This window comes from Pollachius pollachius, assembly GCF_949987615.1.
Source record: "Pollachius pollachius genome assembly, chromosome: 14".
Taxonomy (NCBI): Eukaryota; Metazoa; Chordata; class Actinopteri; order Gadiformes; family Gadidae; genus Pollachius; species Pollachius pollachius.
In genome coordinates this window covers 5,495,111-5,597,071 of record NC_136947.1, presented here as the reverse complement: position 1 = coordinate 5,597,071, position 101,961 = coordinate 5,495,111, and the positions used below count along the sequence as shown (strand labels likewise).

The following is a 101,961-nucleotide window of genomic DNA, read 5'->3' as shown; positions in this document are numbered from 1 at the left end:
AAATTTGTATGTCTGTCATTTTAATGATTATTATAATGATCATCCAAATATAGGCTAGACAACATGAAAAGAATAGTCATTGTATTAGTATCATACGGAATAAAAAAGAAAATAATATTTAGAAGTTTACAAAAGGCTTTCCGTAGTACATCACAATTAATTAAAGAAGACCAGAAAGTATGGCTAGGCCAGACTAAATGCCATATATAGCAAATATATAAGATCACAACACATACATCAACTGAACTGCCCATACAATACTCTCTTCATCTCTCTGTATATCTGTACGTCTCTGTCCAACACCTAGATCTCAGGGCTTAATCTGCCCTAAGCTGGTGAGATGGTGAGCAGGAATCGGGATTGCATTCAGCGTGAACAGTGCCGAGTCCTAATCCCCTTCAGCCCGCTCAGTTGTGACCGCGCTCCTCTGCATGTTGTCATCACCACTTGTTCCTCGTGTGTTCGGCACAATGAATTTCAGGACCGACCCGGGGACCACATAAGTGGGAAGGAAGGAAGGGAAGAAGGAACGGAGAAGAATAACAAGAGAAGGAGGGTTTGCTTCATTCAGCCCATGATCTCACACAGGCTCCGCTGAGAGGCCTGTCGCCGTGCAGAAGGGGGAACGTGGGCCCGCGCTGGATGGAGCATGCCGAGCGTTAAGGTGGCCCGACGGTGGGAGATCCGGCCCACGCCAGCCGTGCGAGGCATCGGCCGCACCAGGGCCCTGATGTGGCAGAGGGCCCGGGGTCTGGCCCAGGCCTGCCGCCGGGGGGAGGGCTACCAGGCCACGGGGGGCTGCAGCGACCCCAACCATGACAGCGAGCAGCTGGAGATGGTGTGTGTTGAGGTAACGGCATGTGCGACTGAGAGCACCTGGTTCTTGTAGAAGTTCTCAACCGAGCCATTGGTCAGCTTTGAACCGTCAGGCTGATCAAATCAAATCAGGGTTTTTTTTAGTTGTGAGGGTAAAAGGTTTTGAGATTGAATACAAACTCTAGTGTGTGTGTGTGGGGAATCGAGGTTGGTTTTTCTCAAGGTTAATCACTCACCTGTTGCCCATATACTGATAGATCATGAAATAGAATTTACCTTTTGTATAACAATGATTTGGAGACTCACTGATCATTTTCTTAATCATCATTCTTCAGTGATATGCCTTATTGTGACCAATAGGAAATACCTTTATGATTCATATGGTACATATTTCGCCCTGCTATTTTCTGAACTTGCATTACAGGCTCATTGTTTGTATGGGTGGCCATTTTTTAATCTTGAGCACCAACATAGCTATTTAGAGACTTCCTGTCTGTACAAGGCTTAAGAAGATTAAAGTGAGTTTACTAAGATGTTGTACTACAACATAACAAGTGATAAAATGAATCACACAAAGACAAGCCCTTAAGGGGTTTGTCTTGAATTTGACTTTAACTTTAACTATGCTTTATTTCTTGGGTTTGTTTATAAGCCAAGACAACAAGCCCAACAATCCTTCCAGGTGCTATTAATAAATTAAACAGAAGACTAAGAATAGAAATGGGCTGGGAGTGTGTGCCAGCAGATTAATACTTGTTAAATGGATAACTAAAGATTTCCGATGGCTTGCAGTAGTAAGGGGAAGCATGTTTCCATTCAGAGCTCTGATGTGATTAGGAGGGCGTGTCTCTTCAGGCTGTGAATTCAGGAGCCCAACTCCAAAACTGAGTTGAGAGGACAGGAGGAGGAAGGTGTGGTGAGGGGGGGGGGGGGGTGGGGGGTCACTATCACTAACAGTTTCATGTGCTGTCCAGGGCTTTTAGAGGAGCAGCCTTATCTGAAAAATAAATGAAGGGAATGGTGTGTATTTATTCAGACCGTATGCACTCATACTGAATACGATTGAATCGTGTGTTTGAACTCTGGCAGTTGTCTAAGATGAACGCGATAGAGATCTCTAGGATGACGGTTGGATGTACTGTACAGTCATATTTTGTTTCCGTAAAATTAGAAATACAGATGTGTTTGTGGATTCGATCTCTTGCAAAAAAAATCCTTGATAGGAAATCCCGCCTTCTTAATGGAGTAGTTTCTGTGATTTATGATAATGCCATTGAGGTTGAGTATGCTACACACCACTTTCCATTCTGTTCCAGAAGACCATTTCACTGAGTAGTCCAGTATTAAATCGCCTTCCCCTGAAAACTATTGGCAAGTGAGGGCAAAGGGAGGCAAAACAAATGGATTAATTTACTGAAAAAAAGGGAAACTGTCCATACAGGGTGATGGCGTCATTGATGATAAATAATGACAAATAATATTAACATTAAACTAACTTGCATTTGCATTCATTTGTTCGCAAATGAAGACAGTCATCGTTATCGGTAGTCATTTATTTTTATTTTTACATTAAACAGAAATAGATTTATATCAATGATTGGGTAAGAAAAAACAACATGGTGGTTTTAGTCAGTAACATCTCTCTAGTCACAGCACATCTGACTGATATCTCATGTGTATGTGAATCAGCAGTGAAGCAACACACACACACACACACACACACACGCACACACAGAACAGACACACCCACGCACACCACACACACACGCAACAGACACACACACACACGCACACAGACACACAGTGGTTCTCCCTCCGATGACACTTCTTTGAACCCAGAGATCGATGAGAAGGGCTAATTTTTAAAGATTCCTCCATCTTCCATCTTGTGAATCAATTGTTTCCCTTGGTGTCCCATGCAACCTTGTGTAGGCTACCTACGCACATCTCCACTGGCTTATTTGATTTGAGAGTAAAAGAAAAAATAAAGTGTTCAAATCACCAAAACGTTCATTTTCATTGGCATGGGCATGTCAATCTGACACTGCTGTTGCTAGGGCTGTGTTGCGTAACAGTAACACAGGGGAAGGTGTTAAATGAAGTGCTATGGAGTAAGTCACATGTTCTTTCCCCTTGGGGACCAGGGTGGGGGGGGGCACAGGACATAAGTGACTTTGCAGGGCATGCCCCAGTTGAGCGGTCACTTAGAAAGACTTAATGACCCAAAAACAATGAATAGAAGTTGACTTTATGAAACTCGTCAAATATGTTTCTTTTCATTCTTTTTTTTGCATTATTATTAACGTTTCCCTGCCCGTATGAGCAATCCTTTTATAATTCAGATGCTTCTTTGAATGCATTGTTGCATCAAACTTAGTGTGTACTCTGTTGTACTTTATTGTGTGTATTTGGGAAACTGTTGTCAGAGTTTAGGATATCTATGAGTTAAATTGATGTACAGACTGTACAGACTGCCATCTGGTGTCTACATACAGTAGAGACCTATACACAGCTATGTTCAAAAATTGATAGCTAGATTGACACACAGATCGAAATACAGACAGACAGAGAGACAAAAATATAGACCACTATATATATAGATATATATAAATATATATCTATATATATATGAACATACATAATAATTTGGTACACAAACTACGTGTGAACTGAAGGCTATATTTAAATGATGAAACATATCAATATAACAATGTTTATACATGTTAATTAGAATTATCATAGAGCAATGACCTTCGATAATCCTGATTTATACTTTATTTACTTTTTTCATTATTTTCGTCATTATCCTTATTTTCTTCCTTAGGTCTACCGAATTTTAAGATTTTGAGGGACGGCTGAAGCCGATAAACAAATCGAATGAATGTATTTTATATTTGGTTATGCAAATGTAAATCATCCAGAGCACTGTATCTTCATAGGAGCATAATACCCTTTCTTAACCCATGCAACCCGTAAACTATCCGAAATCAGGGTTTATAGGTTGTATTCGCCTACATAACAGCGACAATAACGAAAATGAAGCTGTTATGACGCGTTTGGCTGTTTCAGGACCAGGGACAGCGCACATCTTACAGGTGGAATTTCAATCGAAAGAAGCTCGGATGAACCATTGCATTTCCTAAATTCATTCTATATTTTGTCTAACGAGTAGCCTACTTGGTGGAAACGACTAGAAAATAGGGCCTACATGTTGTAGCGCCAAGCATACAGGCTAGTCCATGCGTGTCCCCTGCTCGCTAGAGAACGGTGCATTGTGCAGGCCAATAGTCGATTGAACACAGAGAGAGGCAGAGGAGCTACAGTGAGCCTCACAGTAAATCCATGACAGAGGGGTTTACGCTTCCACCGGGCTACTACTTGGAGAAGACGCATGCGTACTCACATGGAGCAGCCGGTTTGGAAAAAAAGCCCTATGTGCCAACGGATGTAATCAAGGCAAAGAATTACCTCTTGACTTTGGGCATACATGGTGAATTTGTGAGTATTAGTCGCCAACTGGTGTGATATTTGACGGGCGGTGTGTGTCAGGCGCGTTTGATGGCGTTGTGTGTCATGTCTCTACCTTGCCGTAGCGTACAGTGGGGGCTTTGAAACAGATCGAGGCTGTGTCTTTTCGGTGGTCGTCCAGGGGGTGATGATGAAGCTGTGTGTTGCTTCTTCTTCACACGGTCCCACTTTTCCGTGGTGTGATGCGAGTACAGCTTCTCCTATAAGGGCAATGATGTTGTTGTTGTTGTTTTTTGTTGCATTTGTGAATTGAAGAGGGACACTGTCATTCACCGTGTTATTATATGGCTTTATTTCGATGGATCCATTATGGTCGTTATCGGTTTTCTGATATGTTTTATCTTCTGAATGGATACCCCCCCCCCCCCCCCCCCCCATTTCATCGTCTATAGCTGTTGAGGAAAGCATCCGACACCTAACGTGTAAAATAATGCATTTCGTTAGACGCGTACGATCTGTTCAACCAACCCTGCTCTGCTAGACCAAAATGTCATAATACGAATCACGTCCGTCCATTTTTAGCACCGCACCAATTTATGTTGAATTCACTGAGAGACTGATGGAGCGGTGCTGCGGTTATAGATTCACAAGCTGCGCCTCTAGTTCCCCCCCACCCCCATCCCCCCTCCCTCCCCCCATCCGCCCAATCTTCTGACATCGTTTCTTGTGTCAGGTAGTAGTCTAATCACGCCGTGGGTTGACCGCGTAGAGCTTTGTTACATAAATGATCAGATGGGCTTTGCCAGCGGTTGTTGCTCGCTATAATTAGCGACTACAGCAGAGGCTATACGTTCGAAGCATGCAGGCTTGAAGATGTTCTGTGTGCATTGCCAGTCTTTATGCCTTTGAGGCCTTACCAGCCCTGCTCGATGCAGTTATAAAAGAGGATAATGTGCTTCATGGCTTGCTACAGTTAAACAACAGTAATCACAATTGCAAAGGGCTTAAAGGTGCATGGACCCATCCATACGAGAATCATAGAACGATAGTAATTTTTTATTATATACAAAAGATATATAACACATCATAGCGGAATATATTTTGGGCAACATCTTTAAACGTGTAAGGCATCTCAAGGGGTTTCCCTGAATAGATATTTGAGTTGGAATTGCTGAGCCATGAACCAAGAAGGCCACTGAAACCAGCCCCTGTGATCTGTTCCCTCTCGACTCGCTACAGATGCCATCTGTTCGTCCCTCTTGGTTAAATAACTTTATGAATTGCTTGATGCTGGGATGTGTCACAGCAGGGGTCCTTGGAACACCAGATGATTCCTGCCTCCCTGACGGGAGCCATGCATTCCATCACAACATGTCCTCAGGGCATGCCAGCACACACACACACAAGCACACACACACACACACACACACACACATATTCACGTAAACGCGCACACACACACACACACACACACACACACACACACACACACACACACACATACATATGCACGTAAACGCACACACACACATATGCGCACTCACGCACACACACACGCACACAAATGCACACGCACGCACACGCACGCACACACACAAAAACCCACACTACTGCTGACCAGAGAATATATTCAGCCTGACTGACAACCACTTACTTACCATGACCATGCCATAAAAACCCGACTGGATACTGCAGACTGACACAAGAGATATGCATATATTTCCAAATCCGTATCACGTGATTGGCTCGGTCCATCTTGTTTCTCATACTGCTGTAACCGTCATCCGTAACAGGTACATTTCGCCCCACAAGAATATTGTTTTGGTATTTTTGTTAATTTTGGCCGTTGCTTTGGTTCATTTGAATGACACTCTCAACCTAAATGAAATGCACATCATACTGAAGGCCAGGCCTCGGAGAGTGTGGCCCTCCTGTACTGTGTGTGTGTGTGTGTGTGTGTGTGTGTGTGTGTGTGTGTGTGTGCGGGTCTTCAGTGTTGGCTGTCCCTCTCCCCGCAGCCCATGGGATCAGAGCGGATGGAGATGCGAAAGAGGCAGATGTCGGTGCAGCAGGAGTCGGCGGCGGGGGGCACCGTGCCAGCCCAGCAGGGCCAGCCGGGCCAGGCCAATCCTCGGGGCTCCAATGCCTGTTGTTTCTGCTGGTGCTGCTGCTGTAGCTGCTCCTGGTAGGTCCTTCACCCGCTGCTCAACACAAGCAACCTCAGTGTAGGGCTTGATGTGCCCAGCAGAGCAGGTGGCGCCTAGCTACAGGCAATGAATCAGGTCTCCTATTCTGGAATGCTTCTACATAAGGATTTTTGTGGGGGGTGATGATTTGTGTTTGTGTGTGTGTGTGTGTTGGGGGGGGGGGGGGGGCTGTGTGTGTGGCTGTGTGTTTGTGTGTGTGTTCTTTTGCGTGTATGTGTGTGTTTCAGTGGGTGCATGCAAGACACATACAGGCACACATATACATAGATACACCTCACAGACACCATTGACCCAATCCCCACAATGATATTCTCAAGTCTGAATCCCATTTGTTCCTTACACGTCCGCTTTGACCACCCTGCTAGGAACGAAGACCGAGAAGAAAGGAACCGGAAGGCTTCCCACGATGTCAAGGAAGGGACCGCAGACTGCGACGAGAGGTCAGTCGGGGATCGAAACCGGACCAAACGCGCTGCTACCGTATGATCACCAGAGCATCCCTTCTAACCCAATCACGTCCCCCCCCCCCCCCCCCACCGAACCATTTGCCGTCTTGTGTGGTGTCCGCAGTCCGACGCCGACGCTGGACGAGGTGGGCGCGTGGGGGCAGTCCTTTGACAAGCTGATGGGCTGCCCTGTGGGGAGAGCCTCCTTCCGGCTGTTCCTCCGCACCGAGTTCAGCGAGGAGAACATGCTGTTCTGGATGGCGTGCGAGGAGTTCACCAAGGAGACCAACAAGACGGCCATCGAGGAGAAGGCCCGTGTCATCTACGAGGACTACATCTCCATCCTGTCACCCAAGGAGGTCCGGGATCGGCGCGCTTCAAATTGGGCTCGTTTAAGAATAGCACGTTTGAAAGGGGGAAACACTAGTTCCGAAGAATCCTTTTGAGATTGTGTAGAGCTTTTTGGCATCTGGTCCGTTCTGCGTTCGATCTCACAATGTCCGCAACCTACCTCCCTAAGGGAGATCCCTACCTGCTCTGTAATAACATGTTTATTAAGGAAAACTAAGTTCTAATTATTACGTTGTAATTACATTAATAATATCATCCAAAACCTGTAAGTCCCGTTGGATAAAAGAGGGGTCTTCTGATGGATGAGATCTAATCACCCTTAGCTATCTTATCCTTTGGCAGCAAACAGGAAACACTGTAAACACAGGAAACAGGAACATGCGTGTTTCAGAGTCTGTGAGTCTAATTCCATTTCCCCGTCCTCCAGGTGAGCCTGGACTCCCGCGTGCGCGAGGTGATCAACAAGAACATGCTGGAGCCCTCCTCCCACACGTTTGACGACGCTCAGCTGCAGATCTACACGCTAATGCAAAGAGACTCGTACCCGCGTTACATGAACTCCCCGGCTTACAGAAACCTGCTCAACACCCTCTCAGAACAGTCCCCCGAATCTTAGGCCGACCATGTGACCTGTGACCTGTTCTCAGAATCGATTCACAAACCTCTTTCCCCACACCCCCACCACACCTCCACCCACCACCACCCACCACCACCACCCCCGACCCTATCTATATTTTTTTCCTTTGTATCTTCAGTGTAGGACCACGTGAACTGGGGGCCTCGGACTTGAGACTGACCCCGGATCTCAGCGCCGTCACGATCTGCACCTGGCGGAAGACACTCAGGTCTCAGATTCTCCCGAGGGCTCGACCTTACAGAAGTACTGCTACCGGATCAACATAGCGAAACAACACTCCAAAGGAAAACAAATACATTCTCTCTTTTCGTTTTCTTCTCGTTGATAGAAATAACCTATTTTATTTGTGATTCAAAAATGTTTGTTTTTGTTTTTTAAAAACGGTTTGTTGTTGTTTGTATGATGGTTTCGGCGGGGCAAATGATTATTCCTACTGTAGACTATATATATATTTATGAGTTTGTAAATAGAAAAAAAAGGGGGAATTGTGGGTATTTTGTGGGGGAAATGCCTGGTTCTATTTACTGCGTATGAAAATCAAAGCTCAGTCAAAGGCTACTTGTTAGCTATACTTGCAGGCAGCTTTGCAGGGTGCTGGGTGGTTTAACATGCTTTCACCCTGTTTCTGTTGGCAAGCCTCACACCTTGGTACACGGGACATTATTGACTCCAGTTCATTTGTATGACGTGAGTACCTCTGGGTGAACAGTAGTGAGCTGGTGATGTAACAGAAAATGAAAACAAGGTCAATCCTAGCTCCTAACTGCCACCTGGGGCAATTTGCTTCCGTTATTTCAATCTTATCTCATGTCAGACTATTTCAATGCAAAAGAGTGGTTTGGTCCAAATGTATTTATTTAAAAGCATTTCTTCAGAGGTTAAAGCAAGTGCTAATCTAACATAGTTCAACGTTAGCACAGATGAGGTATTTCTATCTGTACAGTATTGTGTTTTGTTGTCATCGATTGCCAACACTGAAATACCAGCAAGTACATTCATTTTGAAGCGTCAGTTTGCAAATAGTGGAAATTGGTCGGGATAAACTGTTGTATGACTGGCCAATTTTGATGATGACTGTGCAGACTTAAGCTTAAGGTGAAGGTCCACAATAATAGATATTTCACTTCTCTCTGTTGTATCAGACAGTTGGTTGCAGTGTGGGATTTCAACAAGGGTCAGGCTTGCTCAGCAGTGACACCAAAGCTACCATGTAAACTGTGTTTATACATTTAATAGAAACGCTTTTATCCACTTAAATTGGAGTTGCCAAGTGGTAAGTACTTACTTATTTTGCTTGTTTTAGTTGAATTATTTTGGTTGCCTCACAAACATGTCACACAAAGACAAGATCCTCACATGAGGAAGTGCCTTGACATTCGATTTTGTGAAATCTTTCTCATAGGCAACGTTTTCCTTTTATTTTTTTCTCTCTTCAAACAATTGCCATATGGATGGTTACTGGAGCACCCTTAAGTCCGTAACGAGGAACTGTCCTTCTCATTGGCCAAATTTTTATTTTAGTGTTTTTGCATGTGTTGTGTGTTGATTCCTTAGTCATGGATACATCAGTCTACTTTGGTAGTGCATCATAGCAAGGTGGTGGCTAATGACAACACACGCCTTTGTTTATTAAGGACAAACAAAAGGGCAAGGGATACGGCAGGTTGATCGGAAATTGTCTGCCCACCTATGTGCTTCACGGTGACTGTCTTAGAGTTGAAACTTTTACTTGATTTGTGCAATTTGAGCTGATGGACACCACGTAGATCAACCTCAAACGCAATCTAAGCCAACGGTTTGGAGTGATACTGCCTATAAATGTCATCTCTTCTGTTTACTATATGAAATGTGTTATTTTGCGGTAAGTTTACTGAAGAATACATTTAAAAAAATAATAATGTGAATGTTTACAGTATATGGTTTAGTTTTTTTTTTCCTGTTCACTCTCCAAGAAAACAATGACTTGTGGGCATTTGGATTCTTTAAAGATAAAATAAAGCACAATAATTTTATGGATTATGAAATGCAATTTCATTACTACTCAATATAATCAACCTTTATGTGCAAAACGATGGCCATAAGAAATCATTGTTTAAATCCGTAATCCTTATTTTCTATGGTAACGAAGACAGCATCCTCAAGCTTTTTCACAAGTGGCAAGCATTTCAGTAAACCTGTGGGAAGATCCAAATCTCTCAGCAGTTGCTGAAGTGAGGCCTGAACTTGACACATGCCCAATGAATCATAACCCCTGGGCACCTCCCAGAAAGAGAAAGAGCAGAATAAAACCTCTCCTTTTACGCTCAGATGAAAAGAGTAGTAAAGGCAGGCCGAAATGTGACTTGGTTCAGTTTGAATTATCCCATTAAGCCAATATACAATCTGGAGGGGAAATACATATTGATAATACTCTGTACAGGTTTTTAAGTTAAGATTGGAAAACCTTGTGGAAGTGGAAAAAAAATCCTTTAGGCTATAATAACAAATGTACTTCATAATTGTAATGGTACCAAACAGGATATATATCCATAGTTCCATCCATGCCTGAAATAGCTGACATACTGTAATAGTACAAAACATGGATGTTAACATTCAGGAATACACAAGTACTAAAACAGGCGTGGAAGAGGGCAAGCACGCGGCCACACACGTAAGAACTGAAACCGCATAATAGATGAGTTAGGAAATGTTTGTTTTTTTAATCAAATGGATTAAAGTTGTTATTGGCATTAAATAAAACATCCTTGTGAGGGGAGAGCAAAACAGTAGTAAATGTAATTAATATGTCATCAAAAAAAAGTTGAAACTACATAAAAAAGATACTGCTGCTAAAACCGACTGTGTACAGTTTAACAGTGAAAAATAGCTAAAAACAAGTAGAAGAGTTTGAGTGTTTGGGGGGGCGCTAGACAATAAAATGCACGTATAAACAATATATTCAAATAAAAATAGTGGTGTATATGGTGACTTATGCACCAAGTACCACAAAGTTCTGATCTGTTGCAGAAAGCCACAATCCTTGTCAAGGTTCTTTGCTACTTCCAAACGCCAAGGAGCTTGCTTGCATATTCAGCAGAACTAGAAAACAAACAGAATTAACGTGTTAGAGCAGAAGTTCAGCTATTCAACAGGAAATATAAATTAAGTAAGTAAAGACGGATATGAGAAAGTAAAAACAAAGAAGACAGGCAATGCCAAGAAGACACGCAGCTAAAACAATACATCACACAATACACAAGTGTTTGAGCTTAATTCGTGCCATGAAGCATTGGTCCACATGTAAACAGATTTATTCCGTCCTTAACCGGACATGTTAAATCAGAGTAAAGTAGGAATTTATTTGATATGCAAACAATCCAATTTGTAATGATTTGTAGGACTCAAAAGGGCCCCATTCGGTTACTTGGGTTGGGTGCAAACATGAATATCTTTCTGATTTCACATAACCGAAGTTAACTGTTGCTCTTCACGAGACACAAGTCACAACTCGGTAGTCGCACACTTGTGCTCGCAGGATGGCCTCACTTGCTTCCCGATGGCACTGATAGTGTAAGGAGCGAGGTACCCGACTGAATGCTGGTCCATCTGTTTGCCATGGCCGCTGTTGTGATGAATGACTACACCCAACCAGCGTCCTATACTTTCGCTATATAAAGAGGTAGCCAGTGACGACAACACACCACCATTTTTCATTTACTTATAACTACTTAAGTGTTAAACCATTGCAATGTTCTGAAATGCCATTTCCCTTACAAGATGTTTGGAAGGTGTGAAGTGCAGACATCCCTCAGTGATGTTTTTAGACCCTTTCGTCCACCACCTTAACATAACCTCCAGACCTCAGACGCTACAGCAGGTCCGTCTTGAGCAACATACCTTCCATCTGCTTCCGCAATCGTTGCAAAAGACGAAGGTGGTCATCGGCTCATCAGCGCTACGGGTCTGGACCTGTGAGTATCCGAGTTTGAAAGAGACAATCCTCATCAATGAATGCAGCTTACACTCTGGAAGCAATACAAACGACGTGACATCTTCCTCTTGATCCAGAGAACAAACCCTGTGTCTATTTAGAGAGCCGACAGACGTAAAACTATCCAATACAAGTAAATACCAAAGATCAAACAACCCCTTAGTAGTCTGTGGAGACTTGACAACAGAAGGCGTTGTCCAGAAACCCATTGCATCTGAAGGAGAAACAGCCAGCCCCCGTACCTGCGTGTAGGTGCATCTCTTCCCCTTGCACTTGCCACAGGTGAACAGGTCGGTCTGAGTGCCTCCAGTGGTGGACATCTGGTGGTCCCGCACCGCCTCTTTGGTCAAGTTCTTCCTCATCTCTCGCAGCTCGTCGCTGGCCATTTCCTGAACACAAAAATAAAAAGTAACTCGGGAATTGTTGTTTTTGAATACTGCAGAGTTTGAATACTAAGGAGTTTGAATGTTCAATACAGCGCGTCTATAAATCGTTTGCCTCATAGCATAATTGCCATTGTCATATTTTGGCCAAATTGTAATGTCTAACTTAACTCTACTCTCCTGATGCCGCTGATTCACTGTGCCTCATTGGTTGTATCCTAAGCCAATCAGAGTGCTTCTCACATTCAATAATCACTATCTGCCCTAAGTCATCTGACTTCGGCATTTTTTTAACGCAAAACTTTTGATTGTTTGGTTACATTTATTTCACACATATCAATAAAAATCAAATCAAATAATTTGGACCTAACTACGTCACTAACGCACCTCTGCACTCATGCCGGCCATGCGCTCGGGCGACACGTTGCCACAGAGCACCGTCCTCCTCAGGTTAGGGTTCTTCACGTCTTTCAGGTTGGAGATCCGGCTCCGCACGCGGTTCTTGTATTTCATATCCGTGTTCTTGAACTCTTGGAAGATGCGTGCAGACGGAGGGGGGGGGCTGTGTCAAGGGATTTACGCCGGGTACGGTTTTCCTTCCCGGGAAATAGAATGAATGTGGGCCGTGCAACCCTATGGGCTGTTATGTCGTCATGTTTGGGGTACAGACACGGACCAACAAATAAATAAAAGCTATCAGCTGTTTATGGGACGGAGGCTATGGATTCCAAGAAAAAAAAACATTTGTGCTACTGCGCAGCACCATAGTCAATGGTGTTTTTTTTTTAATAAACAAAAACAAAAAACTTGTCATTCAGCTGACAATTACTACAAAGGATATATTCCTCAATCTGTGCTCCAAGCTCATCACAATCAGAGCCAATGGCAATATGGTCCTCTGAAAAACAAAAAGGTCAAAATGTTAACAACTACTCCCACACTCATCCAGCAGAGGTGACGCATGAAGCCACAAATAACAGCAGCGAATACGAGTGTTTTAATACCAATTATAACACGAAGAAACAGGTCTTACCCCCCGTCTGCAGTGCAGCGGTCAGCAAGTTCCTGCATTTGATTCTGACTGAGTCAGAGGTATCGGGGGCCCGAGGGAAGGTGTTGATGAGTGAGTTGGACGCCATGTCGACTGGATCGCACTTGCTGCTGGAGTTACTGCTGGAGCTGGAATGGAGGAAGACATACCTTATTCGGGGGCCCTAATCAACTGACTCTGAAGAGCAATGGTATTGTTAAAAATATTCAAATCAGCTTTATGTTTCTGAACATTGCTGCTCATGAGTTCAGTTTTAACATCTCCTCACCTTTCTTCTTTGGCCTCTGGGCTGCCCTGTGATGGAGACATAACAGGTGAGTTTTGTTCTTTCCGTTTTTCCTCAGAGGATTTGTCTCCACCTCCAGGTTCGTCTGTGGTAAGTCAAAAATAACAGAAGCACCACTTCAACTTCACACATGTCGCTTCGGGCGAACAGTGAACGATTTGTTAGTCATTGTCCATTTGCAATCTCGTACAAACATGTTAACCACATGATCAGGGAAGCTAGACTTACCCAAGAGCTTCTTCCAGGACTTGATTAGAGACTTGGCGAGGGATGTCACCTCGTCGTCTGTGCTTTGCTTGCGGATGGCGTTGACGGACATTCCGATTCTCGTCGACTGTAGACAGACATTCCGTAACATTGTGTAAATGTTTGGCCCAACAATCATTAGACATATATATGGCTGGTCTGTTCATCTCTTTTCCACTGATCAATATATAAACTCCCGAGAGTTGGTGGCCAGGTGCATCAATATGAATTAACAGGCAACAATACAGGCAACGATGGAAGAGAATATCCATGTTTAAACTAAAATGTTGAGCAAAACATTGTAATCACCTTATTACCAAGTCATTACTTTCTGGGTCATATGTGAGGCTCAAAGACATACGTCATGTCAATAAGATGCATGAGATACCTGAAGTAGTTCCAGAGTCATGGGGACACTGCGGAGCTCTTTGAGCAGGTCCAGCGCTCCAGACTAGAAGTGGAACGACATTTAGTAGGGAGAACCTGCTAGTTCGATATGAAAAGCCCACAGATTAGAGCAGCAATATAATTTATGTTATAAATGCATTTACTTAATGCACTTTAAACGAAGTTGAAAAAATATAAGGATCACGTTTAAAGTGCCATTCAAAGTTACTGCTAGCTTTTATAGCTAACTGATCACTCACACATCTAAAGCTCAGCTTAGATATTTAAACAATTTTTACTCTACAACCCTGTAATGCATTTGTTGCTGCACGAAAACAAGGACGAAAGAACATGACTGCAATCGATATGAATAAGCATGCATGGGTCGCCTGTCCACTCAACTAACCCGGGCTTGTCAGCTAAATCTTGGACAAGCTAAATAAGGCACAGTGACCATCTAGCCACTTTGACAGGGCTAGCTGTTAGCTAGCTACAAATCGGCTGAGCGGCAAGTCATATCAAAACGGCTGAGAATAATCCTTTATCTGATAAAGAAAAATACTGTGCATCATAGGAGACACATTTGCGACACATCAGGCGCTCCACTTATAATCCCACACACATACACAACTCCTAATCTTTGCAGCAAACATTTGCAATGCAAAAGCCCCGATGCTAACACAACAACATCCGCCGGGACGGCTGATCGAGCAGCAGGTAAGCGCGCACACACTGCATCTCACCCCGCTCTTCTTCTGCGCCATTTTATCCATTTTCTTCGCAATCCGAATAATTTCCTCCTCTTCTTTTTTCCCCATGGCGGAATCGTTCGGGAAAACTTCAAATTAGTACCGGATGAAAAGAAAATACAGGGACAAAGACCACGCCACTAAAAAAAAAAACGAGCCAGCGGCGACTGCTTGGCGCACGGCACACCGACCCACCGCGGTTGTGTACCAGACCTGACTAGTCGATGCACGAAGTCAAGGGAAGGTTAATCAACACACGGCAAAAGGATGCATTCGCCCTTCTGGTTGTGATAGTGATCGTTTGGCTGGAACCTGCTGCATTACCCACATCAACCAAGCAAGCAGAAGTGTAAATATGTATTGTATGATTGAAGTCGTCTCCTGCCCATGACTCCCACCGTCCCTCATGTGATGATGAGGGTTGTTGTGATGGTGGACGCACTCTGTGGACACAACGCTGACTACGTCGTTAGATGGCGTTGCAGTCATTTATGTACTTTCTACTGAACGGCTCCGTTTCTCTGTTTCCTGTTGACGCGTATTGAATTGGAATTGGTTTGACATTGCGAAGTTGACCCAACCAAGATGTTTGTCTTTTTACAAAGGTCCAACCCAATCTCGGTTTAGCTCAAAGACTCCTATGTCCTATTGCATGTCATTAAACTATAGCACAATGTATCACTTAATTTAATCATTTTCCATGCATATTAATTGTTCGAAGAAGGGATATTGCATAAATGATTCATAAGAGAGGCAGTTGTTATAACAGTAAATAAGCAAGTTCACATAACAACAACAACAACAACAACAACAACAACAACAACAACAACAACAACAACAACATGTAAACTACATCTCAATGTAAAAAAGCTTACAAAGAATCTGTGCAAACTGACACATAAACCCATATTAATTTAATATAGGTCATAGAATTATACATAGTACTATATCACAAGAAATCAATGAATTGTCTCCTCTCTAGGGCCATCTTGTGTGTCACCTCTGTAGGCCTATTTTAACTCCTTAAATCCTTCAGTGTTACATTCCCCATTAGGCAATACTACCCAGTTCCAGTCACAAACAACTGTTAATGACTGTAACTGATCTCCACAGTAAATGGGTTACATATATATATATAAAGGTTTTTACATATGCAATGAGAAAAATTATAACACACTTTATTTATAAGACATTGTTTTATTTGTTATAACACACTTGTCATATCGTTGTTTGATTTGGCAATTCATTTATTTTCAGTGTGGACCAGACTGTGTAAAGTAGATGTGGACACAATACGGAAGGCTGTATCAGTCCCAATTTTCCAAATACAGGTGTAGCAAAACAAAATAATTGTGCGGGGGTAGCCTATGCTTAAATAGATGACCTCCTTACATCAAGCGTGTGTCTCCGTCGAAACCTAGCAGAAGGATTTCAGAACACCTGCAGCGGAGAAAAGTGCTCTCATAAAACCTTGTGTGGCTGTGCCTCACGTGGTCAGCAGATACGCCAAGACCTCTCACCTAATCCCTATTAGACCCAGACTAATCAAATCTGATTACGGAGCTCCCGGCAAAATACAAGCAGTGTGAACAGTCTTCATCTGTAGAGCAGGCGGCAATAGACACAGATTGCTAATGTCTGACACTCAACTTTCAGGCCCATTTGCTAATTTCTTACTCTCACCTGATTAGTCTTTTTACTTCTCTCAAATGTAGCCATTTATTTTAATTCCTCTATCAATTAAAACAACAAATGTCTGGGCATATTGCTGTAGCCTATTTAATAAAAAAATAAATCCCATGAAAATAAATAGTTACCACCAAATAATAGTAAATATTAATAGTTAAACCCGATATACTAGTAAAACCCTTTGAATCATAAAAAAAACTATACAACACATGCATAACAGTCTGAGTCTGACAATATTTATGTGCAAAGCACAATTGATCAATCGAAATGACTGTTGGATTATTGTTTTTATTCCTCACTCCGGTGGTACTCTATCCCGATATGCTGATTAACTGTTGGTAAAGATTAAGCAAATTGGCCATGGTGTTGCATGTCCTAAAATAGCCACTCTTGCAGCTCAGGAGCTTTTCCCAACTCACGGCGTGTAACGGAGTCCATCTTTCTCCAGTCTTCATGGTTACAATTCTAGGAAAATGGAAGCTACGGTAAGACAACTTTATTGTCCTTTAAAGTCTGTTATTCCTTCATCTTGTTTTTAATTTGCAGAATAAAGATTGGATCTCATCTACAACATGCTAACTGGATATGTAGGCCTGCAGCATAGATGTATGATCATTCCAACTGCTGCAAAGTAGCTCTGTTTTCCTTGACTGACAAGTAATACACTGATCAGATCCCTAATATCAATAATCAATAGTCAACAACAAGTTACGAAAGCGTTCAAACAGTCATTAAAATATATTGCTGCTCCAGTGTCATGTCTGTTATGTAGCCAATCCAGCATGTACCACTAGCACATGCTATAGCCTGCACCTCGGATGAAGAACATAATAATCATTAAAATAATAAATGTATTCAGGTGAATAAAGAAATGTACTATTTGTGACCTTGTCACAAGTACAGTAATGATACACAATGAGTTTAATTAAGGTAATCACAGTGTACACAGACTTACAATCTTAACCTTCTGTTTGACGCATACATAGTTACATATTGACCAAGGCTTTATGCTAGACCACCCCTCATGCCCTTCTTTGTTTCCTACAGCTTCCTCCCCAGGGAAGCATGAGCAACGCGTCCCACCTCGACTCCCACACCCAGAGGGAGTCTTCTGTGAGTGTGCAGACCCTGCTCTCCAGACCCTTACAGCCCATCCCCGACCCCTCCGCCTCCAAGCGAGTGTGCTTCTACAAGAGCGGGGACCCCAAGTTCGGCGGGCATCGCATGGTCATCAACGGCAGGACCTTCAAGACCTTCGATGCCCTTCTGGACGCCCTCTCCAAAAAAGTGCCTCTGCCCTTCGGGGTCCGGACCATCAGCACCCCCCGGGGCACCCACTCGGTCCGGGGCCTGGAGGATCTGCACGACGGCGGGTCGTACGTGTGTTCGGACCGGAGGCGCATCAAGCCTCTAAACCTGGACGTGGTCCATCGGCGGAAGGTACCGTGGAACACCACCAGGCCTCCGAGCACCGGCCGGCGACGCTACGGCAGGCAGAACGAGGGCCCCGACAGGGCCGACAAGATCGCCAGAAGGGTCTCGGTGCGGACCCCCAAGAGGCTGGTGGTGGTGAATAACAGGGACAGCACGGTGAAGCGCACGGTGGTGCTGCAGAAGAGAACAGCGCCGACGTTTGACGCTCTGTTGGATTACCTCTCTCAGGTCATGCAGTTTCCTGTTCTGAAGCTTTACTCCAGCGATGGCAGAAGGGTAAGTGTTCCTGCTCTGCTTCTTCTGTTTCTTTTGTCTGAAATCTGATTAATTTATGTTACCTATGTCATTTTTTGGAATTTTTCTCATATTAATGTGTCATTTTGAAGTATTTTGTCAGGGGGAACCTAATGAGTGAATATTTTGTCAATGTCACCCAGCGTATTCACGCTACATAGGCCGAAAATAGATATTTTCAGTGTGATCCTATGCATTGTTTTGTTTTCATTTCGACCTACTTAACCTTTAAATGCTCGATAGACCATATATTGGATTTTGCTTACTTACTGCAACGGATCTCACAATAGAGATCTCCAACTTTTGAAGTTTTAAGATCTTCCAGCTACCATCTATTAAATCATAAAAATACTATACCATTTCATATTATGTTGGGTGCAACACTAGTAAAACACAGTGTTAAAAATATAAATTTCTGCGTCCATTTAAATGACTAAGATCAAGGTCAAATGAAAATATTGCAATTATGTCGATGTATAACGTAAAAGGGGAAAACATTATGCGGAAAGATTAAATTTTTCCTACCAAGACATTTTAATGAAGTTTATAGGGTACAGTTTGATGCTATACTTAAACATGTCCTTGGAAGTGCTAAGAAGTGCTACAAAGACATCAGCACCCTGCTGTGTGAACCCTGTAATCCTATCCTCCATATGTCCACAACACCCAGGGTTTCTAATGCAGCTCAGTGCTTCATCATGCCTGATCTCTGCTCTTTCCAGATTACCCTGTAGCTAAATTAGAAAGTTCAATAGGCTTTAGACCAAATGTGTGCTTCTGTTCTCTTTATAGAACTAACATTACCATCTTAATGAAATCGTTACTAAACGTTGAATATTCTTCCTCCTTTAGGTTGATGGGCTTGCTGCTCTTATTTTGTGTTCTGGAGTTATTGTAGCTGCAGGCAATGAACCGTTTCGATCGGGAAACTACAATACACAAACATCGTCCAAATACAATTTCCATACAATAGCCTACATGTCACAGTCTGGCAACTCAGATGCAGCAGAACCAGCAAGCTTTCAGCCTTTGGCTAGTAAGTATCTATTCGTCTGCTCTATAGATATGCTATAAACACTACACCAACAACATATTTCTTTATCATTGTCTTTATTTTATTTGATCTACTAACACCTAATTCTCTCTCTCTCATGTACTCTCTCTCTGTCTTTCACTCTCTCTCTCTCTCTCTCTCTCTCTCTCGCACACTCTCTCTCTCTCTCTCTCTCTCGCACACTCTCTCTCTCTCTCGCACTCTAACTCTCTCTCTGACTTTCTCTCGGACTCTCTCACTCTCCCCACTCTGAAACCTTGCAATGTTAAATGCCTTCAAATGAAGATGACAACAAACCCCACTCAAGCAAAAGGGGCTCCAGGAACTTCTCCTTATCTTCAGAGAGATATATGGCTGATCAGATAAACAGGTCTCTGAATGGAGGCATTCACACTCACCGACATCACCACAATGGATCCCTAGAAACAGACCCCGGTGGAAACCATACAGACATTGAGTTGGAGACACAGGAGCCACCCCACTCCTGCATCATGCCACAAGATGAGGATATTGAGAAGTCCTTCCGTGTGAACCAAGATGGAAGCATGACAGTGGAGATGAAGGTCCGTCTGACCATCAAGGAGGAGGAGCTTCTCCACTGGACAACAACGCTTAGCCGCAGCAGCCTTAACAGCAGGACAGCTTGCGCCTCCAGGTCTGGGACAGGCTTAAGCTCGCCTGACTCAAACAACGCCATGGACAACGATTCTTCTAGCAGCTGCCATGATGCAGCCAAAGAAGAAAACCAACCTGTGGCAAATGGGAAGAGCGTTGGCTTCGGTGGCGAGAGAGAATGTGAAAGTTATCCTTCCACAGAATCAGAAAGAACAAAATCAGGTTTCAAGCGCAACTCAGCGCCCAGTCCTCATCATGTTAGAACGAACACATCGGTAGAGAGCATCAAAACGGTAACGGAGTCAGGGGTTCGAGAGAGCACCATAGGGCGGTATTCATACACAGAGAAGACAGCCGAAGCAGAGGTGACTGAGGCGTACTGTGTGGTCAGACACAACACCACCAGCAGCAGTAGCAGCACCAGCAGCAGACCTTTCCCACACCCGCGGAGAACTGCATCAGCTCGGGATACCAATAAAGCATTGCACCCCTCCATCCAATCTGAAGTGGTAGCCGATGTCCTCCAGTTAGAAAATAATGGAGTGGAGATCACAGAGACAGTGATGCACATTTATGAGAGGCAGGGCGGTTACGACAATTTAGCAAAAAATGAATATCTTAATGAAAATCCAAGGAGTAATTCGGCCTCCCTTGAATCAAGAGAACACTCAGGGAGTGTTGATGGTGATGTTGATTTTACACCCCCATCCTCCAGTCCTGATTTAAAGCACAGACTGAAAGAAGTGTTCTCGCTGTCGTCAGAGCCGATATCTCCCAAACAAAGGTCTCAAAGTAGCAATGAATCTCGGAGTAAAACAAATCCAAAAGGGACTCCAGCTAAAGCAGATGTAAAAGAAAAAAAAAATCCAGCACAAGTTGGGCCAAAGAAAAAGGCAATAAATCCTGCAGGAAAGAAGAAAAGCACCCCGTCGTCTAGTAACTCAGAAGCTAAACAAAAAGATAGTTCCTCAAAGACAACCAATGGTTCATCTGCGGAGAAGCTCCGTGATCACAATGTCGGTAGAAAGAGTGGTACTTCATCTGAAAGTAGTAAAAAAGGTCAGAAGGACAAGGAAACTGAACTGCTTCCATCTGTCAACAAAGGGAGAAGGTCAGACAAATCATCCAATGGAAAACAAGCCATCTCACCCAACATTGACCAAGTGAAAAGTCCTTCAACTAAGAGAGAGGTGAAGATAAGAGAGAGGGCTTCCAGGGAAAATGGCTTCAATATAAACATCCCTGAAAAGGAAATGGCAAGGCCTCCAATGAAGAAAAACTTGCACAATATTGTACAACCAAAACAGTTACATGGGCAGGTCAAAAAGGGATTAAACAGGCAAAAGTCCTTGAGTGAAAAGAAAATTGCATCACCAAAACCATCTGAGTTAAGTGAGAGTGTTTCAATGCCAGTTATCAATCCTTCACCATCTGAGGTCAATCAATATGTTGAAAAGTGGCTAGAGACTCAAATGAGCCCAGACTCAGTCCCATACATGGAGGAGGCAACTGTAAAGGAACCAGAAAAGGAACCAGAGCTTCCAACAAAGGTTGTGTTTCAGATAGGTGACGATTCCGAATCTGAGGCTGTGAATGAATGTCAGACTGACACATCTGCACATGATCTTTCACATGGAGATGCTCTCCTACCATCAAAGTCTGATTTACTAGTCCCCTTATGCCAGGAAGGTTTAACAACAGACAACACACAGAGATTGAGGGGATTATGCGTTTCAATGCCGAGTGTCAGAATAGACCCCGCAGAGCAAGAGAAAACATTGAGGATGCACCGATCTTCTGAGGCCTTTGGTCCTGTTGAGAACGAACCATCGTCATCCGTCTCCAATCTCTTACCAAACCCAGCTACAGTAAATCCAGTGCTACGGCAACTTTTCTCCTCCAGTCAGTGCATCAGAAGGGCCTCCGAGACCGAGAATCCAGGTAATATCAAAAAGTCTAAGAGCCTTGCGGATTTCTCAACACAAGTGGCCACAGTATTTGGGACTCCCTCTAGAGCTTTCATTTCGTTCTTGTCAGCGGTGACCCTGCGAGAAACACTAAAAGGGGCTGTGGCAGGAGAAAGCCATCTTCCAAGAAGCACTTCAGAAGCCATGCTAGTGATGGAATCGTTGCAGAAGATTTCCACTATAGACGATGAGTTGTTACAGCGATCAAGTCTAACAGATTTGCATAACAGCACATCCTCTGACCTCAGAGATCGCTGGAGAGATTTCCAGGTGCACAGAGAGAGGCTTAAAAGTGAACCGCTTTCTCCCAAAGTCTCTGAGCAAGAGTTTGCGCTAGATGTCTCAGAAGCAGGGGACATGTTTGATATGACAGACATCATGGACGAGCTCAACATGCCACAAGACCTACGAGAGCAAATCTCATCAACAATTAGACAAACTATGAGCTTCTATCCTGAAGACGAAGAGAGCACATTCATCGAAAGGGAAAAGCGTCATTCAGAATCAGAAGAAGAAGAAGAACTGGAGAGATTTCACAAAGAACATGCCGATGAGACAACACTGTCACAAGAGCCTGACTCATTGAGCATCGCAGAAGAAAAAGAAAATAGCCAGCTTCCTACTGAAGACTTGAATGGCACCATTAAGAGACAATCACTGTGTCAAGAACAAAATGATCCCTTCTCTGATTCAAAACAAGAAGTAGATGAAGTTCAGGAAATTAAAGAAGCAGGAGCGACAGATACTTGGGAGCATGAAGATCAATCAAAGCACCTTGAAAATCTCTCTGACCCAGGGCTAGTGACCGAGGACTGTGGTTCGGAAATATCAGTAAACACAAAAAAGGAAGAAGTAGAGCGAGATAGCCTCAAAGATGGATGTCAGGAAAGGTCGACAGAGTTGGAGAATGAAGTAGAACACGGAGAGGAGGAGTTTGAAAAGCTTTTACAGAAGGAAGAACTCGAGGAGACACAGGATGAAGAAAACAACAGTTTAATGAGTGTCAAGGTGAAAAAGGAGACGGACGAAGCTGGTGAGGAGAATATAGAGGATGACATGGAAAGATGGAAAGAGGAGGAAGCTAGCACGCTAGATGTGGGTGAGGACGTTAACAAGGAAATTCTTGAGGTGGAGAGTGGGGAGGAGGAATGGTGTAAGCAGGGAATAGATGAAAAAGAACTAGATGAGGGCCAGACCGAGCCAGGGGGGTTTACAGACGGTAACCAAGGGGAGGCCACAGGCGATAGCTCCGGAGAAATGGGGTTTACAGACAAAGAAAACGAGGTTGATGAGGAGGATGAGGAACCGGAGGTTGTGGAGGGAATAGAAGCAGATTCTGTGGAAGATGAGCTGGAAAAGGGTAGCCCAATCGAAAAAGAGGTGGCAGAAGAGGAGGACAAAGGAGAATCAACTGATGAACAGGGAGAAGAAGACGTGGCAGATAAGGAAATGGGGAAGGAGAGTTGTGAAGAGAGTAATGAGGAGAGTTGCAGAAAGGACATTGAGGAGGGGAAAGACGAGGAAGATGAGGTTGATATAGAAGCTGAACAGCAAGTAGAGGGGGAGCAATCATCTGTTGAAGAAAAGGAAGCTGAGGTTGATTTAGAAGCTGAACAGGAAGTTGAGGCGGAACAATCTTCTGTTGAAGAAAAGGAAGATGAGGTTGATTTAGAAGCTGAACAGGAAGTTGAGGGGGAACAATCATCTGATGGAGGAAAGGAAGATGAGGTTGATTTAGAAGCTGAACAGGAAGTTGAGGGGGAACAATCATCTGATGGAGAAAAGGAAGATGAGGTTGATTTAGAAGCTAAACAGCAAGTTGAGGGGGACAAATCATCTGATGAAGAAAAGGAAGATGAGGATGAAGAGGATGAATTGGATTTAGGTGTGAGAGCGGAGGAGACTGATTTAAATGATGAAAAGGATGAACAAACTGTCAAACTGCTTATTGCTCATGCAGATATCTCTAGCTGTGAAGAAGACAATAACGATAATAGCGACAATGAGAAAGCAAATAAGAAAACTGAAGAGGCAACCGATGAGGCTGGATCATTAAAATCATGTTTTAATGAAAGTCAGTTTGAAGATGAAAAGGATAACGCGTCCGATACTGCCCATGATCTAAGATCAGAGGACGGAGGGAATGAGGAAGATGAGGAAAACAGAAGCCAGATACCCACACCAGTGGAAATATCACAAGAGTTAATAGACTTTGTTAACTCCGCCCTTCAATCTTCTTCACTTAAATTCACGTATGATATTCTGGGTAACGTTCGGATAGAACCTGATCAAGCTAAGGTCATACACACGCAACAAATGCTAATTACAAAGGGCAGAGAGGACATTCTGTATCGCCTGAAGCAACTCCCAAGCCCCAACACATCTGACTTATCTGATTACAGGCCAGAGACCTCAGTGAGTGGAGGATATAACACTCAGGAATCCATGGATATCATCACAGAGAGTGGGGATGAGCTTGAAAACATGTCTCTTGAAAATGGGGATCCAGCACCTGGATCTGAAATGTCTGATCAGACTTCTCAGCTCACTGACTCAAATCCATCCCTTAAAAGTAACTCAGGACCAAAGTTAAAAACGTTTTCTTCCTCTCACTCTGGGACTAAGGCATCAAAAGAGGACCTTTCTTATTCCAGTGCTGCCGGTTCGTTGAAGGCAGACCCAGAGGTGGCATCACAGGTGGTAGAACTGAATTCAAATGGTGGCATTTTGATAGATAAAGGTAGATGGCTCCTTAAGGAAAACCACTTAATCCGCAAATCCCCCCCAGCCCTGATGGGTATGTACGACGATGCAGATAGTTCCCTGGATATGTCTCCAGATAACACCAGTGAAGATTCTCATCAACATGCCTTGACCCACCAACACCCCCTTGCAGTCCTTTCCTCCTCAGATCTTGAAGAGATGGCTAAGCCTCACGGACCTAAATGCACCTATTACAACATGCCACACGGAAGTGACTCAGATCCCTTTCTGGATGACCTCAGCTTAAAAAGTTCAAAGCGGAAAGCAAGTAACGGCAAAGGAAAAGGCCTCAAGGTCTCGCCCACTGTTGACACTTCCAAAACGTGGCTTAAGAAGAACGGCAGTCTCTCTTCATTCGCGTCAGTGGAATTCAAGATGCAAGACAGCAGGGTGCATCCAGAGGGGGATCGAGCAGCTGTCGCACCGGCTACAACCCCCCCTGGTGGAGCAGGGCATGTACTGCTAGCACAGGACTCGGTTGACGAGTTCCGTCGGAGGTGTGGCCAGTACTGTCCCATCTTATGAATGTATAATCCTGACATGTGACTTGTTCAAGGCTTTGACTGACACGGATGTTTGTATTCTGACCTGAATGTTGAATGTTGTGAAGAGAATCACAGAGTGAAGAAAAGCCTGAAATTTGGTATTTTATTGTACTGTATTTTGCATCTCCATCAGGTTTGGTGGTTGCAATGACTTGTGCCTTTTTATTAAAAGCAGTCATGTAGACTCAAAGGTGTAAGTATAGCATTATTAATGTGGTCTTTTTGATATTCAAAGGTACATCACAAGGTAAATGGTATAATATCAATACCAATTAACTATCTGGATGGATCTGTTCATCTCTTACAATGGTAAATGCTGCTTGCATTGTTTCCATCGTCTATTATTAAGGCTATACTTTTGAAAAATCATATTTTAGTGCAATTGTAAAAATATGAACTGTTTATATGTATTACTTGAAATATAAATATAAATATAATATATATTTGTGAAATAAAGCCTCCTTGTTATTACACCAATTTATCATTACATGTAAATGTGGTACATTGTTAAACATACTAATGCCTAAACTATGTTTTTAGTAAGTTGGGAATATGATTTCATTAGTTAGTTTACGATGAAGATATTTGATTTAAATTGTAAACAACCATAAACTAACCAAACTAGCTTGATTGATACAAACATGTATTAATGTTAACATGATAAAATATGTTTCAATAAATCTGTAGAATGTCTATGGGCTTGTTTTCACTGACCTCTTTTAACATGTTAAGCTAAATGCTAAAGCTCTTTGAGTATTTGGGCAATGCAGAGGGGAGAGTGTCATCTGTTGCTGTCAGTCACACTTGGATACACCACAGGGACCCATATGCCTGTGACACCTGAGGTGACAACGGCAGATTGGGCTGCCATGTCAGGATACTGTGGAGAAGAACTCAAAACTCTGGTTATATTTCATTCTCAAACAGATATATCGATCAGTCATGACATTGACCAAACTGAAATCGAAATGGAAATATAATTTGGAGAATCTGCAGATAAGAAGGATTAACGTTTATGAGTCATTTTGACCCTCAAACACTTATTGTGGTCCACAGGGAACACCCCAAAGCTCTCTGTGTCTGGTTTAAACTCTGCTCAACATTGTTAGGGCCTGTTGCCAAGGCGATAAGCCATGCGGGTCAGTGATTCACAATCATGGGGAATGAAAACAAAGGAGGCATTTTTACTGGCCAATGCCCGTGATGTTATGTGATGATCTGCCTAAAAGCACAACTTACAAATATAATAATATAATAAAAATATAATATTAAGTTATTTCATACTTTAAAATTTTCAGTTGTCCCTGCAATCAGTTTTAAAATTGGCAACACGGGAGACAAGTAAGAAAGAAGTAATTGATTTGGCCTGAATACTCACAATGGCTGCTGTGTACTGCGTATAGTTTCCCATACTGGTGTCTGCTGTCTGTCCCTTGAAGCCTAGGGCAGGAATGAGGATCTTTATTTTGGGTCAATTAACATTGGCGTGAAGTGGGCTGCCTAGCAACATAACTTTGAGCAGCCAGTGAGGTTAGAGACTCCTGTGTCCTCAAGTGCCTCCACTAACTCTTCCAGTGCCCTTTGTGTTTCAAAATCCCATGGCCAGAAAAGTTAAGCTATTAAAGGGTAAGTATAAGTAAGGCCCAAAATCACTTCTTCCAGTTGAAAATTGTTTCAATTGATTGTGTTGGTGAACATATATTTATCTGTTTTTGACAAAATTATATTAAGTTGTTAACTGGGGGACGTCCTTTGCATATTGGGTCTGCCTTTTCCAGCCAAAAATGATTTTGTGAGTGGTATCTTTCTTTTGGCTGGGTACCCATGTTTTTCTAAATCCTTTGCAACTATTTCCCCCACATTTCTTTTATCGCCTGGGTGGAAGTTCTCTAGATTAAAGTGGGCTTTACTTACCCTCTTCATTAGATATTATCTCATGATCAAAACCTTGTGACAAAGCATTCCAAATCACTTTAAAAAATAATAGAATCCAGCTTAACAAATGTATATCTTTTTAGCTTCTATCTTTTAGTTCAGCTGTTTAATTCAGCTTTTTAGTTCTGCTCATCAGTTGAGTTCTAAAAGTACCTCAAAGGTCTTTAGCATTTGACACCTTCACACATTCAGCCAGGTCCCTTATCGGGTCTCTTCAATGGTTTGAGATACACACTGTTATAGTTTCCACTGGTTTCAATGTAACAGAGACCGATTAACAGGCTGTATTAAGCTCAGGAGGGGATAGGTGCCTGTTGGGGCAGAGAAAATACTAGAAGCAAGACAACACAACACAGCTGAAACAATATTTTATTTTGAATTGAATCTATTAACAATATCATTATTTTCAACAAAACATCTAATATTGATCATTTGCAAGCCATTTATAAGTATTTGTTGTGTATGCATTTTTCTCAACTGTTACTATACAGGGAGACCGCAGACATTGAGTTGAACCCAGGACCTTTCAGTTGGCTGGGATTGGAGCCATGGAGCATTGTAACCTAATACATTGAATACTCTTGTTTATCAGATACATTGACACACTACAGCACATCTCATTCCTAATGCTTAAGAAAACAAAGAGCCCATTCAAGCCCATTCAATGCAGAGTTGTTATTACCATGGAAATAAGGCTGAGGACAGCATTGGCTTGGCAGACTGTAGACCCTCTCCAGCAACACTGCAGCAGAAACGTGGGAGCTCTGCAGTACCTTAATGCGGTGGACAGGGAGAGAGACATAGTGAGAGGGAGAGAGAGAGAGAGAGAGAGAGAGAGAGAGAGAGAGAGAGAGAGAGAGAGAGAGAGAGAGAGAGAGAGAGAGAGGGAGAGAGAGAGAGAGATGTTTAAATGAGGAATGGCAATGGAGATGAGTTAAGAGAAAATGAAGAAATAGCATTGAATGAAACAAACAGACAATGGATCCTGCTAATTAATTATCCATATCTTAAATAAAATGTTCTGCTATCTTCTTTTTAATACAAGGGAGAATAAGCGACCCCCTTGTTTTTGCTGTATACCATGCTGTCTGTGGGTCACAAGACTGGCACCACGGAATGACTGGGGGAAATACAAACCCCTACGCCAAGGAACCACACCCTGCCTCTACCCCAGTGTGTCTGTTCTGTTCTGCATTTTCCTCATCCAAGGCCACAGATTGTTTTATTTATGCTATTTGCTTACTGGGCTATTGTGCTTTATTTGAATAATATGTGATTGAAATTGTATTTTTATGTTAGCTTTTATATTTATCTGGAGGTACAATAACAAAAGGTGGGGGCTTAAATGGCATAGCTAGCTAGTTTGTCATATAGTTAATCTATTTTATGTTAAGGAAAATCTAACACACACACGCACACACATGCTCACACACACACACACACACACAGAAATAAAAGTGCAAAGCAAGTTCAGTGAAACCACTGAATACACTTTAGGAGGCAGGATGTTTCATTCTGCATTACTGGGGCGTTGGTCTGCTATTTTTTTTAACAGGATCCTCAGGCTGTCACTCAAACCCCCGTAATTTGCACTCGGAGAGTCCAAATGACTAATCACCTTTTACGCGTACGTGGTCAGGGGCGCGCTCCGCGGGCACTACTGTGGCTTGGCTATAGAAGGCGCAAAGAAGGACGGCATCAATCTGCTTTCAAACAGCGACTGCTCCAGACCGACGAGATGTCTTACAAAACAGCTCCCCACTCTTCTTACCAAAAGATGTTTGGTGGAGAGAGACCCATGTCTAGGTCGACCTACTCCAGCCGCCAATCCTTCGCTCCGGTGCGCTCCACGCGCGTATCCTTCGGTCTCTCTTCCAGCCCGGGCATCTATGCATCCAAATCGCAAAGGGTCCGAAGCTCGGCCATGACCCACTTGGCATCCGAGACCTTGGACTTCTCTTTGTCCGACGCGATCAACACAGAGTTTAAGACGAACCGCACCAATGAAAAGGCGCAAATGCAGTCGCTGAACGACCGCTTCGCCAGTTATATCGACAAGGTGCGCTTCTTGGAGCAACAGAACAAGATCCTGCAGGCCGAGTTGGAGCAGTTGCGGGGCAAAGGCTCGTCCCGCATCGGAGACCTCTACGAGGAGGAGATGCGAGAGCTGAGGAGCCAGGTGGACCAGCTGACCAACGAGAAAGCCCGCGTGGAGGTTCACCGAGACAACCTCGTAGACGACATCGAGAGACTCAGAGAGAAGTAGGTTGCAGTTTTGAAAGGCGAATTGTTTGGATTATTTGATCAGCATGTTTAGACATAATAATCATATGTTGTCAGATATGCACTGGTATTTATATTTGTTCAATTAACAACATGTCTGCTTCCCCAAGGGTCCTTTTCGATAAAAAAAGGTTTTTAAATGTGTAATTATTTAAACTTTTTGTAATTGCAGGCTCCTGGAGGAGATGGCCCAGCGAGAGGAAGCTGAGGCCAACATGCAGAGCTTCAGACAGGTGCAGTATGAGGCTACACATACATTGTACTCACTGTACCTTGGGCCACCATGATGCTTAACTGATGCAAGGATTACAATAGGTCTGTGCAGTGGCGGTTCTAGGCACATTTTACTAGGGGGGGCAAGGAGGGGCCAGTGTTTAACCAGAGGGGTACAAAAAAAAAGGCAAAAAATGTTATTTAAAGATTATAACTTTATTTCACTTTAAAACCATCAAAACATTTTGTACAAGAGTTTATAATTCCCCCGTCTGTAGTTTTCTTTCAAACTATCTTAAATTGATGGTACATAGGCTATGCCCTAAATCATCAAAATCATATCAACATTTGTTTTGTACAAGCGTGCAAGTGAGGTAGGGGCATAAGAAATGAAAAATAAAAAATACAGTACAGGGTAAAACATACAGTGTGTCAAAAATCTCAAGGGTACAACAAAGTGCAAAACAATGTGCAATTTCCTATTTATTTATTTTATTTTATATTTAAACTGTGTTCCCAAGAGGCTGTGCTTACAGGAAGGGTTACAGCAATCTTGCGCAGCCTAAAGAGTGCAAAGAAAACTTCCCTGTTCTACTGTTCTTTCCTCATTTCATGATAGCTGCTATTAGAAGAAAAAAATGTAGGGGCATGCATTAGATTTCATTGCATAACCATCCCTCCCTACTTAACATGGGCAGATAGCCTTCTACTCTTTACTCAAATATATTTGTTATCCCAATGCAGCAGCCAAAACGGATGAAAATACGTGGTTAACATCACAATATTGTGTAACCTACACCTAGCAAGGATACTGACATTTGGATACTCACTTCTGCTTCGATGAGTTTGCTTAGATATGATTACGTTTTTAAATATTTCAAGACCAGACATTTACAAACTTAATTTCATCATCAGTGTGAGGAACGGTTATGTGCAAAAACAGCAACAACAGAAGTAATTTACGAAATGAAGTTGTGAGCTTCTTTGATGTGCAATAACAACAAGTCACTTAGGAAATTAAGTCATTAGCGTCGACTCTTGCAACAGGAGAAATCGTGGCTCCTTTCTCCAAGAGTAGTCGCTGAGCTCTAACTTTCCGAGCAGCAGCAGCACGGTGTTTGGGTGAGCCGCGCTAAGTTACACGTGTAGAACGTTCCGTCAAATTAGTTCCGTAAAATCAGTAAAATCATAATTATTTTATTTGTTACGCACGGGGGGGCCACAGGGGGGGCCAGGGACATGTCTACAGGGGGCCCCATAGGCCCCTGTGTAGAACAGCCATTGGGTCTGTGGTCCTTCCATTGTCACATCCAAAGGAAAACTAAGGAAAATGCAATTCAAACTCACTAGTTAATCAGGAAAGTGATTAACTAGTGAGTTTGAATTGCATGAAGAGGGCATTTTGCCACAACTTGTCCAGTCATTCCAAAACTATACTCTCAGCTGCTACAGAAATACAACCTTGTTACAGATTTTTTCCCAAATAAAGGTTATCAAAGCATCAAAAGAAACGGCAATTTTTGCCATTAAGTGATCTTTTTGAACCTAGAAACCCAACATATCCCCCCCCCCCGCCCCCCCCCCCACACATCTAATCCTCAGAGGTGAGCTAAGAGGATGGGAATGCAATGCAGCACTGATTGCACAACATCAGACTAACTCTAATCCAACACTGGCACCAGACCTGGTACACAAGGCCTGCAATGAGGGGAGATGATCTCTTTTGGTGCGACTGACTGAGCATGGACACACACAAGGATCTGTGGAAACTAGCCACCATTAGGTGCAGACCCGGGCCACCATGTGACGTCTGTCTGGTTCTGGTCCAGGAGGCACTCAGTAGCACTTTTAGAACGTGAACAAATGTGGGCACGAGTCCACGGTTGTCCCCTCCCATTGGCATCATTCACTTTTCATCTAATTAAAATGTATGTTATACTTTGGACATCAGACTAGTCAACCTGGTAAAAGTGGCTCAATAGACGTTAGGTCAGGTCCTACTAAAGACAAACGATGTGCCCAGGCAAATTGTTATGTTGTTCTGCAGGTTCTTCTGGTCAATTAGTTTGTCTGATCATTTTTAGTGTATTGAAGCCTCTGGACTCACGGAAACATAAACATATTGCTCACACACAGAATGAAAACAGAGAAACCATTTGATACAATTACATCTCGACTTGGTAACTACACTCTGTTAAAAGTGTGTGCGCTGCGATCAATAGATCATGCAGAACCAATCGACCTTGGGTCTCAGTTGTCAAGGGCAACAGTGCTGCCCAGGGATCAGTAGGACAGGGCCTGCACTGAAGCGTAGGAGTCAGGTCTTAATGCAGGCCGCCCCCGGGGCATCTGGGTGGAGACTCTGCTGAATAGCAGACTTTGTCTTTGGCAAGCAGGGTGGTAAACTGCTTCATTTGCTGATACCACACTCTAACCGACAGGCAAACCCCTGACAAAGCACTCTGTTTTTGCTGTCAGTTTGTGTGTCTGTGGTTGCGTGTGTGTCCATGTCTGTTTGCGGGAGTGTGTGTGTATGTGTGTGTGTGTGTGTTTGACAGCAGAAGACAGAGACAGAAAGTTAAAAGAGATTTCACTCATAATTTGCCCATGGCAGCATTTTGCTGATCAGATCCAGAGATGTGTGCCCGGAATTTATGCCTACAGTCTGGGATCACTGATTATAGCCCCAAAAGTCCCTACGATGTCTAAAGTAGATAGAAACCACGAGAAGACACTAAGGACACACAGTCCTCCAAAGTAGCATTATCTGCAATGGCACGTCATGTGACTGAGGTCACTTTATATTGAATGTGTTTGGATCCTCTGTTTGAGTGTGTGTGTGTGTGTGTGTGTGTGTGTGTGTGTGTGTGTGTGTGTGTGTGTGTGTGTGTGTGTGTGTGTGTGTGTGTGATTGTGTGATCCCTGAGCATGTATATGTTTGTCGTTGTGTTTCAATATGCGTGTGCATGCGTTTGCGCCTCTCTGTTCATGCATGTATGGCGCATGTGTGTGTTGATAAAGGCACCACTGCAGATACCGTCCACACACATCACCCACACAACACCGCCAACTGGATCTGTCTTGACTACAGGATGTGGACAACGCCGCCCTGGCTCGGCTGGACCTGCAGCGCAAGGTCAACTCCCTCCAGGACGAAATCAACTTCCTCAAGAAACTGCATGATGAGGTTAGCACAAAGCAAAACAGCTGGGAAAACCTTATATTATAACACATGTTGTCCCTTCAGTTGGATATTTACCAAAGAAATCCTCTATGCATCAAATCAGGGGCAGCCATCACATGTTAGTGACCCTCTGCCACTTTGCATTCAGACAGTGGCATGAAACACCCACGTTTTACAACGCACACCCTATCATCATAGTCTCCCCTCGTATGCCTTTGTGTGCTACCGTGTGGCAGGAGATGGTGGAGATGCATGTCCAGGTGCAGGAGCAACACCTCCAGGTGGACATGACGGAGGGGGCTAAGCCTGACCTGACGGCGGCTCTGAGGGACGTCCGCATGCAGTACGAGAACCTGGCCAGCAAAAACCTCCAGGAGTCGGAGGACTGGTACAAATCGAAGGTGAGGAGGGGGGGAGAGCTGAAGTGAGGTGTAGTTGGTTCATTCAATTCAATTTACATAGTTACATTGTAAATGTAAAGTAAAAAGTACAATCTATCAATTGTAAAAACAAATTGTGCTTTATTATTATTTTGTAGTAGGGCTTCATAAAATAAACACAATTTTGAATCCCTAAAAACATTTAGTTTTGATTTTCAAGTTTATGAATGCAATAGTGCAAATACATTTTGCACCAACTGATCTAAAACTTGAGGTCCATGTCTTCTAACTGTACTGCTTCATCCAGTTTACCGACCTCAGCGAGTCTGCCGCGCGTAACAGCGAAGCTCTGAAAATGGCCAAGCAGGAGGCCAATGACTACCGACGCCAGATGCAGACCATCACCTGCGAGGTTGATGCCCTCAAGGGAACTGTGAGTAGTCAACACACACGTATCAAAAAACAACAGTCAAATCCGTAGCTTCTTGCAAAAATGTACCCCCTCCATACCAACCGTGCATAAGTCAGACAAAATAAATGGATTCCCTATTTGTGAAAATAAGCAATAAAGGTGAGTTCATTCGAAAAAGCCGTCAGCTGATTCGTCTCATTGGAGGATCATTAAGTCGTTTGCATAACGGCTCATTGAGGACCATTGTGCTGCGTTCTGGCCGCCATCCCAGAATGAATCCTTGGAGCGTCAGATGAGGGAGACGGAGGAGAACTTCTCCATGGAGACGACCGGTTACCAGGACACTATTGCCCGTTTGGAGGACGACATTCATAACATGAAGGACGAAATGGCCCGCCACCTCCGTGAGTATCAGGACCTCCTCAATGTCAAGATGGCCCTGGACATCGAGATCGCCACCTACAGGAAGCTGCTGGAAGGGGAGGAGAGCAGGTAAAGCACTGACAACCTTCAAGGTTTTATTGGGCGTTGTAAATATCTGCTTCGTACAGTGCTACTCAATCCTGTGAATTTAATTACTTGTCTTGTACTCTAAACAGGATTTCCGCTCCGATGGCTAATTTCTCATCTATGAATCTGAGAGGTAGAAACGGTTAAAAAAACATTAATTTATGTCATTTCTTTCATGTTGTCATCTGAAAAAAATATGTATTGTGTTCTTTCCCTCATGACCGTAGAAACCATGATTGAGTCCAGACCTCACGTAGAAAGCACAACATCCAAGAAAGTCCTCATCAAGACAATTGAGACCAGGGATGGACAGGTATTCAACTTGAAGTGATTTTAAATTGACGGGACGGTAATGGTCACATGTGTGTGTGTGTGTGCGTGTGTATGAGGGTGTTTGTGTCCCTGTGTATGTGGTGTGTTGATTTTTATATATAAAGGAACAACTATCTCTTCCTCTTTCTCTTTATCTAGGTGGTCAACGAGTCCACACAGAACCATGACGATTATGATTAAAGTCCTTGGCTGTTATGCTGTGAACGACCCAAGCTTACGGTCAAACAAGAGACCAACCACTCAGCAAAAAGATAACTGCTGCTTAAAGTGCCTTTATGTGTACAAGATTTGAACCTGTCAGTTGAATGGATCATGCTTCTCTAAGTGCTGAACCTATTTCCTTGTCACATTGATTTCCAAAAAACAAGTTTGAACAATAGTAATGCTTATTCAAGTCATGACCTTGGTAACCCAATACTGTCACAAACACGATTGAAATCTGTAATAAAAATCAGGTATTAAGCAACAATAAAATATTAAGACCCCTTTTCTGTGCACAAAGTTGGGATTATGGATATCCACGATCTTCAGGAAATGAATATATTTGTGTGCGATTCAGGATAAATTACCGATGATAACAACAAATAGGGTTTACAATGATCTGTAATCAGAATACCAGATCCTATTTCCCAAGGTTTGTGTTTTTTTTCAACAAGATGAAATTGGCCAATGATTAATCTTAAATGCTTTCACCTGTTTTTACCCAGGTATTGCACTATTGAAATAGGGCTAAGTATGTTATGTAAGGCTTTAAGTTTGGGCAAAAAAGGATAACCTTCTTAACCTATAAGATAAGCAACGTAAACTGACATTTCAAATAAAAAGCATTAGATTGTGTTTCACTGACACCTGCTGGCGTCTTATGCACATGGGTTGGAACCAAACTGCTTTGTCAATGAAGCCGGAATTATACTTTGATGTTTTAAATGTCGTGTAAACGCAGGAGCTTCATTCAGCAGACCAAACACAACAACGGCGGAGAAGACCACATGTTTATAGATAATGACGAAGTCGAACTACATGTTCCCTTCCGTTTTAATTATTCGGGACACCTGGGGCTATCTATTTTTAGGGCCGATTTGTTTACTTCATTTGGAATAATTTTCTGTCTTTGCGGGCCTGACCCACGAGATTTATTTGCCAAGAGAACAACTTTCTCCGTGACGTCCCTTACTAGGTACTGGGTTTCCGAGGAGAGGACTGAGCAGACAGACTGAGACAGGACACGTTATACTCTGTTTATCTCTGTCTCTAAAGCCTCCGCTTATGACATATTGATATTCTCTTGGAATGAAGTTGTTAGAAAGCTAGATCTTGGAAGGTTTACTAGGGACAGCGAGAAACTTTTGCATAGCTAAATCGTATCATTGGTTAAGGTAAGCGAATTGGCATTCCCTAGTAGGCTTCTGCGTTTCGGATGACAATGATAGACAAGCTAAAACACATCACTTCTTCAAGCGGCTCAGAGTAAGGTGTCACCCTTTTGGTGATGGGCTCGGTGACCTCTGCCTTCACCAGAACACGCAACGCGTTAGTGAAGGTGGGCTCGGAACCGGACCACGATGACACCGCCGCCGCCGCGCGAGCCTGCACCGCGCCAGACTCTGATCGGGTCAAGAAGAGAAGCGCGCGCTCGAACGTGACCTCGAGCCAGGCGGGACGACAGAGCACGCGGCAGTCGCTGTCCGAGGTGATCGCACCGCCGGACGGTGATGGACCCAAACCCCCTTCCAAGTCGTCTCATGGTGAGTTGCATGAGTTACACCCATGTGGATCTCAAATGGCTGTTCGTTGAACAAGCTGATATTATTGTTTGTATCTGCCCCTTTGGCAAAATTAAATCACTTATTGTCACTTGTTATGAGTGTTAACAGTGTTTTGGATGTATTATTCCTTAATATGCCTAAATTAGAAAATACAACAAGATTGCCTACCAAACAAGTTTAAATCTCGGTTCACCTGGTTTCCCTCTGAACACGTGGGGCGTTTCAGAATTAGCTAGCTACACACCTTTACACACTAATAAAAAGCCGCTCCAGAGGTCACCTTTCTCGAAATTAGAATCGTATTCGGGGGGGATTAATAGTAGCCTACCCTTCGCGTCTCATGCTTTATTTATTTTTTTAAATGTATTTTATTCCTGTTGGAATATTAGAGTTAATCCCTGCTTCTGTTTGGTGTCGCCAACGCGTGAAACGAGTCGTCCGAACCGTCGACTCGCTTCAGCGCCACCGGCCACCAAACTCTCGGCTTCTGGTCTCCAAGGAAAAAACATTTCCTGTCCCCGATAGGCCTCTCAAAATAGGACTTGTGTCGTTTCCATGGTCACTAATACAGAGAGGGCTGCTGTTTATTTCCTCCCTGCTCCCTGGCGAATAGTACCTGAGGTGAGGAGTCTCCTCCTCGAGTCTCACCTGAAACCTCTCCTGATTTATCTCCGGGGGGATCCCGATTCAGCCTAGTCCGTTCACTCGTCAGGCATTTTCCTCTAATTTAAGAAAGGGCTAAGGTAAGAAGAGGTTATACATAACAGTTAACGCACATGTAAACCACCGTGACATAGATTAAAACCCTTCAATCTGAAACATAGGCTAGATGCACCTATATTTAGCATCTTATCCTAGCCTATGTTTGAGCTACTACTACTGGGGGACATGATCCCTGGCCATGATGATTGTGGTTCTTGACTTTGTAATACTCAGGCATAAATACATAAAACTGAAGGAATACCATTCTATAATGGCCATCGTGTTGAAGGACTGTTATTATCATGGCTTTGATTACATTGCAAGCACATCAACAAGGCCATATATAGATGGTATCCTGCAGTGCATGTCTTACTGCTGCCATAGTAAACCTCACGTGTCGGCAGTCCTCTTGAAATGCGAAACGCCTCTGCTTGCAATGTGATTGCACAGTTCACATGGACAAATAATGTGTAGGATAGCTCTTGAATCACACAAAATAATATAAATATATATATATATTCTCTCTATATATATGCTCTATTTATATCTCTTTGTATATACGTATATTCTATGTATATTTATGATCTATATATATCCTTTAGCTTTAATATAGAACGTGGTAGATATGAATTTTGATATTTTGATTAGATTTTCCCATAATCCATTCCTTGATAAATTTGTACAGGCTGTAAACCTGTTTTTAAATGAACTTTAAAAGGATAGTATGGGTTCATTTTTTCGGACTCAGTTCAAATATTTGCTTGTAGTTTATTTTCCCTGTGATCCTCTGAGGAGAAGCTTCTCTGACCGTGGTGTGAAAGGGAGGCCGGTCCAATCAAAGGCACTCTGCTCATCTAGCCTGCGGGTAACCCAATGATGAGGCCACCCATTTGTCTTTTTCATGTGCAAACTTAGGTCGGTTACCAAGGATTCAACCAAGAAACCCGGCCTGTGTGCCAAACGAACCGTGCTTCCACGTTATATTTGTCAGGATCTTCTTTGATCATTTGGTGTCTTGTTTTGTCAAGCCTGTTATACCCGGGCTAGCGATGCAGCATTAGCCTTAAAGGATTCTCTAATGAGCATTTAGCAGGGGAAATAGCTGGCTCCCTGTATGTCTTAATTACACGGGGGTGTCACTGTGGCAACAGTGAAACACACAGTTCACTTTGTGCTCACACGCTTCCATCGCCTCGCGGCGGAGTCTAGGGGAGCCCTGTTAATGAGCTTGTTTTTGTCTTTGATTGCATCGATGTTGTCTTAATAGTGATGTGCTCCTGAGTTTAATGACACAATCATAATTTCCCAACACTGTTCTTTTGGGAGGCGGCATACCGTCCACAGAGGTCTGACTCTGTTGCCACCAATGTACCCATGATGTCATCATTATGATGGTTGGGGGACTTCAGTGGAGTGATTTAGCGCCATGCCACGATGCTAACATGCGTGCATGACATTCAATCATTCCTAACACAAATAGAATGCTAAGCACAATTATGTTAATATCCTCTCATAGAAATTCTAATCCACATATTTATGTGTGATCTGCTAAATCCCCCCTCCCGCCCGAAAAAATAAAATACTAATAATTCATACACATTTTTGCACACACTGTTATAGCAGAAACAAGAGTGGCTATATCTGTGCACACACACACACACACACACACACACACACACACACACACACACACACACACACACACACACACACACACACACACACCGTGCCCTTCCATCTTTGGTGTATATAAATGTGTGTAAGTAATAACATGTGCAGGCGTTTGATGCTCAGATCAAAGGTTGAGAGACAGTTTACTCTCAATGGAAATTGTAGGGAACAGGTGTGGATTTCTGTGCCAACAATACGTTTGAGTGCAGACAAAGCATCAGATGATCACAGGACATTTCAGCGCAGTGTGTATATTTTAGTTACATAACAATACTTCACTATTTAAATGTTGCCCAGAAATTCCGTCGTAGTACATGTCTGAAAGCAAATTACATTCACCAATCAGTATATGTAAGTATTTGGGATTTCTATTTTCAAGCAATATTATAATTGTCAGGTTTGCTGCTTTCATTTCAGAATGTGGTTTAAATGTTTGCGCGTGGTCACTCCGTCTTCAGAAAGCACGCTCACTAAACCTTATTGAACCGCAGGGTGGATGATCAACAGGAACTTGATCGTAAAAGCTGAAGTCACACCAACACTAATACCTTCGGTTTCAGAACGCATCAGCGGGAAGGCGAAGAAGACAATCGCTGCTTTAAAATAACACAGAGGACCACAGCGTGAAAATCGTAAAGATTGCTGCGCTCTTAATGAGCGCCGAGTTCCGTATTAACTCCTTCCCGTCCGACGCGTAACGTGTGCACTGTTCACACACCGCACTTCAAAGGTCTCCCTGTTGCCTAGTTACGGTGACGTCTATGCTCTGTAATGACCCTTGAAGGAAATGGATATTTGGAAAGGAATGCGCAGATGTTTGGGCGACACAAGATGCATATTTCCCAGGCAGCTGGTATGCTTCACTGGGGGGCATGTCCCATGTCCCCCCTCCCATGGAACAACGCCCACTGCTCAGCTGGCTAGCAGCAGCCTTCCAAGCGCTAGCCGGCTGCTGATGCACAAGCAGTAACCCCAGCATAGACAACTGCTCCCCCTTACACAGTACCATAGACGCTATAAAAACGATGCAGAGTGTCAATGATTTCACATCAATTCGATTCTACTTTGTTGTCTAATCCGATGAAGAGCGGTCGCAGTGGGACAGTGTGAAGAAAAGTCAGATGCTTATTGGCCAATGAAAAAATAGAACACAAAGAATAGCTGTACAAATGTAAAATTAGCGAGAGTCACGACTCGCGATTGAGGCTGTAAAAATGTAATCTTGCTGAGGTGCGGTGGTGTTACAATCAGCACAGTTACATGTCGTCCATGGAATATTATATTAAAAGCAATCAGAAAGAAGAATACAGGCGTACTTTGGTCTACTGCACCTGTGATACGACACTAAAGTCCCTAATTAATGAGATTTTTATTTTATCTACAAAAAAAAATTAAATAATGAAACGGGCTGATAGGCTCTGACTCACAGTTGTCTTAACACAAGTTGAGAGGAGCTTGTATGTGTTTGTTAGTTATTATTGTTAACATATTATTGTTTACATAACAGTCATAACCCTTTAAATCGTTTTTTATATTCAATTAAAATCATGAAATTCTGAGACCATTCAATAGAAATTCTTAGGAGATCATGGTGGGAAATGCAGATCTCAATAGGGAAACAGCCCCATATGTCAAGTACGGAAAGAGGCGTGTGCCAAAAGGGCTCAGGGAAGAGGGGGCGAGGAGGGGAGAAAACCAGGTGCCAGCCGGCCCAGTGATGGATCTGGAGAGGGGTAGGGAGACAAGACAGAGCGGTGCTCCTGGAAAAACTCTGAAATGAACAGCTGAGACAAATGAGCCATTATCAAGCCATGAATAAGTCACAAACTCATCTCTGGTATCCGGGAGGTTGGAGAGTAATCACGGCATATTCGCCAAATGATTAGTTTGGAAATCTTTGCAGGATTTATGCTCCCCCTGTGTTTTTTTCGACTCTTGCTCTATTTTTCCAAATCTTTAGTGGTAATGTCTGTATTGTAATTTTTGTATGGTTATGTTGACTCAAAATGCATAGTTTTTCTTTATTTTTTGATATATTAATGGTGCCGTCCTACAGAGGGCGCTAGTGCATTTGCCTGTAGTCACTGTGGTCCACTATTTACGTTCTGTTCTGTCACATTTCTTTAAATAACGGTGGACACCCATGACCTGTAGAACCTGATCAAATTGCAAAAAAAAGTACTATTGTATCGCAATATTTAGTGAAGGCAGGGCGTTATTGCAATTAGTGGTAAAACCAATTCAAGGGCCTGAAGGGAGACGGCAAGAATCAGTGTTGAAAATATCGAGTGGGCTTGTATAATCTGAGAATATATCAAGGGTTAGTAATTGTAATTAGCCAATTCACACCATGCCGTTGGTCGCGTTACAATAATGGAGGCTAAAAGTGAAAGCAGGTCTGATCCTTATGTGGTTGATAATGAATTGCCACTTGAAATGTCTGGAGCTCATCGCAATAAGGGACAGGGCGTGAGGCTTCAGCCCACAGAGTCACAAGTTCACTGGGGCATCCTCCGCCTCTCAGAGTGCATTATAATGAGAGGTGAAAAATACCAAGTCACACTACCCTGATGGAGGAAAAGAGACTATACACGTGTTGTCAAAGAAGCAATTAGATCTTAGGTAGATTTAGGTATGCTTTGCAGGATCAAACTCACATTGTAAACCAAAAGCTAAATTGCCCTGGTGATGGAAGCAAAATGTATACAAGAACCCCCGCACACACAACCTTATAACCTCAAAAGAAACCCTCCATCAATATTTGTTTATTCTTTCCTTTTTGTAGCCACATCAGAATCAGTATCAGGAAAGAGTAACTTCCTGAATAATCGATAAATGCATTGTGGCAGAGAGAGAGAGAAAGAGAGGGACAGGGAGAGAGGGAGGGAGAGGGAGTTTAAGAGGGAGACCACTGGCTTTGAAATAGAGGGAGAAGCATGAGAGAGAGCTACAAAGAGCAATTACCTCAGACATGGTGGGATGGGTTTGTGTGTGTGGGGGTGAGACTAGTGTGAGTGGGAGAGAGCGAGAGAGAGAGACAGAGAGAGAGAGAGAGAGAGAGAGAGAGAGAGCGCGAGAGAGAGAGAAAGAGACAGAGAGTTTCCAAGCTCATCTTTGAATTGCACTGTCAACAAACAATAAAATGTTAATCATAAGTAAATGTCAGGTTATTAGTTTTCCGGCACGTTATCATGTTACAGTATGTGTGGAAATCATTGGCCATGGTCCTTCACACTAATCAGGTGAGGGTGAAACAGGAAATATGTCATCGCTAAATGTCAGGTGGCTCTAAAAGACAAATGTTTTTTATCTCCTTTTGACCTGCCCAATGTGTGTATGATGAAAGAAGTAGATGGAGTTGTTTATTTCAACGGGGGATTGATGCATGTAATGCATTTTTGCATTTCTACAAGATAGCTCCCAAAATAGCCTTGTTGCCCGAATCTCACCATTCTCATCTCTCTGGAAAAACAGCTCTGCAAACAGAGCATGGCTTCGAATGAGAGTAAAAAAAAAATGGTTTGAATTGTGATAGTAATTTCTTATTGGTAATAACACAAAGGAATGGTGATGTGGACTCCAAACAGAGAGACTTTTGGTAGCCCATGGCAACGGATCAGTTTCTACGCTGACCTTTTAAATTTAGCATGATCTCTCCCTTTGAGTGTCGGCGTGGTGCTCTTACTGAAGGTGTAATCCTACCTCATCATACGCAACCCTAGCTCCCATGTTGAAAGGGCCGAAAGCATTTCATACAGTATGCACCATAATTACATTTTACGTCGTAAAACATTGTGATAGAAATATATTTTTGTATGCATCCACATTTATTTTGTGTGTGTGTGTGGGATTTTTGTAGAGAGAGAGCTAAGACGTGAGGCTCGTTGCCTTGGCTGTGCCGTTCAGCAGCAGGGATGACTGTTTAAGTGTAAATGCTTGACAACGGGAGGAGTCACGTTCACTTGGAGACACATCAATACAGACACACACATTCCCACTTTTGTGTTTGCACACACACTCAAACGTCCACGAACGCACGCACGCACAAACTTTACTTTTGCATTACTTTTATTAAACCTTTATTTAACCAGGTGATTTCCATTGAAGATTTGAAGATCTCTTTTTCGAGAGACCTTGCAAAGATGGCAGGAATACAGTGTTTCAAACAACATACAATCAAACAGGACAGGTGAAAATCAGTTTTTAAGGGAAATATCAATATTTTTATCCGATTACGATTTCTTTTTGGGATATATATTATTTATTTATTTTAAAAGATGCATACAACTAACCCTGTATGAATATACAGCATCTAGCATTATCACTACTAATAGCACTTGTTCTTATTGAAGGGTTCTCTTACGATGACAGGAATGTATAGTCGGTTCACTTACCGTCAACAAAATGTACTAATTGCTTTGGATAAAATCCTCTGCTAAATGACAAAAATGTGATGTCAATAAATGTACAGAGAATTAATTTTGTAGAACTTTCTTTTGTTATCTAGTTTTTCTGAAAAATATGTTTTTACAGTCAAATTAGAACCTTTTTGATTTATCATTTATAATTATTTATAATAAATTTTTATTCTCGTAGTTAAGCGTGAGCATCCATTTTTTCCGAATTGTTCGCTCCAACACAAATAGGTCGGAGTTGACGGTGTTTCCCACTTCCGACTTCAAATCTCCGACCATTAACAAACGTAGCAGAACACTGCACATATTTGTGATTTTTTGTCACGTGATGGTTTCAAACTGGCGCATAGACTTGCATACTCGTCGATACCTTCTGATAGTGGTATTGTTATCTCTACTTTTAGTAGAGATAACAACAAACTGTCTACTTTTACTTTTTATTTCTTGCAGATAGACCACCAGCTACAGTGGACAGTGCTGTTGTAAAGTTAGAAAGCATTTGCTTTACATTGTAAGAACTATGTTGACATGCAAATACTATAATCTTCTAGCCACATAATGCTTCGGTTTTTCAGTATAGAGACGTAGACTATTTTGGAAAATGCTCTTGCTCGTCTTCCATTGAAGTGGCTGAGATTCACATAAAACAGAAGGAATCAGCGGGGAGCAGCCTTTCAGTGTGCAAAAATATAGTCTGCAAACAATAGTTTAAACTAACTTGGGGATGTGTGAATACGTTTAAGGTTACTCTTTTTAGCACAAACCTACATAAAGAACAACAATTACAAACCCTGAGTAAATCCACGTGAGCTGCAGGCTGGTTATTATCCTGTCACCGATATCAACAAAAAGGGCTATGTCTGTTTAAGTGACATGATCTATGAGATTTTTTTCCCCAGTGCTGGTATAAGAAATCGTGACAAATACCATGTTAAGAAAAGTGCTTTAAATCGTTTTTATAATAAAACAAGGCTTGTACTACATTTTTGATTGCAGCAATTACAGTTTTCCCTTAATATCGTAATATCGTAAAACTACAATCTCTTTATACCTGTGTGGGCTATTCATTAGTAATTAATAATTTAATACGGATTTATCTTGGTATTTGGGGTTATTTGGTGTGTGGGGCTTAGTGAGAGTTAGTGAGCTACAGAGCTGAAATTGTCAGGTATAGGCTTCAGCCAATCCCTATGAGGTCCCCTGAAAAATGATATCGCTGCATAGCAGCTTTGATAGTAACTGTGAAAGAACACACACACACACACACACACACACACACACACACACACACACACACACACACACACACACACACACACACATACATTGAAATATCTCACACACACACCTACATTTTCAATACTCACCCATATTGACAAAGGCGCACACACCACATCCACACACACACACACCCAGACACCCACACACCCACACACACACACCTACTGGAAGATCATATGACAATGAGAGGGGCGAGTTAATGAGAGAGAGCGGGAGAGCGATGGGGGAGTGAATGAAGATCGAGAGAGAGAGAGAGTGGGAGAAACAGTCAGTAAGAGCTAGAGAGGATGGGAGAGAGTGCTAGAGAAAGGGAGAGGGGTGGAAGGCAATCGTCAGGGGGTGGAGAAGGCATGAGAATAACACAGCGGAAAATCCTCCAGCCCTGAGCGCTGTCACACGACCGGGCTAGCCTCCTGACAGTTACCCTCCCGCGATTCACTTCAGCCGAAGTCAGAGGAATACACCGCTCCCCCTCCACGGGGAGGGTCCCCCGACTCTCTCTCTCTCTCTCTCTCCTTCTTGCTCTCACACACACACACACACACACACACACACACACACACACACACACACACACACACACACACACACACACACACACACACACACACACAATCCATCAGAAAGAAAAGAAAAAACAACAGAAACTGAAACACACACACACACACACACACACACACACATAGAAAGCGGCAACAAACAGAGTCAAAAGGGCATTGAGGATGGAAGCCGCGCAAGCGATGGAAGCCAACTCTCGGAAGCAGCGGTTCAAGAAGGGTCGTAGCGCCACGTTCAGCATCGACGGCTTCAACATCACTATCGGTGAGCGCGCTCCACGGGGGGGTGAAAAACCGGCGTCGCACCAGGCTATAAGATGGGTGGGGGGGTTTGTTGATGTGTTTGTGCGTGGCCGCGACTACAGATCTGGGAGAGCGTGTGCGCGAGTGAGAGAGAACGAGCACATGGGAGAGTGAGCGAGTCACGGAAAGACAATGTGTGTTTGTTTGTTTTGGTTACAGATCGGGAGAAGACTGAAGAGAGGAGGAAGCATGGTAGAGAGATAAGAGAGGGGAGGGGGGGCAAACAGATAAAGAGTGTATGAGTTATGGTGGAAGGAAGCGGGGTGTTATCAGGGGCATAAGGCTTGACCGGTTGGGTTTAGGCTATGGTGTTGAGTTTGGGGATGCACAGTTTCATTCATTGTGCTCTCATGCACATCTCAGCATCTCTCTCTCTGTTTCGCTCGCTGTCTCACTCTCTACCTCTCGCTCCGTGGCCGGCCACATGAGCTCGCTCCAATTCAGGTCTCTATGGGTCTTCTGTGTGTAATGGCACTACACCATGGAAACAAGCGGAGGGCTGGCTGTGTGCCTCCGACGTCACTGAGGACTTTGTTCTATTGTCTTGACAACCACACGGTGTTGATGAACTTGTCCCCTCAACTCCAGTGCAAGCCATTTGGGCTGGTGTCGGAAATCAATGTTTGAGCTGTAATATGAACCGCGGCGTGCGAGTCTGGAGCCTGTGGCATGTCGTGGTTGGGGTTGTGGTTGTATATGGCTTACTGTGTATATGCTGTATATTTTATGTTTTAGCGTGAAACGGTTTTGTCTCATTGTGAGGTAACACGAAGAAATACGTTTTATACGTTTTTGATAGTTTGATTAGGATCATTGAACGTTTGTTTGAAACTACCTACACTATGACACGCAGGGTTCTGCATATTTTGAAGATAACCCCATAAATATGCAAATGAAAGCAGAGAGAGAAAAAAAAATTGCGAACTGAGTTCTCATAACAGGTTTGGAGCACATGGAGAGATCTGGAGTTTGTGGAGTCAGTAGCCGTAGGACCACATATTGACCCAAACTTTCCGGATGAGAACCTGAAAAGGAGATTATAGGGGCGGCGACGTGGCCACAGAAACACTCACCCATAATGAGGCAGTGGTCCCTTGGCAGCTATAATTCCCCATACAACAAAAGCAACAAGAAAACATACTGTGACATTGTGTTGTGTCTCCCCGTAGTAGAGTGTCCCATTACCTCTCGCACACAACCTCTCACCCCTGAATCACCGGCACTCTGTCTGCAAGCTAGGCTGGGTTGTCATGGAAACTCACAAGTATCCACAAAAAATCCATTCCCTGGTTGGTGAACACGCCTGGCCAGTACTCATACGAAACATGCCTTCATTGGAAATTGACTATCATCTTGTCCTTCCATCATAACCAATTCCACTGCCCTGTTATTTTCTATGCTCCGGTTCAGCTTATATGGTTTTCTGCCGGGTGGTGTTGTCACGTTCATTTCCTTTAACTTAATTTTTCTGAGACATATATTTACAAAAGCATCAATAAACGTGAGTACAAAAGTTTTGTTTACATACATGCCAAGAAGAAGCAGGTAGGGCTGGTATCTTGCTCAAGGATACCTACAGGTAGACTAGACTAAACATCGGGATTGAACCCAGAACTTTCAGCTGGGAGTCGGAACACACACACATTATTGCACTGTCCGACAACAAACACACGTACCGCCCCCTGTTGAATTGTTTGCATAATTTTAACTTCATTTATTTGTTTTGAAAGGAAAGAAGTTTCTGTTTAACCTTGTTCTGTTCTCTCTCTCTCTCTCTCTCTCTCTCTCTCTCTCTCTCTCTCTCTCTTGTCTCTCTTCAGTAGCAAACGAGGATGGGGAGACCTCCAGTAAACAAGTCGCCAGCTTCACGCGTAAGTGTTTATTTAAAACTTCGAGCCAAATACCTTACACATTAAAAATCTGATTGTGATCTGAACCAGAGTTGCAACATGGCTCTGTGTGTAAAAAAAACAAAACACACAGCACAAAATGTTGTGCTGTCAACATGACGCCACAAGATGGCAGTGCAAGCATTGCTTTTTCCACGCATCTCTTGGCCAGAGCCATGCAATCCCAGGCTGGAAACAAGAGCCATCCAGATCCTCCTTCTTGGCACTCGGCAAACACTGGCCTTGCCTTAAACCTATTAGCACGCCGTTCAATCGTTGCCCGCCTCTAAGACACCTTTCCACACCTCAGGCTCCAAGTCCCAGAGCGCCCTGTGGAACGCCATCACGGCGGGGATGGGGATCAAAGGCAAGCCGCCCAAGCCCCCACTGGATGACCCCCGAAGCCCGGAGGAGATACTGGCCGACGAGTTCCCTGCAGCGGACGTCCCGGAGGCCACAGAGAAGACCGCCATCAGGTCTGCTTCACCCTGCCTCACAGGCTCTCCGTCGCTGACAGAAAACACACAGCGCATGACCACGTTAGGAGGGGGGGGGGGGGGTAGCTGAATAGTCGATACAGTGTCCTGGCTGCCCGCTGAATATAGAGATATAGAGATACAGGAGATAAAAGGTTATTTGTTTCCCTGTGAGGGTGGGAATCACACCTTGGCGTCCTTGGGGAGTGGGGGAACATACGGGGAGCCGCTCTCCTTGAGAACCACGTGGCTCTGCGTTGTCCTTCCACAGCCACTCAATATGCAGATTCTGCCGGTGACGGGCGCGGTGAGATGTGACCTTTCCCTTTTTGCGCACAGGCGATGGGACAGCGGGAGCAGGGGGACACAGTTAAGGGGATGAAACGACGACTAATACTGAACGCAACGGTTGGGATTAAGGACTGTGAGTAGGATCTGATCTGTTGTTTTGCATTAGTAAATGAATAGCTACTGTTAGCAACACGAGTGTGTCTGCACACACCCACACCCACACCCTCCCACACACACACGTCTGCATGCGTGCGCACACACGACACACATGCACCAGCGTGCAGACACACACACACACTCATGCAGGCACAAACACACACACACACACAGACAAACACAGGCACACAAACGATGTGAAGATTCTAATTGCTATGTTTGGCTCAAGACCCCAGGAGAGATGGACATGATTGATTCCACCTTGATAACAAGGACTTCAAAACACCATTACCATAATTTGATGTCACTCGAATATTGGACGTCGCTTAACGCCTCATTCCAATTAACCTCGGCAACCGAAGAGACGGTCGGAAATGCCACATTCCGGCATGAGCCAAAGTCGAGGGGTCTATAGAAGCTGATGATACACTTGTGACCACCCAACCATCTGCAATAAATAGTGGCCATCTTAGTAGTGGGATGGTAGCTATCTTTGAAACAGTGGGTGGTTCTGCAACAGTTTACAGAGAAGCCACTTTGCAGTTTTTCTTCTCATCTGTGAGCTCAGAAGGAAGTTAACTCAATTATTTTTGCAAAAATGTTTGTTTTCATTGCGGATTTAACCATTCATGTCCCAAAGCCTTTTGTTTGCTCCCGCGGTGTCGTTGGAAGCGCTGTGTGCGGTGTCACCAGTCGGGTGGAGAAAGTGATTTTCCAGTTGACATCACACAGCCAGCTTCTTTATATTCAAAATCCATTGCAGGGGTTTAAAAGGGAAATACAGCAAGGCTGCAAAACAACAAAGCACCTTTCTTTTACCTTTTTACGCAAGTTAAACAGCTCCTTTGTCCACAGAGATGATAAACCAGAGGCAGTGTACAGTGAAAATGAGATACGAGTTGGCGGCATGTGGTTTATTGTTGGGACCGCAGCCCTGTCGACCAGCCAAACTCAGACTGCTCTCCCGTTGTTCCAAAACGGGCTCAATCCAACTAGCTTCGACTTTTCTCTCAACCGAAGCTTCGCACAATTCTATTGAATCATGGTGTAATGTGTTTGAACTATTTAGAGACCACTGGTTTAATGTTTTGGAACAATTATTCTCTCCTCCTTGGCTTTAACTGAAATATTCAACATAGTCTCCTCCATCTTCCTTTCTTCTGTGTACGTACTTGCCTTCCAAGTCCCCATGCAGAGAGAGAGAGAGAGAGAGAGAGAGGGTTAGAGAGGGAGAGAGAGAGAGAGGTAAATTCTAGGTGTGTATTCAGGTCCCGGCTGGCTGATTGTGGGGCCCCGGCAGGCTCCGTGACAAATAGCGGCATCAGGGCATATGATGGTAAAAGGACCAGAGGAAATGTCGTCATCAATACCTTTTTGGAGCCTCCTTGTCTTATGTCCCCATCAGTCACAGGTGTAGGTATCAGGGTAATGATGGATAGATTTTAGGAGAAGGTGAGGAGAAGGCTTTCTGAGGACGGCTGCCGGTGATTGAAAACGTACGGTGCTACTTGTCTTGTTACTCTTCTGACGCTAGTGTGTCACACACCGTTGGGAGAAGCTCACATTGCAATGTCCGTAATGACAAAGTTGCTGGAACAAGATAACACAAAGTGAATGCACTTCTCTGCAGCCACTGTTCTCTCTTTCTCGTTCTCTTTCTCTCTATGTCTCTGTTTATATCTCACATGATCGCTTCCTTAGTCTATCTTTCTCTCTCTCTATCTCTCTCCCACGCTCTCTGTCTCTGTCTCTCTCTCTCTCTCTCTCTCTCTCTCTCTCTCTCTCTCTTGATGTCTCTCTCTCCCTTTGTAGTTCTCTGTCTCCTCTTTTTCTGACTGTCTTTCCCCCCTCTCTCTATATGTCTCTCTCACTTTATATGTATATCTCTCTCTCTATGTCTGTCTCTCTTTCTCTCTCTATATGTCCCTCTCTCTTTCTCCATCTATATGTCTCTCTCTCTTTCTCTCTCTATATGTCTCTCTCTCTTTCTCCATCTATGTGTCCCTCTTTGGCTCTCCATCTGGGGAAGTCGTCAGTGCGTAGCCCAGCGGTGTGATTTATCTTGCGGCTAATTGGACACCCCTTTGTGCGATGTACTCTGTGCCTAATTAAGAGGACACAACTCGGTCACACTTCAGAAGATGACCCCTGCTTTGGTCAAATGACAGGCTCGCAGCCCACCCCCCCCTCGAGCTCACACACTAACACCACCACCTTCCCCTCGACCCTCCCCTCCACTCACGTCTCCTGTGTAGCAAAAAGTAAAAGTTACCGTCAGAACCACTGAAGACACTCTGAGTACATGTTAGGGTTTTAGAGAGCCTGATTCTCATTGAAATGTGGATGCATCAATTTTGCTGCTCAAAGTCTACCAGAAATGCATGCATACATATTCCTTTGGAGCTCTACACAATGGTGGGGAGGCTATGGCGTGAAATGTCACGCTAGTCTCAGGGTTAGTTTCAGGAACATATATTAAGGGGAGACCCTATCTGTAGTCTTTGAATCTTTGAATCTGTGCACATATTTATGTGTTGCTTTCATCTCAGGTTTTAATCAATGTTTTGGAAACCGATTGAGGTAACCTGTGACCTCGACTACCATAACCGACAATCAATAAGCTTTTTTTATATTAACCTTTATGTCTGACCTTTGACCGTCCACCCATTCAACATCAGTTTATCTTTTGGTTTATTGATTGAAAGCAATCAATCTGCTAGATAGCCTACACATGAATTGAACTGGTCCATAACAGAAAAGTGCTGAATCAGTGTGCTGCAATAGTGAACCGTGAACCATGAATGAATATTGGTGTTGTTAACACACATCATCGACAGACATTAATGAGGATATTAGCATGTTGTGGAAGGCAAGTATTTAAATCTCTCCCCTTCTGTGAGCGTTGCGATAGCGCTGCCGCTAATGGCGTAAACAAGGTGGTAGATAATAGCCTACGGGAGCTCTCTATTTATTTTGTAAATGTAACCTCCTGTCCTCATTTGACATCAACTAACACACTGGAATATCAATGTGAAAGGAAAGTCACTCTGCCAATGCTTAGTGAGTCCAGGCTCTGGTCTTCTATGGAGATGTAACTCTATTCTAGCGATGTAGCTAGTACTTAGCATGCCTCCCTTTGTCGCGATAATAGCGGGGGGGGGGGGGGGGGCGAAAGTTCATGTCTTTGAGAACAGCATCTAGAGGTTGGCTCGGCTGTTTGTTCCTAGGCCTTGCCTTGCCCCCGGAGCAAATCACAGCGTGGAATATCCTCATTATGAACATCCGCGTCATCGTCATCACGATCCTGTGTTTTTGGCGTTCATGATATTGAGGCTGAACCGGGGTTTCGCTTTTATTCATGGGCGCTTCAGTTTGAAGTTAATAGTATCCTCTTTATTGTTTGTTTGAATCACCAGCAGTCGTTAGCAGACGTTAATGGTTGGTGTCAAATTAACGTCGCTTTTTAAGAAGAACATAGTGAATATCTTGTTGGAGGAAATTAATAAATCTTCTGATTTCAGTCTTTCAGTTTTTTGTATTTCATACTAAACTAAATATGGATAAAATATGATAGTATTAAGTGTTGGAATTCGTGTAACCTAAATTGCATGCCATCTTACAGGTCAGAATTTTGACCAGATATACAAATAATTGTAGATAGATGCCAATTATATATGGTTTTAAAAAGGCAAAAAAAATAAAAGAAATACAAATAAAATATATATGAATATATATTTAAACATGTATATGATATACTGCACGTACACCTGGAACCTACTGAAATGTCTTCTGTTTTAATCGTTGTAGCATAAATCGTAGCATGACAACATTCAAGGGCACAGTCTTAGTTGCATAATCTAAACCTCAGGGGGTGCTGTGATTGGTCGGATTGTTCTGGACAGCCCATGTGATTCCAAACGAAGAAATGAGAGAAAACAGTGTCTTAAAAGCTGATGGCTTTTCCAGCTCACCTTGGTCTGCTATGCGTGGCATCTGACCCACAGGAAATCTCTCTGGTGAATAAGGAGATTGGTTGCCCCCCCCCCCCCCCCCCCCCACCCCATCACACACATTGAAGTCATTTTCCCTCCACCAATACTCCATAAATGGATAGAAGCTGTTTCATAGTGCTGCCCTCCACGGACCCCCTCCTGGTCTCCCCGCTCCCCGTTCTCGCCAGCTCAGATGCTGTGGGAGAAAATAGAACCAACATGTAGATGGAAATCATATTTTGTGATGGATGGCGTCCACCATAATGTGGTCATTACCTGAAGGCACACTGCTATTTGGACGCATTGAAATCCATATCGACTTGTCTCAAGATTCAAATGAGATTTGAATTTTTTATGCCCCTCCAAATGGATCCGGCCTGGTTAGTATGCTGGCTTCTGTGTGTAAATTTAAACACAGCAGTGCGGAGTAACCAGGTGTCGCAGACTATCCAACAGGTATCTTAGCCTGAGTCTACATCAAGAGCGTAATTTATCTTTTTCAAACACCCAATTAATATTTTGCCATCCGCGGTGGTGATTAATCAAGCATGTGTTTTAATATTGGCACATGATTGAACAGAATAATTTTCTCGCTCGTTGCGTTGGGTGGGAGCCGGGAGTGTGTCGGAATCACAGTGCTCGTGCATAATAAGTCTCTCACTACCGTACGTATTTGCTTACAATGCTTCAAAGATTGTTGGCAGACAACTACGATGAAAAATACTTTTTTACACTCTGTATTTAGTCTCTTTTTTAATCGGCTATTCTTGTACAATTCATTTTAATCAAGCACAGGCACTTTGATCAATACACTTACAAGCACACCGTTGATAATATACCTCTTACATTTCGGCCTAACTGTGAAGCCTCATTTTCTCTGAGGTTTTGGGAATTTGACAAGGAGGTGAGGAAGCGTGAAGTATCTCTTTATATTCCGAGTAATTCTCCAAACACTCCACATTGTTTCCTCCGTGCCCACTGACAGGTAATCTAATTAGGCTTCATTCTTGGTGCCATTTCTGGCCAGGTTCTTCATTTATCATTTGGATATGTAATTAAAATATTCCGACGGAGATTCCTTCCGTGCGTCACTAAAGATTCGTGATCGTGCTATTTCCGGGGGCCTCATTGGAAAATTGTTTCCGGAAAGTGTCGAAAAATTATAGTGATGAAACCGGTGGCAGGGTAGGAAGAGGATGATGATGATGATGATGATGATGATGATGATCAAGATAATGATAGGATAAGAAGAGATTGGATAACCCAAGATTTAATATCTCGATACATTACCATTTTTTATTTCCAGCACGATGGGTTCAAGAAGTATGCTATATAAAAATGTAATATTCTTATTATATTCATCTCTTAAGGAAAGTCGAGGTGTATAACACCAAAAAACAGACAACGGACAGAACAATACAGCAAATCACAACGCACACATGAACCATGAAAGAATCCCATTTTAGAAAGATTGTGCACAATATGCAGCCTTTAAATGAACCTTTGAGGCTCACCGTAATATCCCAGGATAACATCTTACAGCATTACCCATGATAACTTGTCTTCCCCTTCTGCTCCCGAGAAGTATTTCAATTCTTAATGGGGTGGCGACGGCAGAGTCAAATGACACAGACGTTCACATTTACCATTATCATGAGTCATGGATACTTAATAAGGTCAGGCCTCTGTTACAACTCTTCATTTACCCAGACAATGACCCTTGCTGAGCAGAGGACCCTGAAGGTTCCCTCCTTTTTTCATTAAGGGCTCATAATGGTTACAGGAAGGATTCACCTCCAGAGACACTAGATAAGAAATGTCATTAATAAAAAAATCGAATTTACACATTTTTACTTCCAGGCAATATTCTTAACTCACAAAGTTCTCTCAAATACCTTGCAGGTAACACCTCTGGGATGTTAGAGCTGAATGATGTGGATGCAAAATATGATTCATTTGAATTCAAAGGTATATTTTACCATAAATGTCAAACGTGTTCAAATTGGGGGTTGACCTTTTCAATGGGCCTGTGTATGCAGTGCCTAGAATGGTATTAGCTTTCAATACATTCGCACAGACTATATCGGTCATTTTTATATTAGAGATCATATATATATTCAAAGTAACCTTACCAAAACACTTTTTGTAGGAATTGAAGGAAGGTCCTTTATTCTCAGAAGCAAAAGTGGTACACACACCTAATATAGCACACAAACAACGTTCAACACAATCCAACCTCACCAAGCAAAGCACAACACAACACAGGACAACACAACACAACCACATGTGTCGATGTCACAGGACTCAAGCGCAATTGCCTGCAGCCTCATGCCAGCAACCACCACCACCACCACCTTTCTACGTGGCTCTGTAGAAGTGAGAGAGCAAGGAAAAGAGAAATAAAAAGAAAAGATGAAGTGCAAATTAGAGTGGGGAGATGAGAAAAGTGGAGGGAGGGGGTGACAGAGAGATGGAGTGGGAGAGGCAGAGGGTGAAAGATAGAGATGAAGGGAGAGGGAGAGAGAGAGGAAGAGAGAGAGAAGCTTTGGCAGCCATGGTGGTGCGTTGACACAATGCATCTATCTCCTGATAGAGGAGGCGTCCATCGCTGCAGATGAAAGAGGGAACCACTTTGAGGCACTGCCCTGGCATTACCCCTGCCTCTTGCATCAAGTAATTGAACGACCTGGGGATGTGGTGCCTCTGCTTGTGGTACTGGTGGGGGTGATGGTGGCGGCGGTGGTGGAGGTGGCAGTGGTGGTGTATGTGTGGAGATAGGGGATATGGTTCTGAGAGCGAGCAGTCGAGCAGAGAAAGTAGAAAGAGCTTGACTGAGTCATACAGACACCAACATTAAGAGACAACTGGGGTCCCCCCCGCTGTTCAGAGGGCTTGAACAACAGTGGAGGGAAGCTGGGAGAAGGGAGAGGTTGGGGGCAAAGAGGGAGGAGGATGAGAAGAAGGAAGACGTAGGATAGGATGAAGGAGGAGACATGTCATCGAGTTATTGAGAGTGAGTGGAGTTATGATAGTGTTTGAACCCAGCACCCAGCCAGGGTGAAATAAGGGATATGAGTACCCCCGGGGTTCTTCAAAGGTTTGCATAATTTCTAAAAGCCAAAACATAAAGCTATAACAGATATATATATATATATATATATATTTGGTCTCTAACTTACTATCTATCTATGTATCTATGTATCTATGTATATATGTATGTATGTATCTATCTATCTATCTATCTATCTATCTATCTATCTATCTATCTATCTATCTATCTATCTATCTATCTATCTATCTATCTATGTCTGTCTGTCTGTCTGTCTGTCTGTCTGTCTGTTTGTCTATCTATCTTCGATATATCTTTGAGGGAGTTCATTTAGTATTGGTAATAGTTTGAGAACCACTGCCCCTGTGAACAAATGGAAATTCTTTCATTTCTTTTCATTATTGAATGAGTTTACCAATATTTAAAATTGAATTAAACCATCCGTATCGTTAAGGCTTGTTATTGAATAGGTTGTGAGAGTGTGTGTTGACTGATGCAAGGCGCTGATGCACTTATAGGTACAACCTTTCCGAACTTTTTTGCCTAAAGAACATCTGTGTGTGTTTAATAAATAAATAAAAAATAAAATCTAAAACCAAATCAATACTTATTTCCTTACTGTGCCAAAAACTCACCGTTTCACTCATATAAAAATAAACTAAAAGGAAAGGAGAGGAAAGTTTCAAGAGATTTTTGCTGCTGACTCCAACTGCGGATGAAATCATGAAGTGAAAGCACTCAGAGTAACATGTCGTCGTCAATACTTCCCTGCATCCGCTTTCTGACACTTTCTCTTTCTAATCACCTTTTTAACGGGGTACCGTCCTCCACGGACGCTCTGTTTCCCCCCTCTGTCCTGCCCTCGTCCGTCTCCACCCTTGCGCATAAGGAAGGGAAGGGAAAAACACACACGACCGAGAGATTAACCAGACTCCTCCTTCCTCCCACTCTTTCTCCGGTAGCCCCCTCCCCTTACTCTCCACCATATCCCCCAACCCTGCCTGTCCCTCCTCTCTCTCTCTCTCTCTCTCTCGATCTCTCTCTCTCTCTCTCTGTCTCTCTCTCTCTCTCCATCATCCCCCTCCCCTCTTCTCTCTGGCGGGGAGAGTGGTGGGGTGTGTGTGTGTGTGTGTGTGTGTGTGTGTGTGTGTGTGTGGGGGGGGGGGGGGGGGGGGGGGGGGGGGGGGCGGCGTTAATCCCAGGGGTTGCGCTGCCCTGCCGTCTGCATCCTGGTCGTCTCCGGCAGAGCATGCCACGACTCCAGCACCCCTGCGCTCACAAGGGAAAGGAGTGAGCGAGAGAGAAAGAGAGAGAGAAAGAGTGACAGAGGGACACACACACAGGGAGAGAGAGAGAGAGAGAGAGAGAGTGAGAGAGAGAGAGAGAGAGACATAAGAGAGAGCTAGTTTTGCCTCTCTCGGGTGTCAGAGCCACTAAAGCCCAGGCAAAGGGCACGGCTGAGCATCGGCATTACACGCACATTCTGCTCCCAGGAACCACGCAGAGCAGCAGTGGATCAAAGTGGGGAGAGAAGCAGAGAGAGAAGAGGAGCTGTCACAGGAGCAGGGGACAGTAGAAGTAGAAGGAGCGAAAGGAAACATCAACAAGATGCCGGGTTTGTCTCAGATGTCAATGCACATTTGAAGGTTGACAAGAGGACAGCCTCCTGCCTCCTCTGCACAGTGCGTTGCACTCTGATTGTGACCGGGTGCTCCACAGCACCGCTCTACCACCACCCCATCGAGATTGCCACTTTCAACTTTCTTTTGGCCCGTCCGAGCTGCACCCCAGCCTCCGAAGATGGAATCACCTACCAAAGAGATCGAGGAGTTTGAAAGCACGTCTCTGAAATACCTACAGCCCGAACAGATCGAGAAGATTTGGCTTCGTCTTCATGGGCTGTGAGTAACCAATTTTATGATTACTCGTTCAACAAGTGGATGAATGTTTGTGCATCAGGTTGCGTCTGTGCATTTCTGTCTCTGTTTGGGGGTAGTGGGCACGTGTCAATGTGTTTGTTTGTGCATTTATGTCTAAATGTTTGTTTGTATGTATGTGCAGTTCATTTGTTATTTGTCATTTCCTGTGTTTGTGTTCATTACTATATGTATATATTTGTGTGTATGTGTGTGTGTGTTCGTAACTCCGTGCTTGTGTGCCTGATTGCGGATGTGTGTGTATGTGTGTGTGCGTGTAGCTTGTTGTGTTTTAAACCTAGATTGGCAAACTTTGAGAAGGCAGAAGGCAATGATGAAATTGTATTAGTGCCACATGTGTTTATGTAGTGTATGCAAACATACATGATATGAACTTCACACACACAAATATGCATGCACGCACACACGCGCACACACACACACAGACACAAATTGAAGTGTTAATGTTATAGTGCAGGGACAGGCTAAAGCATGAAAGAGAAATGTGACATGTTTCAGTAGAAATTATGATTACGTTGATGAAATGACTTTAAAATCTCCAAGCTGCAGTTGGTCTTTTGCTTCAGTAAATAGATTGCACCTGCTATTTAACATCTCTGCAGAGACTCTTATTATCATATCTAGAGATGATGGCTCCCTGTTAGTTTAAGAGGTGTATGGTGACGGTGTATATATTATTTCAGCTCTTCATCTTAGTGTTCACCAGTGTATGTTTACATTATTACAGATCTATATCTGTGTTCACCAGTGTGCGTGTCAATTATACCAGCTCTATATCTGTGTTCACCAGTGTGTGTTTGCATTATTCCAGCTCTATGTTTGTGTTCACCAGTGTGTGTTTGCATTATTCCAGCTCTATGTTTGTGTTCACCAGTGTGTGTTTTCCTACCAGTGTGTCTATTTTCTCTTTGTTTCTTTCATTATTCCCTCATTCCTATTCCTCTTTCATAAGTCCTTCATATTCATTCATTCATAATTTCTCCAGATTTTCAGTTTCTATCCAACTTTAATTTATCGTAAACACATTCTTATTAACATGCCCAAATTGATAATTGGTATTTCGGAACTGCTAAACCCATCGCAATTCCCCAGCGACCCGTCTGCAGGGCCAATGGGATATTTGATATTCATTGGCTTCTCGTTTCGTTGTTACTCAGAAAGAGAAGGAAAACAGTGGCGGCAGTACTTATGCTCCTCTGACATTTCTTGCTCCATTGTTGTGGCTGGAGGACTGAATGAAATGCAATTTCCTCCTGCAGAAGAGAAGAAAAGAGTGAGGCAGCGACGTAGGGAGAGTGTGAACAACGGGGTGGACCATTCTCCTTTCTTCCCCGCAGTTCATTCCTCTGCCATGCTCCCCGTCCCGTTCTCTGCTCCTGTGTTCTCCCTTATCGTTTTTCCCCTCTCATCTGTGTGCCTTTCTGTCTCTGCTTGTGTTGCTGCTCTTGCATTGTGTTTGTATTCTTGCATGAATTCGTGTGTGTATATATATGTGTGTGTGTGTGTGTGTGTGTGTGTGTCTTTCTGCCTGTGTGCGTGCATTTCTGCCTTTTTAGTTTCACTTTTCTGTCCGTGCGTGTGTTGTGCTCTTACATTGTATCTGCATTGTTACAGAGTGTGTGGGTTTGTATATAATAGTGTACATATATATGTGTGTGTGCGTGATTGTGTGTGTGTGTGTGTGTGTGTGTGTGTGTGCATGTTGGTGTGTGCGTCACGTACTGTCACAATGTTCCGCTGATCCAGCACTGATTCTACATACCTCTATTACCAGTTCAGTTTTTTTGTACAAACTTCAATTTCCAATGCTACATCCATGCTATGCAGTGGGTGTTTTGGCATTGAGCCATGTGGCAGGTTGAAATAGAGTACCTGCTGGTTGTAGGGGCTCCTGTGGTGTGTCAGGGATCACATCAGCCTTTAATCTTCCAAAGAGCCTCTGTCTGAGAGAGAGACAGAGTGAGAGAGAGAGAGAGAGAGAGAGAGAGAGAGAGAGAGAGAGAGAGCTTTGGCCTTTGTTTACACGCATGCTTCGAGAGCTGCTTGTATGTTGTGTGTAACAGGCAAAGACAATTTGTCGATGTGTATGTGTGTGTGTGCGTGTGTGGAGGATCATTATTACGAGAGTAGAGGGTTTTATCCGTGATGAAAGTAGTGTTGCATGATTCACATGCACAACCACCCACATGCACATCGAATGTAGGAGAGAAAAACAGAGGCATAGACTCTACTTTATCCTTTTTATGCCAAACCTTAAACCGTAGACCTGATGTTGTCTAATGCTTGGTGACCCCCCACACATTCTAGGGGCCAACTGCATTTAATCCTTATAAACCCTTTGGCAAATGACCTCTGTGTCTTTTATATTCATAAAATGGATGGCCATGGATCATACCTTGGCCTCTCTCTCCTCTCTCTCTCTCTCTCTCTCTCTCTCTCTCTCTCTCTCTCTCTCCCTCTCTCTCTCCTCTCTCTCTCTCTCTCTCTCTCTCTCTCTCTCTCTCTCTCTCTCTCTCTCCCTCTCTCTCTCTGTCTCTCTCTCTCTCTCCCTATCTCTCTCTCTCTCCCTCTCTCTCTCTCTCTCTCTCTCTCTCTCATCTGTGGATGGATACACCCAACCCTGCCCCCCGCCCCCAATTCTTTTTTATCAAATGTAATTCACATGTAGCTGATGAAAAGGGGTGTTGGTCATATGCATTCATTTTCTTTGAATGGCTGTGTATACGTCTGGTTGCTTAGAAATGCAACCCCAAGCCTACATCTGAACCGCATATAGATCCCAGGAAGCGTGACCAGATGTTATTATTAAAGAGCTAGTGACAAACCTAATTGGTACAGCCGTCCCCTAACATTGTTAAATATCACTAACGTCGGGAGGGTGGGAGGGAGGACTGGTGGGTGAGGTGGGGGGGGTCGGGCGCATTATTAAATTATTTCCTTTGAATGCTCCGCTCGCTGAAATAGAATTATGCAGGGGCTGACTCTCTTTCTCATACCACACTTCCTCATTATGCCCAGAATTTAGCGGGGGAGCTCGCTAATTAGCAGTAGCCCTGCGCTGTTAACACGCACATTAACGTAGTGAAAAGCAGCTCGTTGGGCCCTGGCTCCCCAACTCTCCTCTGTGCTCTCTATCATCCTGCTGATCAGAGAGAGAGGGAGAGAGAGAGAGAGAGAGAGAGTGGAAGTGTGGGTGGGGGGGAGGGGGGGTGATACCTTATTCGAAAGATTGAGAGAATAAAAGAGGGCATCTCTCTGTTGCTGTACTTGTATTTATCTTTGTTTCTCTCTTTTAATCCTTCTTTTCACTCGCCACTTTCACCCACCTTCAACATAGACTTGACATATCCCATTTTATGAGCAGAAAGTGAAGCAACAAGGAAAGCTAATTTCATTGACTGCCTGCAAAGACTCAGCGCTGCCATTAACAGGTTGACCCCAATTTGATTACCTTAATGGACTCAAAAACAATCGATGTCCTCCCCAAATGTGGAGGGTCATTTCCCACGTTGCGGTATAGACTTATTTAAATGGAATACCGGAGGAGGGGCGATCCTGAGCGAGCAGTTTTGTGCAGAGCTCCTGACAGATGGGTATACATATGAGAAGGCAATCCAGCTAAGTGGTGAGGAGAGTCTCTGTGAGACTAGATTGTAAATGAATGCAAACACTCACAATGCCACTAATGTGGGGCTTTTATGTGTCTGCATATGTGTGTGTGCATGCGTGTGTGTGCGTGCGTGTATGTGTTTTTGTTGATAAAACACTCATTTCTAAGTGGCTTTTAGAACTGTGCTGATATCTGTGGAAGTGTGGGTATGTAAGGGTCAAAAGTTGTAATGTTTTGTAATGTTTATGTCATGTTGTGTGTGTCTGCGTGTGCGCACGTGCGTGCGTTTGTGTGCATGTGTGTCGGATATGGTTTTGTCTTCGTCTTTCCTCTTGTCCGATCATTACATCACTCTCACCGTTCGTCTGAATGAAAGATGTGTTTTTTTTCCGTGCATCATCGTAAAAGGCACTTGTGTGAATTGTGTCACAAATAAGAGGACGGTAATACAGACAGTATGCATGTTAACCAATGCAAAGCAGGTAGTAAGTACTAGAACAGCTGTACTAGAAGCAACCCGTTCTGTGTACCATACACAGCTGTCCACCACTGCTCCCTCCGTTTACTCTGTCGCTCTCTCCCACAGGAGGAAGTACAAGAAGACGTCACAGAGGTAAGTCCTGATGCTGTGAGGCCCATCTGGGCGCCCACCCTGCCAACAACCAGGCTCCTCCCAATTACTCTCGAGTGAGAACCCCACCACAAAACACACACACACACACACACACACACACACACACACACAAATACACACACACACACAAACTGCACATAATGTTTGGCGGCAAAAAACTGCAGACCCCTATACCAGAAGTTTAGATCAAACTGGCAGTCATACGTGGAATGAGAACAAAATTACCCATGAGCCCCCTTGTTTCCATGCTGCACTGCTAAATGCTGGAGCAAAACGAAGTACAATTAAATATTTAGTTATTTGTTTTTTTTTCCCCGTTCTGTGCTCTGTAAATTGTTTTGACCAAGTGAGTAGTATTCGGAATCATTATCGTATTACGAATTAATTGTACTTTGCCAATTTTCTATCTTCAGACAATTACTTGCTTGTTAAGCATCTGTTTCTTTAAATAATGCCTAATGCTGAAGTCCTTATGGGGCCTTTCGACAAAACTGAGTGTATGCCAAACCACTCGAATAAAACATACTTTCCATTGGTGGGATACTATTTATTTTAATATTAAAGTCTCATTTGTTCAGCTCTGTCGAGAATGTCGTGGGGTGCTCTGGGGAAATCAGCCCTTCTATTGACTTATTTTTTATCAAGTAGATCTGTTTACAAGCCGTCAAACTAAGGATTTATCAATGTCTCCGCTCTAAACGGATTATGTAAGCATAAGTGTATTGTTTCTGAGCCTGCCTGGTGTAGAGCTGTGTCGAAGTAATAAAAAAAAAGGAATCCCTCAAATGTGTGGCTTTATTAAGATGCCAGTTTACACCATTCCTAAAAAATGATGACAACGAATAAAAACAGTTGAAATTGTGTAAAAAGCTGCTTTTTTTCTTCTGCACTGTCAAAGAAGCCTGCCAAATCCCTGGTCAATGAATGAATCGCCTCTTATACTTGAAAGGACTCCCGGCTCTCCGCTTCTCAATACGGAGTAAACCCGTCTTCAAGCCTGCAGCCGTTGCTTTGAATAGCGAGAAATAAATACAACTACATGGGAGACCTGCTCTGTTCGCACCTGGCACGGCAGGTGCCAGAATTAGCGAATTCATGTTTGAAGTGCAGTGCTGTTGAAGTAAATCCCCCAAACCCCTCAGTTCCACAAGATTTAAGCAAGGCAACTAAAAATGTAAAAGAAGAAAAACGAATTTAGGGTTTTACTTGGGTCCCACTTGTAATTTTCGGTTTGCAGAATTTGGTATTGATGAATGGGATTCCCAGTAGGTATGATTGATCGACACTTGAGTGGTGCTCCTTTCTGGCACAGAGTGTAATCACTGAAAATTGTAGAGCTAGCTGTTTATAATGGCTCCCGATTCTCTGCTCCTGTCCCTCTGTCTCTCGCTCTTTCTCTCTTTTCCTCTGTCTCTTGTTCTCTCTCTTTCTTTCCCTCTCTGTGTTTCTAGCTGGCAGGCTCTCTGCCCCTCCCTCTCTCTCTGTGACCCTAGCGCTCTCGCTTTCTCTCTCTCTCTCTCTCTCTCTCTCTCTCTGTCCTTAGCTCTCTGACTCCGTGTCCCTAGCTCTCTCTCTCTCTCTCTCTCTCTCTCTCTCTCTCTCTCTGTCCTTAGCTCTCTGACTCCCTGTGTCTATAGCTCTCTCTCTCTCTCTCACACACACACACTCTCTCTCTCATTCTCTCTCTCTCTCTCTCACACACACTCTCTCTCACTCTCTCTCTCACACACTCTCTTGCTCTCTCTCTCACTCTCTCTCTCTCTCACTCTCTTTCTCTGTCCTTAGCTCTCTGACTCCCTGTGTCCCTAGCTCACTCTCTCTCTCTCTCTCTCTCTCTCTCTCTCTCTCTCTCTCTCTGGCTACATGCCCTTTCTCCCAGTGTCCCTCGCTCTCCCTCTCTGCCGGGGGGTTGGCTGAGTTCCTGTGCGGAGGAGCCCGCAGGTGATTGACAGCTCCATATGTGTCTGTGTAATTACTGTGGGGCTAATTGACATGGAGGAACGCCGGGACTTTGTCATTACTGGCTCACCAGTGCGGCCTCTCCTCTCCTCTGCTCGCAGATGGAGAGAGAGATGGCTGCTTCTCTACAGGGGAGAGGGGGGGGGGGGGGGGGGGGGGTTATGGAAGGAAGGAAGAAAGGAAGAAGAAGGAAGAAAAGGTTTGGAGTGTAGAGAGATTGAGATGGCCATCTTCTCCGTGGGGGGCATGGGGCTGGAGAACGCAGAGAGGAAAGGAAGGAAAGAAGGAAGAGTTGTTAGTAGAGGGAAGTGTTGGGTCCAGAGAGAGAGAGGGCGAGATCGTGAGAGAGAGAGAGAGAGAGAACGAGAGAGAGAGAGAGAGAGAGAAAGAGAGAGAGAGAGAGAAAAGCTAAATGCTTTGTGTTAATGTGATCGGTGCTGGAGTGATGAGTGTGTTCACGCAGGTTGCAAAAAAACAACTGGGACCATACCTCACATCTGTCGTCTGCACCCCTCAATGCTCCCCCCCCCCCCTCCTCCCCCCCACCATTGTGTGTTCTGAGAAAACACATTGCTCAAACGCGCCTCCTCTCTCGCAAATCACTGCTCTCGCTGAAGGGAATGTCACAAAGTGTCTGCAAGTGCATTTTTCCCACCACTGCAAATACATAATGAATCCAATCCAAAAAAAACGCACTTATCAGCACGCCGCGACGTGAGTTGTGATACGTGTTTTTTCCTTCTAAAAGGCAAGGGGGATGTATTGTTTACATAAACACTGCCTTTCAAGAACGTTCCATCACAACGAGAGACACCGGGAACGGGGACGTGACGAGGAGGAAACTTCTGCCAAGCAGCAAGTGGCGTGGCACACGCTTTTAATGTGAAATCCTGCGCTGATGTATGGCTCTCCCCCTGCCACCCTGTAGAAAAATCAAACCACTTAGAAGAGTGGTCTGCCATCTGATCCGAGGCGAGGCCGTCAACCGTAAACACTCCACCATAGCTAGTCCAGTTGGCAAGGGTTTGCGCGGACACACACACACACACACACACACACACACACACACACACACACACACACACACACACACTTAAACCCAGTAGTGTTTGTTTGTATTTAATACAGTGCCACACTACAGTTTGAGCATTAACGGGCGACACAGAATATCCTGCTTTTGCTATGCTTGGTGCCCGTCCACAACGCTCACAACCCTCACAGTGCAGTGCGGCACATGGACTGGACGGAGAGTCTGCCTGCCAAGTCCTTGGTGACCTCCCAAGAGCAATCTAAATCCCACGGGAGGCGCTACCGAAGCAAGCCCCGAACATGCTTAAATGATTTCATGTTGGCTTGTGTGAATCACATGTGTTGTGGGTATAAATACAATTATGAAATAAACAATGACACAGTGTGGCAGCCATTTAGGTCACTGATTAATGTCATGGTAACGGGCGGGGATTACGATAAACTCATTTGGATCTTCGTGTTAAGAGCTAATGGGTGTTTCTTCTGCCAGTGTGGTGGTTAACACTGAACCCTTGTCGCACACACTGTACTCACAGCTTAGCATAGTAATATGCTCTGCACTAAATGAACTGGGAATAGGAGAACAAGCAGTCTTGGAGGGAGCTAGTCCACACTGCTAGCTGGTCTTATGATGGGCTTCGTTCTGACAGTCGTGATGGCTTTTGGTAGACACATAATTGATGGACCTCCCTGAAAGTGAACCCTCTTTACTTTATGATTCGTACATCGTTTTATTCTGAACACTAGGTTGAAGATGTGACACCGTCACATGGCCCAACCCCCTCCCCCCGCTCTCCTCTCCATCTCAGTCAACCATATACAATATATTTTAAAATCAGACCTGAATGGAGGGGATGGATCGATGGACCAGGAGATGGAACGGAGGGGAAAAAGCAAGACCAGGAAGGAAGGAGGAGGACAGATATTGTCATGCTAAGGAGCCACCGGTGGAACCCTAGCTCTTTGGTTAATGTCAGTAATCAGAGAGCAAGTGTTCCATGGATTGGCTGTGTCTCAAGTGCAGCCCATTAGAAATCATTACCCCCGTGTCAATCTCTTTCCCCTCGACCGATGGCAGCCATTTGTCAGTCACCAATGCTATTGGACTCTTTATTGGAAGGGATTCAGCTGCGTGGTGGGGGTTGGCTTGATGTACTAATGATATTGGCTTTTCAGTTGGCTCTCGTCACTATTAGCAAACCCAAACACACCGCGGGATTGAAGGGATAAGCGAATAAAGACACGATTGACTTATTAGAAAGTCGCTGAGGCCCCACAAAGTCAAGCAAACATGCTGAGGCTGCAGGACATCAATGGGGCTTAGCCTGCTTCATCTCGGGGATCCACCGGTACAATTCTTCACTCAAAACATGGAGATCTTGGGAGAACAACCATGCTGCCATGTTTTCCTCCGAGAGAGATTACAGAGATGAGAGTGGTTGAGCAGAGGGAAAGACGAGCCAAAAGAGAGAGAGACAGAGAGAGACAGAGGGAACACAAGACCTCTAAGAAGGAGCTCTGTGCTTCTCCTGTCAATTGTTTTGCGGCCGTGGTGGTTGCACGTGGGCTCAATCACAGGCTGGTTTGACATCGAGACCCAACAAAATCATTTGGTTATGCGTCATTTGTGTTCTTTAGCAACTGTGTGTTTTTTCTTCCCTCAACAGTCCGTCCGCCTGTATCCACCTTTGTATGTCATGCGTTCATTGTGAGAGTCTTAAGTTTATTACAGTTGTCTTCCCTCATCTTTCCTCACTGCTCTCTCCTCCTTTTCTCTTCCCCCCTCGCCTCATTGGCCTCTACCTGGTAATTAGACGGCCAATTGCCTGCTCAAAGAACCTCCACACCAGCCTAATTACACTCTTCTGAGCGGACCTATTTTCTTATGTTTCTCTCTTTTCTAGCTCTTGCCCCTCTCTCCACTTGACTGGAATCAGGTGCTCCTTTTCTCCTGCGGTGTAAACACCTGAGCCACCGCAATTCACACACCACTTCTTCAATCACAACTTCTCAGCTCCTTCTTTCGCACCACTGCACAGGTCCTAAATACACATACACTCACACACACACACATACATACACACACACACACACACACACACACACACTCACACACACACACATACACACACACGCACACACACACACACGCACACACACACACGCACACACACACACACACACACACACTCATACACACTCACACATACACACTCACATGCACACACACACACCTCTACTTGTGACGATGTAAGGGATTTAAGGAGAAAAAGCTTACGGACACATGTGCCCACAGACACACACACACACACACACACACACACACACACCTCTGTTAGTGACTGCATAAGGGATTTAAGGAGAAAGGCTTGCGGATATACCTGCCCAAACACACACTCACACATACACACACACACACAAACAAACACACACATATACTCCCTCTCACATGCAAACAAACCTTTCCCATGATCAAACATGTAATACATTCGGGTCGAATTAACAAAGTCAGACAGGCTGCTCAGTCAAGACATGTTGGGGTTTTCGTCTGCTGATTATTTGGACAGTACGTGATTGTCAGACAAGTGCTTTCGTGACTTATTTCTCTCTTCTTTCTGGCATACTTAGCGCAGACTCCCTGAGGGGAACACGAACGAGAGCGATGATGATGTATCGGGTCTCGGATTCTTTGTAGTTGTTTACCCTTCCCTCCTTCCTACATCGGGGCATTCTTGCATAGCAGGCATCACCTTGACTGCGACATTAATTGTCTTTTGTAGATGGATGCCATTGATCTCTTAACAGTTTATCTCCAGCTCCCAACTGTAGGGCAGAGCCACTAGCGTAAACACCATGACAACCCCCCCCCCCCCCCCCCCCCCCGTACCGTAGCCCTTGTCCCACCCACCCGCCCCCCCAGAAAGAAAATACAGTCGATTTATGGAGAGAATTGGCCCTCTAATCTATCCACCTATCTCGTCCAAGTTCCATCGCTCCATGTGTTTGTCTCTATCCATCCCTGCCACCTCCCTCCTGGCTGCTGCTGCTGTTTGAGATTCATCCAGGAGGTAATGACCTGGGGCATCCTGACAGAGACACACTGAATACATGTGTGTGTGTGTGTGTGTGTGTGTGTGTGTGTGTGTGTGTGTGTGTGTGTGTGTGTGTGTGCGTGCGTGTGCAACACCCGTGTGGGTGCGACGCGTGTGGTTTTGCATGGATCATTAGGTCCATGCGAAGTGCATGGAGCCTTCACTTTGGTTTGCATTGAAAATAAGTGCATGTGCCGTTTTTGCTGTGTGTTTTGTCACTTGGCCATCCCCTCCAGTAGGGGGTGGGGAGGGCTGCGGGGATTAGACTGTCCTCCTTCCTCCAGAGCCCGGCCTGGCCATTTTGGTCCCGGTGGGAGTGATAGACTTCGAGTATATTTCCATATCTACCGTAGCACAGGGCCGATGCCATCATGAGCTATGTGGCAGGCTTCGGCCGCCCATCTTTCAGCTGGCTTTCTGTTTCCGAGGCAGGAGATGAAAATGGCAAAATCCATTACTTCCACATGAGGGGAACGCAAAGAATTATAATCTTCAATAACAAATTATAGTTTGCTGAGGGCTAGTTTGACACACATGAGAGTGCAAGCCGAAAAAATAGCAACCAATTAACGCGCCTTCTTTAGCAAAGTTTTTCTTTTCAGAGACATGACCATTAAAAATATTTTTTGCTGTGCTGATGGACAGGTTGAACGAGAAGCTTGATTGCAAAGCGCCATGATCGCTGTCGCACCGCATGGATAGCTGCAATGGCAATGGCAGACACTGAAAGATCTGGTCTTGCAAATTAAATCCCACTGCTGCTTGGTACAAGGTGGAGTACTCTTTCATCCAGACGTGATTGATGAACCTCCTTAGTGATGCTTAGCTCCTGTCTGTGCATCTGTCACGTAAGATGTGTTGAAAATGTGTTAGAAATGCTGTGTGTATGTGTGTGTGCATGTTTGTGTGTGTGTGTGTGTGTGTGTGTTTGTGTGTGTGTGTGTGTGTTTGTGTGTGTGTGTGTGTGTGTGTGTGTTTGTGTGTGACTGTCTGTGTGCGTGCGTCTGTGTGTCTGTGTGTATATATGCATGTTTGTGCACAGATGTGTGTGTGTGTGTGTGTTCTAGTGTGAGCAAATGTGTTTGTGTGTTTATGTGTTTGTGTGCGTTTGCGTGTGTGTGCGTGTGTCTATGGATTTGTGTGCGCACTTGCAAAGGCCTGTTTTGTTGTGTGTCAAAGACATGGCCTCTTGTGTGATCAGAGTTTTCTGAATGAATGTCTCCATTTGTGGATACACTTCAGCTAAATGAATTGCCGTAATCACACAGATAGGGCAGAATTTCCTGCCGTGACGCAGTTCCAAATCTAGTCTCTGTCCTGATGTTTCGTAGCCTAAACAGCTGTCTTAAAAGCCAAAACTGACCTGCTCTATTGTAAATATAGGTAGAGGAGCAGGGGCTTGTGTTTACTCTATATCTGCCTGAGGTATGTTTTATATCTGTAATGTACAACTTTTGAAGCAGACAGAGGCAAATTGTTCCTTCCCTTGAATCCTGCTTTGTGATATGCACCGTACACCTTCCTGATCCAATTGCTAGGCCATTGTGTATTTAGTTGTACGTTTTTTGGGTGCCAAAAAGACATGTCTTTTGGGTTTGTTATGTCAAACAAAATGGTCGATAAAGCGTACAATGAAAGTTAGATTTGTCCCTGACCAATGGTAAAAGGCAGATTGAGGTTGCCTCGAGGTAAACAACTTCATGGTTTTCTGTAGTGGATTAGCAGTGAGCAGGTCGAGGTATACAATCCGACTCGTGGTCCAGCATTGAGTGCAGGAAGCTTTGCATTGTGATGCCTATTAGCGACTCCTTGTGCACCAGTGCAGTCTCAACGACTCATCTTAGCAAAGGTAGAAACGGTAGGATTATAAAGAAGGAAAAGAAAGAAAAAAATAAAAAACTGAAGGGTCGATAGGAATTTAGGCTCCTCTGGCAGAACCTGTAGAAACAACACACAAAGAAAGCCTTCACCGTGTACAATGCAGAGGAAGGTGGGGGTTGGAAAGGGAAGAGAGACCTCCTTTGGCGTCATGCATATGCTAGGTCCACGCCAAGCATCAAATTAACGCTGCTTGACTGAGCCATTAATAGAGCGTGGCCCACCTTTGAGACGCGGCAACGCTGCAGGATGAACTATATTCCAAATTAGATTTTTTCATGGATTTCCACTGGCACATTTGGCCATTCGGTTGTTACAATTACAACAGCTCCATGACAGCTCTGTACACTCTTGAAGCTTTATTTTTGCATTTTTAATGCTTTTTATTATAGAGTGAGGCAGAGAAGAAGGTATGTGAGATAGAGCGGAGGACATGCAGCAACTGACCACGGTTTTAATTGGGAATGTGTGCGTTGATTGAACTGACACAGTGCCCTCCAAAAGCTGTGGTGCTGCCACGCTGAAACCCTTTCCAATTCGGGACTCTGAAACAGGGGCCGAGGTCCAGGCGTTAGAGGACAGCACTCAGTCCATGGGGCAGGCGGGGCGGGGGACCAAACAGGAATGTTGTATTTCACTTAAAAGCGGTTGAAATCCAGCAGTCAATTGTTTCTTCCCGGCACTGCTAGACGAAAGCAGTAGGTGACCATTTTGGAGGGTTTTGCGGACTGTATGGATGTCCTTACGTCCTCCGTGATATGAAAATCGGCACGTCAGGCTCTGGGATGACCGCCAAATTGGCCGAGTGGCGAGAAACTGAAGCCAATCGAAGGAGTTGTGTTTACCACACTTCCCTTCGTCTTTCTTTCCTGTTCAGCTCCACAAACATGGAGGATTTTAAAGAATGGGCGCCTGGATTCCATTGGAGTCCATTTCTGGTCACGGACAGAGAGTGGTAGATGCCAATTCATTAAGAACAAACTCCCTGAGGAGAGTCATTCATTTTGAAGTTTTTAAATCTTCCTGTTATTCTGACTCACTCTTCATCGCTTTTGTGGATTAATGTATGCTTTAAATAATCACAAATCAGTATTGATTTACATTTGAAAGCAGGGGCAAATTCATTTTATGCGTCAAAAGTTGTCTCACTAGTTATGAAAGCCGAAAATGCAAGGTTATGTGTGTGTGTGTGTGTGTGTGTGTGTGTGTGTGTGTGTGTGTGCGTGTGTGGTTGATGTTCAGTGGACCACCCTGTCCTCTATCTAGGGAGTGAAGGACAATGTTGACCTCGCTTGCCACAGTGCACCACTCTGCACATTTCCATTGATCAAACACCATACTTCTGTGTGTGTGGTGTGTATGTGTGTGGGTGTGTGTGTGTGTGTGTGTGTGTGTGTGTGTGTGTGTGTGTGTGTGAGTGAGAGAGAGAGAGAGAGAGAGAGAGAGAGAGTGGGAGAGAGAGACATCTAAACAGAAGGCTGATCCCCCTTTATATCCCATCACTCTGTCTTTCTCTCACAGTTATCACGATAGGAAATCCTAGTATAACATACATTACAGGTACATGGCAATGGCAGGTTGATTACAACCTTGTATACGCTGTCATGTATGATAGACACTGTAATAACAGTGTACACATTTTTTGTACATGTTTGTGAGTTACATGTGCACACACTTAAAGCTGCAGGCCTTGTGATTGGAGATAATAGAAGGGGCAGTCTAGAGGCTGACATGGGGAATATTACCATAATAACCTCGAATAGACTCTGAGCTTTGACCACAAGACAGTATAATGCCATTATGTCCTGTCTCAGTCTGAAACCTAATCTCATTTCATCTTACTATTGAAAAACGACTTAGCTTATCGGACCTTCCTGTCTTTTACTGCGTATTCGTGCTTCCCTGTGTGTGTGGTTGTGCGTGTGTGTGTGTGTGTGGGAGTCACCTTCTCGCCCAAAACACCTTCCTCCGTAGTAAACTACATTAGGGCTCTCCCCTTTCAACCTCTCCCGCCCTTCACCTCCAGCTGCGGTGAGAGTCCCCCCGCCTCTGACGAGGCTGGCTCTATCACCGTTGCCTAAGATACAAGGGCCACACAACAGATACACCACTACATAAAAGACATACTCAGGCATACAAGCAGATCAAAAACGGCTCATTCATTCATTCATTCATTCATTCGTTCCTTATACATGAATGTCAATTCGCTTACAATACATTTCATATTTTCATACCGCTCTCTGACTTTTACTTGACTGTGCTAAATCGATGAGTCAAATTCAGTTCTGTTTTTCTGTACTGGCGACAGCGGGAGACATCATCTCGCTACATCTTGATTGCCTCCGTGCGGGATAAATGTCTGTAAATGCTTGGAAATGGGGCTTTTCCGTGCCCCTGTGTCGCAAGCGCAGCGGCTAGAAGAAATCCATATCCAAATCGTTATCCTAGCGCCGAGGTTGGCACAGTAAAAGCCTGCTGATGGCTGCTAGCATGGGGCTAGCTAATCAGTGCTGGAAAGCCTCCTAAAAAATGATGTCTCGCTGTGAGGCTGAAGTGGGTCTGGGTTACCTAATGGCAGGCCTGGTCGTGATGCTGCCACGGTAATGTGTGGATGCTTTAGGGGGATTTGCAGTGGGTGTCATGTTTTTGCTTTTTTTCGTTGTTGTGGTTGTTTTATTTGTCACGTTTAGTTTTTATGTCGACACTGACAACAAACTACTATTGTTAGCCTGCTGTAAAAGTAAGAGCTTTGTCCAGTGGCTTGGCCACTCTAGAGGTAGTTAAATATATAGTAGTTATGCTCAATATATCGGCTCATATAAAGCAATGCTGGGCCTTAATTATTAAAACCGTTTGTTCTAGCGTGCTTTTCTGGAAAATTAAATCCATGCCTGGAATGTCCTGGAACTTAGAGCATTTTCCATGCATTATTTTGCAGTTCTACAAACTGGGCAGTACAGAAAACAGGCTTAATCTGCTGAGCTTTTTTAAATGTAGTACTTGTCTTCAAAATAGAAAGATAACAGCGTCTTGTCTTTCTCCATCCCCTTGCATTGTCTGGCTGCTGCCCAAACGCAGACACATGAAGCACTAAAGTTACACCTAACCGCACTCCATGGATCACCATGAGGGCGCGTCGTGACTACTCTCGACTGTTACTAGCGGGGCCTAAGGGACCGCCGGTGCACTTCTACCCACCACCCCCCACCCCCAAGGACACTGGCTGGCGTAGTGGGGTTGTCTGTATGTGTGTGTTTGTGTGTTGGGGTGGGTTGAGTAGCAGCTGACCTTAAAGAGAATACACTAACTCTGGACAGAAGTCTCCCCATCCGGGAGATGTCTCCCCCATTCAGCCTCACTGAAAAGATAGAAGGAGGTTGCTGTGAGGCTTCAAAATTACCTCCCTGTTGCACCCTGGGACTAACGGGCATCCACCCTGTCTCGGTCTCGCACGCATAGCTTCTCTCTCTCTCTCTCTCTCTCTCTCTCTCTCTCTCTCTCGCTCTCGCTCTCTCTCTCAAACTTTATTTCTCTCTCTGTCTCTCTCTCATATTTTATTTCTTTCTCTCTGCCTGTCTGTCTCTCTCTCACTCTCTCTCTCTGTCTTTATTTCTGTCTCTCTCTCATACTTTATTTATCTCTCCCTGTCTGTCTCTCTCTCATACTTCATTTCTCTCTCTGTCTGTCTCTCTCATACTTTATTTCTTTCTCTCTCTGTCTCTCTTATACTTTTTTTCTCTCTCTGTCTCTTTCATACTTTATTTCTCTCTGTCATTCTCTCTCCTACTTGATTTCTCTCTCTTTGTCTCTCTCATACTTTATTTCTCTCTCTCTCTCTGTCTGTCTCTCTCTCATACTTTATTTCTCTCTGTCATTCTCTCTCCTACTTGATTTCTCTCTCTTTGTCTCTCTCATACTTTATTTCTCTCTCTCTCTGTCTGTCTCTCTCTCATACTTTATTTCTCTCTCTCTGTCTGTCTCTCTCTCATACTTGATTTCTCTCTCTCTCTTTACGTAACTCTCCCTCCCCTCGTTCCCCTGTTTATCTTTATCCTATAGACCTGCTCTCATTCTGTGGGATGCATATTTTTAATCCGCTGGGGGGATTATGTAGGCAACAGGGTGGGTTTAGGGATTAGAGCACAACACATGGGAGAAATGTCCGAAACGGGATGGAGCTCACGTTTCACAGGATGACCAGTTGATGTAGGGCTGCTCGATTATGGAAAAATCATAATCACGATTATTTTGGTCAATATTGAAATCACGATTATTCAAACAAGTATTTTTGAGTTTGAAAACATGATGTATTTATTCAGCATGTCTCTCCCAAAAGCACTAAGTAACTGAGAACTTTGACATTTTCAAATCTACATTAATGCACTTTCTATAAAGCATTTAATAAAAAAATAATGACTAAAAAAAATCGAAAACTCGATTATATTCGTTTTGTGATCGTTTGATGCTGAAATCGAGATCGAAATTCGATTAATTGCACAGCCCTAAATTGATGTGGACACAAAAGTGTTGGGTGAATCTCTATTGCTTCCAATAGAATAATGCTTGTGTATTTGTATGTACTTGATAAACACAGTATTGAGATGGCTGGTGTTTTAGTGTTTGCTTGAAGCAGCCGGTCTAAGGAGCCCATTAAAAATAAATGAATGTCCAAGAAGCAGTATTGATCAACGTTGATCATTATAAATAAATTAATAGGCTTAGGGAGAATTTAAAAGCCATCAAAGGTTTATGTTAATGTGTGTCTCATTGGTGCACATTATCGTTAACATTATCAAGCAATAGACATTTAAAAAAACATCAATTGAAAGTACTAGGGGGATGGATCATTTAGTATTTGTTTAACAAAACAAATAGTCTTTTCTGCCAGCATACTCAAAATAAATTCACGTCTAATAACGTTTAAAAATCAAGTCGGCTACTCCATAATTCATAAATGTGTGCGTTCATAGTGTATAGTTGAGAGTTTTTCTTGATAGTGAATTTTTCCCCCGCATAACTTCTTTCTCCACTTCAACAGTTAGGCACTCTGACTTGAGTCTTGATTCATGACTCCACTGAATAACAACTATTTTCTCCAAAAGAACCTAGCGCTGACGCCACCGCTATCAGAACGGGCCGGCGTGTTTGAAAACGGATGGGAGACGCTGTTGCGTGAGGGTGTGAGGCGTGCCAGTGCCGTGCCGTGCGCCACCGGTTATGCTAATCAAACACAACCCAGGGAATAACAACAAGAGTACATTATTCAAATGCTGCCACACATTTGCCCACCCTTTCCCTTTTCTGCTGCAGTGAAACTTCGGCTTGGCACGGCGTTTTGAAAGGTGAAATAACGTTAGAGACAGCTTGTCCAGTCTCGTTCTTGGATTAGTTAGTTGGCTGAGAGGAAAGAGAGGGGTTGTAGGACTGGCGGTGACTCAGGAGGTAGAGCGGGCTGTCTGCCTGGGATAAGCTGCCCGTTCCTTTGCATGGTTGACCCCTTCATCAGTGGATGGATGTCTGTGTAAAAGGGAGGATGTGAGGGACTAGTTGTCCAGCAAAGGGAGTGGCCACAGGTTAAAGAACTGCTTCATCATTGCAGTCCAATACTATTAAGTATTCGCTCATATTTACCATGCTTTACAACACTTTTATCCACTCATTGAGTGGTAGGCAGGGCTTCTCTTGCTCAAGGTTATAGAACCTTTGTCGACTGGGAGACAAACGACGTAGCCGCTAGATTGCCCTGCATGCTCTTGTCATTAATGTCTGAAGAGAAAAGATCTCTTCACAAAGTTCTCTTCACACACAATGCTGCTTCCAACTCATGTATTTGCGTGCCCTATTTAGGCACAGGGGATGAATGGATCACAATTTTTCTACTTCAGGGCTCCATTCGGGTTCAGTATATTGCTCCAAGGTCTGAGTTTTAGGTCGTAGTGGATGTGGGGAGAGTCTGATTACTTGCTACCATGACCCTCCCTATATGTCCACATTCAACTTGACACCATTTCTTTTTTCAACATTTCAACACTCAAAGTACTCAAGGGCAAAGGAGCCCATTTACACTCTTCTTCATGGCATTTTTCAAAGTGCATAGCCTTCAAATCGAAGATAAGCTGATGCCCAGGGGCACAAAGCACAGAATAGCGATAGGGAATGTTGCTGTCAATACAAAATGCTCAACGGGGGAAACGTGACCTATACGACTCTATTATGCTAATGTCCAAACACTCTGGTTTATTGCTCGGCTGACTATAACTTGAGCACATTTCATAAAGAGCTGCATGCTGGCCTCCCCTGTGGTAGAAATGGGCTGCATGCTGAATTGCATTACATTCGTATGCAGGGGGTCAGGTGTGACCTGAGCCTGAACCTTCTCCGGTTTGTTTGCTTCGCTAAGTGCCAGCCGACACTAATATATCCCCCTGGGATCTGAAACTACAAGTAGGAAATAATAACAATAACAACGATAAAATAACAATGATAGTTATGAAACTGAGTGTCAGCAGACCTCTATAAATAGGCCTGACGGCATCTAATTTATTTGATAGCCTAACTTATAAGAATACGCTTTTGGGCATTTTGAGTTAAAGATTAATACAACTAAATCACAAATTGATCAAAAATACAGAAAACGCATGACTTAAGCAGTAGACCAGTGAAGCACACTCTTGTGAGGGCAGAGTATTGGATCTGTACTCTGCTGTGTGATTGGTTTCCTGCGATAGGGGGGGAAGAGGGCTCTGTCCATGGCTGTGTGTTTCTGGAAGATTACAGACAACCTTCCATCAGGACTGGGAGGCTAAGTCCCCAAACAGAGATTGTTTTTCCAAGTCTTTATCCCGGTCCACATCTGCAGGGCCACAACAACAATGAACCGTGCATGCACATAAAAATAAAGCTCTTCTGGAAACCATTCCTGGAATGTTTTGGAATAAGTACCAGTGGATTTTCATGCATTCTTTTCTGTAGTTTCTCAGAATTTTTCGCAGACAAAGTAGGGCACGTAAACAAATCAAGACTTAACTGTCAATAATCTATTGTTCTGTTATTTTAAATCTTGTTGAAAGCTCCCAATTCAATGTTCTCTTACAGTCATAAAATGAGACAGAGAGAGAGAGTGAGAGAGAGAGAATGTCACCATCATCATTACCAGTAATAAAGGAGTATTAATTATGCAGAGACCCAGCACAGTGTAGCTTGTATGTAGCTTACACTGCAGCTCATTTGCCTCTCCAGTTGTTTCTCCGGGTTCCCTCGCTGCCCTCCGGTGCCCATGGGTAATTAGCGGTGTCTGCTTTCACAAGAACGAGTGCAGAGAATGCCACCTCCTTTCTCTGGCCATCTTGCTGCTTGGTGGACAAACGGGCCGCTCTCAGTGGAAGCTTGTAGTAGCCCCGCCTCGTGAGACCATCCTTACCTCAGAAGTTCAAGTTCTGTTTTCTCTCCGCAAATCGGTCCGGCCCTGAGCCTATTTAGAAATTAAAGGACCAATCATTGAACAGAAGGGTTCTCTCAGAGGGGAAGATGTTTTTGCCTAACTGTCCACTGCATCTGGCAAGAGTGAAGAGAGCAAGCGCATCACTTTGTTATTTAATCTGATTGGCTGTAGCTCTTTGATCAACGTATGGCCATGCCCGTGCATGGAAATCAACGGCTGCCTAACCAACGGCAGGTTGATTCATTGCAAAACGCAAAATTTAATATCTGGAATGTCTCTCAAGCCTAGTAATGAAGAACATGCAACGACAATTGAGGCTGAGAATACGAGGCAATGGTCAGTTGCATTGTTTTCCTGTGAAGTTGTGAAAGTGAAATACTATAAAAAAGTGAATTGTGAAACTGAAACTTGAATGCACAACAGATGTGGTTTGGAACATGTGTCTTTCTCTGCAACAACAATAACTACATCAATATGTTGCGGAGGTATGATGGATTTTCTTGAGGGGAATATTGCAGACTATCTGTCGATACTGAAAACATATTAAACACTAGCACCGTATCAATAATATAGTTATAAGAAGGTATTTTCAGTTATGTCCAAATCCCCAACATTCTCTCTTTTGCACTGTGTCAGACTTTCCTCATTAAGTCTGTGGCGTCCTATTCTTATCCTCAATAAAAGTGTGCCATATGACAGATAATTCAGAAGCAGTTGTAAAATCTAGGCTTTGGAATTACGACCCTGGGAGTTTCAGAATTTATGGTGTTTTGTTTTATGGGTGGCTCGGTAATGTACTCACTGTTTAGCGGGCCTATAAAAGCCCATATGGGAGATGAATTCATCTAGCTTTTCAAACTATGAATTTGCTCTTGGTCGATAAACCACTGTATCTCTGTAATGCAGCCCTTTTCCCAGTGGGATCATAGTCATTGATTCTGCTGAAGTCAGTTTATTTAGCTTGACAGTCAATCAAGAGGGATGGGCTGTTATCTGAAAGCCTTGTTAAATGCCTGTAGAAGGGATTTTTTTCTAATTATGGTTAACTCACATCGTTTTACTACATGGGGAAAGCACGCCTAATCCTTTCTGTGCGCATACACCTTGAGGTGTCACCAAAGCATTCGAATCACAATTTAGCTGATTAGCTTAGTGTGGAGCTTTCACTAATTGATTACAGTTTGAAAGCAGTTGACTTGTATGTATATATATATAATCTATTTGGTGGTTTGATTCTGTTTTGAAGACTTGTTTGGCTTGTTGGGCTTGTGGCCCAGCACTGTTCCCTAGGAGCAAGGTCCCATGGTTCAAGCGATGCTGTGCTCTCCTCATTCTGCCCCCCCCCCCCCCCCCCCCATTAAACACTTCTGTTCTTTGGAGACAGTAAGGATAAATGATCCTTATGATGGCTGCTCACACTCGAAACAATCCCCGTCTTTACAGGTTGAAGAGTTTGGAGGATTTCAGGTTTGGATGCAGTTTGCAAACGGCTCTGTTAAAAACAGAGAAGTCCAAAGCCGTTGTCTACGGCCCAGCCGAGGAACCTGCTGAGCACAGTCCTCCCTCCCCCTGTTTGAGGACGCCAGGCAGAACGGGTTCCACGGTGGGCCATGGCGTCAGAGGTCGGGATTTGTTTGGTCGATTCGTTTTCTGAAACAAGAGCAGGAACACGCTGAACCCCGAGGGGAGGAGAGGAATCAAGCGGCTGGAATAAGATGGGGGTTATATGTGTTCTCGCTCGCACTGAGACCCAGCCGGCACCATCCTGCATGAAGTTTGAGCGAGGATGTCCCGACTAAAGCATTTAGAATAAAAAAAAGTGTAGCTGCTTTAAAGAGGTACAGATACAGGATGTCCTCAGCTTCTGACATCAAAAGTTGAAAGAGTGTGGTAACGTTTTGGAGATGACAGAAAGAACAGTGAACCTTTCACGTTTGTTTTTTAACATTCATGAATTACGGGTTCAGTTATGGACAGGTTTGTTTGGTGGCGGGCCTATCATCGATCTTACGCGCGCATTTCATGTTTTACAATCGTTTGTTGAATTTCAGAGCAGTCTTGAAAGCAGCACACAGTTTTGATGTGTGTTTCTCAGCGTTTCGACGCACAAAGGGTTGCTTTCAGCCAATCAGTGATCTTTTATTTAAAGCTGTCTCTACGCCACTTCTTGTCACACTCTGTCACTTGAGCCTCCCGTGGGAGTCATGCTTTGTTCAATGTCAGCCGAAGCACCCAAGCTACCAAACACTGTCGAGGGAAGTGCTCCAATTTACAAACCTTGGGAGAAACCTGCGTTGGTTGTCTTGTGTCATTGTGTGTCTGACGTTGTGAATCAAAAAAACAAAAAGAAAGTGGTTTGAAAAACAAATGTGTTACGTCAAAGCTTTTAGTTGACACATTTGCAATGAAGGCTTGGCGAGCTGGTGTCGTTGTCAAAGACACAGCGGGTGTGAGGACGACATGCAGTATTTTACACTCATCGACCCTTCCACCTTTCCCAACCTGTTTACTCCCCAGCCCAGCATGCTTGATGAATGAACGATCTCATAAATCGTGTTAAACTTAATATACAGATACGTTTTATCTCATCGTAGTCCTGTGTTCTAGCATTGCTGGGGAAATGGCTAAAGAGGTGGATGGATGAACGCAAAGTCGATGGTTATTATTCAGACTTAAAAAAGATACGACCAAAATCATTTACAGTAGTTGAATAAAAACCGAGCATTCTCCCCCCCAACCCCCCCTACGACCCCCCCACCTGAGGACATCATTTAGAGCTCACGTCGGCTGCGATCGATAACAAAAACCACTCAGAGATGGAGAGGCTGCAGCAAATAGCAACTGGCTCGACGTCTTGCGTTCCCTCTGATGCATGCCCATAAATGCATCTTAACTTTGAGGAAAGCATTCAATCGACTTCTCCCTATACAGTCGCAAATCAGAGCCCCAGCTGCCTGGCTGCTCTGCATGGCTTATCTGAGTCACGGTACGGCAGCAGGCCGTATCCCCACTATCAGCGGCCGACCTGCGCCACGTTGCCCGGGAGCTCGCTAATCTCCCCGGGCGATAACATTGACCCCGGGTCGTTGATTGTACGGCATGTGAGGGCCAGATGCCTTTGGAACAGGAGGCGGCAGGGAAACATGTATGCATGCAAGCACTGCGTCTCCCCCTGCACCGCTGGCATGCCTTTGCACGGCCAAATGCTTACTGGAAACAGAGTTTATCTGATTGGAGGTCGGTGGGAAACAATGCATTTGTAGTCGTGGCTGGATTCAGGTGGCAAGGATGTTGCTTATCCTGCCTTTTATTTTTTGTTGTGTGTATTGCGTATGTTGTGTTATCCATCCTGTTGCCACGTCAACCCCTACGGACAAGTACCCGGCAAGATGTATGTCCAGCAAGTGTGACTGTGTCTATTTTCAAATCAGCGGCGTTAACCCTTAGTGTCTCTGTGTCCTGTGGCTGTGTCTCTACGGAGCAGAACATTGGTTTCAGTGTGCCCCACCATGTCTTTTAAACACAGATGTGGATGGAGAGGTATAGCTTGTGAAAGGTAGCGGTTCAGTCGTGGAGATTTGTCACAACAACACGTTTCCCCGCAGGGTCCCGATGTGGCCCGCGGTTGGTGCCGACACGTCTGATACACCGATGGCAGCACACAAGACCGGAGCCCACTAAAATGGAAGATGTCTACGGTCTGGATAATGGAGCTGTACATGTTGAACTGGACGAGGGTGGTCATCGGGGGAGGGAGGGAGTGCTTGGTTTCCATGGCGAGCGATGCTATTTGTCGAAACAAAAATCTATTTTTTTTTTTAACTCCTCCAGATCAGTTAGAGGTGATTGCACTCAACTGAATGCAACTAAGAAGGCGAATAAATTATAAAAAACTTTTGAAAAGAGGTTTGCCCGTTCTTGGCTTCTGTAGAAATAAAATGGAGATATAAAACTCTGAATCTTAGATGACAAAACACGATTCTTATTTTTATGGGATTATAAACTAATTAAAAAGTACTTGAATATGAATGAATATTATGTTCCGTCTGCCAAATTCGTTATGCTGGATGCCACTTAATCCGGCTAAGGCTGTATAATTGAAAGGGAGTGTGTACTCATTTAGATGCTAGCGCCCTGTCTCCTTTCACCAGACTGAACCAATCAGACCACATGAAATAAACATCACTCAGTCAACAACGCATCCCTTTGTGTTTCTGGGCCTGTCTGTGCTTGCCTCAGCCTCTGTATCCACTAAATAGGAAGCCACTTTATAACTTAGGTGAACTTTTTCAACAAAACAATTTGGTAACAAGGCATCAATTGCATAGATATGAATTCATTACGTTTTGAAGAACAATCTTTGGAAGCAAACTTGAAATGTTTCAACAGAACTTTGGTTACCAGGCAGCAGTTGCATAGATATGAACTCATTACAATTCAGTGCACTGAAATGAAGAGCTTTCAATTTTCTGGACTCTTGCACTTGTCTAGATCTAATGCAGCCGCCTTGGAAAAAAGCAATAAACCACATTTTTGAACATCCATAAAAATATCTCATAGCTGGAATAAATCCAAAGTCAAGCAATCCTCTCTGATCCTCTTATAAAGGCATTGGCAGTGATAAAATTAGACAAAAACATGAATTTAATACATTTATCAATAGTGCACTGATGGTTATATATTACACCAAGAGAATAATGTGTTGACATCATTAAAGGCTGGATTATACTTCTTTGTTCTTTTACCCTTTCTTCTTTAGATTATGGTTGCATTAATATTGTGAGGGGATCTGTCATACGTTAGACAGATTACACCCTGGCTTCATGATAAGGATGTTTCACTTAGTCCGTTGTCTGAATGTCCGTTTGCGAGGGCAGATGGATATTAACCCAGCAATTTACTTTGTGTGGGGACAAAAGCAGGTTCAATGATCTTCTTGGGGCTGACATAAATGTTGCACTCTTAAACTTGCATCCATTTTATTTTGCTGGGGAAAGTATCGGGACTTGAAAAAGGGGAATGGTTGTGCTTCATGTAGTGTTTACTCAAATAGTATTTTATAATTAGGTGTAATTAAATATGACTTCAGGGATGCTATAAATTATTAAAATCGTAAGAGCAAACCTGGATGCTGAAAACAACAACTGTATTACATTTCATTTTAACTGGCCATCCAATCTTATTCCATTGTTTGACAAACAAAAGCTGGCTAGATTGACAAAGCTCTCTTCAAAGGCACTCTGCAGAAAAAACATTCTTACAAGGCTTTCTTGGATGTCAGTCAAAATGTTTTTGCCACAGGAAGCACGGCATCTATGCGGTATTGTTACACAATCCATTTAAAAAAAAGCCAAACAAGCGGCCAATTATAGAATCGAAAGTCGCCATTTTGTGGTTGAATCGTACCCTGATGAGGAGCTTTGTCCTAAGAAATCAGCACTGTTTGGTTTGTTTGGAGCAGGTTAGCTGGAAAGCTCACTGGTACACAGCTGCTGTTAATCACCATCATTAGTCCACCCGTCAGCCGCGTCACGTGCCTGGCTCATATCGCCTTCTGACGCCACCGCTGGGCTTATTGTTGTTGTTACTTTTCTTTTGGGCTGTTTTTATTATTTCATCGTTTTTTCTATTCTGCTCGGCCATTTCCTCTTCGGGACCATAAGTTAAATTTAACCGCCGCTGTCTTTTTTTTGGCACGGCTCGGGAAGTGATTGCGATCCTTGGCAGCGGCCGGATAACGAGAAGACAGGAAGGGAGGCAGTCTGGGGTTTTACCGTCACTGATGTCACCCGTTAAGTCGTGTAATGTAACATTCAACCGAGAGATTTCATTTATTAATGTCATTAAAGAGAATGGTTTCGGAGCAACACAATGCTTGTGAGTTTCTTTTTATGATCACTTGGTACATTTAGGGCTCATCCGCCGTTGTGTAATGCTAATACCGCTAGTGTGACCGGTAGTTCACAGTACTATCTTGTGAACTATGGGTAAAATGAGCATTGCAGAGTACCAAACAATAAAAAACTGGGTATGAGGATGGTACTTCTCTAGTTCAGTCGGTTGTTTGTTTCCCCTGCCTCACCATCTCATTAAAAAAATTGTTACAATACCTTTAGCAGCAGTAAAAGAAAATAACATTCTTCTTGCTTAATGCTTCAGCAATAAGTAAACACTAGTCTAGCCTTAAAAGGAGCCAAAACACTTGTTCTTACTCTGAAGAAAAGCACTTGACTTCCAAGGCAGTAAATGGTATTTCACTTGCTATTGACGTACTAATTTTGGTAATCGTTTTTCAGCTCGGCTGGAAACTTGAGGAATATAAATGTGTGGTTTAAAAGTTTCTTGAAGAATAATTTAAGAGCATCTGGATTGATCTGTTGACAAAGATGCCTCTATAACACATTAACATTCAGTCCTAGTCAACAAAGAAAACACACAAATGTGAGTCATCATTAAATTCAGGGAACTGAGTGAGCAAACAATCGAAACATTAAAAAAAAAGGCCCAAACTCTCTCATACCTCAACCCTTTCACTCGCGGGGGAAAACTACACCGTTGAAGCGGCCGTGAAGTGACCCGTGTGTGTTTGTGTTTTTCTCCAGGTTAAGATGTCTGGTGAAACAGCTGGAGAGGGGGGAGGCGTCTCTGGTGGACCTGAAGAAGAACCTTGAGTACGCGGCCACCGTGCTCGAATCGGTGTACGTCGAGGAGACCAGGTACGCCAGAGGAGCCACACACAGACCAGGATTTCAACCAATCACAAGCTCAGAGATACCGACGGTTTCCTTTACAACTCCCCGGCTCTTTAAAAATGCAATTCTGTCTCATGCAGAGAGCCGTAGCTGCGCTGCGCTGATAACGCCAGGCCGCTTATAGGAGATCTGATAACCTTTCATATAGAAACGGTCCGAACCGCTCCACAGCGGTCACGTGATGACGTCACTGTTTGATTTTTCAAACCGATTTGATTCTGCTATTTTAACGTAAACCTAGGTTGGACTATTTTTGCTCCGTGCGCGTATGGCCAGGCTCCCCACCCCTGACATATACTCTATGATCTGGCTTATGGAATTATGTAAGACGTAATCATCTGCGCAGACCACAGATTATGATCGGCTCGCAGCGCCATGACAACAGCAGGATAAGGAGTGAACTGTCGGGCCCTGGACATGTCCGTACCGCAGTATAGACTATTGTGATAATAATGCCGTCGCGTCATTAGAACTGAGCCGAAGACACAGCAGTGGTGCTTTGAAGGGCTTGTGATGTGTTGAATTCCTGTAGCAAGTCCCAGTGAGCTTTGAAGCCTGCATTTGTGACATATATGACAATTAATTTAGGATTGATTTCTTTCTTTATTTCTCTCTTCCATCCTACCGCCCTCTTATTCCCTCCTGTCGCCCTCCCTTCCCTTCCCATCCCTCTATCCCTTTCCTTTCATCATTCCTCCCCTCCCACCCTCCATCCCCCCCCTCCCCTCCCTCAATCCCCTACCTCCCTCCATCCCCTCCCTCTCTCCCCTCCATCCCCTCTCTACCTCCCTCCCTCCCTCCCCTCCCTCCCTCCCTCCCCTCCCTACCTCCCTTCCCTCCCTCTATCCCCTCCCTCCCCCCTTCCTCCCTCTCTCCCCTCCCCTCCCTCCATCCCCTCCCTCTCTCCCCTCCCTTTCTCCCTCCCTCCCTCCCCTCCTCTCCCTTTCTGCCTCACTCCCTCCATCCCCTCCCTCCCTACCTCCCTCCCCTCCCTTTCTCCCTCCCTCCCTCCCCTCCCTTTCTCCTCCCCTCCCTACCTCCCTCCCCTCCCTCTCTCTCCCTCCCTCCCTCCCCTCCCTCCCTCCTCCCTCCCTCCCTCCCCTGTCCTCCAGGCGCCTGGTGGACACGGAGGACGAGCTCAGCGACATCCAGTCGGAGTCGGTGCCGTCGGAGGTGCGTGACTGGCTGGCCTCCACCTTCACGCGGCAGATGGGGCTGATGCTGCGCCGCACCGAGGAGAAGCCCCGCTTCCGCAGCATCGTGCACGCCGTGCAGGCCGGCATCTTCGTGGAGAGGTGGGGGGGCCAGCGGGTCGTGATCACCCCCCCTCCCCCCTCCAGCCAGACCTGGGGGGGGGGGGGGGGGGGGGGGGGAGGGGAGGGGCGGGGCCAGGGCACTTCAAATGTCAGCCGAATGAAATGGCTTGTGAAGTGGCGCGCACGGTTGTTGTTGTTTTGGCGCGCGGGTGCAGGTGGACACACGCGCACGCACACACACACACACACACGCACACGCAGTCGAGGTGTGCGGACATTGGAACACACGAATACAGACACACACAGAATTTGTGGACGCACACACACACAGGGGTGTTGAAGCACACACACTTTATTAATTCATACCTTGTGGGGCTTACACCTGGACCGTATTTCCTCTGCCAAACACACAGGACTGCCACAGCAGAGCCAGTCCAAGCACTGCTTTCACTTCAACCTCATGAAGTTTTGCGGAAGGGAATTTAGAAATGATTAGCTATGTACTGTTATCCAGTTCCCCTAACTATTAAGAATTACCCAGCATGCACCATTGCGGCCTTTGCAAGCATGAAGAACCATTCACCCAGCAATATACATGAAGTTAAAAAAATGTTACCACAAAACAACGTTGAATGTGTTAATGTATTACTTACTATGATGCTTAATGTTGCTGAATGTTTTTGAAGCATAAACCACGCAGCAGTCCCTTGACCCGAACAAGTGGGTTCTGAGAAGTCATCAGTAGATCATGGACCATTTTAAAGCAGCTTATGTTTGTCTCCATTAAGGATTGGATTTGTATTTGACGGATGCTCAATCCATTTTCTTTATTTTTGTTTTATCCAAACAGGATGTACAGACGCACTTCCAACATGGTTGGACTCAGCTACCCTTCCTCTGTAATATCTGTGCTTAAGGTATTAGCAGTAAGGTCTACGCACCAACACACACACACACACGTGCATGTGCACGCTTGCATGTGCACGCTCACATAGGCAAATGTAAACACACACACCCTTCTCGACTTTCTTTATTTCTTCATTTCAGCCATTTATCTTTCTCCGTTTCTTGTTTCATCTCTATTTCATTTATTTCACACAAACTCATTAATTATAGGAGTAAGACCAGGTAGATCTAAAACACAAGCCTTCATACCAACAAGTATACAACCTTCCCCCCCCCCATTAATCGGTGTCTGTGCTTCCTACCCAGAACGTGGACAAATGGTCGTTTGACGTGTTCGCCCTGAACGAGGCGAGCAGCGACCACGCGCTCAAGTTCATCTTCTACGAGCTGCTCACCCGATACGACCTCATCAGCCGTTTCAAGGTACAGGCGGGGGGAACGATCTCGCTCTCCTCCTTCAGCGCCCCTCTGACTCAGTGAAATAAGGCAGCGTAGGTCAGCCTGAGGCCCTCCGATCTCACTTCACTGCAACTTTCTTATCCGTTCCCACAGCTGCTTTGTGTCCCGTCCCGTCCGCGGCAGGTTTAAGTGTCTGCTTTCAGGCAGATTTACATTCTGTGTCGTGGAGAGGGGTTACGTCTGGCCTTCATCATGATCATGAACACTCTGTTTTCCTCAACCATTTCTCTGCAGCGTTTTACGACCGACGCCGCTCCACTCGGGAGTGGAAACATCGAACAAAAAAGTAGAGGATATAAAACGTTTGTTATCTTTGAACCAACTCAGCTGCGGAGAAGGGGGGATGTGTAGAAGTTTGTGGCTCACCAGCGAGCTCTGATTTGACGAGAGCTTGACATTATTCAGTGGTTTTGAATTCATAAGGATATGAATTTGGTATGAACTCTAATATTGATATTAACTCAAAACCACTGTTGTACGCTTATATGTGTGCAGGTTATAATGGCAATAGGAAATTCCTCCCCCCGATGCAAACGGTCCTTCAAATTCACACTAACCCAGGACTATCCCACCCTTGGCGGACTAATCGAATTGAGATTCCATTGTGAAGCCTCTTTGACCTTGAGCGATTCGGATTCGTCCTGTTGCTTGCAGATCCCCATCTCAGCGGTGGTGTCCTTCGTGGAGGCCCTGGAGGTGGGCTACAGCAAACACAAGAACCCCTACCACAACCTGATGCACGCCGCGGACGTCACACAGACCGTGCACTACCTGCTGCTCAAGACGGGCATGGTGGTGAGTCAGGCGCCCCCCCCTCGTTCACACGCATGCCCCCACACACATACGTTGCATGCACAACCATGCAGACATCAGGTACATCTACACATGCGCACACATACACATACAGTACATGCACAGACACAGGCACACATGCAGTACACACACACACACACATACACACACGCACACACAGAGATGCATGCACACAAACAGATACATACAGTACATGCACACACACACACAGAACATGCAAACGCAAAAATACATACAGTACATGCATACACACACACCCATGAACACACACACACACATACAGTACATGCACACACACACAAACACACACACGTATAGTTCATGCGCACACACACACAAGCATGAATACATGCACGTGTGCACAAATACAAAAAATATATAAAAAATACCAGAGACCACCAGCACCAGAGTGAATGTTTCCGTTGATGTGACGCAGTGAGGCTGATTCACACATCCAACATCCCTGGCGTTTGATGTGTGTTTAATTACAGCCTATCCTGACATGCCGCTTTAGAATGGATCATATTCTTCTCCTGAACAATTAATAGTTAATTATTTGCAGGAATACAAAGAGACTTGACAAGCGTGGCATCCGAGCAAATTCTTTAATCCCCATTTTGCTCAAGGCAATGTGTGACTATAGATATAAATAAATAAATAAATATATATGTGTGGGTATTTGTGTGTGTGTGTCTGTGTTTGGCAGTGGTTATGTTTACTATCATAGTGTACATATTTGTAAAGTACTTCCCCCCACCCCGTACAGTACAATGAACCCAGCAGAACACATCCACCCACGGTGCTCCCCAACAGAACTATTCCAGTGTATAACTCCACGGCGCCACTGATTCTTCCACCCTTACATTTTTAATTCCCTTGTGATCGATTCGGCCCCTCGACACCCCACTAGCTCCGTCAACTTGTGCTAATGCTGCTCTCCATCCCCTCAAACAGCCTGGCTGGAGGTGTTGGACCCCCGCCCCCCCCCCCCCTCTCGCTCTCTCTGTGTTTTTATTTAATCACCTAAATAAGGTGTCTGCGACAGCTGTCGTCGGGCGGACTGCGTGTGCCCGGGCCGCTCCTTCAGGCGCAAACCACATTACGAGCTGGCGTTGCCGGGCCCCTGGGAGACTGGCAGCGCTGGCATCTATCATGCGCCGGGGCCCTTTACACTCCATTAAATCAACAATCAGTAGGTCATTGATGAAGCAAGGCCCCGCCAGCAAACACTGAGGGGATGGATCGGCCATCTTGGTTGCCCGCGTTATTAATGACTCAACACCCCCCCCCACCCCCCTCCCACTGATTAGTCACCGCTATTGATTGCACTGCCGGCGCCGAGTAACATGTGCTGTGTGTGGGTGTGTGTGTGTGTGTGTCGGTGTCGGTGTGTGTGTGTGTGACTGTGACTGTGCGTGTGTGTGTGTGTGTCAGTGTGAGTATATATATATATTTAGTACGTGCTTGCAAGTAAATGTATTATGCTCACACACACAAACACACACACACACACACACACACACACACACACACACACACACACAAGCACACACACACACACACACCATTTATAATGCACACCTCATAAATAAATTCTACCCTATATACAAATTATTAATGCACACAGTTTTGTTATAACAGAGGATATGAATTGCTTGACAAAATGGACAACAACAACAACAACGAAAACAACACTTTGAAAACAACACTTGTTGTTGAATCACAGCATATGTGTATGACAGTGTAGAGCAGCTGCCCATCTTATCGTGCCCAGCTGAAGAGCCATGAAGCTCAGGTGACTGTTCTCCCTCTTTGCTTTACAAGGGCGTGTGACTCCCGCTGCAGAATTTCAAGAAGCCGCCAAATTGTTGTTTTTCCCGAGTGAACTCCTGAGGGAGGGGGGGGTGGGGATTCATCAGGACACACTTTAATGTGTTTCTCAATGATTTGCCCCATGTACGCCCTGCGTTCAGTTTTTCTGAACTTATCTCCTACTCCTCCTCCACATTTGTTTTCTATCTTGGTGACGCTGTCCCGTACCCGTCGGTTTTACTCCCCTCAGTGCCTTGTTTTGCGCCTGAATAAACGCCTTCATTTCATTCTTTTCACATCTCTTCATTATTTTTCTTGTCTCTTTCCTACCTAATTTGTTCTTCCCCACGGATTTCCAATTCCCTCTCTGTCACTCTCTCTCCCTCCCTATCTCCCTCTTTTTCTCTCTCCTTTCCCTCTCTCTTTCCCTTACTCCCTCTATGTCTCTCCCCCCCTCTCTGCCTCCCCCTCTCCCTCGTTCTCTCTTTCTCTCACTCCCACTATATCTCCCCCTCCCCCCTCCTCCTCTCTCTCTCTCTCTCTCTCTCTCAGTCCTCCCTACTCTCTCTCTCTCCCTGTTAACCCATGATCTCCTCAATCCGCTCCTGGTAATACTCTCTCTCCCCCCCCTCTGTCTGCCCAGCACTGGCTGACTGAGCTGGAGATCTTCGCACTGATCTTTGCGGCCGCCGTACACGACTACGAGCACACAGGGACCACCAATAACTTCCACATCCAGACCAGGTAATGGATCAGAGCCGTTTTCATAAATACACTGTCACCCCCGATCCACGTGTTCATTTGTACAGCAAGGGTGGTCCGGCCGGTCCAAGGTGGGGGATGGGGGATACCAATGAACCTCGATACTATAAGTCAGAATGTTTGCTGAAGATTGCTGTTGCGATTGTAGGAAGCCCAGCTTGGGAGGTCTGTGTAAAGACTGATTGGGGCAAGTGTGTGTGTGTGTGTGTGTGTGTGTGTGTGTGTGTGTGTGTGTGTGTGTGTGTGTGTGTGTGTGTATGCATATTGCTGTGTATGTGCGCTTTTGTGTGTGTTTGTGTGTGTGTGTGTGTGTGTGTGTGTGGGCCTGCTTGTGTGTGTGCATGGGCGCGCGTGTGGGTGTGTGCTTAAAAATAAGTCATCTCAACCGCAGAGAAATACAGGGAGGGATTGTGTGTTTTTTGAGGTCCAATACCTTCCATCCTTGTCCAATCTTTCTTCCTAACCCTCAAATCACACCCACTACACCTTTAATTGTTATTTTCTTATTTTTGTATTACTTGTCACCATGGCAACATAACCGCCCAAGGCACTACACCTTTAATCGTAATTCTTTTCTTACTTTTGTTTTTTTACTCGTCACCATGACGACAAACCCCCCCAGGTCGGACACGGCCATCCTCTACAACGACCGCTCGGTGCTGGAGAGCCACCACGTCAGCGCGGCATACCGCCTGCTGCAGGACGACGACGAGATGAACATCCTGTACAACCTGTCCAAGGACGACTGGAGGTGAGCCTGGACACGCCCACTGTGCCACGCCTCGTACAGCCGATCACTGTGGCTGAATGCTGATCTGGGATCCAGCGGTTATGTCACCGGAGAACTTCTAGTGGGGGTGGGGGGGGGGGGGGGGGGGGGGGGGGGGGGGGGGGAGACAGGGCAGAGCCAGGGCTGGACGTCAGAAACCGAAAAGGCCAGAGTTAAGCTTTTCGGATTACTTTTCCCAAAGTCTTATTTGGGAGAGCAGGTTAATGCAGACAGAGCGGTGCGGTAGACCAATCAACAGGGGCTTAGGTGGAGCAGAGTCCAAGCAGCACAGACTAGTCCAAACAGGACCGAATAGTCCAAACAGGACAGGCTAGTCCAAACAGGACAGGCTAGTCCAAACAGGACAGACTAGTCCAAACAGGACAGACTAGTCCAAACAGGACAGACTAGTCCAAACAGGACAGGCTAGTCCAAACAGGACCGACTAGTCCAAACAGGACAGGCTAGTCCAAACAGGACAGGCTAGTCCAAACAGGACAGGCTAGTCCAAACAGGACCGACTAGTCCAAACAGGACAGGCTAGTCCAAACAGGACCGAATAGTCCAAACAGGACAGGCTAGTCCAAACAGGACAGGCTAGTCCAAACAGGCGAGACTAGACCAAACAGTCCAAACAGGACAGACTAGTCCAAACAGGACAGACTAGACCAAACAGGACAGACTAGTCCAAACAGGACAGACTAGTCCAAACAGTCCAAATAGAACAGACTAGCCCCATCAGTCCAAACAGGACTGACTAGACCAAACAGTCCAAACAGGACCGACTAGTCCAAACAGGAAAGACTAGACCCATCAGTCCAAACAGTACAGACTAGACCAAACAGTCCAAACAGGACTGACTCGACCAAACAGTCCAAACAGGACAAACTAGTCCAAACAGTCCAAACAGGACAAACTAGTCTATGTTCAAGCAGAGTTCATCCATAGACATTATTAGTTTGCATGATCAGAACCCACCGCCTCTTTTTCGTGGCGGGAATCAGCCAGGAAATCCGCCTGCAGATGAGATCCCCCCCCTGATGGAGGTGAGAAGATGGAAATGGTGAGGTGGCTTGAGGGAATTCCCGGTGAAGTCTTGTCTCCACCTGACCCCGATCTCCTGCTGTGCGAGACGAGTCCAGGTCTAGGAGGAGACGGGAATGGAGGCGGGCTGCAGCAACATCAGAGTCAGTCGTATCGGGACAGGAAGTGAAGGGTACACGCTGTATTCAAGCGTTGTTTCACTCATCATACAGCAAGTGAATCCTGATTTAGCCGAGGAAGAAACGGGAGTGGTGTTCTGCGTTGACAGCGTGGGAATGTTTGACTTGAAGTGACTGAAGTGCGTGCGTGTATGTGTGTGTGTGTGTGTGTGTGCGCGTGTGTGTGTAGTCGTCCTAATTGAACTTTTGCTGTAGCTCCGTTTTTAACAGGACCCCACGAAACCCCAAAATGAGTTCATGTTCATCCAGTTAAACCGCAGTGTGAAGTCATCCCTCATCTGGCAAAACAAATCACAGAGCTCCATGGGGGTAAATAGAAAATCAGGATCAGCAAACACTCACCAAAGCCTTTTTGTTGGTGGGCGCCCCGGTTATAATGATGATACTACATTGACGCAGACAGCTGGGATACAGCGTCCTGTGGCTCATGCCAAGCGCTTGATGGAGCACATATAAATATGGGGGGGGGGGGAAGCTGTTACCAAGCATCGCCGTTGTCACGACGATGTGCTTCATCAAGGACTCGAAAATATGATAACATTAATGATGGATCGTCGTCATCATCATCATCATCATAAATGCTCTACTCTCTCCAAAAACAACAAACTATTAGAGCCCCCATTCAAACCCAGATGAGTCCCGTGTCCAAACTCCAACAACTGTTTCACATTACACTCACACGCGCGTAAGGTTTTCGGGCGTCAAATCGTTTTTTTTTAATGCATTTAATATGGAGTCGTGGTTACAGTTATGAACCACTTGTGACTACTCTTGTGGCTGTGGGTTGTGAGAAGGTGTGTTGCCCTCCTTGTGTCCAGGGAGCTGCGGGCGCTGGTTGTGGAGATGGTGCTGGCCACAGACATGTCCTGTCACTTCCAGCAGGTCAAGACCATGAAGAACTTCCTGCAGCAGCCGGAGGGGTGAGTGACCGAGGGCGCTGGAGTTCCCACCACACACCGCTTCACCTTCGGCAGGCTCCTGAATTCCATTCAATCCTCATTGACCACAACAGCGGGTGGGCATTAGTGACTGGCCTTTTTGATGAAACAGACAAGCACGCAGGCACACAAACCCGTTGTGCCCCCAAAATGAGTTCTGTCGGTGGATTCTGTGTCACCGCACGGGACAAGTGCAAGTGGGTGGCAGGTTGATTGTGTTGAAGTGCTGTATTTTGCATATTTTGCATAAAAAGGTAGTGCACTACACTGCCTTGTAAGTGCATCCAAAAAAGCCAGTTCTTTGTACACCTAAAATACAACCCAACGGGATGAATTTGTGCCAACATCTGGTTTTGAGTCAAATTAGTTTTTTCTTTGTAGAAATACATGTGAGACACCATGACTGTACACCGCCGTCAGGGGACATACGACTCTTAGCAGAACCGCAAACAGTCCCACTTTAGCTCACTTAGATCTTTTATGATAGACAGCCAGCTATAGCGTATTCCTCGCTAATAGGATCTAATACCCAACTAATTGGAGGGCACCGCATCATTTTTTTCTGGACTTGTTTACCCGTATTAAGTGGGATAATGAAGTGGATGATATGTCGCTAATAAGCGACGGCACTTTGTAGCTCTGTTTGCATCACGTTAAGTACTACGTAAACATAATTACGAGGGACACGCGGCCACCGACAGCAAGATGATTGCTGACGTGTTTACTTTGAACGCAGCTCAGCCGACGGCGAGGGGAGTAAGGGGGAACCGGTCTTGACACCTGCCCTTTGGAAACGGACGTAGCCTCTCTAGTCTAAAATCTGGTTTGTCGTAGGCTAGCTAGGCTCTCAACACACACACACATCGCCAATCTTCTCTTCACATCGTTTGGAAAAGCAATCATAAGGCGGACTCCGATTATTACACGCGAGCAGTAAGAGACGGAATTGTTGCAGGCAATCAGTGGCAGGATATGAATCCAAGTATCAACTGTCACAGAGTAATCGTAGATGAATATGTCTTTCTAGTGGAACGGCAGGAGCATTGCCATAAAAAAACGAGTCAAATCGAGTCAACCTTTAGTGTAACGTATTGTTTAAACATCGTGCTTGTCCGTAGAGGAATCTCTGAAGAGCGCGATTTGATTTACATAAGCTGCAAGTCGTTTATTCCCCATGAGCAGAAAAAGCGATAGTCAGCTAGTCACCTTTGGGGTCCACACATAACATACGAGACATAAACAACGTATTAGAATGTGATTTAAAAGAAGGCTTTGATGGAGCTTTATATGGTCAATGTGTCGCATAGGAAGTGCTGCACAAGGTAAGGCAAGGTCGTTATAGGCTTTCTTTTGGGAGTGTGTGTGGATGATGGCTGCTTTAAGCAGCCATCATCCGCACACACTCCCGCACTTTCTTATCATTTTTCACTGACGTGAGTGCTGAGTAGAATGTAATCAGGAGGCTTTAGGCAACACACATGCAAACATCTTCACAAACAGATAGACGTGAACACACATACACGCAAGCATCCACACACAACTACACACACGCAGAGCAGACATTAAGGGAATGCAGAGTGAGCAGAAACCCCACTGCCGGTGGATGAACTCCGAGGTGAAGTCATTTAAGTCAGTCAATCTTCCTCCAGGGCTGCTAGGATTGCACTTTGATTCCTAGCCAAGTGAATATGGATTCAACTGTGTGCGTGCAAGTGTGGACGCATGTGTGTGCGTGTGCGCACGTGCGGACGCTTATGTCAACCTAATCCCGGATCCAGCACTTCTACTCTGTTATAGCAGAACTTCTTGAGGGTGACGGCACAGAGCCTGGGCCTGAAGCAATGAACTGAGAAGGGGCGGAGTAACTCGCTGTTTACGTTTTTCTCGCGGAGATAGGCAACCGAAAAATAATTACTTGCCCGAGTGGATGTAGCTTTCGGAAGGGGATTTAATTAAGTGTATTTCTACAGTTTACTACTGCTGGCTGAGTTTGCGATTGTGATTTACACGCTTAAAGATCCCTGCCTTGAGCCACATGATTGGTCAAAACAAGTTTTAAGCCAAATAAAGCAAAAACAACCGTTCACCCAGATTTACGCTTGTTTGGAATTCAACTTTAGATATTAATCTAAAGTCTGTCTTATTGAACACTTAATATTGATTCCGGTGACTTTACTTCTTGATATGTCGATGTGCACATCTAACCCTAAAACTGTTTTGGCTTTGGTAAAAAAATAGATACTGCCCAAGTCAACACCACATGTATTTATACCCGCTTATTTTGCTGTGTCGGCACTGCAGAAATGTCAGGTATAGTCAGCAGGTATAGTCACTGTGGTGGCTCATAAGTGCAACATCTGCAGAAAACAAATGAGTGCTTTCGTGTCGGCTTGTCTAATTGGAACCTGTGTCTTCCAGCGTGGACAAGCCCAAGGCCCTGTCCCTCCTGCTGCACACGGCCGACATCAGCCACCCCGCCAAGACCTGGGACCTGCACCACCGCTGGACAGCCTCCCTCCTGGAGGAGTTCTTCATCCAGGTACACATGCTAACAAGCTAGCATGCTAATGTGTCCGTTCTACTGGGTGACTCCCTCCACCAGTGGTTCGTCCTGTTTGACATATATCGTGGTCAATGGTTTTTTTTTATGTATGCTAACGGGGGGAAAATACTGTGACTGTATGACCAAACGATGAAGTCTTCTTTAAAGTCGCAACGTATGCCATTTGAACTAGCTCATAGCTTACAATAACCTAGAGATATCTGTAGGCAACGCTGATCAATGGTGATTTTAATCATGTTAGAAAGAGGATCACATCCTTTTACTGACATATTCTACAAATAAGAAATGCCAGGAGTACCTTTTTCTAGCCTGGGAATCGGGTGAATCTGGGAGCTTGTGTTTTATTTGCTCTGGCAAATGCATCTGACCCCGTTCAGACGGATTTCCAGCAGGCTTGGCCCAGGTCGGGCCAATCACAACAGTTTATTGAAGCACCGTTGAGGCATTTTAATATAAAACCAAGATGGCCGCAGCTTGTAGGTCACACGTTTCATTGATCCGATTGGTTGTATTTCTATCCAATTGCGTCAGGAGGCAATTCTGAGCCCCATGATAATGCCAAACGTAAATCATAACTGAACTGAGAGGTTTAAGACTTGTATGCATTTGAGACTCGCATTTGGTCCGGTGATGTCAGACTAGCTTTTCTCTCACAAATCCTGACTTCTCGGGCAGAAGCCCAGATGCAAACCCCCTGCCAGGAGAAGCTCATTCTCTCGTGGGAATAATACGGAAATTATCTCGGATCGCCCAAGAGATTTCTGGACCGGGGTCCAACATTACCAATAATTGTGATAATGATGATGATTACTATTATGAATTATTACTTCAACACGGTACTTCACCACAATCGCACGGCACATCATTTACATCTAGTGGGGGGGGGGGATTCATAGTCATTTTGTCGTTAGCATAATTCTCCCAACATGCTCTCTGGCAGACACTCAAGTCTCTTTTGTCATCTCCGATAATGAGAACAGAACATGTTCCACAGGAGATTAAAACCCGGGAACGGAACCCTGTTCGGCGCACCAGCAGGAGCGGACCGACAGGGTGTAAAGAGTAAATCACTCCGAACGTCAACCTCCGACGTTTCAATCCTGCCCTGATAGATACGCCCGAGTTAAGTGGATGAGAAAGGGTTCCTCGGAAAACCTTGAGGAACGCCCGCTCTCGGTCACGCCCAATTTAAGGTGTTTTTGTTATGAACACAGTCACTACAGGGGAGGGGATCAAATATGTTCAGAGTCGCCCCCCAACAGCGTGTTTCCGTAAAAGTGGTGTTGGTGTTGGTGGTGGTGGCGGTGGTGGTGATGTTGGCAGTGGTGGTGGTGGTGGCTCGAATCGCTTGGCTACTTTTGAGGGCGGTGGTGGTGCTGTTGCTGTGCACGGTGACGGCTGGAGGGCGGGGGCGTAACAGTCTTTGACAGCAGGGCACGGGTTCAATGGAGGATAATGTAATGTGTGTCCGACTGAGAAAGTAATGACAACAAGAGAGTGGACTGCAAGCACCGTAGATTGCATGCACTTTCGTTGGCTGAGTAGAGGATTGCGTGCAGTCTCTATGGCTCTCTCTGGTGCAATGTGTGTTATGGGTCTGTATGATTGTGTCTATCAGCCAACCATGGGTAGCCCACATGCTCAATGTCCTAGGGTGCATTTATGGTGATTCTGTTGTATTGGTCATTTCAAGGATGTCTATACTGTAGGGATGGAGGAATCGAATTCGGTGATTCTTTGTCTCAGCAATACGAGTATTGTCAGGTTGACTAATGAATTTTATAAATATATATATTCTAAGTAAAGTAATCTCCATGCAAACAAATGCATGGTACTGTCCTACAGAATTTTGTGTGAACTTAGCGTGGTTCTGTTTGTTAATGTTTATTTAAAAAACAGCAACAGACCTGTAGAACCCCAACCTCAAAAGATACATTCGCACATACAAATCTGAACAGTGTACCGCAATATTTACCGAATCACAATTCTTACTGCACTCCAAAAAGATATTTTCCAACATTGCATCATGAGGTCCCTGCCCATTCCCGTCCGTGACACAATGCTGAATGCTCAAACCGGAATTCTCCCTCTGTCGTTTCCCAGGGGGACAAGGAGGCAGATCTCGGACTCCCGTTCTCCCCGCTGTGCGACCGCAAGTCCACCATGGTGGCCCAGTCCCAGATCGGTAAGCTTCTCCCGCCTCTGCTCCATCACATGTCCTCCATGGTGCTCGCCCGAGACACGGGTATGCCCTTCTGTAACTGTGGAACTGACTGTTGTGTTTTGTGTGTGATCTTTCACCAGGCTTCATTGACTTCATCGTGGTGCCCACCTTCACCGTGCTGACGGACATGACGGAGCGCATTGTCACGCCGCTCATCGACGAGGCCTCCCACGCTGGCGTCGCAGGCTTCCGACGCTCCAGGTAAAGCCTCTTCTGTCTGTCTGTCTGTCTGTCTGTCTGTCTGTCTGTCTGTCTGTCTGGCCTTTCTTCCCACACTGGCTTTGCAGGCTTCCAGTTAAAGCCTCTTCTGTCCGTCCGTCAGTCTGTCCGTGCGTCTAGCCTTCCTTCTGCCTGTCTATCTTTTCTTCCTTTTCAACCTTCCTACCAGCCCTTCCTCATCCTCCCTGGGCTATCCATGGGGGAGAATGAATAACTTTTGATGAGCCATTGAACAAAAGGCACTCTGCCGTTACAATGAAATAACGTTTTAGGTGCACCTGGAGAAAGTAAAGGCGCTTCTCGGTTGAACGCGTCCTTGGCTATAAAGCAATTTGCATTTTAAACAACTTCTGAAGGTTAGATTAGTCGTGAAAACAACTGCCCATAGCTTCAAGGCAGACCAGGGAAGTAGATAATGAAATGGTGTAATGGCATGGAGTCGAACTTTAAATGGCATTTAATTACGTTGACGACGACATCTCTAATGAGTCCTTCATCATCTCGGCGCGTACGCAAGTGTCTGTAAATCTCATCAAGCACACCTGGAAATCGACACTCGCACACGGTAAACTAGTTTGCACCCTGTTTCCGCACTGATCTCCCTGGCAAACTGGTTTTGAATACTGAGCAGTTCCCCCCCATGCAAACGGCATCGTGACTCGCGTTGGTTCAGCAGAAACCCCCTCAAGACTCTCACTTCCCTCTACCGCTGTCTCTCCCAGCGGTGTACAGGTGCTCACGTGTTTGAATAAACGGTTGTCAACCCACTCACGAGAAGTCATTCATTAAAAGTAGAGGAGCTCTGAAAGTGCATGCATTATATCTATCTATGTATAGATATATAGATAAATATATGTATCTATATTAAGTGAGATCAAGCAGTGCTTGAAGAACCACTGTACACACCTGTTCTCCTTACAAGAGAAGTCATTAACGAAAATCGGCCTGCGGACAGAGGCAGCCAACTGGAAACGCTACATTGTGTTTCCGTTTGCACCCTCCTCGCCTCGTTTGTCTGTTTACACACACCTACTAGCATGCCTGTGTGCGTCTGCACGCACACACACAGACACACACCTAAACACACAGACTGAGGCAGCTCCTGGGCAGCATTTAGACCAGCTTTCAATCAAGTGTCGTATTATTGTGTCTCTCTCTCTCTCTCTCTCTCTCTCTCTCTCTCTCTCTCTCTCTCTCTCTCTCTCTCTCTCTCTCTCTCTCTCTCTCTCTCTACACTTGCTCTCCCACTCCATCTCTTGATCTCTCGGGCTCTCTCTGTCAATCTTCCCTCCCTGCGGATAGTACACTGTAGACTCACCTGTCAGCAGCCTAGCAGTAGCGAGTCAGTGGATTGTCAGGGAAAGCAGAGTTGCCAGATCTTGCAAGAAAAGCTAGAATAGCGCAGGGATAAATTACACTGTGAGGGTCGGAATGGTTGGTTGCTCTGGTTCGTTCTGGCGGTGATCTCAAGTTCAAGTTCAGAGAAAAGAAGATAAAATAGATGTTGAGATAGAAGATAAAACATTTATATAATCCTGTTGCTAGCTTTTAGACCATTGCAATGCGGTACTGCCCAGTCAACTGACACATTATTGCTAAGATACCGACTGACTGATTGATGACAGATACCTTACTACAGACACTTGGCTCAAACACAGGGCGGAAATTATTAACCGCCGCAGGTATAAACATCCTTGTCTCCTTTCACCCTTCATTTCCCCCCTTTGTCCCAGTATGAGTTCAGAGGAATCCAAGCGGGGCAGCATGAAGAGCACCGGGCTGGACAGCACCTCCTCCGGCCACTGCTCTCTGCTGGCCGTGGACCACAAGAACTTCAAGACCCTGTGGAACGACGAGGTCTACCAGAACCGCGAGAGGTGGAAGGCGCAGGCCGCCAAAGGTACCCCCACCCGCTGCTCTCAGACGTGTGTTCTTCAGCAAGGATGGGCTCCGACCCCTTTCTTGGTCAGCAGGATGGGCTCCGACCCCTTTCTTGGTCAGCAGGATGGGCTCCGACCCCTTTCTTGGTCAGCAGGATGGGCTCCGACCCCATCCATGTTCAGGGGGATGGGCTCCGACTCAATCCTTCATCGGAAGGACGGGCTCCGACCCTTCCTTTTTCCAGCAGGATGGGCTACGATCCATCCTTGGTCAGGGGGATGGGCTCCGACCCCGTCCATGTTCAGCAGGCCGACCTTCAGGGAGAACCGTCCCGCTTGGCTGTTTCCTCATATCAAAGAGTACAGCTTAACCCGTTGTGAAGAAATCACAGTTAGCGGCATTGAACTTTGCGTGATTATTTTGGGAGGACACAGAGTTCATGTCGCCCCCAACACTCGTACGAAACGGCACTCTCTTTTATTAAAGCACCGCCGAGGGCGACCGTTCCCCTTCCTGTTGACCTTTAGCGGACTTAAGTTAAAGCCTGCCCTGCTGTTTCAGGTCAAAGATTAGATGAGTCATTTGGGTTATTATTTTGCTGTTTAGCAGTCGCTATGATCCCGCATGACTTTCAGTGATTTCTTTAGTTTCACGGAGGAGAAGGTCGGGGTGAGCTGTGCTGCTCAAGTAGCCCTGAATGCAGGAGTTCTGCAGGCACACAGCGGACATTGGGGAAAGATATGCTAATGTCCACGAGTCAAGAGAGCTAATATATTCCTTGGAGCGAAAACATGACAGAAGCCTGGAATCGTCCACCACTGCTGTGCATTGGGCTCTGCTGCTGCTAGTGGTGGTGGTGGAGGTGGTGGCGGCGGTGGTGGTGGTGGTGTGGTGGTGGTGGTTGTGGAGTTAATCAGTTCCAACTTGAAAGTGCTGTAAAGCGGGCAACATTGGCGACTCCCACAAGCCATATGCCATCGAGGCAATCAAGGAAAAAAGCAGCCCTTGCTGTACACAGCGGAATGGTATAAAGGGCTGTCTCTACTGGCCTCTACTGCTAGAGAAAGAGTATTACACCATGTCAATGAAATGAAAGGGCTCACCTCCCAAGTCCATATAATGCCTGTCCCTGCTAGACCTATTAGGGTGAGAGAAAAACCTCAACAAACTAGCACCCATGAAAGAAAACATTGCAAGATACTTGTGAGATATTGATTAATTTGTATGGAGTTTATGTTTTGTGAAATGTACTATATATACATATGTTTATTGCAATGAACATTGTGCATTAGTTAAATTACTGATGGATCCAAATGTGGCACTCACACACACGTTCACAAACACACGCATGCACGCACGCACGCACTCAATCACTCACTCACTCACTCACTCACTCACTCACTCACTCACTCACTCAGACCCTCCACCTCCAACCAACCTCCACCCTGTGTGTGTGTTTGCGGGGGTCTCCAGAGGCCGAGGAGAGGGCCAAGAGGGAAGCGGAGGAGCCGGCCAAACCGGAGGACGCCTCGGAGCCCCAGGCCGACGCAGAGCCCCCGGACCCCGCCGGCACAACGCAGACCCCCGCCGCAGAAGTCCAGGGCGCCGAGGCGGACGACCCCTGCTGCCCACTGCCAGAGGACGACGCTGGGGCTCAGAGCCCGGATCAGGGACCCCAGCCTGGCGCTCCCCCCCTACTGAACGGTGGGTCGCCGTGGCAACGTGCGTACGTTCATGCATCATAACGGAGTGGTGTTGTGGCGCCGGGGTCCGCTATGGCCCATCGTGTCATTTTGATTATCTTTTTCTAGGGGAGGTGTCCGAGGGAGCTGAATCCCCGCAGGGAGAGGAGCAGAAGAGTAGATCCCCTCATGGTGTGTTTAGGGGTTGTTTTTGATGGTACATCCGAATGGTAGCCCACCATGTTGAAATGTTCTTTTAAATCCTTGACAATCTTGAGATTTGATCCCTTGTATCTACCTCCGCAGAACAAGAGACCGACTGAGGGAGTTCTACAGCCACGGTCCAACTGTTGAAACTCGAGTCAAACTCCTGCTTTGTGTTCGTTTTTTCCCCAACGTCCCACCACACAGCGAGGCCATTACTTTGACTATGTCGCCCCCTACAGGGCGTTCTGGGGAATGACACGAGCCCCCTCGCAATCTCTCTACTTCTGTTTCTTCCTTCCTAAAGGTATACTTTGTCAGACATTCGGACAAGACCACAACCACTCAAAAACCAAGACCACTCTTAACACAAAAGAGACTCCCTCCCCTCCCTCCCTCCCCATCACCTGCAGATGAGCTGTCCTCGGCTTGAGCTAAAGACAGATGGTTTTCAGTGGTGTGATTATGTTAATGTCACTTCCTTCTATCCAGACCGACAGGCATGGACTGGTCTGTCTATATCATTGAGGAGGAGGAGGATGAGGATGAGGAGGATGATGATGATGATAATGATGAAGAAGGGAGCTAGACAGCGTGCTATACATCAGGAGCTGAATTATAATACTCCTTAGTTAGGTAACAAAGGTGATCATACATAACTGTGTGAAACACATTGAAGAAGATATCCATGACAAAGTATACCTTTAATTCCATGTGCGGGCTTGTACAACGTTCTTCTGGCCTGGCCCTTCACACCCTACA

At 44.8% G+C, this 101,961-nt stretch overlaps 5 protein-coding genes across 5 annotated transcripts; 4 read left to right on the top strand and 1 right to left on the bottom strand.

Annotated features, from left to right (window-relative positions):
- Positions 1-649: 649 nt before the first annotated feature.
- On the top strand, positions 650-7,904 carry rgs20 (regulator of G protein signaling 20; the record flags this gene model as incomplete). Its single annotated transcript, XM_079750982.1, has 5 exons — positions 650-850; positions 6,303-6,469; positions 6,857-6,931; positions 7,062-7,296; positions 7,716-7,904. The coding sequence occupies 5 exons, from the start codon at positions 650-652 to the stop codon at positions 7,902-7,904; spliced, it is 867 nt and encodes a 288-aa protein (XP_079607108.1).
- A 2,702-nt stretch (positions 7,905-10,606) lies between these two features.
- Positions 10,607-15,222, bottom strand: tcea1 (transcription elongation factor A (SII), 1). Its single transcript, XM_079750181.1, has 10 exons — positions 14,992-15,222; positions 14,250-14,312; positions 13,844-13,949; positions 13,598-13,700; positions 13,312-13,457; positions 13,120-13,176; positions 12,666-12,820; positions 12,138-12,284; positions 11,802-11,873; positions 10,607-11,003 (listed from the first exon to the last, which is right to left on the bottom strand). The coding sequence occupies exons 1-10, from the start codon at positions 15,064-15,066 to the stop codon at positions 10,995-10,997; spliced, it is 933 nt and encodes a 310-aa protein (XP_079606307.1). The 5' UTR covers positions 15,067-15,222; the 3' UTR covers positions 10,607-10,994.
- A 1,937-nt stretch (positions 15,223-17,159) lies between these two features.
- On the top strand, positions 17,160-20,804 carry LOC307085700 (oxygen-regulated protein 1; the record flags this gene model as incomplete). The annotated part of the gene is made up of 5 exons (XM_079750565.1): positions 17,160-17,171; positions 17,734-18,396; positions 19,267-19,450; positions 19,754-20,685; positions 20,799-20,804. The coding sequence occupies 5 exons, from the start codon at positions 17,160-17,162 to the stop codon at positions 20,802-20,804; spliced, it is 1,797 nt and encodes a 598-aa protein (XP_079606691.1).
- Positions 20,805-29,013: 8,209 nt separating this feature from the next.
- Positions 29,014-35,069, top strand: LOC307085801 (vimentin-like). Its single transcript, XM_079750667.1, has 9 exons — positions 29,014-29,555; positions 29,749-29,809; positions 32,881-32,976; positions 33,210-33,374; positions 33,661-33,786; positions 34,037-34,257; positions 34,365-34,408; positions 34,503-34,588; positions 34,747-35,069. The coding sequence occupies exons 1-9, from the start codon at positions 29,032-29,034 to the stop codon at positions 34,786-34,788; spliced, it is 1,365 nt and encodes a 454-aa protein (XP_079606793.1). The 5' UTR covers positions 29,014-29,031; the 3' UTR covers positions 34,789-35,069.
- A 1,028-nt stretch (positions 35,070-36,097) lies between these two features.
- On the top strand, positions 36,098-101,318 carry LOC307085699 (dual specificity calcium/calmodulin-dependent 3',5'-cyclic nucleotide phosphodiesterase 1A-like; the record flags this gene model as incomplete). The annotated part of the gene is made up of 20 exons (XM_079750564.1): positions 36,098-36,353; positions 45,146-45,265; positions 47,124-47,174; positions 47,503-47,668; positions 61,290-61,316; positions 83,339-83,452; positions 84,601-84,783; positions 85,595-85,661; positions 85,957-86,073; positions 86,764-86,904; positions 89,378-89,478; positions 90,119-90,247; positions 92,307-92,408; positions 94,845-94,965; positions 97,093-97,174; positions 97,294-97,414; positions 99,166-99,332; positions 100,787-101,017; positions 101,125-101,187; positions 101,302-101,318. The coding sequence occupies 20 exons, from the start codon at positions 36,098-36,100 to the stop codon at positions 101,316-101,318; spliced, it is 2,376 nt and encodes a 791-aa protein (XP_079606690.1).
- Positions 101,319-101,961: the final 643 nt, after the last annotated feature.

Bases quoted from the DNA above. Each gene is read 5' to 3' on its own strand.
- tcea1 (XM_079750181.1), bottom strand. From the start codon at position 15,066: ATGGGGAAAAAAGAAGAGGAGGAAATTATTCGGATTGCGAAGAAAATG. The intron at 13,177-13,311 runs GTAAGACCTGTT...TTTGTTTTTCAG, and splicing joins CGCTGCACTGCAGACGGGGG to AGGACCATATTGCCATTGGC. The intron at 12,285-12,665 runs GTGCGTTAGTGA...TTTTGTGTTCAG, and splicing joins TGGCCGGCATGAGTGCAGAG to GAAATGGCCAGCGACGAGCT.
- LOC307085801 (XM_079750667.1), top strand. From the start codon at position 29,032: ATGTCTTACAAAACAGCTCCCCACTCTTCTTACCAAAAGATGTTTGGT. The intron at 32,977-33,209 runs GTTAGCACAAAG...ACCGTGTGGCAG, and splicing joins TCAAGAAACTGCATGATGAG to GAGATGGTGGAGATGCATGT. The intron at 34,258-34,364 runs GTAAAGCACTGA...TACTCTAAACAG, and splicing joins CTGGAAGGGGAGGAGAGCAG to GATTTCCGCTCCGATGGCTA.